Source organism: Excalfactoria chinensis, chromosome 6 (assembly GCF_039878825.1).
Source record: "Excalfactoria chinensis isolate bCotChi1 chromosome 6, bCotChi1.hap2, whole genome shotgun sequence".
Lineage (NCBI taxonomy): Eukaryota > Metazoa > Chordata > Aves > Galliformes > Phasianidae > Excalfactoria > Excalfactoria chinensis.
In genome coordinates this window covers 9,689,441-9,833,619 of record NC_092830.1, presented here as the reverse complement: position 1 = coordinate 9,833,619, position 144,179 = coordinate 9,689,441, and the positions used below count along the sequence as shown (strand labels likewise).

General features: G+C 41.3%; 2 protein-coding genes and 7 long non-coding RNA genes across 16 annotated transcripts; 4 read left to right on the top strand and 5 right to left on the bottom strand.

The window, feature by feature from the left end:
* Positions 1-5,758: 5,758 nt before the first annotated feature.
* LOC140253695 (uncharacterized) lies at positions 5,759-7,850 on the bottom strand. The gene is made up of 3 exons (XR_011903952.1): positions 7,720-7,850; positions 6,567-6,710; positions 5,759-5,958 (listed from the first exon to the last, which is right to left on the bottom strand). It is a non-coding gene; the product is annotated as an uncharacterized lncRNA (long non-coding RNA).
* A 14,859-nt stretch (positions 7,851-22,709) lies between these two features.
* Positions 22,710-30,086, bottom strand: LOC140254169 (uncharacterized). Its single transcript, XR_011904082.1, has 4 exons — positions 29,937-30,086; positions 28,025-28,480; positions 23,422-23,470; positions 22,710-23,208 (listed from the first exon to the last, which is right to left on the bottom strand). It is a non-coding gene; the product is annotated as an uncharacterized lncRNA (long non-coding RNA).
* A 15,707-nt stretch (positions 30,087-45,793) lies between these two features.
* On the bottom strand, positions 45,794-48,963 carry LOC140254397 (uncharacterized). Its single transcript, XR_011904192.1, has 3 exons — positions 48,609-48,963; positions 46,171-46,285; positions 45,794-45,901 (listed from the first exon to the last, which is right to left on the bottom strand). It is a non-coding gene; the product is annotated as an uncharacterized lncRNA (long non-coding RNA).
* Positions 48,964-61,649: 12,686 nt separating this feature from the next.
* Positions 61,650-78,356, top strand: LOC140253743 (protein FAM13C-like). 3 transcript variants are annotated; one of them, XM_072339531.1, is made up of 4 exons: positions 61,650-62,910; positions 67,062-67,118; positions 68,808-68,991; positions 78,113-78,356. In XM_072339531.1, exons 1-4 carry the CDS (start codon positions 62,849-62,851, stop codon positions 78,164-78,166), a joined length of 357 nt encoding a protein of 118 aa, XP_072195632.1. In that variant the 5' UTR covers positions 61,650-62,848; the 3' UTR covers positions 78,167-78,356. The 3 variants fall into 3 exon arrangements, 2 of the variants coding, with proteins under 2 accessions (XP_072195632.1, XP_072195633.1); XM_072339532.1 differs by lacking the exon at positions 78,113-78,356 and adding an exon at positions 70,943-71,063; XR_011903971.1 differs by lacking the exons at positions 67,062-67,118; positions 78,113-78,356 and having other exon boundaries at positions 68,808-71,006.
* A 3,304-nt stretch (positions 78,357-81,660) lies between these two features.
* On the bottom strand, positions 81,661-91,711 carry LOC140253748 (uncharacterized). 3 transcript variants are annotated; one of them, XR_011903976.1, is made up of 3 exons: positions 91,598-91,711; positions 88,356-88,479; positions 81,661-82,520 (listed from the first exon to the last, which is right to left on the bottom strand). It is a non-coding gene; the product is annotated as an uncharacterized lncRNA (long non-coding RNA). The 3 variants fall into 3 exon arrangements; XR_011903977.1 differs by lacking the exon at positions 81,661-82,520 and adding an exon at positions 82,532-83,450; XR_011903978.1 differs by lacking the exons at positions 81,661-82,520; positions 91,598-91,711 and adding exons at positions 82,532-83,450; positions 91,478-91,593.
* Positions 91,712-107,234: 15,523 nt separating this feature from the next.
* LOC140254405 (uncharacterized) lies at positions 107,235-109,560 on the top strand. Its single transcript, XR_011904195.1, has 3 exons — positions 107,235-107,359; positions 108,600-108,684; positions 109,486-109,560. It is a non-coding gene; the product is annotated as an uncharacterized lncRNA (long non-coding RNA).
* A 15,188-nt stretch (positions 109,561-124,748) lies between these two features.
* On the top strand, positions 124,749-129,039 carry LOC140253744 (uncharacterized). Its single transcript, XR_011903972.1, has 4 exons — positions 124,749-125,436; positions 126,377-126,663; positions 127,959-128,096; positions 128,882-129,039. It is a non-coding gene; the product is annotated as an uncharacterized lncRNA (long non-coding RNA).
* A 5,263-nt stretch (positions 129,040-134,302) lies between these two features.
* LOC140253746 (uncharacterized) lies at positions 134,303-139,813 on the top strand. Its single transcript, XR_011903974.1, has 3 exons — positions 134,303-134,399; positions 138,354-138,492; positions 139,440-139,813. It is a non-coding gene; the product is annotated as an uncharacterized lncRNA (long non-coding RNA).
* LOC140253742 (uncharacterized) lies at positions 138,487-143,823 on the bottom strand. Of its 4 annotated transcripts, XM_072339529.1 has the most exons (7): positions 143,288-143,823; positions 143,162-143,202; positions 142,696-142,777; positions 142,133-142,431; positions 141,985-142,038; positions 141,457-141,894; positions 138,487-139,170 (listed from the first exon to the last, which is right to left on the bottom strand). In XM_072339529.1, exons 4-7 carry the CDS (start codon positions 142,241-142,243, stop codon positions 139,060-139,062), a joined length of 714 nt encoding a protein of 237 aa, XP_072195630.1. In that variant the 5' UTR covers positions 142,244-142,431; positions 142,696-142,777; positions 143,162-143,202; positions 143,288-143,823; the 3' UTR covers positions 138,487-139,059. The 4 variants fall into 4 exon arrangements, 2 of the variants coding, with proteins under 2 accessions (XP_072195630.1, XP_072195629.1); XM_072339528.1 differs by having other exon boundaries at positions 143,162-143,823; XR_011903970.1 differs by having other exon boundaries at positions 142,129-142,431; positions 142,696-143,806.
* Positions 143,824-144,179: the final 356 nt, after the last annotated feature.

Here is a 144,179-nt window from a genome sequence, read left to right as displayed (position 1 = left end):
AAACACCCAGAAGTAACAGACTCAGGCCGGCACAGCTGGGTTTGGATTAGGCACAGAAAGAAAGTGCAGATAATATTTATACCTACATTTAATATTCAAATTAATTTGCATGGGAACACTTCATTAAGGTGAGCTGTACATAAGTGATTTCATTTCCATTTATATTCCATCCTGTATTTGAAGTATGTTTCAAGAGGTACTGCACTATGTTTCAATACTTTAATCACTGTCCTGTCCAATTCAACAATATACACAATTTCACTACTCTTGTTAGAGGCATGGTCCAGAGAAAACAGCAGAGGAGAGGAACAGCATTTCTATTTCAGCTGCTGAAGTACCCAATAACTTTGGGTGTCACCTAAATCTTCAAACAGAATCAATCCAGGCATACTTACAAGGATCAGTAAGTAGTCCTATTGCTAATATAGGGCAAGCACTCCAGAGATTATATACAGAGGAATGTATTCTAATACAGCATGCATGAAAAGTTGATTTTGATACTCTTCCAGTACAGTTCTTTACATTTAGAAGAAATACATATAACTGTCCTTAAAGCAGTCCTTGTTGGTACCAGCAGGTTATCCAACAAGTTCTGTTTTCACTCTGCATGAATACACAATATTCAGGGGTGTTCTTGTCTTTAAATTCCACATAGATTAGCTTAACTTCAGCCCACAGAAATTTTAAAACATGTTACTACCTTAACCTGTAACCTAGTTCTTAAAGGTTTGTTTGGCCATATTCTAGTAGTATTCGTTGCCTACTTACCGCAGAGATACTCTCTGTGAAGGACATGCCCCAGCCTTATTTCCTCTTCAAAACAGAGAAGCCAGTCTTGGAGCTGTGTTACCAATACTTTGTTCCAATGACTCTTACCTGAGCTTAGATAAAGGAGCTTCATTGGAAAAAAAAAAAAAAAAAAAAAAAAAAAAAAAAAAAACAACAGGAAAAGACGGTACTATACTAACCCCTTTTCACCTACAGTTTTACACTCAAGAACAGAGCTGATTTCTCCTTCTCGTGTCTCTCTAGCACTTTTCCTGTTTGTTTCTTGCTCTCCTCTAGATATCTGAACTCTGGAAAAAGTAGAAAAATAGAACCAACAGAACATGGCTGTTACTCTGGAGAATGATTATCTATGCTGATTACACCATAAGAAATAACGTAGGGAAGACAAATGTTCCAGTGCCTCCACCACCCTTATTTTAAAAAAACACCTTTCTCCTATAGCCAATCTATATCTCCCTTCTGAACTATTTCCCCTTCTCCTATCACAGAAGACACTGCTAAAGAGTCCATATCCCTTATTTGTCATCACCCCACTTTAGATACTGAAAGGCTACTATCAGATCACCTTGGAGCTTTCTCTTCCCCAGGCTTAACAGCCCCAACTCTGTCAGCCTGTCCTTGTTGTAGAAATGTTCCATTCCTTGGATTTTTTCTGTGGCCCTTCTCTGGATGTGCTTCAACAGGTTCGTACCTCTCCTGTACAGAGGATTCCACATCTGGATGCAGAACTCCAAATGAGATCTCACAAGTGAAGAGCAGAGGGGCAGGACCACCTCCCTCACCCTGCTGGTCGTGCTTCTTTTGATGCAATCCTGGATGCAGTTGGCTTTCTGGGCTATAAGAGCACATCGCTGGCTCACATTCAACTTGCTGTGCAACAGAACTCCAAATAATTTTCCATAGGGCTGTGCACAATTTTTTTTTTTTTTTTCTCCCCAGGCATGTAATGATAGCAAAAAGTAGGCATGACCATAGTGCAAAACTGCACTTGACTTGGTTGAACCTCAAGAAGTTCACCCAGTCCCACTGCTCAAGCCAATATATGACCTGAAATAGAGTTGTTGGGTTACTCTCCTTTTAAGAGGTTTTCAGTAAAAACAAAATATCTCAGCTTGTGCTCCTCCTAAGGCCTCTTAAATCACCGGCAAGAAGAACAGGCATTTCAAAACCACTATTATCTGCTGTGCAACACAAGTATATCTTCAGGTGAATCTTCAGGGAATTATTAAGTCTGCAGCTAGAGATAGTATATATACTCATAAGCATATCAAAGATCAACTTAGAAAAATGATATAATTCTTTTCTATCTCTTCCTTGTCCCTTTTCTGTAAACTATCTGGCTTGCAAGACTCAACAAGTAATGAAGGTAACGTAATCAGGCTTCTCATATTCTGCAGTGAGCTTTCACATTGGAATCAATGCAGAATAAAGAGTCTGTGTAGAGACAGTTCATAGCTTCTAGCAGTGAAGATTACACATACCTGGTGGGAAAAACTTGCTGATGTTTTCCTAACACTTGGAGTCTAAAGTCACATAAGAGTTGCATTTCCTTCGTTCTTACAACTAAATGAACAGCAGAAAATAGATGACAAACTGAATTGCTTAGCTATCACCCCTGATAGGATGATCACAGGTCGAGACAGAAGGTCAGTTTTACCCAATTGTTCCCAAGACCTTGCAGCCAGTTCTATCTTTGATATTTTTTAGAGACAACAACATTCTAATGATTATTGAACTAATGATTAGTTTCAGAGCTCCAGCAATGTCTTTTGGTCAATATCTATTCTCAACTGTACAAGTGTCTTTTTGTTGTTGCTGTTTAGTTTTTGTTTTTCAGTTCTGCTAAGCATTACTGTTGAAATCTTAAAATGCAACATCTATTATTATTATTTTTATTCCAATGTTAACTGATTCACCCCAAGAGGTGCTCTTCTAGTTTAATTTCTTCCTAAAGGAATCCAATTCCGGTCATACTAACCAAAGCACAATATCTAGCATAAATTAAGTAATATGCCTGTTATTTTCTATCCAGCAAGAAATGTATTTAAGGTTTACCCATACAAGGAAGCTTCACACAATTTCTACAGATGTTAATTCTGTCACATAACTCTTAGCATTCATGCAACTTAAAAAAATAGTTTACAGCAGCTACAAACAATACAATAAGAAATGTCACTGATTTCTATTATTTATCAGATAAGTCTATAGGACTTTATGAAATAATCACAGTGATTGAATAAAGTATCTATATGCATCAGCATGACAGTGACTCATCTGCTGCATTTCAAGAGCATTGCGGGGCACCGAGCTGCATTTCAAGAAGTAATACTGCCCAGGAATTCTTTGGCAGGCCACTAAGTTTAAACAACCTGTACAAAACCAATATTCTCTCTTAACACCACTGCTTTAAGGGCATTCCTCTCTGAGAAGATCTGAATGATTCTTAGGATGAAAGGTGCTGTAAGGATAAATTCAGCACACTATGTGGACTCAAAATACAGATACTGTGTCTTTAAAGTCATTTGTATGCTGACCTCAGGGCATATTGAGATAAATTACTTCTATTTCAAGACTAATTTGCAAAGAAAAAAGCTGCACAATACACAGAATGAGCAAATTATCTATAATGAATATCAGGTCCAAGTCTCCAAGTAAAAATCCCCCTTGTTTAACAATCGTGTAGGTCCATAACTACCACAGCACATGTGAAGGCAACATAGAGAAAATGCCAAAATTCCATCATGTCCCAAACAGCATACAGTCCTATCAAAACACAGAAAGACAAAACCTTCACTGTATAGAGATCATTTGTACTACTACGTGGTCCTCTGCTTAGCATTCAAAGTCACATTTGTCAAGACAAACGCTACATGGTCCAGCACATCTCAGTCTTACGCATTTGAATAGTGGCAGTTTCAGCACAACTTCAGCAAGCAGTGGTGTCAGTCACTGACAGGCATCCACTATGAACCAGTTCTCAACCAGTATAATAATTCATAATGACATGAACTGGTTGGTAAGGACTGCAATGCAGAGAAGTCTTCTAAGCTTCAGCACTAGTACTTCAACAGGAAGCAGATATTGTTAAGCAGCCCTATGTCAGGCTTAGTATAGACAGATTTCTTCAAGCTGATAATGATTGATTACAAGTATAGGAGTCTGCTTAAGATTATTCAAGTGCATGAAGACTTTATTAACAGAGGCATGTGGAAACATGATGTAAATTATTGGATACACAGGATACTTCTATTGCAAAAACCAAAATGATCTCAATTTGGTCTCAGAAACTTTAAACATACCCAGGGAGAAAGCCTTACACCTTCACACATGTCACTGTCTTACCTGATGCCTGCAGTCACAGAATCATAGGCATTGGAAGGGACCTCTTAGAGTTCATAGAGTCCAAACCCCTTGCCAAAGCAGGCTTCCTACAGCAGGCCACACAGGCACACCTCCAGAGGAGACACCACAATCTCTCTGGTTAGCCCGTTCCAGTGCTCCATCACCCTCCATCTTTCACTTACTGGCACAGAACTTCCTGTGCTCCAGTTAACAGCCATTTCCCCATGTCCTGTTCCCACAGACCACTCAAAAGAGACTGGCCACGTCCCTTTGTCTCCTACAATTAAGATATTTATAAACATTAATCAGATGCCCTCTCAGTCATCTTTTGTCAAGGCTGAACAGACACACTCACAAGGGAGGTGAACTTCTACCTTCACTTCTACCTTCATCCAGACTCTTTCCAGGAGACCCCTGTCTGTTTTGTACTGGGAAACCCAGATCTGGATGCAGTACTCCAGGTGAGGCCCCCAGGGCAGAGTAGAGGGGAAGGATCACCTCTCAACTGGCTGGCTGTGCTCCTTTTAATGTACCGCAGGATTCCATTGGCACTCTTGGCCACAAGGGCATACTGCTGGCTCATGGCCAGCCTTTCATCCACCAGGACCCCTAGGTCCTTCTGCACACAGCTCCTCTCCAGCAGGTCATGCAGCAACCAGTACCAATACTTGAAACTGTTTCTTCCCAGGTGAAAACTCCACGCTTGCTTCTGTTAAACCTCATCTGGTTTCTCGCTGCCCAGCCCTCCAGCCTGTCCAGGTCTTCCTGAACAGCATCACAGCCATCAGGTGTGTCAGCCACTCCTCCCAGCTTTGTATCATTGGTATTCTTGTGAGAGCAGACACTAACTCCTCATCAAGGTCATCAATGAAGGTATTGAACAAGAACAGATCCATCTCTGACCCCCAGGGGAACACTGCTAGTTACAGGCCTCCAACTGGACTCCGCGCCACTGATCACAGAATGGCCCAGGTTGGGAGGGACCTCAGGGGTCATGAAGCCCCAACCCTCCTGCCTTGCAGGGACACCAAACTTCCACATATACTAGATCAGGTTGCCCAGGGCCTCATCCAACCTGGCCTTCAACTCCTCCAGGGACAGGGCACCCACAAACTCCCTGGGCAGCCTGTTCCAGTACCTCACCACTCTCCTAGTAAATAACTTCACCCAAACATCCAACCTAAATCTTCCCTCTTTCAACTTAAAACCATTTTCCCTTGTCCTAATATTATCTGCCCTTTCAAAGAGCTTGCTCCCCCCTTCTGATTATTGGTACCCTTCAGGTACTGAAAGGCTGCAATGAGGTCACCCCACAGCCTTCTTTTCTTCAAGCTGAACAAGACCAGCTCCCTCAGCCTGTTTTCATAGGAGAGGTGCTCCAGCCCCCTGATCATCTTCGTGGCCCATCTTCGATCACCAGCCTCTGAGCTCAGCCAGTTATTAGCCCACCTCACTGTTCACTCATCTATCCCACACTTTCACAGCTTTGTTATCAAGATGACACGGGAGACTGTACCAAAAGCCTTGCTGTGTTCAACATAGACAATACCCACTGCTCTCCCCCATCTACCAAGCCAGAGACGGCATCATAGAAGTCTATGAGATTGGTTGAGCTCAGTTTCCCCGTGGTGAATCCATGCTGACTATTCCTGATAACCTTCTCTTCCAATCACTTGGAGACGCATCCTGAACAAGCTGTTCTGTCACATTCCCAGGAACAGAGGTACAACCGATTGGCCTCTGGTTCCCCAGATCCTCCTTCTTGCCCTTCCTGTTGTGACACTGGCCATTCTTCAGTCTTCAGGCTTTTCTTCTGTTCTCCAAGACCTGTCAAAGATGACAGAGAGCACCTTCAGCAAACATCTGTCAGCTCCCTCAGCACACATGGACATACCTGCACCCATGACAGCCCTCTCCTCCCTCAGCACCCAAGGGGAACTCCAGATATCAGAGCTCCCCAAAGTCAACATTACGGACTGCACCTTCCACTCCCCCCCCCTCCTCTAGGATGTCCACCCAGGTGCCCACATGAGCCCAGAGAGCCTGCATCTCCTTGGTCTGGTTTGCTGCCTCAGATTAGCTGCTGTGACTGATGCTCACCATGGTAATTATAAGAGGCAGCAGCACCCCAGAGTTCTCAGAGGAGAGGACCCTCCCTACTCCCTGACAAGTGCGAGGGCATCCATCTATCAAGCATTCCCTGTTCGTAAGTTCTGCTCACAGTGCTCCTGTGTTGCCACACTCCCAAAGGGGAGCTGCTTTTATACAGAAAGGAGGTTGGCTGCCATCACTCCCAGCTCCACTCACACCACAGCAGCACAAGCACAGCTCCTGCCTGATCAGAGGGGGAAAAACAGGCAGGGCAGGGGGGAAAATGTGTCTGGGGGCTGCCACACTGACCAAATGCCACAGTTCTGGGGGTAGGTTCTGTTTACCTCTCTGCCATGATCCCTTGTTGCAGTCTATCCATTGGGTATATGTGGTCCTCACTAAAACAGCCATTACCTCTCTGTTACTTTAGGGGCAACCTTCAAGTTTTCACAGTTCATGTGTAGATTGTCAGGAATACAATTGTGACACTGAAAAAAATTCAGAGGCATCTTCAATTTGCAGATTTAGGTAGCCATGATTAAGAATATCATTCATTTACTGTATTTCCATTAACATCATAGGACCTGAAATTCTGAATATCTCCTATCTGATCCTTCTACAGATATTTCATCTCACGTACTGTAAAGGAGGCATCAGTTTTATTGTGGCTTTATGAAAGAAAAAAATTAACTGGGAAAAAATAATTAAATCTGACTATACACAATAGCCACTCATTTTCCATACAGTGTCTTTGTGTGTATACAACAAATGAATATTAGGACATTTATATTCTATACACAGAGCTATGCAGAAATTCATATAACAGGGTCCATACAGCAGCAGCTTGATGCTTACAGCAGCGTAGCTTTTTTAGCACTGCGGATAAACTGAGCACCTCTCAGCAGAGACCTTCTCAGTTTTTAAATGTTACAGAGAACTAAAAACACCTCCCAAAAGCAGGACCAGGTACCAGATACCCATATCTCCTATATCACTTTCCTGTCCAGTAAGCAAGCAACACAATGAGCAAGTTTCATTTTATTTTGACTATCCTACCTTGAGGATGACTAATTCTGGTTGTTATATAAATTAATCACTGGTTTATATCTTTTTAATGAAAGAACAAATGTATGTCACAAAGATATTGGATAGAAAATTAAAAATGAACTAAAAATCACATCCTTGTATCTTCAAACAATTTGCAATTCATTTGCCATAGGATTTCATGCTCAGTATAATTTACAGAAGTTGAAAAAGACTTAGGACATATGCAAAGGCTGATAAACACAGGGAACTAATTATGGTTGAGCCAGGCACTGAACTGCAGCTTTCTGAAGGGTGGAAGGATACCTCATGAAATGTACACTGCAAGTCTGTCTTGTTTGATGTTTCCTAAGCATTTGCTACAGGCAGCTGTTAGACATAGGATAGCGGACTAGCTGAACTTTGGAACTTCATACAGACAAACTCATACTTCTACATATTAACCCTACATACCTCTAGTACTTGATTTCAGCATTTCAGGTGTTCCACAGAGGAGAAAAGATATCCACACCTGCAAGATAGGAGAAGTTCAAACATATTCCATACAGACAGGTAACATTGTAATCTTAATTAAAATTAAGAGTTCAGATTCATCGGCACACAGTCTGTCTCCAGTGCGCTAAGCTGAGGTAATAACACTGATATTAATTATAACCACAGCTGAAAGGATGAGAAGACAGCGTTTGGAGGTAAAAAGCCATTGCCTTCAGTCTGTACTCTAAGGAATAAGGACATGCCCTCACATTCTAATAATATTTTGACCAATTTACATCATCTTCATGTAGCAGTTTACTAGAATAACAATTTCTTCTCAGAATTCTGATTGCAACATAAACATGAGGCAAAACAGATACATACTCATTTAGGAAAACTTAACTGGCTATTGATGCACCTAGACAGCAGTTCAACACCACTAATAGTGAAAGGTTAAATTAAAACAGACAAAACTAACAGCACAGGAAGATAAATTTGCAAACATAACAAACAGAGGGAAGTTAGCAGATAATGAGTTCCTAATTTCTCTTTAAATGGCTCTCAGTTTGTACGCCAGGCAATTAAGACTTAGTTTACAGTTGAAAGTGTGAGACTCTAGGATGAAAAATAAATATTTTATTCATTACTTTTTAAAGAATATGGTAAAGATTAGTTTAGTGTGAACCCAGATTTTAAGGCACAAAGAAAAATGACCGGCACTTCTTTGAAGAAATTTGTAGATCATAGCTCCTCTGAAATACACTTTTGTAACACAATATCATCATCAGTCCCAGCTTCCAAATACTGAGTGTAGACGTCACAGGATCTGCCATAGCACTCACTGCCTTAATACAGAACTGCTGAATGGAGAATATCACTGAGATCCACAGTGTTTCTTTAGCAAGTTTCTAAGTCATATGAACAAAATGCACAATAACGGACTGACTGGTCCTCACCCCAGAGGCAGATCGCTTCCATACTAAATGAGTACTAACCAGCATTCCTCCTTGCTTCCAGTTACAAACTAGATTTCTACTTTCAACTTATAAAAACAAGCAACTTAGAATCCAAATATAGCAGAACACTCCAATTACTGAGAGGAATGGCATGCATTGCCAGGATGTGCCTACAGATTCTGAGAAAGAAAAGGTTCACAAAGCTTCTCATAGAGTCACAGAATCATTAAGGACAAGAGAAACCACTAAGACTATCTAGTTCAAACCATCAGCCCATCACCACCACGCCCACTAACACTTGTCACTCTGCATGTCACTACCCTTTTCTTCAAAAACCTCAGGAACAGAGAAAATATTTGAAGATATGGCAGAAAATAGTGGAAAATTGACTTGAATACAACAATTTATACTATAAATATTCAGTGATTTGAATCACACAAATGAAACCTAGTCTTCATGTTAATAAAATGGTTCAGAAAGGTTGATAAAAACTATTTACATCTCTCCATGTATCAACACAAATTTTGTTTAGTGCAAGGTGGGCTTTATTCAGGTCAACCAAAAAACAAGGGTCTCTTTCTCACAAAACAGAAATCCTTCCAGTTTGCATTTGAGAAACATTTGTAGCCAAGCAGCTCCCACAGTCTCAGGCACAAATCACCTTACAACACAGAGAGGGACCACCCTAACCTATTCATGTCATCGAAGCACAAGAGCAGGGCCAGACAGAAGCAACACATCTTAAAAAAAGCTATGAAAAAGAAAGGCACAAGGAGATGGAAACACTTACATAAACAATAGCTGCTGTTCGTCTCCTTCCAGTATTTACATACTGCAATAAACTCCAAACAATTACTATTCGCTTTTTAAATTATTATTATTATTTTGGAGCTTTTTTGTTGTTTTTGTTCCAGACACATGGTCAGTTGCTTTGTTTCCCCCCATTAAACCACAACCTACAGACTCTAGAAACACTGTATTCTAACAGTCGCAGGACTTCAGCTTGGGCCCTTAAACCAGACTAAAAAAAAAGCAAGTTCATATATGTTGTCCTGCAAATTATAGGTGGGTAGATGTCCAGGAGAAAGTTACCAGGGTTACAGGAATAAGGAGAAGAAATAAGTCAAGAAGTGCTTGTAGACTGAGAATGGGAGTTCTATAATACAGAACACTGCACTGTCTTTAAAAACCAATAAATTTGAAGATTTGTTCCTCTCTACAGTGCAACTGTATTAAGGATTACTCCTTTTTAACCAGATTTTATTATATGGAGTAAAGAAGCATTTGCTGCTCTATACAAACAAGTAGTTCAAAACAGCTATACTCATATCCAAACCACAACACCACGCACCAGCTCAAACATACCGCTCCCCACCGTCTCGCCGGATCGGGCTGACGACAGGCTCCGCTGCAGCCTTCGCTCAGCCTGAAACAGAACAAAACTTGCTTCAGCAGCCCTTTGCGTTGCTTCCTATTCCCAACAGCACCAATAACGGAGGAATACGGCCCCACTCCGTTCGCTCCTACCGGAGAGATCGGGAGGACCTGACGGCGCCGCTAAAAAGCCCTGAGGGGCTGAGAGCGCCCCGGGGCTGCGCTGGGACTCGGGGAACAGAGCGGCAGCACCCTCCGAAAACGCGACGGCAGCGGGACGGCGATGTTACCCCGCCTCCGAGAAGCCGGAGGAGCCCGGCGAGAGCCCCGCGTCGGCCCCGAACGGAGCGCGGCGGGAGCCCGGCGTCCTCCCGCTGCGGGCGGACGGCACCGAACGGCTCCCGGGAGCTCGCCGCCTCCACGGTCCCGGCACTACCTGATCGGCTCACCGGTCCGGGCTGATCTGCATCGGGAGACGTCTCACTGCAACCTGAAACAAAACAGCACAACACGCAGAGAACGTGACATAGAATCCCAAGGTCTCGTATTAAAAGCAGCCCCCCGCGGTACTTACCAGCCCCAGCGGCGCTACGACCGGACACAGCAGCGACGCCCTCCAGCGGTGAATCAGGGGAGGTTCAGTCTGGACCTTAGGAAGTGTTACTTCTCGGAAAGGGTAGTCAGGCATTGGCATGCACTGCCCAGGGAGGTGGTGGAGTCAGCGACCATGGGAGTGTTCACGAAACGTTTGGATGTTGCGTTGAGGAATATGATTTAGCTGGGAAGTATTGGTAATGGTTGGACTAGATGATCTTCTAGGTCTTTTCCAACCTTGATAATTCTGTGATTCTGTGAATCCCAGAAGCTCCTCTCGTGGCTCCCGACGGCTTCTGGAGGAGCTCAAGAGGCGTTGGGGGCGGACCCTCCCCGGGCTACCGACGAGCAGCAGCTGCGCAAGGGCGGCCGCGGCCCCGCAGCACCTGACAGTCGTGGCCTCGTTAGCGTCGGCTGGGGGCCCTGACAGCTGAACACGTGGGCTTCAGATCTGAATTAGGGATTTAAACTGCACTTTCAATTCTAGCTGGTAATGCGCTTCTCCTCACCTCATTGTGGCATTCACTAATAAGTTCAATAACTGTGCCTAATTCAAATGGATCTCTTTGTATCTCACACGATCAGAATGACAGAGAGTCATCCTTCCAAAGAGCGATGCCAGCCTTAATGGTTTCCAGCGGCCCCTGCTGTGTGCTGTCTCTGCTTCATTTTCACCCTCCCCAGATCAAAAAACAAACAAACAACAACAAAAAAACAGGTTTGTTAAACCTATAGAAACTTTGTGTCCGACCGAGAAAACATGACCCCAAGCAGCAGTGAAAACACGGGAGCAATGATGTGACTAATTCCCTAATGGGTTAATGATGCACTGGAGAAAACTGCCAACTGGTGAAAGCTGAAGTGTAGTTTTATAAATGGTTCTGTACATCCTGGCCTGCGTTAGGAATAGTGTGGCCAGCAGGAGCAGGGAGGTAATAATCCCCCTGTACTCAGCTCTGGTGAGGCTGCATCTCAAGCATTGTGTTCAGTTTTGGGTCCCTCACTACAAGAAAGACATGGAGGCCCTGGAACATGAAACTGGTGAGGGGTCTGGAGCACAAGTCTTGTGAGGAGCGGCTGAGGGAGCTGGGATTGTTTAGCCCGGAGAGGAGGAGGTGATGGAGTCACCGTCCCTGGCAGCGTTCAAGAGGCATCTGGATGAGGAGCTACGAGATCTGGTTTAGTGGCTTGTGGTAGCTACAGTAATGGGAGGACGGTTGGACTAGATAATCTTGTACATCCTTTCCAACCTCGTGATTCTATGAGTCTGTGATTCTGTTTTCACCTCAGTTCAAAAAGTCAGCTAAAAGTAAATATTAAAAATTTATAACTCTGTACTTTGGGTGCAAACTGTGTAGCAAGAGCCATTCAAAAGAGGCTTACAGCTAGACCTTCCCCCTGAAAATCGTGTATTCGGATGTATTCAGATAATCATGTATTCAGGTCTTAACATGAAATTAAGGTCAAAGGAGCAATACCCTTCTGCTGTAAATCAGCAAGAGTCCACTGATTTTCCAGTATATGCATTTGAGTAACCTGAGGCATGTATTGTCTTGTTTTACTTTAAAACACTGACAGAACTTCAGACTTTGAGGCTTTTCATGTGCATAGCATTGTTGCTCTTGATTCCAGCACTATTATTTTTGTTAAAATGGAACACGCTTTTAATTTGTAATTTAAATCCATTCTTTCCTCCTTCTACTGAAAGATATTTTGCATGCGACAGTAACATTTTGTACCTCAAATCACCACCATCTGCTTATTTATAGCAAGATCTAACAATAAGGGGCGTCATTACTAAGCCCTCAATTTTACTAAGCCCTCAGTGGGAGCTGGATAATAACAATGTTAGTCACGTGACAGTGCTGTGAACTCAGTTATCATTTTTCTGACAAAAATGAGAGTGTTCCTTTATCAGTCACTGTTGCTATTTGACAGTGTTCTGCAACAAGAACGCTAAAAGAACCTTCACTTACCAAGGCCCATCCCTTTTATCATCCACAGCCGCTGTTATGTAAGTAGTGTACATCTGGTCCTGGTATGCCGTTATGTGCCAGGATTAAACACCTCAGTGTCTGAGGGGAAAGGGGAGCTGCTAAGAGAATTGTTTTTGGAATGTGCTGAGTTATTCTCAGAAGAAACAAAGGAACAAAAACAAATGACAAAAACAACCAGGGATCCAAAAAACAAAACTACAAAACTGGGTTTTTTTGTGGAGCACCGAAATCAAACAGCTTAAAAGAAAAACAAGTCAGTCACTGCTGTCAGAAAGCAGAGATTAAATAATTGAAAGAACCTGCCTTGAGTAAGCATCAGCAGCAAGAAAAGACCGAAATAGGTTTTAAACTTGCATGAGGTTTCTCATAAAGTGTGATGCTGAGAGACTTTGATAGTAATAATAAAACACCGTTCTCTGTTCAAAGATGAGTATGTGGGAAAGAAGAATGTTAAGCTGACATCCTACTTCCAATGGATCTCTTTTCCTTCTAATGAGAACGTGTTCTAAGTGCAGTGCAGCACAAAAGGAGATTTTTGCTGCTCTCAGAGTTCACTTTTGACCCATACAGGACAGTGCACGGTGGTTAGAAAGTGTTTTTTTTTTCCTTCAGCATGCTTTTTAAAATCTCACTGCTCAAGTTGCAGCTCTCCCTCTGCACTTTTACAACTGGGGCTCTCTGTGCTATATCTTATTTTTCTAATTTAGATCCCAAAGATATTTTATTGGCTTTCACTGTGATGTACATGAGTGCTCCAAGTTCATGGCACTGAACTGACATGCATCATGTGAGAACTATTTTATACTTTAAAAACCTTGCAATTATGAAGTAGAACACACTGTAGACTTCAGTGATATTTCTTCTTGTTCTATGTTAAATTGAAACCAATAGCAGGAAGTATTCACAGCTCTGATCCGCTTCATACCTGCTACGTGGTTGAAACAAGAAGACCACAGTCTATTAACATATTGCACTGATGGAGGTGATGTAAATTGCTCTACCTTTGGAGAAATGACACTGTTTCTTCCACAGATTATTGTGTCTCAGTCTGGTTCTTGTTGCAGAGGTTTGTTCTTGGGAAGGGAAAGTACTGGAGGAAATTCTAGCATGTTTCAGACTCTTCACTGCTTGTCAGTTTCTTTGGATAGAGAATGAAAACCTTAATCCACGTGTTAGAAGCCTTCAGTGGATCATCGCCCAGATGTGCCAAGGAATATGTTATTCCCATGTCACCTCTATTTTGGTTTGTATAATTGATGTGTCAGAGCCACTTTTTCACTCTGGACTGATTTTGTGGAGAAGAGAGGACTATTTCTGAGCCACGATGCTTTCAAGGCATTTTGCAAGATGAGACATTTTACTTGTGGCTGAAAAGATGCCGCGTTTGTGATAAAAAAATACCACCTGATTGGTTTCTTATGTTCCACATCTATGACTGGCGATCTTCCACCACAGCAGAAGAGAACCCTACTGCTATGCCAGTCTCATTACTCTAGGTGGTGCTTGGATATAATCTTGAGAACTCAGGAGTATCTTATGTGAAGTGAAATAAGCATTCTGAACTGCATAATAACGACTTCTTGAAATTTTCACAAGGATCATTTTTATTTCCTCAATAAGGCAATAACTCATTGAATTCCAGACAAAAATTCTAGTATATATGTAAAACTACATATATGTTTTGAAGGCATAATTGCTGGGTACTCAGAGTGGATGTCTGGCTAGTAGAAACTGCTAGAACTAGAGATAAAATCTGTTTGTGGTGATGAAGCCTGTCAACTGAGCTGCATTTTTGCTAGTTTTCCTAGGAGGGCCTTAACATTTTGGAGAAATGTGTTCTGTGATTCCAAGTGAGTTCCAGGAAGAACTGTCTGATAGCACGCATTATAAACCCTCAGGCAAACACTAGCAGTGGGAGATATAATTCAGTAATGAAGATCCTTGTGGGGGAAGTGGTTTTTACCATCCTTTTTATAGAATGGGATAGAGAGAAAAAGGTTGGCACAACCTTATGTAAATCTGGATGTCTTTCCTGATCTACTGACCCCACTTAATTTTGCTCAGGCTTGCTTGTAATCCTTGGAACACACTGTAAATTAACTAAGTGCTTAATTATTTCACTGGTGAGGTGGTAGTATTTTTCTGTCATTAGCCTGAAGCTAGCAAGTACTATGAAGGAAAACCCAATGCAATGAAGAGGTGCCTGAGTTAGCTCTACATTACACAGTTCAAAAGAGAACATAGGCAGTACAAGAATATACTTCTGTTATCTGAACGGCTTTTGATTTATCATTTGCTTTTAAATGATGAAACAAAACAAGTTCAGAGCAACTGGTACAATGCAGAAGTAGTCAGGGAATCTCTTTCATAGATTTTGTAGGCTTGTCATATAAGGTGGATAGAAGTTCAGAAGAGTGGCTGCAGTCTCAGCTGAGCTTTGGAACAACAGCTCTTAAGCGCCAGGGAAAACAATGGATGAAGTTTATTCACTATTGTCTTTCTTACCAAACACAGAGTATTTATAAAAAGAAAAAGTCAATGATGCTTACAAAAATACTTTATTTTGCCTTTCTGGAAACTTAAAACTTGATCCAAACATAATCCAGGAAAACATGTTGTGATAATTTGTTCATAAGCGTACAGTGTGTCAGCATCAGCAATCTCTTACTATGACTGGCACGTTACATATTTTGGAGCCTAGTTCTAAGTCTTCTGGCAGCATTCAAGTTCGGTGCTATCCATTTTGACTGGATTAATTAGAGAAATTCAGATGATTCTCCCAACTGTGAAATTGTCAGACTTTTTCTAACAGAATGTTTGTAAAAATTATTTTTACCCTGGTTAATAACGTGTGGGACATCTGACTGTATTTCTGTATTGTTTATATGGAAAATATGTTGCCCTTTGGTAGCAAAGGAAATGGTAAATGAGAGCTATATTTATGTATTTATCTCGCCTTAAAGTTGATCTTCTGTTACTATTCTTGAGCTTTTTGGGTTGCTATAGAAACTGCCATAGCCTCCACCTGCACTTCTGCCAAGACTTTATTGCATTCAGAGTTTCATAGACTCTCTATTAACTGCAGCACTGACAGACAAAAGCACATTGCAGGAGGAGCTGAATTAATGGTTCAGTATGATGCATTCATCTTTTTCATATGAAGGCTGATCCAAAAGTAATGCCTCCTATTTTGTGATCTTGACCAGCAATATCAGATGTAGCTGTTGATGACATGACAATAGAGGTTGAACGTTCCCACCGATATTCCATTAAATTTTGTTGCAGTGAAATAAATATCAGCATTCTGCTATCTCATTGTATTCTGTTGTAATATCCATGGAAATAAATAGGAGGCATTAATAATGGAGCACCTAAGCATTACAGAATCACAGAATTGTAGGGGTTGGAAGGGACCTCTAGAGATCATCGAGTCCATTCCCCCTGCCGAAGCATTCTGTTTCCATATTCTTTTTCAAGTTTTCCTTTACAAGCCAGTAAAGGTCTCACGTGTAGTTATGCCACATAGATGGATTTTCTTTGCTGTGACTATATTTGATGTTTTCTAGCTTTCAGTGCCACTGGAGTAGCAGCAAGAGCCTCTTTCACCTCTGCTTTTGTGAAACAGACATGGGAGTGCACAGCTGCTGTTTCACTAGATCTCGTAAGCTTGTGATCACTCAGTGCTCTTCAGGGTTTCTGCTTGGTTTGTGTGAATCAAAGAATGGCAGGGTTTTTTTTTTTGCAGGCCTGGCATTAGATCAGAAATGTCAGTTTATCAAAGTTGAAACTGAATGTAGCTGCATGCAAAGTTCAGTAAGACTATTCTCTGAAATAATTTATTTTATCCTTGGTGGAATTTCTCATTAAAACTAGACTGAGAACACCTCTCATTCAGGTAGCACAGCCAAATCTCAGACCTGTTTCCCCACTTGACTCCCAGCATAATGCTGCTGCCAGTGAAAATACATTGTTCTTCTGATCCTGTTCTACATTCAGTGGTGGTGGACTAGATTATAACTAGTTAACATCACTCTCCATGGTATTCAAAGAAAATAAGTTCTGAACTTAATAAAAAGCAATTCTCTATTGTTCTCTTGCACAAAAAGAGGGAGGAAAAACACCACTAGAGGAGGAAGAGTGGAAGTATTGTATGTATTTCCATCTCTAATGTTAAACTCTCTTTCTAAGCTCTGGTTTGCTTGTACATAGCGGATAAGACATGGCAAATACTACAGACACCTTTTGTGCAGTATTTCTTTCATGAGATATTTGCATGCTACTAGTAATACTGGCTCAAAGATTGATTAATATCATCTTATTTTCATTAGAAGCATTAGGGGAAGCCCACAGACTGGTGAATAGACAGGATCAGACTGATGTTGGAAATGGGGCAAAAAAGAAATTTTAACAACCTACTGCTTGAAACTTGCATATTGAATAGTGCCTTTAGATACTGAGCATTTGAAGATAGCTTAAATATACCTGTTTCAGCTTCTAATCTTTTTGGATACCGGTTGGATTTTGGTATGAAATGAGTATTATTTGTTGGCTCCTGTCATACTTGAGAAGCCAGGTAGTCGCCATGTCTCCAAGTTGCCTGCATGAGCTATTTTCCAGGCAGCAGCTATGCTTTACTTAAAGAAAGCAATGCTTCCAGAGTCTCCATAGATGTTCAAAATAAAGACCCTATCTGTCAGCTGAACAGCCAAGCGTGTGTGTGTGTGGAGGGCTGAGAAATCCACCTGCCATTGTCATCCTGGATAATTCCCTCTCCCCATTTGCCCTAACTGAACCTTGTGACTTGTTTCAGGATTATTTTGCAAACAAACTTCACATTGCTGGGTCACCTGTCTGATGGTAGTATACAAATTTGGGGCGACTCTTTGTTGAACAAGAAATTTATAGAATGCTTCTGCATTCTATAAAGTTTTTCTATGAGTTTTCCTATGTTCAGTCATCACCACAGACCATAATATGGCTGCTGGAATAAATACTTTCCCTTGTGGTGTAATGGCCTATCCTTCCTCTTTTACCTGCCCTTCCAAATCACTTATCAAGTTCCAATCCTCTTTTGAATATTTTGGCTCACCGTCCACCTGAATTTTACCATCTGAAATCAAGGAAGCCTCCACCACCTCACCCTCTGCCGCTCGCTTCACTTCTCTGTCAGCCAGTGCATTTCCCATTCCTTCAGCACTGTCTCCCTTTTGGTGGGATTGACAATGTATTATAGCAGCCTTCTCTGGCTGTCGTACTGCCTCCAGGAGTCTGAGCATTTCTTCAGTGTGTTTAATGAATTTCCCTTGGGTTGACAGCGGTCCTCTTTCTTTCCATATTGCTCCATGTGCATGAACAACACTAAAGGCATATTTTGAATCAGTCCATATGTTTACCCTTTTCCCTTTTGCCAATTCTAGAGCCCTTGTGAGTGCTATTATTTCAGCTTTCTGTGCTGAGGTGTTCGGAGGCAAGGCCTTAGCCTCTATTACCTTATCAATGGTTGTTACCGCATATCCTGCTTTATGAATCCCATGTTGAACAAAGCTGCTCCCGTCTGTGTACCAGGTGTCTTCCGCATTCTCCAGTGGTTCTTCTTTCAGGTCTCTGCGACTGGAATATACTGCTTCAATAGTCTCTAAACAGTCGTGAGACACGGGTTGTCCTGTAATTCCAATAAGAAAAGCAGATGGATTTACAATATTTGTTACTGTTATTCCTACATCATCTTGCTCCACTAGAATAGCTTGATATCTCAGAAATCTCTGAGGGGAAAGCCAGTGTCCCCCTTTTACCTCCAGCACTGTAGAGACCGTGTGGGATACCAGTGCAGTTATCTTCTGCCCCATTGTAAACTGTCGTACCTCTTGGATATTGATTACCAAGGCAGCCACAGCCCTTAGGCCTCCAGGCCATCCTTTGCTTACTTCATCAAGCTGTTTAGAGAAGTAAGCGACTGCCCTCCGGTATAGTCCAAGATTTTGGGCTAAAACTCCCAAGGCTATCCCCTGTTTTTCATGGGAATATAGCAGAAAGGGCTTAGTGACATCTAGGAGTACTAATGCTGGGGCTTTCATCAACTCCTGTTTCAACTGCTGAAATGCTCTTCTGGCCTCCCCATCCCAAATCAGATCCTTTGGGAAACATTTTAACATCGCGTAGAGCGGTTTTACCGTTATTCCATAGTTAGCTATCCATAAACAGCACCATCCTGTCATTCCAAGGAATGTTCACAGCTCCCTGGAGGTGCGTGGCTCAGGGGTTTGACAAATAGCCTCCTTCTAGGCGGGTCCCAGCATCCACATCCCCGCAGTGATCTTGTATCCCAGGTACGTCACTTGCCGTTGAGCCACCTGTGCCTTCTGTGGGGAAACTCGATACCTGTTAAGTCCAAGGAAATTCAACAAACTAACTGTCCACTTCAGACATACCACTTTTGTTTCTGTAGCTATTAAAAGATCATCCACATATTGTAATAATACCCCTGCATCAGATGGGCGCTCCCACTGCTCCAAGTTCTTTGCCAACTGATTCCCAAATATCGTAGGACTATTCTTAAAATCCTTGTGGAAGCACAGTCCATGTAAGCTGTGATTTCCATCCTGTACTAGGATTTTCCCATTCAAAAGCGAATAACAGCTGGCTTTCTGCAGCTAGTGGCAAGCAGGAAAAGGTATCCTTCAAATCCAAGACAGTAAACCACGTTAGTTCAGTGGATAATTTGATAATCAGAGTGCACGGATTAGCTACCAGGGGGTATAAGTCCTTTGTTATTTTGTTAATTGCCCTTAGGCCTTAGACAACTCTGTAACTTCCATCAGGCTTTTTGACTGGTAATACTGGTGTATTGTATTTTGACTCACACTCTACCAGCAGGCCATGCTTTATGAATCGATCAGTTATTGATCATATTCCCTCTCTATCTTCCATCCTTAGGGAGTATTGTTTAATTCTTGGGGGCTGACTCCCTGGCTTGATTTTTATTACCACAGGGGGTGCATTTTTAGCTCAGACTGGGGTTTCAACTTCCCATACTCCTGGGTAAACCTGGTCCCTTACTTCTTCTGGTATCTCTGTACTTACTGGGGTAGTTATTAAGGCCAAACTAAGTAATTCTATTGCAGGTTCCTCCTTTACTATAAATGTTATTTTCCCCTCTGCAGATTTTACTTCTGCTTCCAGTTATTCCAAAAAATCTTGCCCTAGAAGATATTTCTGTAAATTTGGCATATATAGGAACCTATGTATTCCCACCTGTTTTCCCAACTCAGACTTTAATGGTTTAGAAAAATATGCCTTTTCTTGTTGACCTGGGGCCACTTTTACCATTACAAAATCTTCACTCAGCGTCATCAAGGATTTATTTAAAACAGAATAAGTGGCTCCTGTATCCACCAAAAATTCTACACTTTGTTTTTCATTCCCTAGCTTTATTTTAACCAGTGGATCCGCTGGGGTAGATTCCCCAGGTTTATGTCATCCCTTTCCACCAGGGCTTGGATCTTAATCCAGGCCCCCTCCCTTTTCCAGTTTTTCTGTGGGCAGTCTTTTTTCCAGTATCCTTTTTTCCTACAGATGGCACACTGTTCTTTCTCAAGCAGTCTCCTTACTGCCCTTGGCCCCACCTCCTGCAATGCTGTTAATCTAAAGTGTAATTCAGGGGCCACTTTCCCCCATCTTCTAACTTACATAATAACCACCACTGATGGCAGTACTCACGTATACAGGACAACACTCATTAGTTCTGTGAAAACGACTCCGTTCCTCTGGTCCGTCACTATAATTTATAACATATACTCTTTCGTTCTCATTCCACTCCAAATAATTCATTTACTCATATAACACACAAAATCACTTCAGTTCCTCCCTAAAACACGCCAACCATTTCTCTTACAGGTGAACCAACTTACAAGGCAAGAACTCCGACTCATTCACACTTGTACACAAACTATTACAAGTATTAGCAGCAATTTTACATATCATAAGTAAACAAACAATCAGACGACCATATATTTCATACTCTCAATCACACACACTGCCAGCTTCACACTTCACTGAGTCAGAGCTGCAGACCCTTTTTCAAGCGCTTTGATAGCGATTACTCAAATACACGGTACCTGGCCATAAACAATAGATGGTAATAGCAGCAATAACACAACCTTATGATTTTCACTGATTATAGCAGTAATAAGGCAGCCAGTAGCTCCCACTACTATGGTCCCAGAAATCCACAAATCATTCCACCTTTTCCCCGCGTATGACTTATGTTCCCTTTGTATGACTCATGGGTTCCCTTTGTAGGAAATCCCAAGGAGTTTTCCTACCCCAGCTGGCAACCAACCAGACCTGTGAGCTCACCTGTCCAGGGGAAGTGACAGCCACTTTGCTTATACCCTGCATAGGACATCTCCTTATTGTTTACGGGCTCCCCTTATCCCATACACATACCTTTCTGTTGATGGATGGTCCTTGTCTGCTCCCACGGTGATCAGGTGAGAAAGGAGAGTCCTTCTGAGAAATCTCGGGGCGTGCCAAAGGTGTTCCCTCTCTCAGATGTCCCACAGCCGAGCAGAGATGGTCCCATCTGGGTCACCAAAATTGACGTGCAGAATCAGACTCTATAACCAGAATTAGGTTATAAAACAGGTACGTGTTTATCCAGCGATGGGCACTTGGGAGATCACTCCTCCTATCATGCAATGGACAGAAGCATTAGAAAGTTATAGAGCAAGTGTATACATATTCATCAGATTTCCAAGAAATAACTATAGCAATGTCAACATGTCCCACTGGTCCTTTTCTTCTGACATTCCCCAAAGCCTAGGATACTTAATCTTCATGATTATTTATTTACCTGATTCCTACTTTCAATACAACACCCAGAGGTGGATCAGAAGTAGGGATGCTTCTCTTTTACAGCCCTCGTGCTGTTCCTCTTGTTTGTCACACTTGCAGATCCAGAGAGATTTTTAAGTCTTGGGTTTCTGGGTGCGAGGAAGATAAATGGCGCAAGCTGCTGGCAGAAGCCAGGAACTGCATATGAACCAGGCTGCTTAGCAGACAGTTTAAAAGACATGATTAAAAGTTATAATTTGCTTTAAGCTTTGATTTCTCTTTCCTCCCCTTTTCTTAGCATAATAAAAGAAAGAGTGGCTGTAAAGAAGACTGTAAACAAGCAAGAGAACTGGTCAAAGGGTTCATACATGTCTCAGCAAAAATCCCCATTGAAAAAAGGAGATGCATAGGGAACGGGGAGAACCAGGTAGTGACAAGCCATTCAGCAGGTCTGCTTTTGAGTTCTGAACCACCTTTTTGTTTGTTAACCTAACTACAACTGTCATCTGGCAGCCTGAGCAAGATGGAAGGTAACGCTGCTAAAATGTGTGTCAAATGTACTCTGTGCAAGCCTAAAATCTCAAAATTCTTGATATAGAGATGCAGTGAATACTTCTAACGTGATTTCCATCTCATTAGTCCCCGTATTGTGACCCCAAAATTAATCACCACTAAGACTACTATTTTCTGTCTTATCCCTGCTTACCTCAGTGGCCGCTTAGGAAAATGAAATGTGTCATCTATGTTGGTCAATTTGTGTGTCCTTGCATAGCATACAACAGAAGTGAGCATGGACTCTATTAATAACTGTTCCTACGTAAAAGAATCCATTTTCTTCAGTTCTCTAACTAATGATGCACTGTGGGAACAAGACAGTCAGAAGCTTGGGAATTACTCTACAAGGAAGAATCCCAGTGTTTCTTGGCAAGAACTGCTTTATGCTCTAGGCTTGCTTGGTAAGAGCCAACAGTAACAAGGTCTTATTTTGGACCAAAGTTTAAATAAACATACACTGAATGTTTCTGCCTGTCTTTGAAAGATAATACACAGAAATCTCAATGTTTATTTCAGAAGAGTCCTTTTCTTTTTCTTCCTCCCTCTTACCCCCCCCCCCCCCCCCAAGTTACACCAAGATTGTTGTTTAACTGATATTGTTCAGTATTAAGATAACATTAGGATAGATAAAAGTATGAGAAAGATGAATTATGCTGTTTATTCTTTGGTTCTTATTCTTCTTTGTCCTAGGCTGTAACATGCACGAAGAAACAATTCATTCCATCATCTTATATTCTAAAAACTGCTGTGGATCTGGCAGGATCTAACGTGAGAGAGGGCAGGACTCTTTGCCTTTAGTCTTTCTGCTTCATACATTGTTCCTCTCCTCCCTTCATTAAATCTTATCTTTAGATCTTCCTGTTATCCTGTTCTCAATTCATAGTTCAAATTTTATTAAAACTCTAAGGAAGAAAGTGATCCTACATATCTTTGAATCCCAAGTGAAGCAGGATCCTGCTTCTCTTTGCCTGTGTTCTCTGATTGCCACCTCACAATGTCATTCCATTACTGGCAAAAACATCAACAGGAAATCCAGGAATGGCTAATTAATGTGCTTAGAGACACTGTTAATCTTTGCATAAATTCAGGATAGGTGCTATGTCTTTTATATCCAATACACATCACAGCAGTTGATGCGCAACAAAATCATCTGCTGAGACCTGTGAACAAACACAATAGCAAATTAGATCTTTATCTTCATAAATGCAGAACAAAACCGAAGGAAAATAGAACCAGTACAGAGCAACAAAAGCAAAAGTGAGTAATTTATTCTCAACTTCAAAGAAAAATTTAGAACTCCACATAAACTGGTTTTCCTAGATACAAACACAATACAATGCAACCGGTATTCTGTTAAATGCCTTTTATCACACCTGGCCACCTGAAAGACTTTTCTGAGGTCCTAGAAAACCCAGTAGGAATCTGAAAAAGAAAAGCATTAAGAAAATCTCAATAGTAAAACCATTGAAGAGCCAGAAATTTTAAGATAATTGAGAAAGTATTGAAAGGGAAAAATAGGCTCAATTCCCATTTCTTAAAATGCAGGCTGAGCAAGGAAGTAGAACGTGATTACTTCAGGAACATCTGTGTTAAAATCTTTAATTATAGTCATTCAGATAAAAGTTAATTAAAAGCACATCCTTAATGTAGCAGTACGCTTTTCCCTGCATAGCACCATCTGGGACTGCCTTTCTTCTGCCCTCTCTGTTATTTAACAGAAATAGTAACAAGTAGCTGCACAGGTACTTCCAGTTTTTTTCTTATTTGCTGAGCAGAGCAATATTGTCTGTTCCAAGAGGGTGTTGTGCTGAAGGGTATAGTCTTTTTTACAGGAAAAGAAACGCTGCTGAAAGAAGTTACAGGAGTAACTTGGATATAGAGTTCAAAAATAAGCCAGCTCCTACGCTATTGCAATTGCCAGTGTTTCTGGTTCACAAAAATCAGACTAGTCCTGAAATGCATCCACATTCTGCCCCCAAAAAGTCAGTTACATTCTGCTAACCGGCACAGTAAGACAAACCAGTTCTGAAGCTTATAGGTGAGGTATTAGCAAGAACTTTTGAAGATGCCCAAAGGGAAATGTTTGAACTCCACCATCGCCAAAATATTTGTCTAGCTTGCTTGCAGCGTGTCAAAATAATTGTGCCCTGTGAGAAGATGTGTCAGTTGAAATTTGAGGCAGGTTAGTAAGCTGGCTGCTAGGCCACCCCCAACAATAACTGAACAGGACAAACATTTCCTCCCTGTGTGGCTTTTTGGGCACTGTGATGAAGTGTCATAATGGTGCTTCAAATTGCAGATCTGAAATTTTGCGCAGAGAAGGAACCAGAAGAGTAGAATGTTAACATGCATCTGAACAGTGCTTTTGATACACACCAACCAGAACAGGAAAATAACAGCAAGATTATTACAGCCCTATTTAGCCAGGAGTATAGCGTGTTTTCATCCATATAGGATGCAGAGGAGTGCTGAATTTGGAGTTACATCAATGTCAAATAATTGCTAATGTAGTGGGTGATGCCAGGTTTTTATCACTGGATTAGGGTATTTGGAATTAAAAATAACTGTCTCCATAAGATGAATTAACATTTAAATATTTTAGGGTGTGTGTTGTTAGACACCTCCCACCTAATTAAAAAAACGAGGACATGCCATTAAATTACAAACTTAGATATATCCAGGCTGTAGCAAATTGAGGTTATATCCTAATTCCAGAAAAGCCAGACTTACCACTTTGGACTTAGAATAAGAGAGAAAATAGATTCACATTTAAAATCTCAGTTCTTACTATTTCTTAATATTCTGTACAGAAGCTTCACTAATAAACTTGGAGATTACAGTTGGAGTTAACTGATTATGGCAGTGAATTCCTAAGCATCTTGTCATTTCAATACATATTTCTATTAATCTGTTTCTTTACTTGTTTTATTTTTGTTACATTTTTCAAGTCAAGAAAAAAGCTTCCAGGTAGCAGCAAGTGATGAGCTGTGTGCCCCAGGGGTCTGTTTTGGGACTAGTAGTCTTTAATGTCCTTAGTAATGACACAGATGGTGGCATCAAGCACACCCACAGCACATTTGCAGATGACACCAAGCTGAATGGTGCAGTTAACACTGCAGAAGAAAGGGTCGCCACCCAGAGGGACCATGATAAACTGGAAAGGTGGGCAAATGTGAACCTAATGAGGTTCAGCAAAGCAAAAGGTTTTACACTTGGTTTAGGGCAATCCCAGATACACATACAGACCGGACAGAGTAGTCCTGCTGAGGAGGGCTTAGAGGATCCTGGTTGATTAAAATCTTAACATGAGCCAGCAGTGTTCTCTTGCTGCTCCAAAGGCCAGCGGTATCCTGAGCTGAATCAGAAGAGTGGTGGCAGCAAGGAGATAGAGGCAATCATCCCTCTCTACTCTGCCCTTGTGTGGTCCCATCTGGAGTATTATGTCCAGGTCTGGGGCCTCTGACAGAGAAGACCACAAAGAGGGCTGGAGCACCTCTCCTATGAAGACAGGCTAAGAGAGCTGGGCTTGTACAGTCTGGAGAAGAGAAGGCTGTGGGCAGTCCTCATTATAGTCTTCCAGTATTTGAAGGAAGATTATAAACAGGAGATACATCAACTTTTTTTTACATGGGTAGGTAGTGATAGGACAAGGGGGAACTGTTTTCAACTAAAAGGGGAGATTAAATTTAAACACTGGGGAGGTATTCCCACAGAGTGGTGAGGTGTTGGAAACAAGGTGTCCAGAGGCTGTGGATACCCCATCCCTGGAGGTGTTTAAGACCAGGCTAGGTGGGACCCCAGACAACCTGCTCTAGTACTTATTGGTTGGTGACCCTGCCTGCAGCAGGGGGGTAAAAGCAGATGGTACTTTGAGGTCTCTAACTTAAGCCATTCTGTGATTCTAGAAGGCTTGGGGCTCCAGGCTGACTTTCTCACATACTATTTACCAAAGTGTGGCTGAGCTCATCTCCTTCCCTTTGACCTGAGAATTATTGATATTAATAAAGTAAATAAATGGAGATTGTGTAGTTGAGCGCTATGCCTAAAATCCCTCTTGACAGGCACTGGCTGCTCTGTACACGCGTTTAAGATTTCGATCTTACCTTATTAACAAAGCAGTTCAGTGCTTGCCAACATACTTACAAGCACTTAACTGTAAGAACTTAAAAATGCTAAGTACATGCATGAGTGTTTTCCTGTCTTGAAGCCTAAATCACAGATTTTCCATTTTTATTATAATGACTGTAAAGTTGCTTAAGACCTTGCATAACACTTTACTTGATCACTTTCTGAGCATGGCAAGTTCTTCTTAGGTAGCTCTAATTAACTGGATAATAGGTTCTTTGTTACTACACGATAACTGTGTGACAGAAGTATATACTATAACATTTCAGTCTATATTGCAAAACTATGAACATTTGCGATGTCCTAATTCTCTAGATTAGGCTATCGCACAGCAAAAAACATGAAGGATAAAAGGACAGAAATGGTTTATAGCAAAGTAAAGTGAAAAAGAATCTTTTTACAATTACATCACTGACTAATGGGTCCAGATAATGCAACATCTCACTGAAAACTCTATCTCTAATAAAATAAATGAACACAAACCCGATGAGACTTTTTTAAAGCTAAGCCCTAGTCATGTCTTAAATGGAAAAAAAGACCAGATATTTTGAGGATAGTCTTCTAAAATCCCTAGTGTTTGGCTATATTAGTGCTCCCCATGCTCCCCTAGATGTTTCTCATTTTCAGCTAAGACTTCTTACTGTTTAAATTGATATAATAGAATCATAGAAACACAAAGTTGGAAGGGACCTACAAGATTGTCTAGTCCTACCATCCTCCCATTACCTTCCCTTCATCACAGCTTTTCCCCCATGTAAGGTTATCATAGCTTTTGAAGAGTGAGATCCCTGAATAGAAAAGATTCCATGTATGTGACATGAGAGGGATACAAAAAGCTACAGAACCAAGAATTTTCAAAGATGCTAACTGCATGTAGGCTACAGTGATGCCAGAAAATCTGGGCTTGGACAAAGTATTCTTTTGAACAGAAGGTATCCATATTGGTTTGGATTTATTACCACTGCAAACTGAGAACGGGTGAAGTGGAAAAACACAATACCTTTTAACCTTTTATTGTTCAGTTCTACAGATCTATATTTGCTCCTCCTCTCCCATACGAGATGCTATAATCAAGAAAGCTTTGTAGTCTGGAGTTTTCCTTTATTTCTGTTCAACTGAGCCAATGTACTGATTTACTCTATGCAGAAAAATGCCACTAAATTTCATGGTTATTAAAATATTTTAAACGTAACAGTTTTTCACCTGTTTCTATTAGGACTACGTTAATTCCCTATTCCCTCACACGGGCTGTGAGCTAAAAAAAACATGGTAGGGAGCAATCTTGAGTATGACGAGAATTACAAACACTTAAATGAACCAGAAGTGCTTGTGAAATAATTTATTAACCTGAAAACTGGCAAGAACAACACAACCAAACATTAGAGCAGACTGCCCTTTAACTGAAACCCAGTCTTGTACACTTTGTTTCTTCTCTCCATGCAGAAGAAGACACAAGACAAAGACAGACCTGTGTTATTAAGGTAGGATAAAAGCATCTGCTATTTAATGGCTCTGGGAAAACTTTTGTTGCCTTGTTACCAATGTGTATACTATACATTTACAATACAATGACAGGTTTTTGTTGGAGAAACAGCGCAAAAAGCAAAAATTCTCAAAATCTTAATGCATAACTCATATGAGCAATAGACTGATAGTATAGCAGCAGTCACCTGCTGACCCCAAACAGATCTACATAGGTCACTCTGAAAGTAATGCTTACTATTTACTTCCATGGAAACAACAACAGATACATACAGTCCAATAATACTACTCGATATACCAAATTCTCAGCTACAGAATACTCTTTTTCAGCATAGTCACCACCATGAGCTATGTATCTTTGCCACCTACCAACAACAGCCTGCACGCCACCCTTGTAAAAATCCACATGACTGTCCAGAACATGGCTTGTTCTTTCACGCTGCTGTCACCACTGCTGAAATGCACCACCCACAGCCTCTTTGTGCTCAGACCCACTATCTGGTCTCTATAAGCTTTCAGCAAGCAGTCGGTTGCATGGCAACAGAATTTAATAGAATACTCAGAGGAAGGTTCAGCCTCTACTACCATTCCACCAGCATTCACTTCTGTTATTATGGGCCAACATAATAAAATAAGCAACATTACTTTTGGAGCAGCCCTTGTATTCTTTATTTACTTACTCATTTAGTCTTCCTCTAGTTTTTTTGTTCTGCTTGTACTTATCTTCATCACAGGTCATGTACTGGATTTATGAATCTCCAAGGGTGAAGGTTTCAGGGAGTACGAGGGCTGCTCCAGAAGTGAAGTCAGCATCTTCATGGCTTCCTTTTCGAGCAGATAAGAGTGGACAAAAACTCTGCCTTACACAGATAGTTAAATTTAGTGGAGAGAGGGAAACTGGCACATAAACAAAGCTGAAATCCTTTGCTGTGTTTGTCACAAAGATTAGGCCTTCATGAGGATTATGCTTATATAGGCAAGCAGCATTCTGTAACGCCCAAGACCGCCATCATTTCTTTAGCACATGACTTGGGGGCTGACTGACCACAAGACTGTGGATTAGCCAAGATAATGTTTTTATGAATAAAGCTTAAAAATGCAGTACTGCTATCCCACTCTTGTTCGCATTTTGTGGTAGAAATACTTGGAGTAAGATAACATTGACTGGAAAAATCATGGCAAATATTTCTGTCTCAATATCAATATATCAATATTTCATGGAATTTGTGCTGAGAGTTCACTGAAACACCATAATGGAAGCTAAGCATATTGTGCTCTGCAGTGGAAAAAGCAGAGATGAAGTAGTCATGGCTGAGAACTTAAGTATTTCCCAAATGTTTAACAACACCAGGCTCTGCTACTTAATCCCACTTGATATTCTACTTGCTTTGCCAGAAATGCAGCACATTAATAAACAACATTTGTTAGGAAATAGCTTTCTAACAGAACTAAGGAAGAATCAAGGTTTCTGTAACAAAGCTATCAAAGCAGAGACAAGCAGGCACTTCCCAGAAGCTGATGAAATACTCATACAGCAGTACGAATCTATAATGCACTGTTTTGGAGACAAAAGTCATGAAAGATGATGTAAAAAAGGTACTAGCTCTATTTGCCAGCAGGTACTAAGTACCTCTTGGCGTTGAGCCTTTAATGCCATAGAAACTTCCAGGCACCACTGCAGTTATCATCTGTTCCCTGAGAGGGCATCTTCTAAATCATGGTGATTGATTAGGTCTGGTGGAGGACTTGCATGTAGTCCTAACTCTAACTTGAAACTGAGATAGAGTGGAGAGTTCCACAGAGAGCAGCAATTCTTGGTGTTTTTTCTGATCACTCTGAATTTGACTCCTTCCTGCCTTACATAGGAATTGCAAGTAACAGTTTGAATGATTATCTGGTTTACAAAACAGGAATTTCAGTACCCACAGTGAGTATATATAGACACACTTCACTACTTATATAATTAATATAACACTGTGTGTTCCACTGAATATAAAAGCCACCTACACATGTATTTTATAAACAGTGGAACACATAGATAAGGAGACCAGAAATGCTGAGCTTCTACTGCTAAAGCTGGGGCTTCGTGTTCATATCTCCTTTGGTAGTGAGCAGAATTCAAATTCTCTGTCTTGAGCTTGTGTCATAAATTTTGGTTTAAGAAATAAATAGACCTACCACAAATAGAAAGATTAATACATTGGAAGAGCAATACAGGAGTGCAACAGCAAATGGACTAGCATGAACAGAATGGTGACACAAAGGAAAAGTGCTCACCCACCTGTGAAGATCAAGGCCTGCAGGAAAGACTCCACAAAGGAAATAAACCCAACCAGAAAACCTTCCCCAGAGGCAGTCAGCCCTTAAATGGGGTCTAGGAGAGGTGCAGCCAGCTTCCATCCCTTCCAGTCCCACAGCTGAATTGCCTTCATCTGTGCTCCTAGGGCTGACCCAGTTCTTTCCCCAGGTGCTCAATCAGCAGTTCAGGCTGTAACTCAGCAGTTACTGTATAACTTCATTCATTCATATATATATATATGTGTATATATATATATATTCAATCTATTATCCAGTTTTTTTCTTGCTAAATGAAACTTCTGCAGAAAATCTATGATTTGTTGATGTCTCTTTGAGGCAGAGCTGGATCCACGTGTCTCAAAAAACCTAGTATTCAACAGTATTCATTCTTCTGCAACTGCAAAATGAACTTTTAGTATGCTTCTCATTGAAGCATTACTTTATTATTTGTTTAATACACGTGAGCAAGTATCTTATTTATTTAAAATGTATCAGCGAGTATGCCCATTGCTTACATGAACTTCCTCATATTGTTTTGTTTCTGTTCAAACAAAATTGAGCAAGTGCTTAACATGCACCAGGCAGACCCTCAGTCCTGTAAGAGGTACCAATTACAAAACTGTCACCCTGTTTGGTAGTGCCACTCTGTCGTAGTGAAAATGCTTAGCAGTTTGTTTCTAGCAAAATAGGACTACCCATAACATGTACGTCGAGGGGTTGCTTGAGTTAGTGCAACAGATTCTTATTTAGAAGGCTCTGAACTGAGAGCAAGACTAAATTACCTTCATGTCACTGATGCAAATTTATGGTAGTTGCTGTTCAGTACACCTATATGGTGGCTGTAGTTTCGTTTACAATATAAACTTATCAGATTAAAAAAAAAAAAAAAAAAAAAAAAAAAAAAAAAAGTGCTCTCATTCTGGAATGAAAACATTTTCTTATTATTTAACTTGTATCACATTCCTCTCATCATGGAAAAGTGGTGGCAGACTACTAGCATTTATAGGATTCTAGAAATGCTCCATGGTGTTTGTCTTTTGAGAATTGTTGATGTGGCAGATTAATCCTGTCGGACTTCATTTGCTGTTGCTTATTTTCATGTAGAAGTATTTGTTGTAAAAGTAATTGTTAAATATAATTAGAATTACCAACTGTGCTGCCTGAATTCATGAATAGCTGCAGGGTAGCACACTGTAAGCAAGGTACTGTCCCTAGTACGTGATGCTAAATACAGTTGAATCATTAGGCATAAGTACTATGATGAGACTGTTACAGCTATGAGAGACTGGTCTTTTGTCCTGCCTAACTCCAGTGTACATCTCTCAGGGCCAATGTAATCCCAATTTTCCTTTTGAAAAATGATGTGCTAGGCAGCCAGAGAACATGAACTATAAAATTCTAGCAATGTAAAACCAGTGTGCTTTGTTCCACCTATGAAGGAAATTCTTCGGAAACTATATCTAAATAGCAAGTCCAGGAAAAAAGTTTGGGATGGATGGAAAGAAAGGTATTACTTCCAGAACAACCTAAGCTGTGGGCTCCACATACCAGCACCTCTTACAGTATGCTGCAGATATTGTGTGTGCATTTTCCTCATGTAAAAAATAGATAAAATGGAAATATTGTTATTTTCCTTGTAGCGTGGTCAAGGATAAAAATATATTAATCAGCAAACACTGGCTTTGCTTTGTTGTCCCATATAACTTTTCTGCATCTTCAAGATGGAAGGTCCTGAGAAATCCGCTGTATTGTATGTCCATACATCTGCATACTCATGCACAGAGGATTAGTTCGGTATTAGAGTAGTTTTACACTCTGACTGGTGTTTTTTCCTTTGGTTTTGGGAGCACGTCTAGTTTCTCTTAAGAATCATTTCTAGTTGATATGAATGAAATAAAAATAAACCTGGCTAAGGGGCTATGCATCCACACAGCCTTTTCACTAGACAAAGTAAGTCAGCTTATTATTACTTCCCTATCATGTGCTTGTGCACACTTACACCATGGTAATGTGGTATGCTACCACTGCTGCAATTTTCCCCACACCCAATTAGAATGACCTGTTTTCATTGTTGCTGTAACTCTGTTGCTTACCTCTTTAAAAAACAAACAAACAAAGTGATTTTGTTTCCACTAATCATTTCTGTTTGACCAGCTGGGCTGGACAAAGGCAGACAAGTCCCATCATTTTAAACATTCTGTAGGTACTTAGGGAAAGCTCCAGACTCTGCAGATGCAAGCGTGTCTTCACTAAAAGATATGCAGAACGATCAACACGAATGACTGTAGCTCAATGTGATCCAAGTTCAGTTCTGAACTATCTGTCCTTGAGTGTGCACCCTTGGGTTCTGCATAGCTATACAGAGTATGCAGCAGGAAGTATTTCAAGGGCTTTTGATGAGGACGCAGGCATAAATTACCGTGTTTAATGTTTTTAATTTTCACTGATAGTGGAAGGGAGAAGGAAAATTGGAGTATTTTCCAAGTGAGAGTGATGAGTTTTCATCCGGTCTCTAGTAAAACATAATCCACTAACAAGTGATGTGCAAAATCCCTGGGAGGTATAGTTGGCAGTCGCTGTGAATTGTAGTTCACTGTGTGCTGTTCCAGCTTTGGGGTTTGACACTAGAGCTCTACAGAAATTTTAGATTACCATATTTTAATCTGCAAGTATAATTCTTCAGATTTCTCTCATTTTCCCTTAAGAGAAGTCATTAAAATTTGCTGACATTTCACCCTTTCTTCAGGGAGCATAGCAAACTGTAGAAACCAGATTCTTTTTTCTTGCAGAAGTTATGTGAGGTTTTACCTTACTTGCTGTCGAGCAGCTTATTTTTCGTGCAGCTGTAAAGCAGGTGTTTGCATCTCAATATAACTAATACTACAGTAAATGGAATGGGCAAAGTACTAATAACTCTGAAAGCTGAAATTACTTCGAGGATCATGAGTCATCTCAGTTGTGGGGGTGGTGCTGAGGAACTAGAATTACATAAACTGTCTCCCTATTGATTTCTTATGAAAATGTGGTTGATTTAATTTAAGAACTTTGAGTAGAGTGTGTAAAAAGATAAACCAGACCAATTTGCACAACGGGTGGCACTGAGCTATAACATTCAGAATTCGTCCTAAATCTGAGATTGGGCTTGCCTTACTTCCCACTTTTACAATCTGTCTGTCACATTAAATAGCAGTGTCTCAAAGCTGACATCCTTCTTTGCTTCTGTGGAATAACAAGGCTGCATTTCTGAATCCAGCTAGCTGATGAATCTTGACTGGAAACTGAATGGGATGGTATCTGTATTCAGAAATGTTTTATGATGGCGTATGACTAGCTAAGCCAAAGTTGCATTTGCTATTAGCTCTTGATAATTCTTCTTGTGGGATAAAATTTATCTCCAAAAAAACTATGAGCCAGTTATTTCATTGAGAGGAAAGGCACTGCAGAACAGAGCCAAGAAACACGTTCCCAAGTCAGAGCCCTTGTTGAGAAGAACAGAATTCACACATATGTTCCATATACTTTTAATTACAGGCTTAGTTTGTCTGTAATTTAAAATACTTTAAAGACTTCTTTCTTCCAGTTTATTTCTCTGTTCAGCTATCACTGCATCAAATCAAATCTGCCCGCATTTTCAGATTTCTCCCCTAACTGGGCCTCCTAATTACTGTAAAATTTGTCAGTGCTTTATAAAGCACATTGTTGTGTGTTAGAGCGATATAGGCAAAATATATAAATAGCCAGCTCTTTTTGTATGTACAATAGATGCACACTATCTGTGGGCCATCTTGTGGGTTAGCTATCTTGTGAATAGCTGTGTTCTGGTTTTAATGGGCAGTGCAAAAGCATGGAGAATGCCTAATTCCCTGACAGTGTAAGCAGCTGTGCTAACACAGCATGGTACTGGGTTCTGCTTTTAAAGCAGTTCCTTAGCTTGAGAGGCAGTTAATGAGTAAATCTTTCTTCATGCAGGAAGGGTATAAAAGAAAGTGTCCCAGGGATGATTTTATTTGCTGCTGAAACAAGGTTAAAGAATGGAACTGTGCAACTAATGGAATTTATCTTAGCTTCTTCTATCCAATCTTCAACTTATTCTATTCTTCGTGACTCAATCCTCATAGGAAAGGTGGCATGCGAAGTTGTTTTCATGCAGTGACAGTGTCAGTATGGAATTTTTTTAGGACTTTGTTTTTATTTTTGTGGCAAAATATGTTTTCTATTTTGTGATGTTTATTTTGAGGACTACTGACGGTCTGTATTGCCCATTGATTTTGTTACCGTCCTGCAGGTCTACCTTTTACAAGAGCTGAGCATGGAAAACAGCAGATTAACTTTTCTCAGAAATGGCACTTAGGATTTGCGTTTTTCTTCTAGTGTGACATTAATGCCGTTTGTGGCTCAGCGTGGCTGTCAAGAGAGTTTGAAAATCAGAGGATATGAGTCATCATACAAACAGTGGTAATGTTATTTTCCACGAATACTGGTCCATGATGCAGCTCTGGATCTGATCTTGCTTTATTATTGAGACCAGAAATTCAGCAGACAGGGAAAGAATGTCCTCAATATTCCTTGAAGCTTTCTTTGATACCATAAGCCATTTAGCTGTTCAGTTCTATCTGAGTATTTTGGATTAATGTAGTAATGAGAATAGTGGTGCAAAAAAACTGAAAAAAGCCTGTCTTAGCACAGGAGAGCAGGAATGCTGGTTAGTTATTGTAACATACTGCAAAACATTTCTAGAGAGGACAAATGTGGCCAGAAAAAATTGTTCCTGTTCATTTCACATTGCCAAAGCGGGAATCATTAGGCCCACTAATCAAGTTTCAAGTTTAATGAAGCTTTCTGAACATTGGATTGGAAGATACTTATAAACCACGGGCACTATGTAAAGCTTCTGATTTTCCCTCTATTTCATAAATAATTATTGATCTGTACTAATATTTCAACATTCTGGCTTCCCCAGTGTGTGTGGTTGCAATGCTGCCTGTCTAGCTTTGGTTTTTCTCTAAGCTGAAAGCTCAATTATGATTAACTTCATTGGATGAGTTAAATTAAGTTATTGGCCCTTTATGAAGTACTGAAATAATTTTGATTGCTAACAGAAAGTATGATTTGTTATTGATTTTCATTATATTATCCTCTGAACATTGGTGATGAAATATTTTTGAAGATAATAAAGAGAATGAAGTTTGTGTTCTGAAATGACTGATGGGAATGCTGTGGAGACTCTATTAATGAGGCGTCCCTTTTCTTTTACAACTCAGATGACTTGAAGGCAAGCTTTTCAGTCTGCAGAGAAGGCTGAAAGAACTTTTGTTACTAATTAAATGTTGCATTATCCTCTTGCTACATGCCGTGTGCTTGTACCTGAAAAAAATTAGTTCAAACTCCCACTGCAAGGAATCACAGAATCCTCAGAGTTGGAAGGGTCCTTTAAAGATCATCTACTCCAGCTCTAAGGAAGCTCTTGTCTCCAAGGACAAGACATCCTATGCATCTCTGGGCAACCTGTTCCAGCGCCTCACACTTTCTCTGTGGAAAGGATGTGTGGAAAAAGACTTTTTCCTTACAGCCAACCTAAATCTACCCTCTTTAATTTTGAAGTTAAAGGGCCTGTTTCAACACGTGTGGTGTGCAGTGTGTGAACTGTGCTGTAAAACTTCTGAGCAAATGCCACAACTGAGAGTGACAGAAAAGAGCTTGGGCTGTGGTGCACCCCATCAGTGCCTTAAATGCCCTCAGCCCCACTGTGCATAGCACCCACATTGTCTCTCTGCCTCATGCCAGATCCTTGGGTGAGGCAGAGCTTCCAGTTCTGGTTTCTTTAGGATGTCTGTAACTCACATGGGCTTCCAGCACTCCTTGTTTCCTTGGGACTGGGCTTCTCTGGGTTTCCAGGTGCCCTCTAATCTGCGTTCATTGCTCAGGATTGTGTGATGTCTGAAGGAAGCAGGTGAAAAGGGTCTCTAAGATTTCTTAACGCAGTATTTCTTTTTCTTTTAGGCATTAGTAATAATAGTAAACTTCCTCAATGCTCAATCCCTGTTCTCTGATGTACAAACTAAGATTGTTCCTCTTGCATGGTTTCTCAATAAAACAGTTCTTATCCTGACCAGACATCTTGATGCTTGCAGTCAGCATCCTTCAGCACAACCAGCAGGTCTAGCAGGAAGCTGTCCTCAGTGAACCGTGCCTTCTTCTCATCTCCTTCTGCCCTCTTTCACTTGCGCTCTGCTTCTGTTTATCTGCTTTCGGTTTTAACAAGGTATTTTTCCTTCCTCTAATATATTTTACTCTTCCTCCTCAAGACAGAAACTTAGTTTCATTTCCTCAAACTTCTTAGTTCTTCAGGAGCTTGACTTATTCATGAGACTGTTCAGCACCCTGTGCTTCTGCACAGACCTTTTTACTTCCAGATAATTGTGGCTCATAGCTGAGTTTTGCAAGAGTTCTTAATCCAAAGAGGTTTCTTGAAAAAAAGCTTTCCACAAGGCCCATATCTCTCTGCAAAGTGTTCCTTTGCTGATAATGTAGGATGTTTTGGTGACACTTGACTGAGCATGGAATGAAAAACTTCCTAGCCAGCTCTTTGATAGAGGATAAGCATTTTGCAAGTGTTACAGCTGACAACTGATGTCCTGGGGTGGCTGTGAATTTTTCCTTGAGTACAGCCAAGTTCAGAAATTCTTTAGTAGCTGTATAGCTGGATACTGTTTAATATATGAGTTATGACATGTTAGTCTAGTTAGTTTCTTACCAGAGAAGTTATGTCAGCACGGAACCGGAGTGATGGAGTAATGCACTCACAGATCCCTTTTACTGACAACAGGTAAAAAAGATATTTCAATTTGAAAGGGCAATTTTGTCCACTGCTTGGATTCTGTCACAGAGGAAAATGTTTCTGCTATCATTCTTTTCTTCGGTCACATCGCTACTGAGAGCAAAAAGCCTGATCCTGACTTGTAGGAGGCTTTTAAAGGAAACCTTTGCTAGTGGGGAAAGGAAGCAGAGTAAAATGTTTACCCTACTTTTTGATGCAGTGCTTGCTACTGCTTGAGGGAAGGGATGGAAAAACAGGATGTTTCATTTTTCTAATTTCATGGGCTACAGGCTTTCTAAGTGACATGAGTTGTTTTCCTGTAGCCCAAAGACAGACAAATCTCACGCAATCTGTCTGTGGCTGAGAAGGACACTGCAGAGCGGATGGTACATTCAGGCTCCTGCTGGGGTTATCGCTGCAGCAGTTGGCTTCTGAGCCAGCAGAGCTTAGGAAGACAGCCTTGGTGCTTCAGAAACATTACCTTACATCTCAACATGAGTGCAGCTAGGGTTTGGTTTCACTCCAGCAGTGTTTTAGAGCCTGAGGGTTCTACTTGTCTCAGTACCCACAAGCAGTGATACAAGCACTGCATTGTGTATCTGTGTTGAACTGCACCAAACACCTCAAAACTGCTTTCATCCTTCTATTTGTTGTTGCTCTGGTCAAGTACCAACTTAGTGGAAGGCTGCTAACTTTGTGTTACGGCTGGTATCTTGTGCGGTGTAACTCAGGCAGCTGTTACATGGGGCTCACCCAGAGATGTGTTTGAATGTGCAGGCAATGCATTTCAGTCAACCCACAATTTAGCAGTCTAAGTTGTTATTTATTTTTCAGTGAATGCTTATTATTTTCTCTGGTGCTGATTTTTCCCCCCTCTTTTTAAAAAATGAAAGTGGTTTTCCTATGCTGCCTGCCCTTCCCAACAATTTTCATCCAGGAATTCCTGTTATGGTTTCACTGTAATATGTTGAAATGGATATGTCAGCAGCAGCATTTCTCTTTCTGGATTTGAGGTTCAGTAGTTTTCCAGACAAACAGCACATTCCTGAGTTAATGGAAAATTCATGCCGAGCTACTTGGTGTTGGCTAGCTTTGGGTGTCACCTCCAATGTTTCTATTGGATGGCAAGAAGAGCTGGTATTTTCTGTTTATCGGTTCCTTTGACTCTCTCTGCAAAGCACTAAATCTAATAGCCTGCAGGTGGGAGACTTCACATTTTAAAGACAGCTGATTACATGGTGGCAAGCTTCCAATCACGCTGCTGAAATGTTGTTTTAAAATCAATTTTGATATATAATTTGCTTGAGTTGTGTGATGATTTTGAAATATATAACATCGAGAAGGCTGATATCGAACTTTAATGTTTTAAAAATGCTTTTAATGTGAGCACAAATGAACAAATGTGTTAGAATTGTCAAGGCAAAAAGTAGCTGTGTAGCAAAAAACAAGTGTGGTGTGGTCTCACTGGACTTCTAGTTTCAGAAGCAAAACAGCCGGCTGCCTTTCAGAGAAAGCTCTGAGAAGTCTCTGCTGCTTATGTTTCTGGCTGGCTTGCCCTGGAGAATAAACAAGACTGTTAACGGGAAAGACTTTATCCTGACTGAAATTCAGGCTGTGGTTTTTGCTGTTTTGTGACTATGCATCGCACTGAAACAGAAAATCCAGGGAAAAGGTTTAGCTGAGCCCTTGCAGTTGTCAGATTTCATCCTTTACCACTGGCAGATTAGAAATATAATGCAGAGACACAGATACAGTATCTCATTAAACCTGCATGCTGCAGCTGTTCTCTCACAGAAAATGTATTTCCAGTGAAATTATTGCATTTTTTCCTCTGCTTCCCCCTTCAGAAAATCGAATCAACAGCTCCTCACCATCTGCTCTTAAGGGAAGCAAAGTGACAGAGGCTTACAGGGAATTAGCTGGAGCTGCCTTACTCTCTCCAGGTCTGATTTAGATTTTGTATATTTTGTTCTGATTTTCTTAATTCTGTGAAGCAGAAAATTGAGGGCTTTTTTCCCCCTTTTTCTTTCCTTCCCCCCCCCCCCCCTCCCCACTTGCTCAAAAAACAGTATCCCTTTGTAGTCCATACCACCTTCTGGAAATGCTTTGCATCATGGTTTATTGTTTTTCTTCTTTTTGTTTTAGAAGATTTATTCAGAAGATGAGGGACTGCATTGAATGACGGGGGCAGAGCATTGAATAAGCTATACAGAATTTAAATGGTACACTGGAGCATGTTGTTTTCTGAGAATATTTTAAGCTCTCAGCTTGGTCCTGTCTGAGCACCAAGGAAAACCATACAAGAGTTGATGACGCTTGTGAAAGTGTAACATGGCTGTGCTGAGAAAACAGATGGTGAGAGTACAGTGTGGGAAGACTCTTGGATAATATCCATAAAAAGCCCGCAGTCTCAGGTATCACAAAACACCTGGGAAAATACAGTGCCATTTTACAGTGTTGCTGACACATGTCTTTGGGTTGCCAGGTAAGGGGTAAATTTACTCCTGGCTGCTGCCAAGGCTGCGGTGCAGTCAGAGTAGGGTGCATGTGCCAGACGTGCAGCAAGTGTACAGACAGACTGTGTCTGATTTCCACGATGGGAGGAGGAATCCTTGTCCTGCAGTTTGTTCTGTGACAGCTCGTTTAGTCTCCCTTCAATGAAGCTGAAAGGTGTGAGGCAGGTTAATGGAAATATTATAAAGTGGTCACTGAAAAAATGTGAGAATCTTAGAAATGTTACATCAACATTGCAGTTCATTCTCTATCTGTGAAACAACTTCATCTGTCCCTCTCATATATTTTGTGTGCTTTCTCTGTTTCATGCAAAACAAAACAAAACAAAAATTGCAGCACAGCATTTAATATATTGCTTGGTTGTGAAGTATATCAGTACATCATTTATGTGGTTGTGGAATACATTAATAGTTTGATTTGCTTTGGGATTTTTCCTCTAAAGGATTCTATGTCTACTTGTCTCCTGCAGTGTGGTAACTGAAATTTCTTTATAGTGCTTGTAAAATAATAGGTTTGGATACATTAACTTAGATTAGCTGAACTAACTTTGCTTTACTTTAGGTCTCCATGTGGATTATAAAAATCAAACTAGGAACTGGTTAAACACTGAAACAATGGAACCTATGCTCAGCTCTGCACACACTCTGCTGGAGTGTGAGGTGCCTGTAGTTGAATTAACTAATTGAAAATGAACTTGGCTGTATCTACAATGCCATATTACAGTTGTAGCAGCAACCGCAGAAGATGTGGTTGCATGTTATCAGGAAAAATGTGCTGGAAATAACCAGCAGAAATAACGAGAAATAATATTCAATAATACAAACATTTAGTTCTTTTACTGTCTTGCACAGATAGACTTTTGGTGTCAAACTGCAAGTATCTTCATATCAGTTGAGTGGAAAGCCAAACATCATGTACTAGCAACATGGCTTACTCTAGTTCATAACCTGACATTTGGAAGCAGCACCCAACCACAATTGAAATGATGGGAGAGTTTCTTTTGGAGATAGTTAATTACTTTAAGATGATTTATTGTATCAGCAAAAATCTCTCCCAGTTCAATTTTAAAATGGCAGAATGGCTATTTGCTCCTTTATTGCTTGCCCATCTGAGGTATTCCTACTGGAAGTCAGTATTTCTAGCTATGCAGTTCTTATAACAGCACCCATACAAATCAGTTTCTTTTAGATGACTGCCTTTTTTCCTTATTTACTCTTTTTAGAATAAAAAATCACATTTGAAATCACATTTGGTGTCTTATGGTTTGTCCATCATCTAGAATGCTGCTAGACTACCCCTCACACCCAGCTGCCCGGTTAGCACAGGCATCTGAGCTGGTTGTTCTTTCTCACTCTCTGATTCAAAGAAGGATCTTCACATAGAATTTTAATTCCTTTTGAAGAGATGGCTTCTCTGTTTCTCAATAACCAGATGATTCAAAATTCAACTGAAGCTTTCATTTTGGCTGTTGCAGGGCTTTGGATTCTTCATACAGCTTCCCTTTCATGCTGTGACATGGAGTATAAAGATAGGTTTTACTATCTTTGTCTTGGGCTTCCTGGATTTGGTGTTCTTTACAATGTAAAATGTCAAAAAGCAAAGATGTATTCATACATGTGTTACTTGGATAATATATCAGCTCTAGTTTTGGTAAAGCTTTTTCTCTAGAACAACATCACGAGATGTGTGGATAACACCGAGAAACACAAGTGCTGAAACCGAGTAGTACACAATTTGCCTTGGGATACAGTTTCCACTGTTGTGATCCTTTGATACTGCTTTTTTGAACACTTCAATGTCTTACCCGAGTGTATTTGTCACATAAATAGAGCAGTTTGTGCAGGTAGCTAATGGAAAAAGCAAAAAGCCTGGTAGTGATGAGATGGGCAGTTCTCTTCCATGGAGGCAGTTCTACATGCCTGAGGAAGATCTATCTGCAGGTAGTGCTTTTACACAAGGAGCACATGGAAAACAAATAGTTTCTATGACTGGTATAAATATACTGCATGTATCCACCAGCATGTCTGTGTTTACATAAAAATGAAATGTATTGCAGCCCAGAATGCAAACGCATCAGGGTCAAGGTTAGAAAATGTCAATTTCCAGAAATAACAAGGAAGACGACATTTCTGAAGCAGTTTAGCAAAGCTAGGTCTGCATAGTGAAGGGAATTATTTTAAAGCGTGTTTGCTGCTCTGCATCCTAATAGAATTTCAATGAGTCTCTGATTGTATGACAGTCACCATTCTGGCTTCCACCTTAATAATGAAAACTTGATTTCTTCAAGATGCTGGTAGTGGAGAATTATACTGGCCTTTTTTGGTATATTTTTACTTTTAAGTACAGTGCTTATTTTTCTTCTTTATGAATGAAAGTACATTTATGGTCTCTGTTATAAATAATTCTATTAACAGCTTCTCAGTTTAGGAGAACTTAGAAGACTGTAATGAGTGTGAATGAAATACAAGTTTATGGTGATTGTACTAGGTCAAGCATGGAGATTAATGACTCCAGAACAAAAGTGAAGGTCTCAAGATGCCAGTACTTGGTGGCTACTTGTTGAGAAAGAAGAAATAGGATGGGGAAAAAAGAGGCAAAGCCAATGAAAGACTATATTGCCGCAGTTCAGATGCTTTGGGTTGTCTGTTTGTAAGGAAAAGCATTGTGTTATGACTTGAAAATTTGTGTTACAACCATCTGTGTAATTTTGAACATAGTCTTAGACATTTTTGGTACTCTGGGAGTTGCAATATTAGTTTTGCCTTGTTATTAAGGTTGGCTTAAACCTTGCTATCTGAGCAGTGGGACAAAAGAATAGCATTCATAACTCCTCATAAGTCCATGTTCAGAAAATCTGGAGTATTTTTACCACTCATCAAGAGGGTTGATGTACCATAGAGATGACCCTGCTTTTCCCCCTATATGGTTTATCTCCATATACCAGCAGCCCAGTGTTTCTACAGATGTTATTAAATAAATTTAGATAGAAAAACACTGCCTTGATCCTGAAAAGCTTTCCAAGCTTGAATGTTTCAAAATGGCATTGGTGATCTCTTGACATCTTTGTTTCTTAGGCCCTTATATTTTGTTCTTCCTTGATCATTCTGCTTTTAGACATTTTATTTAATTTCATGAAAAGACCTGCTTCACACTAGCACCTGTTTGAATGTCATTTTGTTTTCAAAACTATATTTTTCATTGTACGTATTTCTTCAGATAAAAGTTATCTTCGCTGTTAAGACTGTTCATAACATTTCAGCCATGGGCTCACTTTAAAGCCAAGAGAATAAAATGCAATTATAATCTAGTTTTCTTATGTCTGAATTGCTCCATTTACTTCTTTTAATACAGCAGACTACTTTTCTGTTGTATCATCTGTAATTGGCTTTGTATCATCTTTTGAAAGAGAGAAAACTAAACTCTGATTATGCTTTTTTCTGTGGTTTTCCTGTTATGTTTCAAGCTGTACTCTAGGTATATATTGGACAAAGTTTCAGCTTAAGATGTAATTATTTTAGTTAAAATCTTTTCCATTATATTCTAAAACATTCATAAGTTTACCATATCGGTTTCTGTCTGTCTGTTCCATAGATGCTGTCGCTATATCTGGATTTCTAGTATAGAACTGTGTGTTCCTGAAGCAGGTTTGCTGTGGATGCCAAAGTAATTGAAAAGCTGTTTCTGACCTGGAGATACTGGGTAGAGAGTAGATGATAAAAAATGGATGCAGGGCTTTCATACTGCTATCACCTTCTCTTAACTCCTACTAAGGAAGGCAGCAGCTAAGGAATCTTTAAAATGGAAAGCATTATTTTAGCTTGTAATAGCTTTATAGAAAGGTGAAAGGCATTTTAGAGGAACAAATTCTTGTATGAGCGCACCAAAGCCAAGCAGAGCAGCAAACATTTTTAATACATTGAATGGATAAAGCTCTCCTTCCCACAGATTTTTGCACAGATGGTCTTGGGGCAGTGCCAGGAATGTACAGGTGCAGCAAGCCTTCCCTAAGTCCCCAGTCCCTAAAAGCGGCTCTCAGACTCACAAATCCACAGTGCAATGAGGAAATGCATTGCTTTTTGCTTCTCGTAGATAATTTATAAAGGCCGGCCAGCCAGCTAGAGAACGTGTTACTTGAAATCCGATAAAACACTCTCTCTTACCTGGTAAGATACAGCCAACTTCAGGAAAAAAAGCAGATTACAACAAGTCTCATAATTATTACTGACTATCATTGTTTTGCCCTATAGAAGAAGGTGAGGTAGCTCTGTGATGTTGCTATAGTAGCTGCAGTTCTGGAACATCATCCTGGGTTTTAAAAGGGTCATGAGGGCTACTCCAAAGACAGACAGTGATTAATGCTACATTTATAGACTCAGAGATCTGGAATAAACCTCAGGAGGTTATGCAATCCATACATCTGCCTGAAAGGCAAGGTAAACTCCACTGAAAACATTTCATACCAGCATTTGTCTAACCTCATTTTAAAGCACCAGAAATGGAGGTTGAATAGCATCCCTGGACAATTTCCTCCAGCACTTAATTTATCTTCTTCCTTAGCTTTGGTTACTTTTTGCTTTTTGTCACCTGCTTTAGTTCTATAGCTTTTGCAGTGTGTTTATTTGTGAGGCTTGAGCTGAAGGTAAAATAAGGTGAATCAGCTCTCTGAGGTTAGTTTAAAATACAAAACTGAAGACCAAAAGAAAACTTTATTTTGCCTTGTGTTAACCAAATGCATTCTCTTTGACTTGGGAATGGTTTCTAACTGCATCTCACCTAAAGAAATTTGAGCAAATTCTGCTTCTGATACACATCGTATCATATAATTTAGGAACTCTTAGGCTGTTCACTGTGCATAAAGATACTACTGGGAGTAATATATCACTTATATGTATTTTGGCATAGAATATATAGTGTATCCTAGCAGATAAATCCTACCAGATAATAACATATTAGTGATGCCCAAATCTGCCCAAACATTACTTGTTCTGTCAAAGTAACAGATCCAAAATCTAATGAGAAAATTGTGTTTCAATAAAATTAATGGAGCCCATCACTAGGATTTATGAAAGTAGTTTGTGATGCTCAGACAGTGTTCTGGCTATAAATTAGCAGAATCTACTTTCTTAATGCCTAGGCGAGCAAAACAAGTCTGTGCTGCAGCTTCTGGTAGTCTGGATTATGCTGGGCATATTGGAGCAAAGGGGCATGGCAGTAATTCTGCTCTACTTACATGGGATGCAACTGTTGTATGCAAAGACCCACGCGCCTGTTGGTACCTGAACGCAATGTCAGTTGGCCCCTCGGCCACGGTGACAGATTGTGTCGCTCATGTCCCACTGAGGTTGTGTGTTGAGCACAGCTTGCTGAACATAAGGTGGCCTCAGAGCATGTTGCTTCCATTTTACCTTTCAAAATAAGTATTCTTTTATAAATATTTATATACATTAAACACCAAGTCATTCTTATATATTTATCTGTACTTATTGCACAATTATAAAGTTTATAATTATTATAACTCTATAATTATTATAAAGTTATCTGTACTTATTGCACCAATTATAAAGTTTAGAATTGGTGCTGGGAAAATGAGTCAAGGTATTCCATAAGCAAAGAGACACATATTTATCTATCTGATGTGAAATGTTAAGTGAAAATGCCTGCAGTACACTAAGCAGAAAGAACATCTTTATTTAATTCACTGGAAACAACTGATTAAACACTTCTAATTTGCATCAGTCAAAACTAGATTTCTGTCTTGTGTTGGTTCTAACTTTATGACCTATTTCATTCCTGAACGCATGCTAGATTTGACCTTAAAACAGTTTTGTGTGCTCTATGCTGTTTGATGCAACTGAACACCAGATGTATGATTTTAGTGTTCTAACAAATACCATTGCTTCTAAAATGATATCAGTCCTGAGAGCTGCTGCAGGTGGTTAGAAAATTAAACTCAGTGCTACCAAAACATCTGAGCTCCGGTCCTGGTTTTAAATCTTTGATGCCTATAAAGGTGGATATTAGAAAATGTAAAACTGGATGCATCTACGTATGTGCTTTTTTTGGCTGGGGGAATGGGGTGGGTGGGTATTCTTGTCATTGAAAACAATATAATTGCACTAGTAATCTAGATACTACTTCTGTCTGTGACACAGTAGTCTTAATGAAAGTCTCTCATTTCAATCAGCTGAGAAAAACACTAGAATTTCTCTATAAAATGCCTATTTGACAGTCCACTAGTTGGAAGGTATTTGCTCCCTTATAGCTTCTGTGTTGAATGGTGGAGGGTTTTCATTTTGTCTGACAAAGCACTTAATGGAAAAAGGTTGGCACATTTTTGCCTCATTCTCCAGAAGAGGATCTATGTCCTTCTCTGTACAGCAAGATTGGGAGAGAAATATGGCCTTTCTCTGTTCAGGAGAGGAGCACATGCAATGAACCTGGTCATATGTAAGGGTGGATTCAGAGTCAGGAATGCACCTGAGCTCCTGAACTATTTTTTTCTTATTGGCTGACATTATATTTTAAATGAGACATAGTGATAGATTATTTAAACAAATTTCAGGTCATCTCCATCCAAATGTTGCCTTGGCAGTGTTTCAGTCTAGGTTTTCTGTGCCCTGAAAATAGAATTATGTACTTACTAAAATGTGCCTTTTAATACAGAGTGCTTTTATTGAAAATTCATATTTCCTAAACTCCTAACTAATTATGTTTCCCATTTTTCTTGTAATATTTTTACAAGGTTTCATTTTGGGAATGAGATTCACACAGCAAACTTGAATGTCACCAAATTTAAGAGATGCATTCAGAGTCCTAGTCCTCCCTTGTGTTGAACTATATACAAACAGAAGAATTTAATAGGAGAGAATCATTCTCTGTAGCTTACAATTTTGGAAGATGAACAGCTGAAGTTTCATATTCACTCTCCTGGAGGTCAGGTTGAGTTGTGATGCCTGGTCATTCACACATGGATGCAGGAGTGATAGGAGGAGACTGAGATGCTGAAAAAGGAAGAGAAGGGGAGGGTAAGCATCTCTTTTCTCGCCATTTTTTCCCCTCCTTTGTGGTAACTTTTAATAAGGCTACTTTTTTATTCCTTTTAAAAAAAAACTGCAAGCAGGTACTCTGAGCTGACATTCTTTGCTTCTTGTCCATTTGTCACTACTGACTAACTGATGGAGTTCTAAACGGGCATGTTTAGCTTTAGCAAGCACTAGAAGGGTTACTCACTGTGTTAAATTAGTTTGGCTCGTTCTGCTTTCATTCCTTAGCATTTGACAAAATAAATAAATATAAATAAAAATCAAACTGTTCTTAATGAAAGGATATCAATCCATTCAAAGTATTGTTGAAATGTTGTGTTTTTTTTTTTTTAATCTTAGCTGCACAGCAGTACTCCATCTATGGAAAACAGTTACTTCATGCTGCTCTCATGCAAACATACGAGCTTCCAAACAAATTAGAACTCAGGCAATTTTATTCATTTCAAACCCTGTAGTGTCATCTGCTTATCTGTCCTATCTGCTCAGCCCCTGTTCGTCCAAAATTCATATCTGCAACAACACTGAACAGGCTAGAATTTCTGCTCCTATTTTAGAGTGAAAGTCTACATCCCCAACAATGCCAAATCAGAGCTGGCAGCAGAAGAGAATGAATACAAATGTTAATCTGGCAGTAGCTGATATTAATTGAAGTATAAATCTTACATCTGAGTGAGCTGTATGTGAAAAATCTTCCATACAATTCTGTTAATAAATGCTTTGTTTATAAAAAAAAGTCTGGCTTTTTATCAGATCTGGAAGGGAGAATGAGCACAAACAATATGTGTATTTATGATCTTATGGTAGCTCTAATTTTAATCCAAGCTCTTATCAGTCAGCTCTGTAATTATTTCTAACTGTTCAGAACTCACAGAGGTTATGTTATAAATTGCACTCTAAAGACTGCTATAAAAACCAGAGTAATAGTAAGCTGCCAGAAGATGAAAATAGGCAAAATATTCATTTCCCATAAAACTTGCATTAGTTACAAATAGGCATCATGCACATATTTATTCAATCAACTGATCATTTGTGCATGCAGAAACACAGTTTAATGAATACATGGTGGAGAAATGCAGATTGTGCTTTCAAGTTTGCATGAGTTACTGGTTGTGTATGTTTTACGTAAGCATTGCATCCTAACTCTCTGCATTATTAGGATTAAAGAGCAGATATTAAACTTGATTCCATGCCTGGTACTACATGATGGTTTCTTATGGTTATGCATATGCTCCTAGCTCTAATTCAGCAGAAAAAAGATGAACAATGAAACAGTTACGTGTGTGTGCATCTTTGTCTTAAATGAAATGTGAGATAAAGGAAGTATAGTTAGAAACCCCAAACTTGGCCTTGGATCAATTAGATTTGCAGATTTTCAGAGATTCTATAGTCTGTTTCTGGGTACAGCTAGAAATCACATCAACCACAACAGTTTCTTTGCAACGCATTGTTAAGAACAGGTAACTCACAAGAAGGCTCATCTAAACCTCTTGGTTTGCAGGTTTTGCAGAACAAATAGGAAACAAACAGCCCAGAAAAAGTCAGCCCAACTTGCGTGTCTCCATAAACACAGGGAAGATAAATTACTTTGGCTCCTATCCATCCTTTTTCTTCTAGCCTATTATTTCTCTGTTATCAGAGTTAATTCCTCCTGTGCTTACACAAAATTTATCATCAGGATTCAGTCTTTTCATTTCCTCTCTTTTCTTAGCTCAATCAGAGGCCAATTCCCCCCGCTCAGATTTCAGTGCATCTTCCACTCCATATGAATAAATGAGATTTTTTTCAGCTTTCCTTATTACTCTGCTCTGAGATGCTTCTGCCCTGGTTTTAACTTCACAATCAAAAGGCTTTTCTCAAGTGCACAGGGGCTGGAAAAAGCTACTAGTTGGAAAGAGCTAACATGAAGCCTAAGAGAAGTCCTTCAGAAAGTAGTTCTCCAGGAGGTTAAATACAGTTATGTTGTTGTGTTCTTGCAGGGTATACTTGTCTCTAAGATGCTAGTTTGGCAGTTGGAAACTTGGGACATCTGTTAGACAGACTTTGAAGGAAGCAACAACGTTTTCCTCGTCTCTATTTATGTTTGCGACTCCAAGTCTTTTTCAGTTTTCATCTTAAGTGGCTGCTAGAAAGCAAGATCTAAGCATATTTGACCTAGGGATTTAGCAGCCACATGTAGCAATTGGACAGATCAATACCATGGGAAAGGCATTATTCCAAAGGTGTGATAACAGAAGAACCATTATAACAAAAAGGTGCTAGAAAGGAAGGGAAGATTGCTCACCCACAACAGAAGATTCCAGGTTCACAGGGGAAAGCTTCAGCAAGGAGAGATCTCCAGAAATAGATCCTTCCTCAGTGGCAGACAGCCCTTAAATGGGGCCTATGAGAGGTGCAGCCAGGCTCCACTCCTTCCACTCACACAGCTGAACTGCCTTCACCTGTGCTTCCAAGGCTGACCAGGTCCTTTCCCCAGGTGCTCTATCAGTGCTTCAGGCCACGACTCAGCAGTTCCCATACACCATGTTAAAGCCATGTTTCAAAGTAAATGTGTAATATAAAGCTTCATTTGGATAGTGGTGATATATTTCTAATTTATGTTTGTATGGATGCTAGTAAGAAGGTACATTATATAGATGTTGCCTTTGTCTCTGTCAGAAACAAGAATGTTTTCCTAGATTAATGACAGGCTTTCGAATTCTCAAATTGTGTGGTTGTTAATCCTACAACTGGATGATTTCTTTCTGCAGAAGAATGTATCACGTTGATCTCAGCAATAGCAAAAATTACATTCTGAAAACTGCATACTGTGAAAACATATATAGAAACACAGATGGCTGGCTGATGGTTTGAATTATGGAAACCACGTGATTCTTAAGATTCCTAGCATGTTTCATGGCTTAGATAGCAGCTCTGCACCCAGACTTAGATTGTGCTGTCTGCATCAGTGCTATGATGGCAGTGATCCCAAGCTGTAAGCAAACTTGTTTCTTGCATCTTCATTGCTCCTGGGAAAAACAAGGAGATCTGCTTATATATGAAAAGTTTTGAGTTTTTTTCCTTAATCTTTTTAATTGCCTGAGACAACCTAGGTAAAAACTTCTGAGAGTCTCAGGATGACAAACCTCAGAGACCTTACAAGAGAGGCACAAAGCAGGTGGAGAGAGCACAGAAATGTGGGAGATAGCAGAGTAATTTTAGAGTGTATAGCAAAATACAACTTTGTTCTTCATCCAGCTAATTTGAAAGTTAATCTCCTGAAAGCACCAGAGCAAAGAATCTCACACTTAACAAGCTGCTGCTTTCCAGGAAACATAGGCAAGAGGTTTATATCACTGTGTATTTTGGCTCTTCTGGGCACATCTCACACCTGTGTCTCCAAAGGAGTGGAACTGCACCACCTTATTGTGGAACTTGTATGTAACTCACCGCTGAGAGAAGGAGAATTAATCTTAAGGGTAGCTGCTGTGGATTTTCTTTTGCAGGTTTTGCAGAGAATTAGAACACAGCCAGGTTAAAGCAAACACCTGCTGAGATACTTGACTGAAATCTGCAGAAATGTCCGAGCCTTAGAAATTAAGATTTTTGAACTGCAAGGTCTTTGTAATTCTTTTGTATGCATGTAATAATTAGTATATTATATTCCATGAATATGGGAGGGAGTATGTCCCAACTTTATCCAGTTGTGTACTTTCTCTTGCTGTATAAACAGCTTGCAACTGATAACAAACAGTTTGTTTTGGATCACATGAAAGCAGAGATGTTGAAGTTATAGCAGAGGAAGTTTTTTTGTACTCAGTATTATTTAGAAGCCACGTGCTGATGGAAAGAGCTCTCTTTCCATTATAATGAGATAGTTGTACCCAAGATCAGAGTATTTAGGGTATTCACTCAGCAGGTAAAAAACATTTAAGAAACTGTGCTAAGAGGGAGAGAAACTGCATAACTGAGAATCTCAAATTAAAGACAAGATTTTAGTTTAAATACTATGATACTATGATGATGATATGATGATTTAAATAGGTTGCCCAGTGGGTCTGAATTGTTGCATCACGTACAAATGTCAATGAGGCCAGGAAGCAGCAGGTCTTACAACATTTAAGATAAACCTGGCTTTCATAGGGCTAGAAAAAGGCAACAGTGCTGCTTAATATTGACCTTTAAGTAAAGCAGATACCTATGTTCGTATACTTACAACTGGTGTGTCATGGCACATTGCATACAGGCCAGGAAAAAAAAGACACACAAAAACAGTGACAAAGTAGAGGCCACATTTAATCAATATGGGGAAATGTCACTGTTTTTCTTGACTAAGTCTGAGACATATTCTTATGGCATTACTCTTTCTCAAATGTAATGTATTAAAGAAGAAAGTTGCTTTTAAGCAGATCAGAGGGCATTGTGATAAAAGTGGATGATTATTCCTGTTGAGTGGCAGCAGTGTTGTGACTCATCATTTTCATGGGCGTAATTCCCTACATTTGTAATGGATTTTGAAAATTGGAACAGGGTTCTGCCAACAAACAAAATATTAATGAAATGTAGGGTTGCATAATATATTTTCTGCATAATGTAGCTTCTTTTTTTCCCCCAGAAAATTAAATAACCACCTCCCTAAATAAACTGAGAACTTGATGATTTTTGTGGGTCCTTTCCAACTCAGAACCTTCTATGATAGAATGGTTCTGTGAAATTCTTGATAGCCTTAATTTGCTATGAATTAAAAGGTATTTGGGCAAACGTATTGGCTTATTTGAAGAGCATATTCAGCTTTGATGCATAAGATAAAACTCCTTAACCTTTTGTTACACAATTTCTCACTGTGACTGTTTCATTAACTGCAATCAGTTTCTCATATTTTTGAGTATGAAACATTTCAATGTTTTCAAAAAACATTCAGTGCACAAGCTGAGAAAACTCAGGAGTTCATCAGTACACACAATTAAATATTTTGCTGACCAATGACCTGGAAATTTTTCTCACTGAGAGCAGAGAGATGCCTGCCTACCCTACTCCAGCATTCAGCGAATCAACCAAATGCTCCTATACTGTGGATTCAGTTCAGTATTTTGTTACTGACTCATCCCCCATTTGATAGCACAAACTTTTTGTCCTCATCCTTGCATTTCCCACATCTAAGGCTGCAAGCAGGTATTTGCATCAAGGCTTTCAGCAACAACTTGGGGAAAGGAACTGGATTTTATACAGTCAAGGTGAGAACAGTAAATAACAACAAAGCTTGTTCATCCTATTTTCCATTAGTGGCAATGTCAGATAAACCTGATTAAAGACTCTTGGAAAAATGTTACACGGGTGATTTATTATAAGTGTAGGTTAGGTGTAAAGTGCAATCTTGAAACATGGTACCTCTATAAATTCACTTAGTGATAGATGTAGAACAGAATAGCAGATGAATTGCAGCAGCATGTAATCACAGTTACATATATCTCCTCAGCTGATTTCAGGCAACTAGCCGAAAATTTAGCATTGGCTGCATAGGTACACACAAGCATCATTTGCTGCAAAGGATGATAGGAAAGTCTGTTGTAAGAATTGAAATTGGAAAGCTTTGTCTGGTGATGCAGTACCAGGAGAACAGGTTTAATTTGATTTCTCCTGCCTGCCGATTGACTTCAGCACGTGACTGTGACAATGAACTAGTAATAAATTCTTTGCCCACTCAGTGTCCCAGATGCAAAGACTAGCTATGGATTTCTGAACTTCTCAAAGTAGTGGGGAATCATTTTAAAGGTGTATGAGGAGGAATGTTTACCCTGTGCTGAAAAGGCTAATAATGAAGGAACACTAAACTTTATATTTTTTTGCAGATTTGATATGCTTTAAAAACACAAAATGCTTTCTGCCAGAAGATGGCTGTCCCTCAAGCTCTCTCTAAAAGCATAGCTGTTCCTGAGCTCAGCTGCATTTGGTTCTGATTGAGGACTCAGCTACTTCTATTCTGCTTGAAGTTCACTGCACAGAACTATAACATGATAATGAGCAGCGACTTGTAGAGGACCAGCAGGTGGAGTGCAGGCACCTGATACCAGAACAACACAACCTTTCATCCCTCCAGACTCACATTAAACTGTATTTGCCTGGCTTATGATTAAAAGTACTTTTTATTTCCATTAGAATCTAACTTTCCCTACACTTTATTCAAAATTTCAAGCAACATTTATATAAAAATTGTTTGCTTAGACTTACACTGTGATTCTGCTTTAGTTAATCTTGCCAGTATTATGGAATGCAGGGCAACTGAGAACATACATGCAAAAATGTCTTAAAGGCTGACTTTTAAAAAGAGAGCTATTAAACAGGTTAGTCACAACCGTGAGTCACTTCAGTTGTGAGTCATGCTTACTTTTTGTAGCCATACAATATCTGGCTTTCCTGTTTCTCCACACAGCTATGAGTAATGCTGTGTTAAGATGCATTTCTGCTTTGGAGAATGCTTTTTCCCTACTGTGTAGGATGCCCTATCTGAATACATTTTTACATTTATGATGTAATTATTTGGCCTATTCTTTCAACCACTGAGTTGCCAGCCACATAAAATGATGTGTGACAAACACTGGGTCAATAAGGGAGAGCAAGTAAGGGACCTCCCCATCGGCCTGTGATTTGCACCATTCCCCTGGGGGTTAATGTGATATATCAACATCCATTGTGTCTTACCTGAGCCTGTTAGCCATCCACAGCAGCTGAGATGGGAGCTTCGGGATGGTTGTACAACATCGTTTGTGGAGAAGAGTTTGAACAAATGCAGCAGGGTGCCCAAAAAACTGTCCTGAAACTGTGACTGTGTCAATAGCCTCATAACTGTTGAAGCTGGGTTTGGATGTGGGATTTTTTTTTCCCTCCCCCTCTATATTTATAGTGAGCGTGCATCAACACAGCTGTAGTGTTAAGCATAATCCCAGAGCCTTTACAGCTATCATTCCAGAAATAAAATTAGTATAACATGTATTGGCCAAATGTTTATCAGCTGGGTGGCTACCTAAAATTAGTCTGAAACTGTGTAGGTGCTTCCATGTATGCTTGAGAGTCTGGGTTAGAAAATGTAGGCTGTAATTCTTGAAGCATCAGGAAAGAGAGAGGAGTTACTGAAGCTCTGAATACTTTTGAATATGCCTACATTTAGACTGCAATATGCATTGCTGTGTTTTAACAAGTACTGTTGGCACTTTTGTTAATACAAAGACAAGGCTCTTTTTCCATGCACAACAACAAAAATGGTCTCAACAATAACTTATTACTCTTCTCACTGGCTCTACTTCTGTAAATTTTTCTAGTGACTCTGATTCTCTCAAAAATTGATAGCTTACCTAGAAATTATGTTTCCTTCATGGCTGATGTCTTGTTAATTGGTCCTGCATGACTGCTCCACAAAAAATATTACTAAAACTGAAACACTTTGTTTTCACTTCTCTACTGAATAATATAAAACCAAGAAAAATGTTCTCAACATTATCAAAGAGGTCAAGGGACAAACAATTTGAACCGGAAAATGCAATGATGTCATGAAGAGCACTCAGTGGGCTTTGCAAAAAAGAATGCCAATGCCTCAAAAGGGAAAAGCAATTTTCACTGTCCTTTTGTAACAGAACTCTTGCAATCGATAGCAAAATAGTAAAGCTTCTGCTCAAACAAATGACTTTCTCATATGTTTCTGCTTCCTTTCAGGAGATCTTATGCAGGAAATATTTGAGTCACGAATAGATTTCAGAGGGCACATTTATGTAGGAAGGGGTAATTTTTCCAGCAACATCAGTTGTTGTAAAGCTGCATAAGATCATTGTAGAGAAAAATAATTGCTTTCAAGTTCTTTTTGAGCCTTAGAACACATTTTTAGCCCAGGATGTGAGCTTTTAAAGCAATAACTAAAAAAAAGGAAATCATTTTAAAACCAAAGGGCCAACTGCTGTCCAGAGTGTGTGCTACAATGGTTCACAGACTTAATTCTGGAGATGTCAGTGAGGTAGTTAGCATGAAAAGATGGCTCTTGCAAAACCTGGTTATGGTTTGTTTTGGTCCTTGGAAGAGCACGTGCACTCAGGAATTGGAAAGAGCTGCAGAGTATGACACCAGGTAAATCAAGGATTAACATAAAGACCTCCGGGTGGTGCCATGGATGGCAGATCACCTGCAGACTTGCTATGTCAAAATTCAGATTGTGTGGTAACAGGGCAAGGTTCTGCTACCTAAGAAATGGAGATGTCCCATACATGAGGCATGTCTGCAAACATGCTTGAACTCACTGCTAGCTCAGGAGATTTTTTGCATGGCAAGGGAGCCAAGATTACAGTATGAAATAACTCACTCCTAAGCAACATGCAGTGTTTAAAGAGAACACAAAACTATGAGTACTGACAGCATGCTGTTACGTGCCTACCTCCTTAGCTTTGTAACAAAATTAGGTTCCATGTTTTCTGTGTTTCAGTGCATGCCACAAGTTTATCTCTTTTCCTGAACAGCCATTACACAAAAGAAACTGCATTTGAATAATGAAAAGGTAACTTTGAACATTTTGTGTAATGCATCTCTATGCTCCTTACTTACATTTTCCATACAGTCCTGGTTTTACTCCACAAAGCTTAATATTACTGAATAGGATTATCTTATTTAATTTCTGTGATTTTCTTACTTGGCCTGACAGAAAGATACATTCTGCCTAGAGTGTATGTTCAGATAAAAGAGATTCCATGTTTTTCCTTTTATCTATGTGTGTGCTTAATGGGGGAAAAAAATCATTGAACATCTCCACAAACTTCATAGCAGTAAACTCTTATCTGTGCTGGGGAGTGATGCATCACTCTTTCAAGAAGTGAAAAGAGTAGGTGGTTGGATTGGAAGCCCAGATAGAAGTCAAATGAAAGAGGACTCCCTGCTGTGAGAAGAAATTAAAACAGCAAGGTAGAAGCTGTGCAGGAGTTGCTCACTGACCATGGCTGATGCTGACTGGCACATTCACAGCTTTTTGGTGAAATACAACTGTAGGGGAATATGCCATAACTGATGTGGCTTTTCTGATGTCAATGATCACGATATTGGGAAATTTAATGGTCTGAATCAGAGGTTTTAAGTGTCATGACTGTATATTAGAATGAATAGATACTCAAACTAAACAGCTTGGAAAGAAAAAGTCACACTTTTTTTTTTTTTTTTTCTGTAGAAATGAGAATGACTAACTGGAACTTCATAAGCCACTTCAAGACCAGATGAGCCGATGCCCATAAGTAAAGTGGTTTGGAAGAGTTCCAAAGGTGCCTGTGAGAAGTTAAATCTATCTTTTTTTTAGACTTGTGACATGAATGAGCCTAGAAAAGGCCATGTAATTAACTTTTGGCTTAATAACTGCAACAATCAGAAAGATTACTGCAGTGGAATGGTGGTACAGGAGGTGTAATAATGAAGGAACTAACACAAAAGGAAAGGACTTACAAAGGAAAAGTGCTTACCTGTCTCTGAAGATGTAGGCACCCAGGAAAAACTCCACAAAAGAGAAATCTCCCACCACAGATCCTTCCCCAGCCACCCTTAAATGGGGTCTAAGAGAGGTGCAGCCAGGCTCACCCCTTCCAGTCCCACAGCTGAATTGTCTTCACCTGTGCTTCCAAGGCTGACTGGGTCCTTTCCCCAGGTGCTCAATCAGTGCTTCAAGCCATGACCTAACAGTTACCATACAATTACATAATATACTCAAAGTAAATGAACGTTCATTAAGGAAATAAGAAGATTTCTACTTTTAAAGAAGAGATACTTACTCAAGTGAATGGGGTTAAAATACTGTCCATGAGATCTTTTGTAGTCAATTGCCTCCTATGTATCTTCCATGCAAATGGAGAATCTTTGTCACATGGAATGTAGGAAGCAATGTTATTGATAGTTTTTTGGACTTAAAATATGCAGCAATGTGAGGTAAAGCTGAATTCATATCTAACATCCAAGTGTTTTTGTGTACCAGTTTTGTTTCCGGGTGAGAAGTAGTTCTGATATTTATTATACTACAAGATCCTTACGTTGCAGTTTATTAGCTGTTAGCTGTGTTTGTTGCTGTTCTCATTCTGAGTTTTAGTCATTATTCCTGCTGTCATGTGAACAGCAGCAGTTAATCAGAATGCTCTGAATATAATCAAAATTCATAAATAGAAAGTCAATTATGTTGAAGTTAAGTAGCACAGAATGGTGCAGTTCTACATTTCACGTCTGTGATTAGTGTGTATTTTAATACTCATAATCTCTCTGAGCCAATTAGATTTTCCTGTAGTGCAAAAAACAAACAAAAACACCCAAAAAACAAAAAGCTTAGGAGAAAGTAGAAAGTAAGCTAAGAAAAAGAATTATTCTTAGACTAGAGGAGTCTGTCTGGCTTTATTCCCAGAAAGTGTTCTGGCACATCGGATCCAAAGGATTGGACCTGCTAGGCTATAAATACTCGTGCAGCCTCCTCAGGTGTCATAAACCAGCATAGCTCTGTGTGGACCACTGGTGCACCTACCTGGCCCTCTGAGAGCAGCCTCTTAATGTTGTAATCTGAGCATTAGGAAAACACACGAGTGTTTTGTAAACTAGGAAAGGGGCTTATAGGGGGTTTGTTGTGCGAATCTGCTTTTAATGTTACCTGAACTGTCCCTCGGACATCACTAGGATGAATCAGCAATCATCATGTACTGCTCAGTGCATGCTAGGGGAGAAGGCCAGCTGCCTGTTGAAAACACATAATTACCAATAATGGAGCTCTTTGATAATGCTAATTGGAGTGGTTTTTCCTATATGTCACAGAGAATAAACTCTGACATCAAGCAGTGTTGTAAGTTGGTTTTGTTATGTGATTTCTAAATTGGTTTAGATCTCATTTTGTATAATTCTGGCTCATTTAAAGGATAAAGCTGCAGGAGAACCAGTGTTGTATGTACTGCTGTGTTAGTTACGTGTGGGTTTGCAAAGTATCTCATAAGTAAGGAGGTTATTGCAGGAAAAAGAAAGACTTCAGTACTTGCCCTTTTCAAGTTTGTATGTAGAGAGATGTATGAAAGAATAACTGAAACATGTTTGTACACACATGCACAGTTATTTGCATGCACACAGGTTACACAATTGGATTCCCAGATGGTGAGGCGGAGTTCTGCTAAGGCAATTCTGAGTAAAAGTGTGTGCATGCTTTCTTGCTTATTTTTTCCTTTCAGAAAGTAAGCAGATTGCCCAGTAGAGTCAGCCTGGTTCTAGATGGTAACAGTCAACCCTTGAAGAAAAAGCCAAGAGTTATGAGGGCATCTTCATACAAACATTGTGTATCATTTTCATGTCTGGGCTTACCTTGAGCCAAACTGTGTGGCTGCATACAATGCAAACTATGGAACATCCCTAGTCCTGCCTTTCCTTGTTATTGATGTCTGTGACGTTCTCCTCTTACTAACTTTACTGTATGTAATACTAATTAATACTCTTAATGTTTTCCATCCTGTTTATAGTTCTCTAACAAAATCAGTCTGGAGTGTAGAAGTGTTGACCCTGCAGTGCTACTGCACTGTTAGATATCTAGAACAACAAAGATGGAACAGTCTATTAAAAAACTACAGCCACCAAAAACAAAACAGCAGGAACACATTTGCTACTGTTATCTAAACACATTCTTCCCACATGCACCACTCCAGGGAAGTATTATTTTGCACAGCGTCTTTGCCTATACCAACCCCACTTTTCTTCCTACTGTCACAAAGCAGAAGGAACATGGCAAGCTTGGGACACATCAGGAGAAGTTCCTTCAAAAAGGTCATTCGTGCAACTCTGATGTTTTCTTATGTCAGTGGTGCTAAAGATCAAAGCTTCTTAAATAAAGATGTTTATTTTTAGGTTAAGTGATCTGTTGAGGCATTCTGGATGCCTCATCAGAACTAGATGTGTGTGTATATTTCCTCCATCTTGCAATACTCAGAAGAAAAACTCATTCTGAATTAGTTCTTTTTTGATACTAGCCTGATTTTTTGTGCATCCTTGTTGGAAGTTGTTCTGTCTTCTGTGGCAGCACAAAATTACCTGCAGTGGATGACTGCAGTCAGACAAGTTTTAGTGTTTTTAATGACTCAGCCAGTAGCATCAATTTGAATGGTAGAGCTGAATCTATCAAGCATCCCAGTGTGCTGGATCATGATTCTTGGGATTCTTCTCTACAGATTTTGTGCAAAACCTACGCTCAGCTGGAATCTCTTCCTGTGTGAGCGTGTCTGTGCATTTTAAGATATACAGCAGGATCAGCTGAATGCCTCTTTTTCCCCCAGGTCCATTAACTCAGATGACGTGCTAATTAGGTCACTGAGAAAATCATAGATACAGAAAACTGGATTGAGTGTTCACAAACTGGCTTCTGTGTGTAATTGCAGTATTTTAGTTTAATTTGTCTTAAGCAGTTTTTTGATATCTCTGAGAGCATTACCCACAAAAAGGCAGACTGTGTGTCAAGTAAACAAGCCATCAAACACTTGAATATTTTAAGCTGCTTGGGTGTAGCATTTGGTATTTCTCACTACAAGAAAGGAGCATGTGACTTCTCTCAGTTAACAGTTCCTCTGTTTATGCCTTCGTGATCAGAGAGTAGCAGAAGTATCCTGCAGGAACACTTCTGAAGAGAGGACAACACACTGAAATGACCCACAGCGCTAACATTGTGCTGCAGAATGATCCTCACTCTTAGCCCGTAAAAATCTGGTGCTTTAGTAGAGACTTGTTGAAGGTGAAGTGGAGTGACTGCAGAGTCCATCCATTTGTTTTCTGCTTAAATAAGTGTTCGGTTGTAACTGTGACCTCAGAAGCAGCAGTGCAACCTGACAAGCAAATGTGTTTAATCTGCTCTTGGTGGGTTTTAATGTATTCTGTCTATAAGAGAATATGTTATATATCTGCACAGGTAGGACTGAGTGCATCTGTGTTCTGCTACAATTTGAGAGAGAGATAATGGACTGCTGGAGCACTTCAGGGCATTGCTACTTGGCAGGAACACACGTACTCGAAGGCAAACAAATTTGCTCAATATTTTTATGAGTCTCCAAGCTCAGCTGGTTCTGGCAGAGATGACTTAATTCAGAGAGGCAGTAGGGGAGAGCTCATTCCAACTTTCCCTTTATTTGGGAAATGGAACATGAGTAATGTCTTTCCAGACAGGAGGGAGCCACTGCGGCCTCCTTGCCATGCGCAGTATGTAACACCACAGCTCTTGTGTCCCTCCATTGCATCATCTAGTGCAGCTCCCTCATATAGCCTAACCATAGTGTGAAACACAATTGTCTCTGGTGCAGCTATTTCAGCACAACCACCTTGTACACTGTGGAATAAAATTTAAAGCAATAATCAAGGAAATAGTATCACAGTAAATGCTATAATTACACTTTAGGATTGCACTGAATTTGTCATAAGCAGATAGTGTATGCTAAATACAGAAATAGTAGCTTCCCAGAACCTTAGAGAGGCTACAATTCTTTGTAAACCAGTAATTTCCCCTCTAAACATTCTGGTTAGTTCCCTGCACAAATTCTTCATGATTTAGTTCTTAAGATTGAAAGGCCTCATCGTTTACTTGTGTCACAAATCTTATGAGAACGGTCATTTACTCAGTTGAGCAAAGTATAGAAAATGTGGTTATGATTCTGCTGCACAGGTGAAACCAAGCTGCCTCAAGGTCTGCAGGTAGGTGAGCATTTAGGCAACTACAGATCAACAAGTTTCACCATATCTCCTTCTTATCTGGCCTTTCGGTCTTGATTGCGCTTCATTCTGTTCTCCTGAAGCCAGAACTGCTTTTTGCATGTGAATTATATAATGGCCTTTGCCTGTATGATCACATTCAAATTGTCTCATGACCTCTCTCTTATAGTCTTCTGCACTTAGGCTATACCATACTACATATAGAATTCATTGGCTGATCTGTGCTTATAATGCCAACTAATCTGTTCTGAACTTAGGAATATATAATTTGTCCTGAGCACGTCTTTATAACATGCAATACTGAGCTGGAGACCAAGTGATTCCCACCTCACTCTTCTTCCTGAGCTAGCAGAAAACCCTGGTGGGAAAAAACAACAACAACAACAACAACAACAGGAAAAGTGGAATTTCTATACCAATCTACTTATCCATAACAAGATTATCTTTCACTCAAAGTTTAAGAAATGAACAGCAACATATTTTAGAGGCTCCAAAATCTATGGAGATTTTTTACTTTGGAATTTTCCAGCATTTCTATTATCAGCTGAGAGGTGACAAAATATACCTGGCACAGTAGCTTCTGGTATGTTGAAGAATGGTTTTACAGCATTTCAGGCCTGAGTGACTTTAACTTGATTGTTGAAAAGGAGGAGGTAACAGCCATATTATTTTTTCATACTACATGTCTGCAATTGGAGCATAGAGGGAAAAGACACAAGTTCAAGTGTGTTTGGTCCTGGCCCCTTATACAGAACACATGGGAAACATGTGAAAGGACAGGGGGAAGCCATAGGCCCCTGTCAACATCATCTGTGAAAGATGCTTTTCCCTTTAAAGAGAAATTCCTTCCTTCTGGGAGTAAAAGAAAGGATGTAAAGTTATTGTGAGTCTACTGTAGCTCCCTCCCTTGAGTTCCCGCAGGGGAAGGTTGGCTTAATCCATCTGATGGGAAGATTAGCTCCGAAACAGGATACTAGTTTTAGCAGGCCTCTATTTTCACGTATTTATTGATGTTATTCTGTTTTATGTGAAACTATTGTGTTGGTTTGGCTTTGTTTTGTTGTTGTTTTTTTTTTCTGGATAATTTCACATTCTTGGAGAAAGAGACTATCCCACAACACTGGTACAGCATCATCACTAAAACAAATGGAAGTTTGTGAGTGACCTGAAATAAATGTAAAGAGCATGCCTAAAAGAGATTTAGTAACAGCTGTATAGCACCAAAGTTCATACAAACAATGTAAGAGATGACATTTTAAACTTGGTTTCAGTCCAAGGCATCTCTGTTTTACAAGCTGGTGTTCAGTCGTGTTAATGGTAGTAACAAGACATTGCAGTATGTTTGTACAGGGGTGAATTAGCAGAGAATTTCACCTTAACATGTAGAAATGGAGAAATTATGTTCACACGATCATCCTGTTTTTCCTCTCCTTCTTGTGTGTGTGTGCATGTATGTAGGAAGGGGAATGGGAATAAATATGTAGTGTCTCTTTAAGATCTATCCTAATCACTCTGTGGTGCTTGTGAATGTGATGTTGTGATTAAAAGCTGTGATTTCTCCTTCTTTTTTTCTATTCACCTCCACTCACAAAACCTGTTTTGTTTCTTTTGTTTGTTTGTTTTTGTTTTTGTTTTTTGTAGGGCAGAAGTCCCTACGGACAGATTCCCTGATAATATATAAATAAATATATAATATTATAAATAATAATATATATTATAATAAATATACAAATATTTGAATATTTGAAATAGAAATATAATAAATATACAAATATAGAAAAGAGCAAACACTGTGTGCAAGCAGGTAGAGAGGCTGGGAAGAGATGAAGATAAAGCACACTGCCAGCACTGTTTGGGAGAGAAGGGAAATTGTCACTTCTGTGGCCCTGGCTGCTGCTGCAGACACCACGCCGTGATGTGAGCTGCTGTGGGGAAGGGATGCTGCGCCTGTCTGTGTCCCTGCTCCATGTGCTGCTGGGGTTTGTGTGGTACCGTTGTCACAAATAGGAGTGCTTGGAAGATGCAGCTCTCTGTATTGCCTTCTCTTCCTCCTCCCTGCCCTAATATGTCTCAGTGAGAATAGATTTTGTTTGTTTTCTGCTGCTAAAATTTCAGAATGTTCCAACTGGATTTGAGAGGTGTTGCTTAAGGGGGAATTCCACCGCTGCCTCAAATCCAGCCATTTGCTGTATCCTGAGCTGACCCTGAACGTATTACATCAAGTCTGAAAAATTTTGCTGCCGAAGGGCAGCAGCCTATTCCTTTCTTAGGAATGGTTTCATCTATTCCTTGCTGTTTGCTCAATAACCTTTTGCTACTTGAACTGCTCTTTCTCCCGGATTATTTTTTCGTTGCTTCCCTTGGGATCTGACTATGAGCTGAGTGTATAAAAGACTTCTAAATGAGAAGAATAATGAGAAGAATCGGGATATTTTAACAATCCTATTTAAGTAAATAAAAATAACATTGTGTTTGATTAGCCAATTGCAATTGTTTAAAGAGCAGAATGACAAATACTTGTTTGGAAACCTACAGCTTTTATTAGCGGCAGCGTTACTGTTGCAACAGAATATGATCCTTCTCTGAGCCTCACAGGCTACCTGCATCCTCATATTTATTCAAAGCACTGCTGGATGGGCTTTGTAAGTGTTGTAGGGCTAATCCCTGTGGTTCCTTGATTATGAGCATGTGCAGAGCAGCTGAAGGTACAGTCGCGCATGTAGAGCTAACACACACAGACTTGCCGTGCAATGCCATGTTTGTGCATGTGTTTCTACAACTGAGAAGGAAACAGGGAGCCTGCCTGCCTTGCTGACTTGTCTGATGTTTTCTTGTTTCTGTTTCAGCATTCAGGATAATTCCTTCAACACCACAGCTTTAGCAGAGTAAGTCAACACTTTAAAGATGTGCCTTATTTTTAAATAAGAGTGGTAGTAAATAATTGCAAGTACTGTGTGAGAGGTCCCCAGCTTTCTGTCATGTATTTTGATTCAGGTTAATCTTAATCTAAGTATATTATTGAGACTCTGAAAAGAATTGCATAAAACAGCCGCCTTTACATTTTGTGAGACCATTTGGCAATAAAGTACTTTTCTGGGAGGATATAAATTTGACATACATCACAAATGTTTAAGTGCATGATTTCAGTGTAGGATAAATCTCCAGTGAATGTATTGCTCGTTTCTGGTACTGATGATCTCAACAAACACAAGCATGTCAGAATGCATGCCCTGCATTTCCTGCATGTGTTAGTAGGAAAAACAATTCTTTAAAAATATTTTTTAGGGAAAAAAAAAAAAAAAAAAAAAAAAAAAAAAAGACAACAAACACAGAAGCATTATTTAGACAGAGCAGGCACCAAACACATTGTTCCCTTGCAATTATTTCCATAATCTCACTAAGAAGGTTTTCATCTTTATCGTGATCATAAGGACATATGCATTGATTTTGTTGTTGCCATAAAGAGACAACAGAAGAGGGTGAGGACATTGGAAAGTTACAAAGGCAGTGCCCTTAGGGAGGATTACAAATGAAATGATCATTTTTTTTTATTCCAGCTTAAAACGCTTCGATTTAGATATTCTGTGTGTTATTTTGCATGCTTTTGATTGTTTCAAAACCTTTTAGGGAAGACTCTTTGGCACTAATGCACCAAGCAGTATCTTAGGAAGGAAGTGATTTATAGATTTGTTTGTACATTAGATGAGTTTTACAATGTTAAAATGCTCATAATTTAAAAAACCCTGGCTGGACTGTGATCTGTTTGCTTAAGTGTTATGGGGATGCATTCTGAAAGCAGGCCAAGCTGTAAATTAGTCTGTGCTATCACTCAGTGTTGTCAAAATCACTAAAGGAAAAGGTAAGCAACATTTCTTGAGGGGGTTTAAATAAATTTTCCCTCCTACATTCTTTGCCTTGCTTTCTTTGATATTTTAAGTTACTTGTTCTTTCTGTGTGATTGTGGTAAATATGGAAAGATAATAGGAGATAATAAATCATCAAATCATTCTGAATTGTTTCTATGTGTCCCTATTATTTAAGTGTTAAGTATTATTTAAGATTTGTGGTATGTAAAATTCATAAAAGAATACCCAGATTTCAGGTAGTGTATATATATATATATTTCCTTCTTTGTCTCCCTTCCTTTGCTCTGTCCCCTGGCATCCATCTGTGTTTCACACAGAGATTCCTCTGTCATGGCCTGGTGCTGCCTGCCTCACCCTTGAGGTTTTCTGGGACATGGATCTGATGGTTTTGCTCATTGCAGCTTTGTGTGATCATTAAGACAAGGGAAGAAAGGCTGAGTTGCATCCCTGGGGAAAGGGAGGGGAGATGGGTGCAGACAGTGCTGTGTGGAACAGAGAGGCGGCAGCGTGGCAGAGATGGGCTGTTGTCTGAAGGCTGAATCTCTTCATTTAAGCTGTTGCTGGTGTTGTTCCAGGGCCTTTAATTCATAATCTTATCTTACCAAACATGGAAGTAGAAACTTGCTTTTAGAAAACAAAGCAGACAGACAACATCATTCAAAAAGCATTGTCCAACTTGGTTTCCAGTGTTGATTTCCCTAGATCCTGTTTAAAGCCTGCCCCCAAAGCCTGTTTGTGAGGACACACAATTACTGCAGATTTCAGCACTCATTGTTTGTGCTGTGACCATATCTGAAAATAGGTTTCTTCTATTTAGCAGAACAGAGAGTTTGCCATGCAACGGTAGTCATCCCCATTTGACTTCTCTGAATGATGTAAAACCAGTGAAACAATACTTTCAGGAACATATCTCCAGATAAGGCAAGTGCCTGGGGCTGCTGTGTTCCCAGGAAGCCGTGCATGCAGCCTGGTGGAGAAGTTGTTCACGTGAACATCTTAAAGGTCAAGTCTGCAAAAGGAAGCGGTTTTTCAGCTGTAGTGAAATGGTTGCTATTGAAAGGTGAACATGGAAAAAAATTAAAAAGGTGTTCCCACTAAACCACCTTAGGAATACAGAGGCATTGCTAGAGAGTCAGAGCAAAGTCTGCGTGGATTGGGATCCCATCCTTGATGTCAGCAGCCAAACTCCTGCCCGTTGTAAGCTTCAACCCCTGTGGATTTATGTCTTGAAGCTGTTCTGGTGTATACTTTGATGTTTCAGGGTTGAGTAAGATGCTGCTGCAGTTATGTTGGGGACAACTCCATCTAGTCCACATGGCCACAAGCTTTTAAAAAAATGCATCAAACTCTTGCATATCGCCCTAGCTGTTAAATACAGCTGAAGTTGCACAGTGGGGGTTAGAAATGGGAGGAGAGGAGCATGAACATTTGTGTGCTCACATGCACAAATTGGTGTCAAGAGCACATAAGCTGCATTTCTTAGAGAAACCAAGGTGAAAACACTCTGTGATTTCATGGTGGCTATTTCTTTATATCATGAATTCATCTTTTAATAAGTCCTACTATGGTCTAGGCCTTAAGCAGTGTCTTATGTGAGTGAGTTTTCTCAATTAGTATTTACCCTTGCTGAGGGAAAACTATTCACCCTTTCAGACTTGGTGCTGCTGAACTTCCTCACAGTCTTTTTCAACGCATGATGGCCACTGTCTTCTCTGATTCATTTGTGTTAATCCTTTCTATCTACTGGTATCTAGTTAGTCAAATACATCTTGCCATGTTCAGTTGGAGTATTTGTACCTTGTCTTCATTTACGATTGTAATCAGGTACTAGATGCTTACTTAGGCTTTCTGATTCTCCAGCTCACCTTTACTACAGCCAGCTGAGAGCAGGTGATCCCTTGGCTTACTTGTCCAAGTTTAGGAGTACTCACACAAATACGCACACACAGACTTGGCTGTATTCAGTTGCCCACCATCCTTTCAGAGGGAAGAGCACAACTGCACCCACTGCAGTAATGTTATGTGATAAGGTGGAACAAGCAACTGTAGATATATTTTCCAGTTGTGTGCAGCAAATGCTTTCATCCAAATGCTGATTTATTCAGGAAGTGTGAACACTTGAGTGTCCCTTTAAATAATTTCTGCAGCAGTCAGGCTTTTGAGAAAGACTGGCAGAAGACTGGCAGGGAAGAGGAATATGTTAAAAACCTTGCCATCAAATTGCAATGCGGTGCTATGAAATTATCACTTAATGTGCTCTGTCCTAAGCTGGGCAGCTCTTCTAAAAATTTAATAAGTCCAGGTTGCTTCTCTCATAATGAAGAGATTCTTCTGCCAGCTGACCTCCAGTGATCCAGGCCTACTTAGTGTCTGTGCCTTGTGAGTATGAACAGAGGGTGAGGAGAGGGCCCCAACTTTTCCCCAGAAATTATACCTGGGAGGGTATGTATTTATTTGTTGGGAGTTTGTGCAAATGAATACATGCACATTTATTTGAAGAAAAAAATGGGTTTTGGCTTTGCAGTTGTTTAATTCCCTCAAGTTAGTGCCCAGTGTACTGTTCATCACTGGTACCTTGCATATTTATCCAGAAATTCTCCGTTTGATTATGCAGTCTGAGGGCAATTGTGCTTTTTTTACCTAATGGGATGGAATTGATTATGATTCTTCATGCATTTTGAACAGTTCTGATGGTTCACTTTTCAAGATTAATGATCATTTCGTAGTTTATCTGGGTATTCCTTTCCCTGCTGCTCAGAGCACGAGGAATGACCGCTCTACTGTTGTTAATGTTTTATTGTGAGTCTGGCAGAAATTGTTTCTAGTTATTATTTTGTTACATGAAGTATATTTTAAGAAAATAGAACTCAGACTGTCTTGTAATTTTCCCAGTAACTTCTGAATTCTTTGTTATCATTACTTTCAGGTGGCTGAAAAATGTATGCCAAACTGTGTACGCTTAACATTTCAAATCCTTTTCTCCCTCTGAGATTTAGACTTAGAGATTTAGATCACTGGAGAAGCTGCAGCATTAAAAGAAACCAGCCAAGGTGTGATAAAATGAAATGTGTTTATGCTTTGTTTGAGCTGCATGGTCATGATTATTGAAAGCTAAATTTCTGCAGTAGCAGAAATTATTTATCAGCAATTATTTTGTATCCATTTCCAAGGTGTGATGAGGATTCAGATTCTGTCTGTGGAGCTCAAGAAACCAGTTCCAGCCCCAGGTATTCTGCTGCAAATTTTGTCTGAATTACACTGGCAACAAGTAAAACTGCCAGAATGCATCTTTTAAATCATTAGAAAGAAACCTTTCTTTATCAAGAGAATGCATAATCTCTAAGGTATTATCTGCTATAGCTATTACTACTTGTGGGAAGTGCATTTTTGTTCTAAATATTTATGTATAAACAGTATAAGAATTAGATGTTTTTATATAAATATATTATGTTTTATGTTTTTTAACTTAAAATCACAATAGTTACATTCAGGTGCAGCTCTGATACTATTGCATCCAATTCTTCTGTATAGCACCTGATACAAAGCACTAATAAGTGGAGCTGTGTAACTGTGCAAGGATACACATATTGAAGAGTTCTTGTGGGGAAAAAAAAAATCTTTCACACTAATTTAACTGAAGTATTCTTGACATATGAGTCTCTCATGGCTATGCCTGTTAGTTAATTGCTAGAGGATGCAATGTAACCTTTCAGGAAGATTCTTTAAATCAGATGAAACCTTAAAATTAGCAACACTTCACATTGTTGAAATGCCCATACCATGTAAAGCAACTTACCCTGTAACAACTGCCTTAGAGGACACTTGCAGAAGGCGTGGGCAGCAATGGTTTTAAGTCTGTAAACACCCTGCAAGCATCCATCTGGAGGCTTTTGGGTCACAGATGGAAAGTGAGTTTGGCAGCTCCGAATCCTTAGGTTAAAACGTTGTGTTAGCAAGATAGTATTTCTAAAAAAAAAAATAATCTCTGGGCATTTTAATTCAGTACCCCCTAGAGTCTCTTGGTCATGGTAGTTTCACTCCAGGGATGAGTTCATCTCTTGGTTAAACCTTATTTGACCAGCTGAAGCTAACATCTAGATTCCACCAACAAACTAAGCAGCAGACAGGGACTTCAAAGCAGTAGTGACCATCTGCTCATCCTGCCAGCTGCACAAGCAGTCTTGCATCCCCGTTCAGGGTTGCTCCTCATGGAATACCTTTGATCCGCCAAAGATTTGATTGGCTGGGTACAGATAAGGCCAGCAAGGTCTTCTTTAGGGCAGGTTTCCACCCTGTAGAGTAAGCAAAACTCAGTATCCATGAACAATGTCTATTTAAACCAGCAGATGTGCTGTTACAAAGGGGGACCTCACTGCAAACTGGTAGCATGTTTGGTTTATTCCTTCTACCCAAACATCTCTCCTGTTGTTGAAACCCTATTTTGTGTGCCAGCCTCCCTTGGTCTCTACAAAAGTCCTCAACATACAAGAAAGAAAGTGTCAGAAGGGAAGTGTGACTGTAGGGAGACAGTACTCTGTGTAACATCATTTTTGTGGGATTATGAATTAGTGTGAAGCATTGGACGGGGAGGGGTCTGCTGCATGAACAATTTTCAGGTTTTATTTGGGGAGTGAGAAATGTAGCACTGAGGACAGTGAGTGCCTCCAAAACTAGTCTTATTCAAATGAAACCCCTAACTGAATAGGTAATAATATGAACAATAGTCTAGCTTGTGAATTTTCAATAAACAGTAGCTTCTTATAATCATTTCACTAACATATGCAGCGCTTGGTTTGTAGATAACAGCCTCATAAAATTGAAACACCAAGTAGCTAAGTTCTTGTTGCTGTTCTTCATAATGTTTTGACAGGTGTCTGAAGTCTTGTCTGATGGATTTCATTTTAATTCTCTTTCAGAGATGATGATAACAAAGAAAATTATCCAGACAACACAGCTATCTTAGAAGAAAGGTGGCTGCCATTGCAAGACGCTCAGCAACACAAGGAGCAGGCTTTGAAGCCTGACATGGGTAACTTAAAGCTACGAAAGCCTAAGCCTGTCTCAAAGTTTGAAAATGGAAAAAGCCATGAGGAAAGTCAGGTAAAGACTGAATTTACTAATGGCAAGTTTATGACACAGTGTCTGAGCCACTTTTTGAAATGCAAACTAAAAACTGAAATCCATGACGTGATTATGATTCTACACTAATCTACTCCAGTTGTAAGTGACCTGGAGTTCTGGGGCACTCCTGTAATAACAGGCAATTTCTTGGAGGCAGGGAACTGCAGAGAGGTTGCAGGTGTTGTCAGATGTGAGTAGAGAGCATATCTCCAGAAGTACAAATCTTTTCAGATTACCTGTGACTACTTGATTAGAGAGGATCTTTTACATGAGTATTTTGTCCACCTATGGGAAGGTTTGATATGTCTTACCTTCTGTTTTTCTCATCCTTAAATGATACATTAATTCCAGAAGACTGTGGAGTCCAGTACCACTGCTCTGCTCATGGGTTTCTTTGGCATGAGCGGAGGGGAGGAGAAATGTAACTTTTCTAAAAGCCATTAAAAATAAAAATAAAAATAAATAAATAAATAAATAAATAGGCTATAAATGAAGAATCCTCTGCAGCTGATGGTTCAGGTACGTTGCTGCATAGACTTAGATTTACCACCCCCCAGCATTTCTTGGTAGCGCCTCTGTTCCCTCCTGGTGCTTACCAGATTGTGTCTTATGTGCAGTGTAAAGAATAGAGCTCTTCTCCAGGTTTAACTCTTCAGCTAAAGATACTCTCATGACAAGACCACTGATGTTAACTTTGGTATACTGGCAGCCTTTAGCAGAGACAAGGCCTGTGAGATGTCTGTAGTTCATATCTTCTTTTATATTTGGTGTATTTGGCTGTTTCTTGTCTTGTCTTGCTTGCAGGTGGCAATTTGTAGAGAGTTTTATGAAGTGCTCTGAACCAACTTCTGCATTTTTTTTTGTGTGTGTGCTTAGTGACAGATAAATGACTGAAAATCTTGCCCTATGAAGGGCAAAGTGAGACAAAGAGTTACAAGGAAGTCATAAGAAAGGGCAAGATCTGATTCATAGATCATTTCTTCCTCTTTCAGCTACCTCTGAGCCTCCTGTCTTTCCCCTTCCTAAGTATGTCATGCCTGCATCTCTCACTCAGTGAGAGCTCTCACAGCACAGATTTGCTGCTCCATGGTATTTTATGTGTCCCAAAGATGTCAAAAGTTTTCTTTTATAGGAAACTTCTTGTTCATATATTTAGGCAGTCATAAAATACCACTGCAACTCAGACTTGCAGTTTCGAGAATAAAACACAGTGTCAGGCAAATAATTTTCTAGGGCTTGAATTTAGAAACACAAAATGTCTAACATTTTAGCCTGTGAAAAACAGGCCTCTACTTGCAGAAGTGTTCTGGAATGTGTTTGTTTCTGTGTAGAGTTTCTCACTGAGATCCTTGTTGTGTTGTGACCTTTAAAACCCTATTGCAGATGTGTTAGCAGCCCTTAATTTTAGTTAGTCACATCTGCCTCTCTCCATTTTGAAGCTCAAAGTGATTTCAGCTCTTGTTTATGTGCATATTGTTGTTACCTGGAAAAGTGGACCAGATTGATGCTTTGAAACACTGTGCAACTGTATACACTTTCCTTCTGTGAAATGCCTTGCCACCAAGCCTTTCAGTGAGATAAATAATGTACATAAAAGCTGCTGATATCAAGATAACAAACAATAATGTTACAAAATGTGTTGTAAAAGAAAAGTTTCAATATTTTCTTTTTCAATAGACCAGAAAAATGAGGATGAACAGTTTAGTCACCATTTGCAGTACATCATACTTTTCTTTTACAACACATTTTGTAACATTATTGTTTGTCATCTTGATATCAGCAGCACATAAAAATAAACTGACATTAAAGAAAGAATTCTCTCTGAAATAGCACCGAGAATAGACAAGTGTACACATTTTTCAACACTAATAAAACTCAACTACTTTGCTGCTATTTCTCCTAACCATAATCAAATGTATTTGTGATGCAGGATTACTTACAATGTACTGATAGATTTTAGCCAAACAATCTCTCCCCTTTGAACTCCAACAATGTTTCCGCTGGCATCAACTCACCAAGTGGGAAAAAATATATCCTATAGGAAAAAGGAGAAGAAAAAAACTACTGAAATGATGAGAAAAGAAGAGTTACTGACTGAATGCATTAAGATTAAATAGGAATGCACTATTAAAACACTAAAGCATAGGGGTGAGTACTACCACAATCTTTGGCAAGTGTCTTCCTCCTTGAAAATCACAGTCTAGAGTGGATTATTTGGACATCTGAGTGACATCGTGAGTTTGACGTGGAGGGGAAAGAAAAGGTAAACGTGCTCGAGACAGCTGATTTAGCAGACACTTCCACTGCATCATGATAAGAGAGCTGAAAAAACAAAACAAAACAAACAAAAAAAAAAAAACAAAAAAAACCAACAACAACAACAACAACAACAGAAGGACATTAAGGAGCCAGAAATAATCTTGTATTAAGTGGATTTCTGATGATTGGTAAACAATATAAAATGCTAGTTAGCAATGCTGAAAAAACAGGTTATTCTGAAACAAGCTAAAATCACAACCCTCGCTTCCCAGTATGTGCTTTTTCCTTGGAAGAGATGGCAAATCAGGCTGCAAAATCGTCTGCTGTATTACATTCAAATATAATTATCTGACTACTAAATTCAAGACTTCAGTACTTCATAAGGTAAACAAATCTATTTCCTTAAAATATAGCTGTACCACACAGTCATCACTGAGTCATTTCACTGTTACTGTCTGTAGTGGAGACATAATTTGACATGTAAATAAATAACTCCAAAAGCCAGTAAGGAAAAGTATGATCTGATAATAAGATAATAACACTGAATCGTAGGATAGTTTGGGTTGGATGGGACCTTGAGGACCGTCAAGCTCCAACCCCCCTGCTAAAGCCTGTTAACTGAAGGCTCTCCATGAGCGCTGAATAACGCCTGCTGTCAATGTCTCCAGAAAAATAGTACCCTGCTTATAAAAGCAGAAAAAGCACAAGAGGAAAGAAAATTGCTAAGGAAAGAAAAACAGTGGACTTCACATACTAGAATATAATGCTTTACAGACTATACATACATACATAGAATATAATGGCAGTTCCTTACCAGACTAATACTCTGTTTTAGATCCTGTGTTAATAAAAATTAACTTATGTGCTGAAATAGACATACCTCAGGACTGACATGGATTCATTGCTATGGAGGAATGAACGGTGACTTTTACTACTCAGAAAACTGTGTTTCGGAACACTGGGTGGAGCAGGCAAAACCTTTCAAAAGGTGCTGTTTGAAGAACTACCGCGGACTTTCCTGTGTGAAAACACATAGGATGGATAAGATAAGTGGACTTGGTCGTAGCAAAACTAGAAATAGATTCCTAAATGATAAGAAACAGTAAGAATGAATATGAATATGAATAACCAGGCAGAATAACTGCCCTTTAACAGATGGGATCTAAAAGGTCTTAGAGAAGTTCACAGCTTTTCAAACTGCTCTACAACTTATGCTTAGTTTTAGCATTTCAGTTCAAAAGTTCAGAACTGCAGAAGAGTACATCTGATGGAACTAACTGAGAACAATAGTAAAACAAGGTGGTTATCAGCATAAACCTGACGGATTTTTGGAATATATATATATATATATACATTTATTTATTTTTTGCACGGAATAACCTAGGCCAAGTGTTTAAAAGGATTAAAAATACTAAAGCAGATGGAGATAGATAATGACTGAATCTAAATCACAACACCAAATCAGTTCACGTGGTTACTTCGTAACTGCAGGGAATTTGTCATCTGCGTGAGGTTTTGGTCACTTCCAGGTCATAATTTCCACATGAACAGAAAAATGACAACATTAATCTTGTCTATGTGCTGAACAAATAAAAAACCCAATACTTTAAAACTAAAAAACAAACAAAACAAAACAAAACAAAAAAGGAAAAACAGAAAGCCCATACTGCTACATGCTGAAGAGAAGCCTCAGTGCTGTGGCAATTATTAAGATTCCCCAAAAAATACCAGAGATTCCTGATCTCTGATATGCATAACATCCGATTAAATGAACAAAACCATTCCCACCTGGAATTAAAAACCTATCACTAGCTCTAATTTAATGATCCATTATAGCTTTGTAAACATATACAGGAGGACATCAGCAAGGACTTTGCCTTCCCAACTCCCGGTGCAACATACCTCAGACACACAAGGAACTGCACATTTTTTTCCCCCCTTCCCTCATCTTCTATCAGAGGGACAGGAGGATGTAAGAGAAAGTTCTTTCTGACTTTTGACAAGCACTGTCTATAAACCGTTTGAGAGGATACGTGTCAAGTACAACAACACTGAAAGACTGCTTAATAAGCTTCATTTAGAAGATGTATCTGTTCCATAAATACATGAGATAAATGGAAACTAACTAGGGCCCATCTGACGTCCCTAGTTTGGAACTTGATTTCTTTTTTTATGTATTTGGCAACCTTCTTTTTTTTTTTTTTTTTTTTTTTTTTTTTTTTTTTTTTTTTTCTCCTTCTTTCTAAAAATATTGAGTACATTAGGCAACAGACACAAGCACTGAGTACTGCTATCTAGATTTCTGCAGCTGTGAATTTAATCGCAGTTCCAAAAACTGAAACCAAAGCAGGATTACCCAACATTGAAGAACAGCCAGGTTGCAGCATTTACAGCCCTGGGGTTGCTCCGGCTCCTGTGACGGGCCCTGTTGCTGCTCCAAGCCTTGCGACAAGTCCTGCAGCTGCTCCACTCCCTATGACAGGCCTCGCGGTTGCTTCAAGCCATGTGATGGACCTGTGGGTACTGCAACCCTCCTAAAGGGCGCAGATGTTGTCGCAAAGCTCACAACTAGCCTTGCGGTCACTCCAGTCACTGTAAGTCTCACAATTCAACCAAACAACCAGTGCCTGTAACTGTTGTCACCTATAAGCAAAACAAAAAAATGCCTTAAAAAGCCAGAACATTTAAATAGGAGAGCTTGTAAGATAAGACAAAGGAGGAGCAATGTCACAACAAAAATGGGAGGAGAAAGAAATAGTCTGATTCCTAGCATTAAACGAGGTATGAGATGTGTGAAAAGATTGTAGTCGTAGGCCACCCAAACACCACATGCTTACAACCACTGGATTGCTGGAAACAGACCCCGTGCACGTGGCTACTGCCCAAAATACTATCCCGGGCCCTACAAAGCAAGCCTTCCGGTGACTCGACACCCCAGGAAGAACTGAATCAGACAACGGGACTCATTTCTGAAACAGTCACGCAACCACACAGGCCCACTGATCAGGGCCACGTTAATGCATAAAGTCCAATAAAATCACATTCAAAGAAAGGAAGAATAAAGCATCAGAAGAGAAAACGACACAAACAGTAGATGGGGAACCAGGCAAATATAATTACCCCTGAGTACCCAATTCATCCCATAAACCCAAATAAATATCTAGCTTTGGCAGACAGTGCTGACAAACTGCAACGGAAGAAAAGCTCAGCAAAAGCGTTCCTGGAAGTGAGGCAGCGTACTTCACTGAAAATCTAAAGCAGACCCTGCCTGACAGAGGACGTGGGTGAGATTAAGGGAAGAGCTGTGCCATATCAGTCACGACTACGAACCAAAAAACAGGCCAGTATAACCCACAGCTCCAATAAAAGGATTTTCCTTACGGGTGCAGAAAGGAAACTAATGGGTAGCTGACAATTCAAACAATAGGAAAGACGTTTCAAAGAACCAGAAACATCATTTAAAACTAAAACTCAGTGCACGCCAGAGATTAAAAGCAAACGTCGCTGCAAGAAAACATGAGAATAAATTCTATTCTCAAAGGTATATGGTGGCAATAAGTTAGCTAAAAAGAGCAAAACACTTACTTGAACCGAGGCTTCCAAGGACAAAAGGTAAGTCAAGGAGATCGATAATCGACAGCAACCTCATCGTGCTCGCTCCTGCCGGCCAGGTCCTCCGCGCCGCTTCTTCTTTCTTCCGCAGCAGCTCCCGAACCATCAGCGGCGACACCGTCAGACCCGCGGAGCGGCAAGCCCCAACAACAGAAAAAAAAGGGAAACCCGACGTCGACAAACGAACGGGTCACGCAACCACCCAGCCAAGGAAGGCCTTGCATTCCTCCCCGCATTGCCCCCCCAACCCAATTCACCCCGGCAAAACCCGCTTTGAGCAGCTTTTCTCACCTCGCTGACTCACTGCGGACTTCCAGCCGGTGCTGCGGGGGATCGCAGAGGCGGGCAGACCGGGCAAATGGTGCCGGGCACACAAAAAGCAGCGGCCAAAAGACAGCTTCCCTGCTTACAGGGGACCCCCAGCCTCCGCCTCCGTTGCAAAGGGCCTGGGACCCCGGGGCAGCTTCTCCCGGGCTTACAGGGCAGCCCCCGTCCCTACGGCCGAGGGAGGCTCCTTCTCCCACCAGTTCGGGGCACCCAGAAACGCACCCCGCTAACGGGGCGGTCACCCCACGCAGGCTGCCAGCAGAGCACAAACGCTCACGCACCCAGGACCTGATTACAGGCGGGTGGACGACACACCTGGAGCCACAGAGCTCGGCTTCACCCCCGCCCCCCAGTGGCAGGAACGACTCTCAGCAGCCAGGTAACGGAAAGCCGAACGCCTTTCATTCTGCTGTTCGCTACATTCGCTTTCATTGTAGCAACGAGATAAACTCTATTGATTGTTACAGTAAAAAGCTTTGGAAACAATCTTGTGTTGATACATCAGTATCCTTTATGCCCAGTTACCGTCACCATCCTGACTTCTTGTCTGCAAACTGCAAAATGTAAGTTTTTCAATCAACCTATGTAAGTTCTCCCAAGAGGATATAAAAACCAACTAGCAATATGTGAAACATAAATACAAGGAACATATAAAGAGATGTTTTTTATTAAAACACATAGCAAAATACAGGGACTGTGCCAACTGGACTGTGCCAACTGGACTGTGCCAACTGGACTGTGCCAACTGGACTGTGCCAACTGGACTGTGCCAACTGGACTGTGCCAACTGGACTGTGCCAACTGGACTGTGCCAACTGGACTGTGCCAACTGGACTGTGCCAACTGGACTGTGCCAACTGGACTGTGCCAACTGGACTGTGCCAACTGGACTGTGCCAACTGGACTGTGCCAACTGGACTGTGCAAACTGGACTGTGCAAACTGGACTGTGCCAACTGGACTGTGCAAACTGGACTGTGCAAACTGGACTGTGCAAACTGGACTGTGCAAACTGGACTGTGCAAACTGGACTGTGCAAACTGGACTGTGCAAACTGGACTGTGCAAACTGGACTGTGCAAACTGGACTGTGCAAACTGGACTGTGCAAACTGGACTGTGCAAACTGGACTGTGCAAACTGGACTGTGCAAACTGGACTGTGCAAACTGGACTGTGCAAACTGGACTGTGCAAACTGGACTGTGCAAACTGGACTGTGCAAACTGGACTGTGCAAACTGGACTGTGCAAACTGGACTGTGCAAACTGGACTGTGCAAACTGGACTGTGCAAACTGGACTGTGCAAACTGGACTGTGCAAACTGGACTGTGCAAACTGGACTGTGCAAACTGGACTGTGCAAACTGGACTGTGCAAACTGGACTGTGCAAACTGGACTGTGCAAACTGGACTGTGCAAACTGGACTGTGCAAACTGGACTGTGCAAACTGGACTGTGCAAACTGGACTGTGCAAACTGGACTGTGCAAACTGGACTGTGCAAACTGGACTGTGCAAACTGGACTGTGCAAACTGGACTGTGCAAACTGGACTGTGCAAACTGACACTATGATTGTCCATAGAACTTGTTGCTAAACACATGCTGTTGATTAAATACATGCAGGGTCACTATTCTTGTTCAAAGCATGGTACAGAAAATCTGCAAGGGAGAAGAAAATCATGTCTACTTAAGCTACAGCAGCGCACAGTAAATTTAGGCATTACCTAGATCTGCAGGCAGAATACTTCCGGGCATACTTACAGGGACCAGTGAATTCATATACAGATAAATGTGTTCAAAAACAGCATGAATTAAAAGTTTATTTTATTGGCTAAGTACTCTTAATTTAGTTAAAAGACATTCAGATTATTCTGTTCTCAAAATGCATCTTGTTGGCAGCAACGGGTTATGCAACACCATCTATTTCCTGTCTTTATGAATATACAGTATTCAAGACTGCTCAGATCTTAGGCTGTCACATTGATTAGCCTAACTCCTGCCCATGAAACTGTTAAAATATGTTGCTTTCTTAATCTGTATCCTCTCTCAAAGGTCTGTTTGGACATATTCTAGCAGGATTCATTGCCTACTTACCACAGAGATGCTCTCTGCAAAGGGCATGCCATGATCTTCTTTGGGCATTCAGATGTTGCAAATCACTGTCATCTAGTATTCTGTAGATAGCAGGTCCCAGTTCACATTCCCGTGAAACAGCTGTAGATCCATCTTATCAGTGTCAGTATACCTGCCCAGTACCACAGGTCACAACCTTTTGAACACTGCTATACATGTCCTTGATTTTTGTAAAGCCTTTTGGTATTGCATTACACTGCACTGATTCTACAGTGAAATACTAACACGGGTGCAATCACACCATCAAGCCAATTCTCACTTTGATAATAAACTGTTCTACAAGCACCTTTCTCTTAAAAAGTAACTGAACAGATCTTACCTCTCACTCCAGCAACATCTGAGATGCCACTTCTTGCAGGAGCTGCAATCGCGGTAGGCTCTAATTCAGCCAGTCCTACTGGCTTGTGGAAGTAGCTCTGTTGCACTAAACTATGTCATTTGCAACTTTCTGCAGCTTTTATTGTGTAGATGTTTGACTGGAAGCTGATGAATGAAAACTAATTCTCTACAGCTAAATCCGCTACCTCAAATGGGAAAAACTTTCAAGCATGGTTCAAGCAACTTCTGTGGCTTCAAATAAATGGTAAACTCATTATGGTATGAAACAATATAACCATTTTGTACATAGAACACTTACTCTGTATCTATTTTCTCGGGTGATGTTGTTGTGTAAATGCAGAATTGTGGAATTAAATGACAACTTATTACACCTAATAAGTACTATAAATATCACTTCAACCTTCTTGTATTCTACCTGCTCTTTCCTCTCCAGCAAGAAAACTACTTAAGGATTTCACTATGCAAGGGAACTTCAAGCAGCTCCTAAGGATGTTCGTTGTGCCTCATGTAACCGTCAGCGATCGCATAACTTGTAATACAGTTACCAGCATCTGCAAACACAACATGAAAAAAGGTCACATTGATTTTTTATTATTAATTAAATAAGTGTAAAGAAACTTAATAAAGTGATCTATCTTTGGCATTTAATCTTTGCAATTGAATGAAATATTATTGCACCTCCATGCATCACCACAGCCACAAATCATCAGTTGCATTTCAAGAGCAAAGCAGGGCAGAGATATAAATCCCTACATCACAAAATAACAACACAAACTTACTGAGAATTCTTTGGCAGACTACCCAATTGTAAACCAGCTGTACAAAACAAATAGTCTCTTAACATTACTGCTTTGAGGACATTCCTCTCTAGGAAGATAGAAATGATTCTTAAGATAAAAGTTGCTGTGAGGATATATTCAGCATACTGAATATACTCAAAATATAGAAGGCATGCATTGAACATCACATGCGCGTTGACCTGAGAGCATACAGAGATAAAGTACTTGTAATCCAAGATGAATTTCAAAAGCAATGAGCAGCACAACACATAGAATGAGCAAATTATCTATAATGAAAATAAACTCCACCAAGTTTTCAAACTAAAACCCTGCTCATTTCATAATCCAGTAGGCCCATAACTATCACTGCTGCATCCAAAATTACTTTGGTAAAGGCAAGTGCTACAGGGTCCAGCATGTCTCAGTCTTACACATTTGACTAGCGGCGATGTCTGCTCTACCTGGGCAAGTGGTGGTGCGTGCTGCTGATGGGTATCCACAACATAACAGTTCCCAACCAGTTTACTAATATGTAATGACACAAATTGGTTGATAAGGACTACAATGCAGAGAAACCTTCTAAGCTTTAGCAGTAATACCTGAACAGTAGGAATCATAGCATTATTCAGGTTGTTAAAAGTAGATTATTGTGAATCAGTCCCGTATTGGAGTTTGCATAGACAGATTTTCTTCAAGCTGAAATTGACTGAATATGAGCATAGAGTATTCCAACTCATGAAGACTTTATTACAAGAGACATACAGAAATACAGTGCAAAATACTGGATACATAGCTGCTACTGAAAAATCAAAAAGGATCTGTTTGACCTCAGAAACATTAAATGCAACCTGGGAGGAAGCCATTACTTTCAGGGCAGTCCTGTTTTCACAGTTCACATGTAGATTAACGTGAATGTAAACTTTGCAACAGAACATATTTGAGATAGATACCTTCAATTTGCAGATTTAAGTAGCTATGAACAAGAACAATTTTATTTTTTAAGACCAAGCCATCAATTAACTTAATGTACTTCCAATAAAGTCATAGGAGGTATCTGGAATTTCAAGTCCTGTCCTATTCTTTTACAGTTATTTCATCACTCTAATACACTTTCAAGAAAGCTTCAATTTTATAGATATTTGCATGCAGAAAAAAGTTGTTAAAAAAAATAAAGAAAATGCTGAGCACACAAGACAGCCATTCACTTTCTATACGGTGTCTTCGCATGCATGCAAGAAATGAATGACTGGGGACACAGGCCCATGCTGACATCCTCATAACATGGACAGTACATTAGTAGCTTGATGCACTACCTGCTTAGCACTGCGCACCTATTAAACTGAGTGCCTCTTGGCAGATGTTTTGCCATTGGTTCCAGAACAGACAAGTGGTAACAACACAGAGCTCTCAATAATTCTTAATGTTGAATGAATTATGGACATTGTTCTTATGTCCATATATAAAACTTATGTTTCTTATATAAAACTTAACAAAGTTTTAACCTCCACCAGTGAACTACACAGGAAGTATCAGAACAATACTAAATAGAAAAAAAAAATCCCTCTGACAACTATGTAAATGTAACACAGGAGATGCCAAGGACTGGAGTGTAAAGCAAAACAATTATAAACCACACAGTAAAAATCTATTAGATTCAGATCTAAGGTAAGTTTTACATGCTGTTTCTAGCTTCAATATATGAAAAGTCATATACAACTGCTTAATCTGAATCATAGTATTCTGCTCTGGAAGAGAAAGGTGATTAGAATACTAATTTAGGTCTCAAATACAAGATAAAGCTCAATTTTAATTTTTTGAAGTATTTATTTTCATTGAATTTTTCTCCCTGAAATAGACCACCACAGTAAAAATATCTGTTCCATTTGTAAACGTTACCTAGAAACAGAAATGCCTCCCATAGGCAGGACTAAGTCCCAGATATGTGTAATCACACTCTTATCCAATACACAAGCAACACTCAGTGAGCAAGCTTTATTTTCTCTTGGCTCTTCTACCATGAGAATGACTAATTCTGGTTGCTATACAGACAAGGGAATAATTCATAGCTTTTTTCCTATTTAAGAACTAAGCGATGTTCTCCACAGAGACATTAGATAGAAAACACAAAGTGAACTTAAGAAACGCATCTTCATATCTTCAAACAGTTTGCAATTGCTTTGCCACAGGATTTTGTGTCCAGTTCATCTTAGAGATGTTGAAACAATCCTATCATCTACACACAAAGGCTGCTAAACACAGAGCTACCTGTGGTTGAGGCAGGCACTCAACTGCAGCTTTCTGAAGGACAGAAGGATACCCAGTGAAATGTACACCATAAGTGCATCTTGTTCGATGCTTCCTAAGCATTTTCTGCAGGCTGCTGTTACACACTGGATACTGGGTTGGCTAAACTTTGGGAATTCATATAGACAGCCTTGTACTCTTACGTATTAACCTTACATACTTGTAGTTCTTGATTTCAGTATTTTGAGTATTCCAGAGAGGCTAAAAGACATCCACACCTACAAGAAATGACAAGTTAAAACTTAGGCCAAATACATGGCAAACATCGCTGTAATGCTCAATTCAAGTTACAAGCTCACTGTACATCAGCACTCAAATCCATCTCCAGTCAATATTGCACAGTGTGTGATAAGTTGAGGCAATAACACTAGAAGTTATTTTAACCATGGCTAAAAAGATAAGAGAAACACAATGGAGGTAAAAAACACATCATCTTCAGACCCTAACTTAAGAAATAAGAAAGCCCCATCACCTTCTAATAGCATTTGGACAAATCTTTTTCATCCTCTCCTAACTGTTTTCTAAGATAACATGTAAGCATCGGGGCATTCTCATTGCAGAATAAGCATCAGGCAAACAAAGCAATTCATGCTCATTTAGGAAAACTCTATATTGATGCAGCTAGATAGCAGTTCAACACTACTAATAACAACAAACTAAAATTAAAGCAGCAGACAGAAAATTAAAGGTGTGGGAAGATGGAGCTGCAACAATGTAACATAAGCAGAGGAAAGTTAGCAGAGAGAGTTTCTGATTTCTCTCACATTGCACACCAGGCAACTAAGAGCTCATCAGGCTCCAGTTTACAGCTGGGGACAGCTGGAAGTGTGAGACTGCAGGAAGAATAAAGGCCATTCTGGTGTATTTTTTCTTTAATAAATGGTGAAAATTACTGGACACTGGGTTCACATTACAAAGTAAAAAGAAAACAATGAACACTTCTTTGAGAAAAGGTTATTTGTAGATCACAGCTCTTTTGAAGTACAATCCTCTACAACAATATGGCAACAGATTAAGAAATCACCACCAAACCAGCATCATATATCTACCAGGAAATATCAATGAAGAACTAGAAAACGCACCATGAATTCCATGATGGGCATGTACAGAGACCTACAATCCAATCAGTAGTTGTGTTTTTATTTTTTTTATTATATATTAATTATATGTAAAATATTTTATTATATTTAGGAATTACACAAAACCTGGTTGCCCCCTGTTAGTTACAGTTAGTACAAAAAGCACGCACCAACGCTTAGTGCTCAAGAATTAACAGAATGAGCATTCAACAGAGGAACACTCCTAATTGGCCTTTTCTGCCCTCAAGACCCACTGAACGAGGGGACCACAGCTCGGCTCCTCACCCTCTTCCCTGTAACATTCTTTCCTTTAAAGACAAATGAAAGTCCTGTAATTTGAACGGCGGCTGATGGTAGATGCCTGCAGAAGAGCATACCCTTTTATCAGGCAAATAATGGCACTCCCCAGAGGGCTCCTACATCTTCAGCTATGTGCGATTCCAGTTCTGGTAAAGGTGGTTTCTCTATAGTTAATGGTCTTCAATAGGTTTATCTTCCACGAATTTGTCACTCTTTCCAGCAGTGAATGCAATACCTAAAAAGCTGTATCATCCTGGCACAGTACATCTCATAGATCAAGAGGTTAAGCAAGATTTACTTCTGATCTGACCCAGTCACAGCTTGCAAACACTCAGAAACAGAACAGGAGCTGCCATAGCGTGGGAATCAAAAGTTGTTTCTGCATTTAGAACAAAGTAAGAACATATAAGTAAAGAAATTTGTAGTTATTAGGTAGAAGTCATAGGTACAAAGGATGCAGCTCCTGTCTGTCCAGCTGTCTGAAATCAAACTACCAATTTTTGGTGCTGGACAAATAAGGTCTGAGTAATAAAGGATCTAAAGAGGAGAAGTTAATAAATTAACAGTATATAGATATCAACTAGCAACAACATGTGTTTTAATATATTCTAGTACACACTGTACAAATATACAAGTAGTGACATATCTAAGGATGTGCCTGAAGAGATATCGGTAAGGACTGGAATCACCCCCCAGGCTCTTTGTTCAGCAAAGGTCTCTGGGACAGAATGGAAGAAGATTTGAAGGGAATCAACATATCAATACCATAAGAAAACCGAGACATCTTGGAAACAGAAGCAGTAGGATGGTGACTGACTGGTACAAGATAGCACGTGAATTAACAAGTTCCAGAATGAAATTAACAAATGCAAACCTCGGGTAAAACTGTAAAATTATTCTACCAGCAGCATTTTAAAAACAGCAAGTGAAATAGCTCGGATCTAGGTTCAGGTGCCAAGTTGGTATTCATTTATGCTGACCACACTTCACATGTATTTAATATCAACATACTCACTTGTGACCCATAGACCTGACCCTGGAAGACCGATCCCTTCTAGAAAGGCATCTAGTTGCCTGTTGGTAATCTGTGAAGAGAATGCACTACAGTAGTCCTTCACTGCCTGCTCCTATTCTTCAGTGGGGAAAACTGTTTCAGTGCTGTCGGTATTCTGCTTGGTAATGCGCTGTCACTCCTCTTCCACACAGAGCAAATAAACAGTTCATCCAAAATTAATTCATTGCAAGCTCCATGTCTTAAAGAAAGCCCAAGGCCGGTGATGTCTTCACTTCAGGTTGCAGTATCTCCTGGCTGTCCCAGGGAAAAAGAGAGAAGCAGCACAACTCTACAGTGGTGGTGCAGGCAACTATACACTGGTGTAATAACACTTGCTCCATAAGATTGCATTCATCAAAAGTGCCGAACCAGAAATAACCCATCCAAATCCCTTTGGTTTGAAAGCACATTTCATCTAACAGACAGATGTTAACATGTGACCGTAAATAACACATGGATAAACACCTAACAGTTCTAAAGCTCTCATAGGGCTGAACTTGCTTCATAAGGTGAGGAATCCTGTACAGCTTAATTGGCAAGAGAAATAAGAGTAGCTACAATGTATTTAAAAAGTACCACACTGAAGTATTGCTAGCCTTAGTGTTCTTCCAGACCTAGCCTGGAGCAATCCGTTCTCACAGCGCACAAAGGGCTAGTATACGCCTAGCCTGACTTAACCTGCTTTGCTGCCTTGAAGCACAAAGAGAAGGAGAAAAGGGACATACGTTGAGATTCCTGCACTGAGGAACTTGAAATTCTCTGGGGGAAAGGCCTCCTGTTTGTCCAGCTGCATATACTAGAATGTAGTAGAAAAGATTGAATGCAGGAGTGGAGTACATTAGAGAGCAGAAGGGTTTGGGGGAGTTTTTAAAGGGCTAGGAGGCAAGCACAAGAAGCATTTTGTCTGTCATGGGGTGAAGAGGTGCAGGAGGAGAGGTTCTGGGAGTTACTTACCAGGAAAGGAGGAGCTGTAGCACAAAGTTGGATAGGTTGTCAACTATGTTGCTGAGGCAGAAGGGGGATGAACAGTAGAAAGTGAGGAGCTAGATGCTCTGTACTGGAATGAGCTGCAAATTGGGACATACACTGAGGGGCATTCAGCTAAGAGACAATGAAAAGTAGAGTGAAAACCCTGCAGGGTGTGCAGGACTTTGAAGGAGGTTTAAATTCAAAATAATTCTAGCCAAGGATTAGGGATTTAGGTACTTAAGCACATATTCGAGAATTTTCCCCTGATCACCCTACCCACACATCAAGTCTTCCTACTCCTATTGCCAGAGATGCACTAATTATGGCTCACGTATTCCAGTCCGTCAATTGGAGCATAAAAGACATTACATTCTCTATAGCTATTGGGAACCAAGGAACTATCCTGGTGTATTCCTGGATCCCAAAAATCCATGTGAGAGTCGAGCCTCAATCACAGAAAAACTAAGAGGGTACCAGGAAAACAGAGAAAATGAATAAAATTCCTTAAGACAGTGAAACCCAAAAACACTGTCTCAAAACCATTGTGAACTGAGAAGTCAGATGCTGCAGTGTTCGAGTTAACACTAATCACAACAGTTTGCTGTCTACTTGCTTTTACATGTTCACAACCTAATTGTAAAGGAGGCCAAAGGCCCTGCTTGGCTATGGAGCATACCAACTAAGCAGAAATCTAGTGACACACAGGAAAAATCATAACAAATCTCACAGTCCATTTTCAGCCCTTAAGTAACCAGCTCTGCTGCTTTGATTAGGGAAACACAGAATTAAGTAGGAGTTTTGCCTGCAGGCTCACATGCCACAGTAAGGCTATAACAAACAGCACCTGAATTCGAGTAGACTGGGACTATGATAGGTATGGGTTCAGTTTGTTAGTCAAATCGAAACTCAATGGTGCTTTCTCAGGTGTCCTGGAATGTAAACAGTGTTGTAAAATATAAATTGTGTTGTAAACGAGGGAAACTAAGAAGCTGCATGCACTGCAACATACACATTGCCAGGGCACATAAGCTGCTAGAAAATAACCAGAGAATAACAGAAAAGATTGCTGAATTTCATCCCCAGAATCATCAGGAGACAAGAAAGTGCACCCCTCCACACAACAACATAGGACCCCAGCAATAACCTGTGCAGCCACAAGAATGACTGGAACGTACGCAAGAGATAAGAACTGTGTAACTGCAGAACTGATCCTTTGTTCAAGTTGCGACCTTGGCACCTTGGTGGAGTGTAGACTGCCCTCAGCACCCAGCACTGTTTTGCTCATTGCACCACCTTGCTTAATTGAATCAATCTATCCCTTTATGTATCACACTAGACTTTGTCTGGCTTTGTCATGGGAATCTGTAACAGGGACATTATACTAGACCTGAAGGAGCAGTAGGTAAAGCATCTACTGAAGACACTGGGCAAAGAAGAGGAGGCCAGGAAGAAAACTAGCCTCAAGAGCAGCCTATAAGGGAAATTGCAGTGCCAGCCTTGAAGCTTAACAGGTTCCGTGCTAGTCAGTTACATGCGCTGGGAGCCATCAGAGGTAAGCGGAAATAACTGACAGCCACCACAATACTCTTCCTACACTATCAAAACAGCACAGCAACATTGACAGCTAAATCCCATAAACAAGCTATTGCAATTAGAAGAAAGCATAGGGCTTGCCGCTGGAAGCCAAGAGATCATCTTGCCAGCATGGGAAAACAACAGAGCCAATACAACTGTGTATATTGCTGATGCCCGTTCCGTTCAAAATTTCCAGCAAGCTGAAAGGCAAGGTATCTAAAACAGGAGAGAGAAATATAAAGCCACAGTGGATCCTATTAAACACAATTAAAGCAACACAGGCCCTAAGACTGCTCAGCCACCGTAAATCCCTCTGCCACAGTTAAGGAAGAAGGGCCGCAGTCCCTTGGCTTTCTGCCTTCACCTGTGTTGCCACTACACTGTAGGCTGCCCACCCTACACAATTGACCTCTTAACCCCCCGGTTGAAAAACATCCACTCTTCCTTAGGGGTGAATTTTGAACCTACAGCGTGCTCCACAGTTGCTTTCCCAAATGCAATACAGTGAGTAAGGCTAACAGCAACGCATTTACAACAGGAGACTTCTGCTTCTGGTGTTCAAGGGAGATTTGACTACAGTAATTGTTCAGTTCCCTGTATTTAAAGAGGCTGCATTGCATACCATGGTTTTCATTTTATTTAACCAAGTGGATAACAACAACATGACTAACCTAGAGATGGATTTAATAACTAACAAAATAGACTTGAAAAAAGGGCAATTAAAGGTCTTAAAAGTTCCCACAGGTGTGGATGAACATTAAGAATACTCGTGGAATCACTAAATCATTTGGGTTGAAAGGAACATTTAGAAGATCACCTAGTTGCAATTGCCCTGCTGTCAGCAGGGACACCTCCCTCTAGACAAAGTTGCTTCATGCCTCATCCAGCCTGGCTTTGAATGCTTGGGAAGGGGGGGAGGGATTCATAACCTCAATGAGCAACACGTTCCAGCATCTCACCGCCCTCACAGTAAAACATTTCTTTCCGATTTCTAGTTCAAATATACCCTTTTCCAGTTTAAAGCTATTTTCTTCCATCCTGCTACTGCACACCCTTAAAGAAGTCCCTCCCCCATAGCCTTCAGCACATCAGCGTGCACAGGTAAGTCCTAATCAAAAACAGTTAACGCTGCAGGTGAGATGAGGGAAGAAAAGCAGTATGTGATGCAAAGTGGAAAAGTATAAGTCCTAATAATGCTTGCCTGGATGCTCCAGAGCAAACCATCAACAAAACAGCTCTGACAGTGTTCATCCATACCTCAGCACCTCTGGAATTAATTGAGGACATATAAGCATCCTCTGTTTTTATTTTATATATACAGGCAGCAGCTTCCAAAGTTCAATCAAGGCAAAAAGTTGATTAACTGCCTTCAGCTGAAGCCTGCCAGCAAACAGCCCTCTACCTATGCACTGTGCATTTGTTGTGTGATGTTTTAGCCTATGAACATTTCTGTGGCACCCCATCCCAAAAGCTCACCACTCACCTCAGCAGCTGGCTGGAAGATTAGCTCTACAGCTCACATCAGAAAGGAACACTTTTACAGATAAATTTGAAGGAAACTGAGGAATTCTGACTGTGCATGAGGAAAAAGGGCCAGAACAGAAAGAAGTACAGAAATAGCTTTTGCTTTGCAACGAAGACAAGCATTTCAAGGTACACATATGCAAAATGAAGCTGAAGTACTAAGAAATACCTTCAGACCAAACACAACACAACCTGAGTAAAAGAAGCATTCAATATAAGTAGTAGTACTACAAACATGTTGCATCCATTCCTTTCAGCAAGCAAATCTCTCTAGTCACTTAATGGCAGTCACCAGTTAACCGTGTTTGGGGAGAAACTTAGTAGGAATAGGCAGGACTTGGGAGGAGTCTGATAGAATGGGGGCAAGGCTTTGGCTTATCCATAGCACATTTCAAAGGAATAAGCTCCTGGAATTGCAGATCTGAAACCTTCAGATAAGAAACTGGATCAATCACCGTAAAAGAAAACTCGTTCAAACTGACTTGACTATACATTGTGCATGTCCAAGAAGGAGTGAAAAGCAAGAAAACATTCAAGGTATTAGTTAGCATAGGACAACCCACTGTGTAAAATGGTTTAGCAATACCTACTTTGGGTAATCATGAGTGTGCATTTTGCATGGTATAAATATCACTGCTTGAGGGACACTAGTTGCAAAGCTGGGGTAGTGTAGGGGAAACTCCACATCATTCAGGTGCATATACCTTAAATGAACTACCTTCCATTCTGACTCTTGTTAGTCAGAGTGTTGTTCTGCAGGTCAACTGCACTGTTCCAGCAACAGGTTAAGACACTAAGGAGAAAGCTTTTTAGTCAGTCTTTTAAGCCTCCTAGAAGCAAAAGCTACTCATTCCCTATATGCTGGGATCTACTTGCTTCCTACACGTGCACAACACAGCTGCCAGATTTAATAACCTCAACAGCCTGCATATCCCATAGAGCAGCAGAGATGACAGGACAAACATGATGAAGTCAGCATGTCAAGGTGTAGCTATGGCCACATTCATTGAAATGTCGAGTTGCTCTTGAAAATAAAATTAACACCATTAGTTAAATAACACTCAAAAGGATTTCAGAAATGCAAACCCATACCTGCCTTCAGTGACACTGCAGAACTGGCTTCCTCTTCCATCAGCTAACAAACCTGAAGACTCGAGCTGATTCCTTGTCAAAACATCCTGATCAACAATTACAATTTTGGCCAAGCAACACGTGCCTGTACCCAAAAAGAACATAATATTAACTGACAAATTAGTAAAGAACACCCCTCCCCAGAAGGAATTATGTCCTTACCTTACTTTTCTGAAAGAAATCAAAGACTAGTTAATAAAAGAAGGAAATTCTCACTTAGTACTTAAACCCACCCAGGCACAGCTGTTGCTGCAGAGTTTCAGCGACAGCTGTGTATGCCTCTTACTACTAATCCCTTCACTTCCCCTGGAGGCACCCATATCACCTGGGAGCAGTTACTGTGGAAACCACAGACAGTTGGTTTTCCCTCAGAGAAAGTGTTACTAAGAGGGAAGTGAGGAGGAAGGAGGGTATTCAGGTGATGTTATTGAACAGAGCAGCAATCAAAACTACATACTAAAGCTGAGAGGATTTGAATCAATTTATTTTTCCAGCAACAAGAATTTCAGTACATCTCCTCTGCTCAAAACAGAGCTAACAGCTGCAGTGCCGCTCACTCCACATTAGATAACAGTGCCACATAAAACCTCAAGTGTCTGAAAGAAGCTATGGGAGTCAGTGAGGCAAGGTGTGCAACAGAGCAAAAACAGACAAGGCAAAATGCTGTCTACACAGCTTCAACCTCAGCTCAAAGGAAACAAACCTATCCGCAACCATGGCAGGGCAAGCAAACATATCAGAGCCAGACTAGGAGACAGGAAGATGAGGGCCCCAATATTGTGGCTGTGTGGGCTGGCATGGTCTCCCCTTTTTAGTCAGCAATTGAACAAACTGAACAAGGTGATCCTTTACTCAGCCCCAGTAAGGATTCAGCTGCACTACTGTGTCCAGTTCTGGGCTCCCTAGTCCAAAAAAAAAATACAGGGACCTCTTGGAAAAAATCCAGCAGAGGGCCACAAAGATGGTGAAGGGACTGGGGCATCTGCCCTATGAAGAAAGGCTAAGAAAACAGTCTGTTTAGCCTTGAGAAAAGACAACAGAGGGGATCTAATTCAGGTATTTAAGTATCTGAGGTACAGGGGCCATAGCAGCAAGGCCAGTCTCTCTTCAGTGGTGTGTGGAGACATGACAAGGGGAAATGAACATACTATGGAACATAGGAAGATCCACACAAACGTGCGCAAGAACTTCCTTACAGTGAGTGTGACGGTGCACTGGAACAGGCTGCCCAATGTGGTTGTGGAGTCTCTTTCTCTGGAGATATTCAGTCCCACTTGGACTCCTACCTGTGCAACCTGGTCCCTTCCAACCCCTACAATTCTGTGATTCTGTGAAGTACACGGCTGGCAAAGACACAAAGCAGTGGTCACAGTTATAGATGGTTAGTGAGCCCTGAGAAACAGGTTGGCACTGTGCCTCCCTGCCAGCCACACCTGTGAGTAGGCTCTTAACAGGCAAGAAAAGTCACAAGTAGTTAAACATCAGAACAAGCCATTTACACAAAAATGAGCAACTTCAGATGGAAGAAAATTGCTGGGCAAGTGCTGAGGTTTAACCTCACAGGTGGGAATGCACCACACAGTCACTAACTACAGTAGCATGGGAAGAGAATTGGGGGTAAATTATATAACAACACATAGGTTGATATAAGCCTATTTACTAAAATAGAGAAAAGGATATGAATTATAAGCTTATATACATAAATGGATATAAACAACTGGTGATGCACAAGTAATTGCTCACCACCTCCTGACCAATGCTCCAGCTAAACCTGGAACAGAAGACAGATGAACACCCACCCCCCATAGGTCAGATTCAGGCCACTCTCCTAACTCTGCTACCTCCCAGCTCCTTGCACACTTAGCTGAGAACAGTCTCAACTCTGTACAACACTGCTTTACAACACCTTCAATAATAAAATATCATTTTATTAATTAATAATAGAGTTATCAACATGATTTTTCTTCTTGAGAAAAAATTAAACCCATATGCCACACACTCAGAATAAAGCAATTACAGCCCAGTTGAAACAAAGACAGTAAACTGAGGACAGCTCTACCTTGGAGGTGATAGCTGTGACTCAGAAGATAGCTCTCTTCAGACCTGTCGATCTCAACATCTATTAACATAACATGCATTAATACAAGGGCACCGATTTCTCTCTCTTGACATACTCAAAAGACAAACAAGACAAAGCAGCCTGTCTACAGACTATTTCCCAACAGCTTACCTAAGATCCTCATGCACTGAACAAAGGGGCATTCACCATTGATGGGCCACAGAGGCAGGAAGCATTTCTCTAAACCACACAGCCTTCACAATCCTGTCTCGTGGACAAGAACAACTCACGCTACCTGAAGGCAGAAGTCGATTGGCATATCTCTTCCCCAAGCAGATAATGGAGAACCAAGTCCAGGGGGACACAGAAAAAGCAGCAGCTGTCTCAAATGGCTGGAACATACCCTAAGCCCAGGCCCCCGCAAAAGATTTATCTACCTGGGAGGTTTCACGTGCTATCCAGAGAACCAAGATTACAAAGGCAACAAGCACAGCACATTACAAACTACCTCTTTCTTTTTAAAATAAAAACTAAATGAGAGTTTTTCTTCCTCTTCTGAATAAATCCCATATCCAAACAGCAAAATAATTATACACTGTCTTACTGAAGCAACTGTGTAGTGTCATAGGTAAGACAGCACACTCAGAAGAAAAACAACTAAATAGAAAGACACCATGATCAGGTTCTAAAGAGTTAAGCTGATGCCTACATTCATGCAGTAGAGGCATTTTCCTACATAATACCTTGAACTTCAAATAGCATATAGTACAGAGACAGCACGATGGATAACTTGAGACGTCAATACCACAACAGAAGATGATAATGAAATGAAGCTAGAAATTAACAAAAACATAAAAAAAGAAACATAACAAGTTCTCATGCCGTATCAGTTGTCACAGCATGAATCATCAGCTTAAGCACAGCATAAGGTGACATGCTTACATGACTTTTAGAACATGACATTTAGAATAAGTTAATAAACATTTGGTCAGCTCAGCATGAAGTCAGATCCATCTCCACTCACCTATGCAATCTTCCATGGGCGGTCACTTGCTGCTTCCTCAAGCACATAATAGGGTTTAGGGGTGTTAGACATCTCACTACCACCAGTAAGCTGCCTAAGAGGGAACATAACAGCACTTACCTGGAGAAACAGTTTGAGGTAAGAAATCTAACTGGGGATTCCAAGCTACCGAGGTTTCTGATGTCACTAAGCTGATCCGCTGAGAGGATGTACAGCAATTGCTGTGTGGCTGGGCTGCTCGGAATACAAATCGTACTACCATCTCTCGGCAGTACGGAGAACTGCACCTTCAGAGTGCCTCCCTCCTCTAAGAAGTCACTGTACTCCTTTAATCTAGTCAATGAAACAACTGCTCCCATATGGAGATGCCCAGTACAGTCAATGAGCCGAGTCCTTCACGGAAAGCAACTTCTTGTGGACGTACCCAGAAGAAGGTTGGTAATTTTGGACAACTGCATTACACTCGAAGGGAAAAACACCAGTCTTAAACTGATCAGTTATGATGCAACTACACCTAGTTCACATCTCACACCAAAACCCTTGGAATCAGCTCCACATTTCCTCTAGCACTTCCTGTCTGTGGGACCATAGCAGCATTCCGTACCCAAATAAGTCAGTACCCATCAGAGCTGGTATTGATTTTAGACTCTGATTCACAATGTGTAGCTTTTATCTAGGCCAAGTTAGTAGTGATGGACAGTACTACTTTAAATAGATAACCATACATTACAGAAACTTATTTTCTAGGGAGAAGGTGTCATGCACAATTAACTCTCCTCGTTAGAAGAGTCAGCACCCTGCAAAGAAAGCACTGGCATTCAGGGCATGCATTTTGGCGCACGGTGTTTTGTAACGCTTCACCAATTTATGATGAAACCAAGGCAAATATCACACTCAATGATTATTCATTTTCACTAATTATCCCCGTGTACTCAATTAAAAAAAAAAAAAGTAAATCCTTAGATATCACTGAAAATAATGATCCATAATCCAACCTAAATACCCAACACATCTCTCTTGATACTCCTTAATCTCTTAGCTTTTGTTTCCTCAAAAACATGCATTCCATTTGAAAAGCATTAAAGCCACCTGCTTAACAAACATTTTCAAGCTTTTATTATACACCAAAAATACCCGGAAAACAGCATGACGACCCAAGTAAACATCTTAAAGGGACCTAAAAGAAAAAAAGTCTCACAGTATATTCTGGAAAAAAACGAAGGGTTTGTGGAATAAATGCCAATTAGGAAGTTTAAAGATGACAGAAACCAGCTCATTTTCAACAACATATGCACCAGTGAAAGGAACCTAAAACTGCAGAAACACCTTGAATCAGCCAAATAAACCCTCCCACACAAAACAAGACTATTAGCGAAACAAGAACCACAAAACATCCCTACTCAGACATCAGAGCTGGTTGAAGTAGGCCTGCTACAAGCATACACCTCAAAAAGCAAAGGAGAGAGGGATTACACATTGCTTCAGGCTATTGCAAAGCCAGGCAGATGAAAGGGCTCACCATGCCGAGAGACCTACCTAGAATAAGGAACAAGTGAGCCACATAACGGCTAAAACCCTCCTCCGAAGCTTCATACCCGCTCAATTAGAGTGTGCCAGCAAAAATAAAAATGTACCGGGTGTACAGCTCGGTTCTACATCCACCCACATCAGCTGGGACTTCCTGTAACTTCTTTCTAAAGGTCTCTGGATGAGCCGCCAAAAGACTAAAATCCATCAGATTCTGTATCCTTTCTTTCACTGTGACAACAGAACAAGATAAAATGCAACTCAATCAGATCATTCACAACACATAGTATATGAAAGCATACGTACATAAAGCAGTTCCAGCAAACACTGACATTTTAAAGTACCTAAGACAGAAATGAGCTCCCTCACAGTAACAGCAGAACATGCTCACGGAGGAGCCTGCATAAACATCCCTACCCTTGTTTTACCTCTGAAGAGATCCTGTAGTTTCAGACTGCCATTCCTTTTCACCTCCAAAAGGTGACGCTGTATCGTAGGTTCCTAGTTCTGCTCTTCACAGAGGCTGCCCTACAGCAGAAATTAACAGCCTGCATAATTCAATAACTTGCAGGACTGCACTGCAGACAGCACTGAAAAATGGGTTGCTCTTACTGAAGTGAGAATACATTCTGTGTTTTAAGCAGACCACATCCTAGATATAGCTTCAAAGCCAGTAATGTCAGCTAAAATGAGAGTAAGTGAACTCTCACTTAAAGACAAACTGCTGGAAGCTACTGAGATAACATAACTCTGGAATAACCATCTGGATCAACAAAAGTCCAGCAAATAATCTTCACAGATCATTCTCTCTGCAGGAAAAGAACCCTCAAAGCTAACTACTTCATTAACTATGACACAACGTTAAGAATCCACCAACTGGAACTTCTTAATACCTCTCCTTTCTGTCAGACACCTGATATCAGAAGCTTCAAATCTCAACAGTATGTGAGCTGCCAGCCGGTCTTTAAAAAGGTAAAAATAAATCCCAAACAATAGCAAGTTAGTAACTACAGAAGTAAAAATAAACTCCAGTAATGCCATTAATAAACTCAGTCCTTCAAAGAATGTAGAAAAAACTTGTGCTCAAACAGCTGGAGACCTAAGGTACAAACTGTCCCCACATTTGCCAATTAAAACAGCCCTGCTCCAACTGATCCAAAGAAGTAAAGTCAGTCTCTGTCCACATTGAGTGTTTTCCATCAATATGAATGGAGGCAGCTAAGGGACACCATGCAGCACAATTAACTTCAGGAAGGAAACATTCAGTGAAGACTCCTAACAAAACCCTCTCTGTGATATGCCCAGCTTTACAGCCTACTCGCACAGTACTGAATAGAGAGTATAATGAATGCACTCTAGCTCCTGGGATGTTATTTTTTCCACCCTATGTAAATGTTACATGACTGTAGTCTCTGTGGGGATTTACTCTGAAGACTCTGTAGGAATTACAAAAACAGTATTACCACTGAACACCATCTTCTATTCAGAAATCAACACTGGCATTCAGGCTCCCGGCTACGAAGGGATGTCTACACGTCCCTAAAGACCCTGTTCCTTATCAGAGCAAGATTCGTAACCCTACAGGAAGTGCATGTAACTTCCAATTCTCAAAATCTTCCCTTGTTTTGCATAATATAATCACTTGCTTGATCTTTACAGTTGCTCTTAGTAACCTCAAGCATTACCTGATAATTTATGAAACCTATGAGCTGAGCAGGCTGCCAAAACATTTACATAATATGTCAAGTAATAACCTCCAAAACTCACAGTTCTGTACATTCGAGTAAAAAAAAATCATTTCCACTAGTACTAAAGAGCAATTGAACTAGACAATGACATTCACGAGTCACCTCTCAGACCCATCAAGCCAGGCTTTTTTTCTCTAGAACAGGTACCTTCACACTACCCTAACCTGAAATAATGAATATAAAACAGAAATAAAAGTGTATCTGTAAGCTTGAGAAAATAAGGTAAACAGCAAAAAAGAAACTCTAGAGACAACTCTTATGTCCTAACTTACAAAACTTCACAGCTTTGGTCAATAATTCATACCTGTTTACTCCTGCTTCTCCTGCACCTTTGAGAAGATGCTACTCCTTCCCTTAAAAGTGGAAGAATAAATGTAGACAAGCCTGCCTGTTTAAAGTGGCTCACCCAGGCACGGTAGCTTTCCACAACAACGGTACTACACAACAGCAGGACTTCCTTTCCTAAGCAGCAGTTGTTGGAACACTAACAATGTTTCTTAACTCTGAAGCAACTGAAGGTATATGTGACTGATTAGAAAAAAATAAGCAAATCACCACAGTACTATTCTCTTACCAAAACAAAACCTCTGCTTTTGTTTCAAGGAAACTGATACATGCACACTATCTCTTAAAATCCGAGAGGATAGCTCACATCTTCTGACTACAATGCTTTTTGTTTCAAGCCTCCAACAACATACAAGAATAACACAACATACAGGAAAATAAATAAATAAATAAATCCCAAACCATAGAAAACTAAAAATTACTTAAAGAAAAATACAGCCACAGGAACAAAATTAAGTAAACCCACCACTAACCTACAGAAAACCTCCCTTATTCAGGTACCTGTAACAAAAGGTAACTCCACCATCCCCTACCAGCCCTTAAATGAGGACTGCAAAGGGGAGGATCCTGGCTCCACCCCTTCTTGTCAGCTGCATTGTGTGCACCTGAGCTCCCCCGAGTCAGTTCTAGCTTCCTACCTGGTGCTGTCACCTGTTTAATCTCAGACCTGAAATTCTGCTGCCACATGAAATGAAAACCTGCTTTCAAAACATAACAAAAGGAAACATGCAGTGAGATCTCTAATGGGAAAGCATTATTTCATAGAATGACAGTTTATGGATTATGAGAAATCATGAAATACACGTGAAATGTAAAGGTTAAGCATAAAAGACTGGAATTGCTGCTACAAATCAAACACTTGTAGTCAAAACACAGTCCTCAGTAACATGTTCTTACAGAGAGAAAAATAGCTAAAGCTTAATGTACACATGCACATACAGTGATGTTTAGCAACAATAATGCAAAGATAGTACAAGAGAGGCATCAGAGCCTAAACTGGAGCCATTTAGCCTGCTCAGGTTCGAGTAGGCCTTCTGGACAAACATCTGAGCCCTGAGCAGAGACACTGCCTGATTCACCCACAGACACAGTAACATTGCTAAGAAGGATGTGGTGGAAGGGACCGCCTTTGTCCCAGCTAAGGAAGATGGGACAAAGGCTCCAGTGTGCAGAACCAATGACTTTATTCATGCCTCTAGAGAAGAACCTCACTGCAGGATGGCACAGGGACTGACTGGGCTGTAACGTGTGCCATGAGGCTCCTCCCACTCTCCCCTGCTCCAAGCGAGGACCTGCTCTCCAGTGGGAAGAATTTTAAGCCCATTCATTATTTCTGTATAAAGCTCTAGCTTTGCTTGGTGAACTTTGCTCCCGTTTCAGTGCACATTGTGTGATCTGTAGGGAAGGAAGGGAATGAAGCCATTGCATTACTGATCATAACGACCTTGGCTGATAAGTAACCCGCAGATGCCAGTGCTGAGCTTATATCAGGAAAAGATCAGTAACGGCCCAAACAACGTTCTGTGGAACATACAGCTACGCTGACAAAATCTTGCTATGTATTAAGAATAAGGACTATCATTAAGGAGCTTTGGGCCAATTATGGATAAATGTGTGACTGTGACTGGGCTGTAGCCAACCTGTGTACGCTATACAACTTCCATATTGGTGATCATTAAGGGCTCCCAGAACCAGGGTGAAGCACGAGATGAACAGAAACTGTGCATTGCAGAGAATTTTCCTTTTGCAATTCTGTACTTAGCAGTGTCTGTGTCTCTGTTGTGCTTTTGCCTTGGCGTGCAGCTGTGTACCTCTTAGGTGCTAGATACACTTCCCGAGTGGAACAGGAGAGAGAACTGGGAAAGTGAATGTACAAGGATCCGCGAGTTGAGAAGAAGACTGTTTACTGAGTAAATCAAAAGCTGCATGACTAAGAAAAAGAAAAGAACAAATCCATTCACTACTCCACACTGAGTAGTGAATATATGCTACATACTCCAATATATACTAAAAAGTCCATACCCACTGGAGGAGTGGTGTTGGAACAGGCAACATCCAGGTGTCCCAAACACAACTATTCTGTGATTATGTGAGTCTGCCTTTATGATCAAAAAGTGGCAACAGTTCATACTTGTCTTCACACAGGAGAGCTTAGCCCTGCTAGTATCAGAGGAGCAGAGAAGCATGCAGTGAAGCCCAGTGCCCCGTGCCACATCTGGGCTGGTGCAGGAAAACGAGTGGGGAGAGCTGCAGCGTGCCCGCTGCGCCTCATCCTTTGCCATCTCCAACATCCCATCTCACGGACAAAGGCTGATACTGGTTGCATGGCCACGAAACTGTCATTAGTGGGCTCCCTGTGATTCACAAAGCAAGACAAGAACATCTGTTCTCAGGTGAGAAAATAAATGGACAGTGCTCTGCCTTTTGTTGTTATAGCCACCGGCTTGGGATCCTTTACGGACTGGCAGGGGACAAAAATGCACCAGAACTTTTCTATAGCCAAAAGGCGTTCGTGTCCTTGTAGCAGCAGGTAACACAGACCACAAAGCTGAAATTCTTTTGCACAGTCACCAGACCACATCAACGTCTTTTTAAATGAGGAAGTGGTGAATCACAAGGACATGGCAGAACATGGCACAGTCTTGGATGGTGTGTGATGCTGACATCTCCTTCCTCTTGGTTTAGAAGTTCATTTGGGCAGAGGAAAGAAGCCATTTTAAGAAGATGGCAATCTTTGCTCTTAGCTATACAGGTGCAGTCTCTCAGCACAGTGCCAAGTCTCAGTGTGCTGTTACAAAGTGTGTAACTTTGCCTTCTCCACAGTGCACAGTCCTTCCACACAACCTGAAAACTGTCCCTTGTGAATCCCTGTTTTTGGAGATGTCTGGAGCTGGTGCACTAGTGCTTGCTTGTGTGTTGCCTTCTTCCCTAATGGTGAATCTCATCTTCCAGACAGGATCTTGTGGCCTGGGTTCTTCAACCACATCTCATCCAGGTATGCATTATAATGACATTCTTCTACTCCACAGCTGGCAGCAAGAAATACCACAGATGTCCCAGGTGGGGATGTGCAGCCAGTGACCAAACCTGACTAGAAGGAAAGTGCCAGCAGTTCCTGGGGTCTTCTTGTACTCATTCTCTCATCCCCTGCTGTGAAAACTGGGTGAAACCCCTGCTTGGCCCTGCAGTGCTGCAGCTTTGAGCCTCGGCAGCAGTCTTAGGGCTGTAGCATGAAGTGCTGCTTATGCATCTGTTTTGCAGCAATGCTGCCGGGCCACCTGCATGTTGCTTGCAGCATAGCCATCCACATCCCAGATCCCATTGACTCGGCACCTCCACATCACCAGCTGACCAGCCAGCCAGCCCTGAGCTGTCTCTGACCATGGCCCTTATAATTTGTTTGGGACACCAGGGCCTCGGAGTTCCTTCCAAAGTAGCGGAGCCCGTAAGTTCTTAATTTCTATCCCATCCTCCAACCCCCCAAGTGCCGCCTCTTGTGTGCTTCCTCCCCGCACTGTGGTGACTCCTCCTTGTTTAGGAGTTTCCTGTCACACTGTACTAAATAAAAGACACAGCTGATACCCTGAACCATTGCCAGACGGAGGAAACGGTCGAGGTGGAACGACCCTGAGGAGAGACAGGCACAGATCCTCGCAAATACCCAAAGAGTGGCAACGTGAGTCCTAGGTGGGCAGGATACGAGGGACCCGGGGAAAAGAGGTGTCTCTGTGGGGTTGGCTGAGACATCGAGGACAGTGGAGTATTTTGCTGGGGTACATGTATGTGTTTGAGAGGACAAGGGGTGTGAAAATGTATTGAAAAGGGGATGGGAATTTGCTTATATGTGTAGCATCCCCGTTCTACAGGAAGCCCTCCAGAGGATCAGGAGGAAGTGTTCTGCCTCCTTAATAGCTTGAATTAGCACTGGATAATTAGAGGAGACTTTATGGTTATGGGCCAGGAGGGAGTTGGGCTTTCTTGTGTATGTAGAGTGGGCTGGAGTCATTTACCATTTGGGAGGGACAGGTGTCAAGGTGATCTTTGTTTGTCTCAATCTCCTGTTGGACATTAGTGCATCTGGGGGTCAGGAGAATTTCCTAGGGAGTGGTGGGTTGTGTTGGGTGCAGCAGGGGCACCTGAGTTACCTGGGACTCTCACAGAGCAGTGAGTTTCTCTTACAGTTTCCTTCCTAGGCAGCCGTGGCCATGAGCTCCCTGTGGTGGACTGCTGTCCTGCTCCTAGCCCTGACAGTGTCTATGTGCCATGCTGTTCCAACCTACCAAGATTTTTTGAACAGTCACGTGGACTTCCCCAGGACACCATCCTCGAGTACTAACCAATATTGCAATGTCATGATGGTGCAGCATGGCATGGGTAACCCTGGAGCATGCAAAAGCCTCAACACCTTTGTGCATGCTCCACCCACAAGTCTGAACCCTCTCTGCGTAAACCAGCCCAATCGGGCTCTACGTACTACTCAGCAGCAATTTCCTGTCACAGTCTGTAGTCTGATCAGGCGATATCCAACCTGCACATACTCTGGCGCACAGTTCAACCATCGGGTCCAAGTGGGATGTTGGGGAGGTCTTCCTGTGCATCTGCAAAACACCTTCCCATGACACTTGCCGCTTAGAATATGCCTTATTCTTTTGAGTGTCCCTGATCAACCCTGAGTCTGTCCTCACTCTGTCCACTGCTCTTCAGCTCAGAGAAGGTGTCAAAGTCTCTGGCACCCTGAATGCTGCTCCTTAACCTTGGTATCCCCTAAAGCCTTGGGAGGTGCTTAAGTCCCACTGGGTGCCCCTAATTTCCTGAGTCTCTTCTAGCAACGTTGAGCCATTTCCAACCCTCCAGAAATGGTTGCATTTAGGCTCACAGACACTCCCTTTCCAGCTTTTACTTGCATAGAAGAATACAAAATAAAACAAGATAAAGCAAAAACAAAACAAAACAAAAGCAAAACAAAACAAAATAAAAATAAGAGTTCTTCATCAATTGTGTTTACAGAGAAATTCTTATTGGAATAGCTATTAAAAAGTACCATAAGGTATCCATGCAACAAGTTTAACATGTTTAATTTTGAATCATAGAATCACAGAACGGCCTGGGTTGAAAAGGACCGGAATGATCACCTACTTTCTACCCCCCTGCTTTGTACAGGATCACCGACCACTAGACCAGGCTGCCCAGAGCAAGATACAGACTGGCCTTGATTGCATCCAGGGATTAGGCATCCGCTAATTCCTTGAACAACCTGTTCCAGTGCTTCACCACCCTCTGTGTGAAAACCATCCTCCAAATATCCAAACAAAATATCCCTTATCTCAGTTTAAAACCATCCCCCCCTTGTCCTATCACTATACACCCTCGTAAACAGCCATTCCCCCACCTATTTATATGTTCCTTTCAAGTACTGGAAGGCTACAATGAAGCCTCCCCGGAGCCTTCACTTTCTCAGTATCTCTTTTGACAACCTTTGCCCCATAACAGTTATTTCTGCTAGCTGGTCTCAGGTATAGGGTGAAAATCCTTTGTGTTTTGCTGGGTAATGGAGTCCTCCTACTTACCCAGGGCAAGGGAACACCAAATTCCCTGGACAACAGTTGTAAACAATGTCCACAGCAAAACGGGGACCTTTATAAAAAAAAACCTGTTTGCTGGGTAATGGAGTCCACCTTTATATAGAAAAGATGCTTTCATGATTCACAAGCCTGGCTGTGGCAGGGAGTTTGGAACTCAAAGGTCCTTGAGGTCTCTTCCAATCCACACCATTTGATGATTTCTGCCATGACTCATACAATGATTTCTGTGATTTCTGGTCTCGGCCATGAAGCAGAATGTCATCTATTCACCTGCAGACATAAGCATTTTACTGGCAGCCTTAGCTACCATGTTGTTTCTCCTAGATGTGCTCACCGCTGGAAACTCCTCCTTCCAGGTGCTTCCTTCTCTCACTGCCTTCCCTTATTCAAGGCAGTAGCCTAGAAGGACAACTCTTCACGTATCAAGCCTCCCCAGCACTTCCCTGTTCTGGCGGGAGCCTGGGTGACAGTCCAATTAGAAAAGCAAGCTGATGCTGGGACCAAGGAGTCCCTCAATGGTGTGCAGCTGTCCAACACCTTCCCTTGCACAAAGTGCTGGCCTCAGCCCTATGCACTATAACCAATGGAAATGGTCAAAACAGTTGCTTTTGCAAAGGGTGTCTTTATTACTCAGAAATGGGGTCTTTCAGGGAACACTGGACCTGCTGACACAGGTAACCGGGGCACTAGATGACTATGGGGAACCCTGAGAATTGCGGGTATCTGGGGAAGAGACGCTGTCTGTGGGAGAGCTGCTGGGACACGTGGGCCAAAGGGAAGGGTCTGTGCTGATTTTGCTGCACAGGGAGTCAAACTCTGCTTCAAAGGAGCGGGAGAATGGGCCGGATCCGCTGCAGAGATTCTTTCTTTCTCGGGCAAGTACATCCTCTTTTGCTGCCTCCTGCAACTCTGCTTCACCTCCAGTTTGGCCTCTCTCCTGGTCACAGTCAGGATGACCTTGTCCTGGAGCTGTCTCTTCTCTCTTGCACACTCTGTGAGAATGAGTTTCAGAAAGCACTGCTCGCTGATGGGAACTAAGAGCACGCTTAAAAGACATTGCAACATTCATCCTAGCAGCATACTGCCAGCAGCTGAGTTGGTCATCCAGGATCCTATCACCACAAATGCTTCATTGCCAAATGCAGCAGTAAAGTATTTTGGGGAAAAGCCAACTCACTGACATTCGTGCCACATCCATGAGAAAACAATACAGGTCATCACCAGCTGAGACAGCAGCACAGCTATAAGCACTGCCATCAGTGGGTCGTAGCGCTTTCGTAGGAACTCGAGAACCACAGGCCTTGTGTGTTTCCCATGTGTTACCATGCTGCATGTTACCATCCCCTGCTACAGACAGTGTCACAGTATGCTTCATGGACCCAAGGGATCTTATTTATCATCACTGGATACCTCTGTCTCTGGTGTCGAAGCACCAGAGGACAAGGAGGATTGCTTCCACTTCTTGTTGGGTAGGGAGAGGCTGCACCAGCACTGCCCACATATTCCTCTGGGCCGAGGGCTGAGGCTGCGCCCTGGGGTTTGGGCTTTGTCTGTGGGCAGCGCTGCAGAGCAGAAGCCCTCATGCTTTCACCAGCTTGTGCGTCCTGAGCTCCCCACCAGGACATCCCCCAGGCTGAATGTTGGGCTCGAGCCAGACCAGGGGAGAAAAACTCCCGCAGGCTCCTGCCACACAAAGTCCCTCGACTCCATTACCCTTGCCTTCCCACCTGATGCTCCATCACTGCTTCAAGCCGTGACTTGGCATTTCAGCTACACGCAGAAAGTAAAAATGCACACGAATAAAACCTGTTCACAACCCATCTGCCTGTATGACCAAGTGTATTTTTCACTCCGGTAGCCAGTTGTTCTTCGTGTGCACTACTGAGCGATTTGCAGAGATTTTCAAGGTCTGCAGAGAGGCTATAAGAAAAGAGAGGACACATTCTATTCTCTAGCAGAGTGTGTCATTATGGGGAAAGCAGAAATGATTTCAAACCATGGATTCAGTGACACGTTTGCTTTGTATGCACTTGCACGTCAGGTGGTATTCCGTCAGACTGACCCTCTACTGCCATCTGTCACACAGCAGCAACGTGTAACGGGATGTCAGTGGGAAGGTTCAGACTCTTCTGTCGTATCGATGACATCTGTCTCTGATGTTGCAGGACAACTTCTGAAGCAGCTCTTGTATATTGCCATCCTCTAGTTACATTAACGTACCTTTGAAAACCTGACAGCTGAACTCAGTCTCGTGTTGCATGTTAAATAAATACATATGCATTAATATATGCATTTGTGCATGTATGTATATGTATATGTATATGTATATGTAATCACAGCCTGAACCACTGATTAATCAGCTGAGGCAAGCTTCAGGTCAGCCGTGAGAGCACAGGTGAGGGTAATTCAGCTGTGCTCCCGCAAGGGGTAGAGCCTGACTCCACCTCCTCTAGACCTCATTTAAGGGCTGACCACGGCTGGAGCAGCATCCCTTTGAGATTGCTCCTTGGTGGAGTTTGCTTCAGTGTTTCCAGCGGACTGATGGTTTCTATTGGGTGAGTCTTTCCTTTAAATTACATTTGGGATACTTATTACTGTTTGTTACAGTGTTTCCAGCAGACTGAAGGCCTTTATTGGGTGAGTCTTTCCCTTAAATTACCTTTGGGCTATTTATCACTGCTAACTTTTTGGATACTTACTACTGCCTCTCTTGTACTATCTTTGCATTATTGTTGCTAAACATCACTGTATGTGCATGTATCCGTTATACTTTAGCTATTCTTTTCACTGTAAGAACATATTACTGAGCACTGTGTTTTCACTACAAGTGTTTGGTTTGTAGCAGCAATTGCAGTCTTTTACGCTTAACCTTTACATTTCACGTGTATTTCATGATTTCTCATAATCCATAAACTGTCATTCTATGAAATAATGCTTTCCCATTAGAGATCTCACTGCATGTTTCATTTTGTTATGTTTTGAAAGCAGGTTTTCATTTCATGTGGCAGCAGAATTGCAGGTCAGAGATTAAACAGGTGACAGCATCAGGTAGGAAGCTAGAGCTGACTCGGGGGAGCTCAGGTGCACACAATGCAGCTGACAAGAAGGGGTGGAGCCAGGATCCTCCCCTTTGCAGTTCTCATTTAAGGGATGTTGGGGGTACCTTTTGTTACAGGTACCTGAATAAGGGAGGTTTTCTGTAGGTAAGTGGTGGATTTACTTAATTTTGTTCCTGTAGCTGTATTTTTCTTTAAGTAAATTTTAGTTTTCTGTGGTTTGGGATGTTTTTTTCTAATCAGTCACTTATACCTTCAGTTACTTCAGAGTTGAGAAACGTTGTTAGTGTTCCAACAACTGCTGCTTAGGAAAGGAAGTCCTGCTGCTGTGTAGTACTGTTGTTGTGGAAATCTACCGTGCCTGGGTGAGCCACTTTAAACAGGCAGGCTTGTCTACATTTATTTTTCCACGTTTAAGGGAAGGAGTAGCAACTACTCAAAGGTGCAGGAGAAGCAGGAGTAAACAGGTATGAATTATGGACCAAAGCTGTGAAGTTTTGTAAGTTAGGACATAAGAGTTGTCTCTAGAGTTTCTTTTTTGCTGTTTACCTTATTTTCTCAGGCTTACAGATACACTTTTATTTCTGGTTTATATTCATTATTTCAGGTTAGGGTAGTGTGAAGCTACCTGTTCTAGAGAAAAAAGCCTGGCTTGATAGGTCTGAGAGGTGACACGTGAATGTCATTGTCTAGTTCAATTGCACTTTAGTACTAGTGGAAATGATTTTTTTTTTTTACTCGAATGTACAGAACTGTGAGTTTTGGAGGTAATTACTTGACATATTATGTAAATGTTTTGGCAGCCTGCTCAGCTCATAGGATTCATAAATTAGCAGGTAGCGGTTGAGGTTACCAAGAGCAACTGTAAAGATCAAGCAAGTGATTGTTACGCAAAACAAGGGAAGATTTTTGAGAAGCAGATGGGTTTTGTATTTGCTAAGAAATCCACGAGGTTAGTGAGAGTGCTTACAAATTGAACAAGGAGGAGGTGTTTGGGTAATGCTGCATCCGGTTTGTCTTTTGACACAAATCTACCCTAAGGTTGAGGGAAGGAACAAGAGGAGTGTCTCAAAAACATGAAGGCTGAACAAGCTCTAGGGGCCTATCTTAATTTTTACCTTTTGTGGTTGCTCTTCAGTGATGTTTCTATTCAGATCTCTTAATGACTCACTTATGTTGCACAGCTGGTTGGGTGTGGCTATCTTTTTCTTTTAGGCCAGATTTGACTGCTCAGGTTGCTTAGGAATGGTCCACTGTGAAGTGGTTGCTTGTTGTACTACTGGTAAGTTGAGTTTCGATGTTGTGAACTTAGCTAGTTAAATTTGAAGGTGGGAGTTAACAGGTGAAAATGTAGTGGGAGGTGTAGCAGTGAAGGAAGGATCTGTGTGCCTATTTAACCTTTTTCTTTCTATAGGTATTGTTACTCTCCTTCTCCTTTTTGTTGTCTCTTATATTTGTTACATAGTTTGCTAACTATTCTCAGTTGTTTTGAGTAGTCTGCATGCTTTAATGGGATTGATGTTTTGTTTCTTGATGTGTCAAATACTCAACTTGTACTGTTGAGGAAATATGACATGCAGGATTTAATAGCTCTTATTTGAATAGCAGGGCTGTCCTTAATGGTGGTTAAATTGTGTTTGGAGGTAATATTGATATGTTATCTGGGTTCAGGAGGAGCTCTGGAAGTAAGAATTAGGCTTTTCTGCATGAAAGGTTGGATGTTATGTGTGAGAAAGGAGTCAGTTATGTGGAAGTTAATTGCAAGTTTGACCTATTAGGGTAGAGACTGGAGTCACGGAATGGCTGAGATTGTAAGGGACCTCTAGGACGGTGTCTTCTCCAGCATTTGTGCCTAGGTAGGGCTACAAAGGGCAGGTGGCTCAGGACTGTATCTAAACAGCTCTGAATATCTACGAGTAGGCAGACTCTGCAGTGTCTCTGTGTAAATTTTGCTGGCCATTCTCAGTGAGGGAACACTAAGGAATTTTTCTTAATGCTCATAGCGGAATTCCTGCACTTTAGTTTGTCTAAACATGGTACACTTCATGCTGCTGGATGTCCTTTGAGGTGGTGGTAACACATCTCCTGGTACAGGCTGGGATAACATTGTCCTCCGTTGCTTCGAGGGTGTATTGCTGCTTGGTTCTCTTCCTATAATGGGAGGAGAATGGAGCCAGCCTAAATGAGTTGTGTTTTGGGTTGGGAATCCCAAATTAACTATGGGAGAGTATCACAACCTTCCTTTAATGCTCTTTTGGCTGTTTATCATTCTTCTTGCGGATCAATTTGGGAGGCAGCTGAGCTGCAGGAGTCTCCAAGAATGGATGGGTGCAATATTTTCAGTTATGAGTTCCACTGACTATGCTAAGGGGATTGAAATCAAGTAGCTAGCTCTGCCTCAAGTTGCTGGGCCTGGGGTGTGATGGCAGGAATGCTACTGATGAGGCTTTGCAGCTTGGGACTTATTTATCTACTAGGCTTTGTCTGAAACAGAAACATTTTTTTTTTCTTGAGACTACTCATGAGGACAAAGACTGACTTCTTTGGATCAGTTGGAGCAGGGCTGTTTTAATTGGCAAATGTGGAGAAAGTTTTGACTTATTTGTCTTGCCTGTCTAATTTGTACCTTGGGTTTTCAGCTGTTTCAGCACAAATATTTTTTTACCTTCTTTGTAGGACTGTGTTTATTAATGGCAGTACAGGGGTTTATTTTTCCTACTACAGTTACTAACTAGCTTTTGTTTGGGATTTATTTTTACCTTTTTAAAGACCAGCTGGCAGCTCACATACTGTTGAGTTTTGAAGCTTCTGATATCAGGTGTATGAGGGTAAGGAGAGGTGTTAAGAAGTTCCAGTTGGTGGACTCTTAATGTTGTATCATAGTTAATGAAGTAGTTAGCTTTGAGGGTTCTTTTCCTGCAGAGATAGTGATCTGTGAAGATTATTTGCTGGACTTTTGTTGATCCAGATGGTTATTCCAGAGTAATGTTATCTCAGTAGCTTCCAGCAGTTTGTCTTCAAGTGGGAGTTCACTTACTCTCATTTTAGCTGACATTACTGGCTTTGAAGCTATATCTAGGAAGTGGTCCGCTTAAAACACGGAATGTATTCTCTCTTCAGTTAGAGCAACCCATTTTGCAGCTCTGTCTGCAGTGCAGCCCTGCAAGTTATTGAATTATGCAGGCTGTTAATTTCTGCTGTAGGGCAGCCTCTGTGAAGAGCAGAACTAGGAACCTACGATACAGCGTCACCTTTTGGAGGTGAAAAGGAATGGCAGTCTGAAAATACAGGATCTCTTCAGAGGTAAAACAAGGGTAGGGATGTTTATGCAGGCTCCTCCGTGATCGTGTTCTGCTGTTACTGTGAGGGAGCTCATTTCGGTCTTAGGTACTTTAAAATGTCAGTGTTTGCTGGAACTGCTTTATGTACGTATGCTTTCATATACTATGTGTTGTGAATGATCTGATTGAGTTACATTTTATCTTGTTCTGTTGTCACAGTGGAAGAAAGGATACAGAGTCTGATGGATCTTAGTCTTTTGGCGGCTCATCCAGAGACCTTTAGAAAGGAATTACAGGAAGTCCCAACTGATGTGGGTGGATGTAGAACCGAGCTGTACACCAGGTACACATTTTTTGTCTTTTTTATTTTTGCTGGCACAGTCACTTACTCTAATTGAGCAGGTATGAAGCTTCTAAGGAGGTTTTAGCTGTTATGTGGCTCAGTCTGGTTCCTTATTCTATGTAGTTTGCGATAGCCTGAAGCAATGTGTAATCCCTCACTCCTTTGTGCTTCTTGAGGTGTATGTTTTTAGCAGGCTTACATAACTTAGCTCTGATGTCTGAGTAGGGATGGTTTGTGTTTCTTGTCTCACTGAAGGTCTTGTTTTGTGTGGGAGGGTATGTTTGGCTGTTTGAAGATGTTTCTGCAGTTTTAGGTTCCTTTCACTGGTGCATTTGATGTTAGAAATGAGCTGGTTTCTTTTATCTTTAAAGTTCATAATTAGGATTTATTCCACAAACCCTTTGTTTTTTTTCCAGAATATACTGTGAGACTTAATTTTCTTTTAGGTCCCTTTAAGATGTATATTTGGGTTGTCATGCTGTTTTCCAGGTATTTTTGGTGTAGAATAAAAGCTTGAAAATGTTTGTTAAGCAGGTGGCTTTAATGCTTTTCAAATGGCTGGACATCTGCCACTGCTTTGTATGAGCAGAGAAATGGTGAAATGTTACTAGTAATACTAGAAAGCATGAGCTTTTGCTCTGTTTAGACATAGCCAGGATAAAAACATATTCTATATAACTGAGGAAGTCGGAGCACTGCTGAGGGACAGGGGCAGTGGGCAGTTCAGTGTTTCTTGTAGTCCTGAGTGAATCTGAGTTATTCAGCTGTACAACATTACCTCCATCTAGCTGGTATGGAAGTCAAACTCTCGCACTGGTTGTCCAGTGTGAGGGTGTTAACCAGTGCTGTACTATGCTGTGTGAAGGTCTCTTACTGGAAGGCTGTGGATTAGAGGTCAGAATGGAATGTGAATTGAGACCCTTGGTTTCTGGTTGCAGTGACATTGTTGCCTTCATGGAATATTGCAGCTGAGAACATCCAATGTATGTATTAGAGTTAGTAGGTATGCTCCTTATTGTATATACTTTTAATTACACCAGAGGAACTTGGAGTTAGTGGGACTGGGCGAGTGAAAGTAGTCAATAGTAAGTAACACCTGTCTTGACTTCGTTTGTATTTCTTGACTTTGGTCATAGGTGTGTACTGTGTTCTGATTTATTTGCACCTGCATAGAATAATTGAGAGCTCCTTAAAACTGCTTTCTGTTAAATTAAAATACCTATCCTTTGTCTTCCTCCAGGCCACGGATCCATTTATTAGATACCACAGGTAAAATTCCAGCTCCACTGAGGCCCGTAGTACATATGTTTTTCTTTTCAGTGAAGGTATGATTTTTTTGCCTTGGTTTCATCATAAATTGGTGAAGCGTTACAAAACACCATGTGCCAAAATGCGTGCCCTGAATGCCAGTTCTTTCTTTGCCGGGTGCTGACTCTTCAAACAAGGACAGTTAATTGTGCATGACACCTCCATAGAAAAGAAAACTTTCTGTAATGCGTGATTATCTATTTAAAGTAGTACTGTCCATCACTACTAACTTGGCCTAGATAAAAACTACACATTGTGAATCAGAGTCTAAAATCAATACCAGCTCTGATGGGTACTGACTTATTTGGGTATTGAATGCTGCTATGGTCCCGCAGACAGGAAGTGCCAGAGGAAACATGGAGCTGATTCCAAGGGTTTTGGTATGATATGTGAACTAGGTGTAGTTGCTTCTTAGCTGATCAGTTTAAGACTGGTGTTTTTCCTTTCAAGTGTAATGCAGTTGTCCAAAATTACTAACTTTCTTCTGGGTACGTCCACAAGAAGTTGCTTTCTGTGAAGGACTCGGCTCATTGACTGTACTGGACATCTCTATATGGGAGCAGTTGTTTCATTGACTAGATTAAAGGAGTACAGTGACTTCTTAGAGGAGGGAGGCACTCTGAAGGTGCAGTTCTCCGTGCAGGCAAAAGATGGCAGTACAATTTGTATTCCGAGCAGCCCAGCCACACAGTAATTGCTGTGCATCCTCTCAGACGATCAGCTTAGAGAGATCAGAAACCTGGGTAGCCTGGAATCCCCAGTTAGCTGGCAAAAGAGTTTAGGATACTTAATATAAGTGTTGTTATGTTCCTTCTTAGGCAACTTACTTGTGGTAGTGAGATGTCTAACACCCCCACACCCTATTATCTGCTTGAGGGGGCAGCAAATGACCGCCCATTGAAGGTTTGCTTAGGTGAGTGAATGTGGATCAGACTTCATGCTGAGTTGACCAAATGTTTCTTAACTTGCTCTAAAAGACATGTAAGCATGTCACCTAATGCTGTGCTTAAATTGATACGGCATAAGAATTGGTTATGTTTCTTTTTTTGTTTTTGTTAATTTTTGCTTCATTTCTTTACCATCTTCTATTGTGGTATTAAGGTCTCAAGTTATCCATCATACTGTCTCTGTACTATATGCTATTTGAAGTTCAAGGTATTATGTAGGAAAATGCCTCTACTGCATGAATGTAGGCATCAGCTTAACTCTTTAGAACCTGATCACAGTGTCTTTCTATTGTTTTTCTTCTGAGTGTGCTGTCTTACCTATGACACTACACAGGTGCTTCAGTAAGACAGTGTATAATTATTTTGCTGTTTGGATATGGGATTTATTCAGAAGAGGAAGAAAAATTATCATTTAGTTTTTATTTTAAAAAGAAAGAGGTAGTTTGTAATGTGCTGTGCTTGTTGTCTTTGTAATATTGGTTCTCTGGATAGCACATGAGAGCTCCCAGGTAGATAAATCTTTTGGGGGGGGCTGGGCTTAGAGTATGTTCCAGCCACTTGAGTCAGCTACCGCTTTTTCTGTGACCCCGTGGACTTGTTTCTCCATTAGCTGCTTGGAGAAGTGATATGTCAGTCGACTCCTGCCTTCAGGTAGCGTGAGTAGTTCTTGTCCATGAGACAGGATTGTGAAGGCTGTGTGGTTTAGAGAAATGCTTCCTGCCTCTGTGGCCCATCAATGGTGAGTTCCCCTTTGTGCAGTGCATGAGGATCTTAGGTAAGCTGTTGGGAAATAGTCTGTAGACAGGCTGCTTTGTCTTGTTTGTATTTTGAGTATGCCAAGAGAGAGAAATCTGTGCCCTTGTTTTAATGCATGTTATGTTAATAGAAGTTGTGATTGACAGGTCTGAAGAGAGCTATCTTCTGAGTCACAGCTATCACCTCCAAGGTAGAGCTGTCCTCAGTTTACTGTCTTTGTTTCAACTGGGCTGTAATTGCTTTATTCAGAGTGCGTGGCATATTGGTTTAATTTTTTCTCTAGTTGATAACTATGATATCATTTAATTAATATTTTTATTATTGAAGGTGTTGTAAAGCAGTGTTGTACAGAGTTGAGACTGTTCTCAGCTAAGTGTGCAAGGAGTCGGGAGGTAGCAGAGTTAGGTGAGTGGCCTAAATCTGACCTACGGGGGGTGGGTGTTCATCTGTCTTCTGCTTGGGGTTTAGCTGGAGCATTGGTCAGGAGGTGGTGAGCAATTACTTGTGCATCACCAGTTGTTTATATCCATTTATGTATATAAGCTTGTAATGGATATCCTTTTCTCTATTTTAGTAAATAGGCTTATATCAACCTATGTGTTGTTATATAATTTTCCCCCAATTCTTTCCCCGTCCCACTGTAGTTAGTGACTGTGTGGTGCGTTCCCACCTGTGAGGTTAAACCTCAGCACTTGCCCAGCAATTTTCTTCCATCTGAAGTTGCTCATTTTTGTGTAAATGGCTTGTTCTGATGTTTAACTACTTGTGATTTCTCTTGCCTGTTAAGAGCCTACTCACAGGTGTGGCTGGCAGGGAGGCACAGTGCCAACCTGTTTCTCAGGGCTCACTAACCATCTATAACTGTGACCTCTGCTTTGTGTCTTTGCCAGCCGTGTACTTCACAGAATCACAGAATTGTAGGGGTTGGAAGGGACCTCCAGAGATCATTGAGTCCAACCCCCCCTGCCAATGCAGGTTCCCTACACCAGGTTGCGCAGGTAGGAGTCCAAGTGGGACTTGAATATCTCCAGAGAAGGAGACACCACAACCCCCCTGGGCAGCCTGTTCCAGTGCACTGTCACACTCACTGTAAAGAAGTTCTGGCGCACATTTGTGTGGATCTTCCTATGTTCCATAGTATGTCCACTTCCCCTTGTCATGTCTCCACATACCACTGAAGAGAGACTGGCCTTGCTGCTATTGCCCCCACACCTCAGATATTTATATACCTGAATTAGATCCCCTCTCAGTTGTCTTTTCTCAAGGCTAAACAGACCCAGTTTGCTTAGCCTTTCTTCATAGGGGAGATGCTCCAGTCCCTTCACTATCTTTGTGGCCCTCTGCTGGATTTTTTCCAAGAGGTCCCTGTCTTTTTTGGTACTAGGGAGCCCAGAACTGGACACAGTACTGCAGATGAGTCCTTACTGGGGCTGAGTAAAGGATCACCTTGTTCAGCTTGTTCAGTTGCTGACTGAAAAGGGGAGACCGTGCCAGCCCACAGAGCCACAGTATTGGGGCCCTCATCTTCCTGTCTCCTAGATAGGCTCCGATATGTTCGCTTGCCCTGCCATGGTTGCGGATAGGTTTGTTTCCTTTGAGCTGAGGGCAAAGCTGTGTAGACAGCATTTTGCCTTTTCTGGTTTTTGCTCTGTTGCACACCTTGCCTCACTGACTCCCATAGCTTCTTTCCAACACTTGAGGTTTTATGTGGCACCGTTATCTAATGTGGAGTGAGCGGCACCGAGGCTGTTATCTCTGTTTTGAGCAGAGGAGATGTACTGAAATTCCTGTTGCTGGAAAAATAAATTGATTCAAATCCTCTCATCTTTAGTATGTGGTTTTGATCGCTGCACTGTTCAATAACATCACCTGAATACCCTCCTTCTTCCTCACTTCCCTCTTAGTAACACTTTCTCTGAGGGAAAACCAACTGTCTGTGGTTTCCACAGTAACTGCTCCCAGGTGATATGGGTGCCTCCAGGGGAAGTGAAGGGATTAGTAGTAAGAGGCAAACACAGCTGTTGCAGAAACTCTGCAGCAACAGCTGTGCCTGGGTGGGTTTAAGTGCTAAGTGAGAATTTCCTTCTTTTATTAACTAGTCTTTAATTTCTTTTAGAAAAGGACATAATTCCTTCTGGGGAGGGGTGTTCTTAACTAATTTGTCAGTTAATATTATGTTCTTTTGGGTTACAGGCACGTGTTGCTTGGCCAAACGTGTAATTGTTGATCAGGATGTTTTGACAAGGAATCAACTCGAGTCCTCAGGTTTGTTAGCTGATGGAAGAGGAAGCCAGTTCTGCAGTGTCACTGAAGGCAGGTACGGGTTTACATTTCTGAAATCCTTTTGAGTGTTATTTAACTAATGGTGTTAATTTAATTTTTAAGAGCAACACGACATTTCAATGAATGTGGCCGTAGCTACACCTTGACATGCTGACTTCATCATGTTTATCCTGTCTTCTCTCTGCTCTATGGGATATGCAGGCTGTTGAGGTTATTAAATCTGGCAGCTGTGTTGTGCACACATAGGAAGCAAGTAGATCACAGCATATAGGGAATGAGTAGCTTTTGCTGCTAGGAGGCTTAAAAGACAGACTAAAAAGCTTTCTCCATATTGTATTAACCAGTTGCTGGAACAGTGCATTCATGATTACCCAAAGTAGGTATTGCTAAACCATTCTACACAGTGGGTTGTCCTATGCTAACTAATACCTTGAATGTTTTCTTGCTTTTCACTCCTTCTTGGACATGCACAATGTATAGTCAAGTCAGTTTGAACGAGCTTTCTTTTATGGTGATTGTTCCAGTTTCTTATCTGAAGGTTTCAGATCTGCAGTTCCAGGAGCTTATTCCTTTGAAATGTGCAATGGATAAGCCTAAGCCTTGCCCCCATTCTATCAGACTCCTCCCAAGTCCTGCCTATTCCTACTAAGTTTCTCCCCAAACTCGGTTAACTGGTGACTGCCATTAAGTGACTAGAGAGATTTGCTTGCTGAAAGGAATGGATGAGACATGTTTGTAGTACTACTACTTATATTGAACGCTTTTTTTACACAGGTTGTGTTGTGTTTGGTCTGAAGGTATTTCTTAGTACTTCAGCTTCGTTTTGCATACGTATACCTAGAAATGCTTGTCTTCGTTGCAAAGCAAAAGCTATTTCTGTATTTTTTTCTGTTCTGGCCCTTTTTCCTCATGCACAGTCAGAATTCCTCAGTTTCTTCCACATTTATCTGTAAAAGTGGTCCTTTCTGATGTGAGCTGTAGAGCTAATCTTCCAGCCAGCTGCTGAGGTGAGTGGTGAGCTTTTGGGATGGGGTGCCACAGAAATGTTCAAAGGCAAAACAGCACAGTGCATAGGTAGAGGGCTGTTTGCTGGCAGGCTTCAGCTGAAGGCAGTTAATCAACTTTTTGCCTTGATTAAACTTGGGAAGCTGCTGCCTGTATATATAAAATAAAAACAAAGTATGCATATATGTCCTCAATTAATTCCAGAGGTGCTGAGGTATGGATGAACACTGTCAGAGCTGTTTTGTTGAAGGTTTGCTCTGGAATGTCCAGGCAGGCATCATTAGGACTTATACTTTTCCACTTTGCATCACATACTGCTTTTCTTCCCTCATCTCGCCTGCAGCGTTAACTGTTTTTGATTAGGACTTACCTGTGCTTGCTGATGTGCTGAAGGCTATGGGGGAGGGACTTCTTTAAGGGTGTGCAGTAGCAGGATGGAAGAAAATAGCTTTAAACTGGAAAAGGGTAGATTTGAACTAGAAATCATAAAGAAATGTTTTACTGTGAGGGCGGTGAGATGCTGGAACGTGTTGCCCATTGAGGTTATGAATCCCTCCGCCCCTTCCCAAGCATTCAAAGCCAGGCTGGATGAGGCATGAAGCAACTTTGTCTAGAGGGAGGTGTCCCTGCTGACAGCAGGGCAATTGCAACTAGGTGATCTTCTAAATGTTCCTTTCAACCCAAATGATTTAGTGATTCCACGAGTATTCTTAATGTTCATCCACACCTGTGGGAACTTTTAAGACCTTTAATTGCCCTTTTTTCAAGTCTATTTTGTTAGTTATTAAATCCATCTCTAGGTTAGTCATGTTGTTGTTCTCCACTTGGTTAAATAAAATGAAAACCATGGTATGCAATGCAGCCTCTTTAAATACAGGGAACTGAACAATTACTGTAGTCAAATCTCCCTTGAACACCAGAAGCAGAAAGTCTCCTGTTGTAAATGCGTTGCTGTTAGCCTTATTCACCGTATTGCATTTGGGAAAGCAACTGTGGGGCACGCTGTAGGTTCAAAATTCACCCCTAAGGAAGAGTGGATGTTTTTCAACCAGGAGGTTAAGAGGTCAATTGTGTAGGGTGGGCAGCCTACAGTGTAGTGGCAACACAGGTGAAGGCAGAAAGCCAAGGGACTGCTGCCTGCCTTCCTTACCTGTGGCAGAGGGATTTACGATGGCTGAGCAGTCTATGGGCCTGTGTTGCTTTAATTGTGTTTAATAGGATCCACTGTGGCTTTATATTTCTCTCTCCTGTTTTAGATACCTTGCCTTTCAGCTTGCTGGAAATTTTGAACGGAACGGGCATCAGCAATATACACAGTTGTATTGGCTCCGTTTTCCCATGCTGGCAAGATGATCTCTTGACCTCCACAGGCAAGCCCTATGCTTTCTTCTAATTGCAATCGCTTGTTTATGGGATTTAGCTGTCAAAGTTGCTGTGCTGTTTTGATAGTGTAGGAAGAGTATTGTGGTGGCTGTCAGTTATTTCTGCTTACCTCTGATGGCTCCCAGCGCATGTAACTGAGTAGCACGGAACCTGTTAAGTTTCAAGGCTGGCACTGCAATTTCCCCTCATAGGCTGCTCTTGAGGCTAGTTTTCTTCCTGGCCTCCTCTTCTTTGCCCAGTGTCTTCAGTAGATGCTTTACCTACTGTTCCTTAAGGTCTAGTATAATGTCCCTGTTACAGATTCCCATGACAAAGCCAGACAAAGTCTAGTGTGATACATAAAGAGCTGGTTACTTAAGGGCTGAAAATGGACTGTGAGATTTCTTATGTTTTTTTGTGTGTGTGTCACTAGATTACTGCTTAGCTGGTATCCTCAATAGCCAAGCAGGGCCTTTGGCCTCCTTTACAATTGGGTTGTGAACATGTAAAAGCAAGTAGACAGCAAACTGTTGTGATTAGTGTTAACTCGAACAGCGCAGCATCTGACTTCTCAGCTCATAATGGTTTTGAGACAGTGTTTTTGAGTTTCACTGTCTTAAGGAATTTTATTCATTTTGTCTGTTTTCCTGGTACCATCTTAGTTTTTCTGTGATTGAGGCTCAACTCTCACATGGATTTTTGGGGTCCAGGAATACACCAGGGTATTTCCTTTGTTCCCAATAGCTATAGAGAATGTAATGTCTTTTATGCTCCAATTGATGGACTGGATTACGTGAGCCATAATTAGTGCATCTCTGGCAATAGGAGTAGGAAGACTTGATGTGTGGGTAGGGTGATCGGGGAAAATTCTCGAATATGTGTTTAAGTACCTATATCCTTAATCAGGGTATACTTGGCTAGAATTATTTTGAATTTAAACCTCCTTCAAAGTCCTGCACACCCTGCAGGGTTTTCCCTCTACTTTTCATTGTCTCTTAGCTGAATGCCCCTCAGTGTATGTCCCAATTTGCAGCTCATTCCAGTACAGAGCATCTAGCTCCTCACTTTCTACTGTCCATCCCCCTTCTGCCTCAGCAACATAGTTGACAACCTATCCAACTTTGTGCTACAGCTCCTCCTTTCCTGGTGAGTAACTCCCAGAACCTCTCCTCCTGCACCTCTTTACCCCATGACAGACAAAATGCTTATTGTGCCTGTCTTCTAGTCCTTTAAAAACTCCCCCAAAGCCTTCTGCTCTCTAATGTACTCCACTCCTGCATTCAATCTTTTCCACTACATCCTAGTATATGCAGCTGGACAAACAGGAGGCCTTTCCCCCAGAGAATTTCAAGTTCCTCAGTGCAGGAATCTCAACGTATGTCCCTTTCTCCTCCTTGTGCTTCAAGGTAGCAAAGCAGGTGAAGTCAGGCTAGGCGTATACTAGCCCTTTGTGCGCTGTGAGAACGGATGACTCCAGGCAAGGTCTGGAAGAACACTAAGGCTAGCAATACTTCAGTGTGGTACTTTTTAAATACATTATTGCTACTCTTATTTCTCTTGCCAAGTAAGCTGTACAGGATTCAACTCAGCTTAAGAAGCAAATTCAGCCCTTATAGGGGCTTTTGAGCTGTTTGGCGTGTTTAGCCATGTGATTATTTGTGTGTTATTTGTGGTCACATGTTAACACCTCAGTTTGTGAGATGAAAAGTGTTTTCAAACCAAAGGGATTTGGATGCATTATTTCTGGTTTGGCACTTTTGATGAATGCAGTCTTATAGAGTAATTGTTATTACCCCAGTGTTTCCTACATGTGTGTTTGAAAAGTTTGCTTACATAGATGTAAGTCTGTGGAAAACAGTAATGTTGACACATAGTGGCTTAGCAGGAGCTCAGACCACCACTGTAGAGTTGTGCAGCTTTTCTCTTTTCCTTCGGGACAGTCAGGAGCTACTGCAACCTGCAGTGAAAACTTCACCGGCCTTGGGCTTTCTCTAAGACATGGAGGTTGTAATGAAATAATTTTGGCTGAACTGTTTATTTGCTCTGTGTGGAAGAGGAGTGACAGCGCATTACCAAGCAGAATACTGACAGCACTGAAACTGTTTTTCCCACTGAAGAATATGAGCAGGCGGTGAAGGACTACTGTAGTGCATTCTCTTCACAGATTACCAACAGGCAACTAGATGCCTTTCTAGAAGGGATCAGTCTTGCCAGGGTCAGGTCTATGGGTCACAAGTGAGTATGTTGATATTAAATACATGTTAAGTGAGGTCAGCATAAATGAATACCAACTTGGCACCTGAACCTAGGTCCGAGCTATTTCACTTGCTGTTTTTAAAATGCTGCTGGTAGTATAATTTTACAGTTTTACCCGAGGTTTGCATTTGTTAATTTCATCCTGAAAGCTGTTAATTCACGTGCTATCTTGTGCCAGTCAGTCGCCATCCTACTGCTTCTGTTTCCAAGATGTCTCGGTACTCTTATGGTATTGATATGTTGATTCCCTTCAAAGCTTCTTCCATTCTGTCCCGGAGACCTTTGCTGAACAAAGAGCCTGGGGGGTGATTCCAGTCCTTATCGATATCTCTTCAGGCACATCCTTAGATACATCACTACTTGTATATTTGTTCAGTGTGTACTAGAAAACATTAAAACACATGTTGTTGCTAGTTTATATCTATATACTGTTAATTATTTTAACTTCTCCTCTTTAGATCCTTTATTACTCAGGCCTTATTTGTCCAGCTCCAAAAATTGGTAGTTTGATTTCAGACAGCTGGACAGACAGGAGCTGCAGCCTTTGTACCTATGACTTCTACCTAGGAACTACAAATTTCTTTACTTATATATTCTTACTTTGTTCTAAATGCAGAAACAACATTTGATTCCCACACTATGGCAGCTCCTGTTACGTCTATTCTGAGTGTTTGCCAGCTGTGACTGGGTCAAATCAGAAGTCTTGCTTAACCTCTTGATCTCTGTATTGTACTGTGCCAGGATGATACAGCTTTTTAGGTACTGCATTCTCTGCTGGAAAGAGTGACAAATTCGTGGAAGATAAACCTATTGAAGACCGTTAACTATAGAGAAACCACCTTTACCAGAACTGGAATCGCACATAGCTGAAGATGTAGGAGCCCTCTGGGGAGTGCCATTGTTTGCCTGATAAAAGGGTATGCTGTTCTGCAGGCATCTACCATCAGCTGCCGTTCAAATTGCTAGGATTTCATTTGCCTTTAAAGGAAAGCACATAACAGGGAAGAGGGTGAGCAGCCTAGTCCTCGTCCCCTCGTTCAGTGGGTCTTGAGGGCAGAAAAGGCTAATTAGGAGTGTTCCCCTGTTGAATGCTTGTTCCATTAATTCTTGAGCACTATGTGGTTGGTGCGTGATTTTCATATTAACTTTAACTAATGGAGGGCAACCAGGTTTTGTGTAATGCCAAATTGTAATAAAATATTTTATATGTAAAATATATATATAATAAAAAATAAAAACACAACTACTGATAGCACTGTAGGTCTCTGTACATGCCCATCATAGAATTCATGGTGCGTTTTCTGGTTCTTCATTGATATTTCCTGGTAGATGTATGATGCTGGTTTGGTGGCGATTTCTTAATGTGTTGCCATATTGTTGTAGAGAATTGTACTTCAAAGGAGCTGTGATCTACAAATAACCACTTCTCAAAGAAGTGTTCATTGTTTTCTTTGTACTTTGTAATGTGAACCCAGAGTCCAGTAATTTTCACCATTTATTAAAGAAAAAATACACCAGAATGGCCTTTATTCTTCCTGCAGTCTCACACTTCCAGCTGTCCCCAGCTGTAAACTGGAGCCTGATGAGCTCTTAGTTGCCTGGTGTGCAATGTGAGAGAAATCAGAAACTTTCTCTGTTAACTTTCCTCTGCTTATGTTATATTGTTGCAGCTCCATCTTCCCACACCTTTAATTTTCTGTCTGCTGCTTGAATTTTAGTTTGTTATTAGTAGTGTTGAACTGCTATCTAGCTGCATCAACATAGAGTTTTCCTAAATGAGCATGAATTGCTTTGTTTGCCTGATGCTTATGCTGCAATGAGAATGCCCCGATGCTTACATGTTATCTTAGAAAACAGTTAGGAGAGGATGAAAAATTTGTCCAAATGCTATTAGAAGGTGATGGGGCTTTCTTATTTCTTAAGTTAGGGTCTGAAGATGATGTGTTTTTATCTCCATTGTGTTTCTCTTATCTTTTTAGCCATGGTTAAAATAACTTCTAGTGTTATTGCCTCGACTTATCACACACTGCGCAATATTGACTGGAGATGGATTTGAGTGCTGATATACAGTGAGCTTGTAACTTGAATTGAGCATTACAGCGATGTTTGCCATGTATTTGGCCTAAGTTTTAACTTGTCATTTCTTGTAGGTGTGGATGTCTTTTAGCCTCTCTGGAATACTCAAAATACTGAAATCAAGAACTACAAGTATGTAAGGTTAATACATCAGAGTACAAGGCTGTCTATATGAATTCCCAAAGTTTAGCCAACCCAGTATCCAGTGTGTAACAGCAGCCTGCAGGAAATGCTTAGGAAGCATCGAACAAGATGCACTTACGGTGTACATTTCACTGGGTATCCTTCTGTCCTTCAGAAAGCTGCAGCTGAGTGCCTGCCTCAACCACAGGTAGCTCTGTGTTTAGCAGCCTTTGTGTATAGATGATAGGTTTTTTCAACATCTGTAAGACAAACTGGACACAAAATCCTGTGGCAACGTATTCACTAAGTGTTTGAAGATATGAAGATGCATTTCTTAAGTTCACTTTGTGTTTTCTATCTAATGTCTCTGTGGAGAACATCGCTTAGTTCTTTAATAGGAAAAAAAGCTATGAATTATTCCCTTGTCTGTATAGCAACCAGAATTACTCATTGTCATGGTAGAAGAGCCAAGAGAAAATAAAGCTTGCTCACTGAGTGTTGCTTGTGTGTTGGATAGTGTGATTACACATATCTGGGACTTAGTCCTGCCTATGAGAGGCATTTCTGTTTCTAGGTAATGTTTACAAATGGAACAGATGTTTTTACTGTGGTGGTCTATTTCAGGGGGAGAAATTCAATGAAAATAAATACTTCAAAAAACTAAAATTGAGCTTTATTTGGGAGACCTAAATTAGTATTCTAATCACCTTCCTCTTCCAGAGCAAAATAATATGATTCAGATTAAGCAGTAGAGTATGATTTTTATATATTGAAGCTAGTATCAGCATGTGAAACCTACCTTAAATCTGAATTTATTAGATTTTTACTGTGTGATTTATAATTGTTTTGCTTAACGCTCCAGTCCTTGCAATCTCCTGTGTTACATTTATGTAGTTGTCAGAAGGTTTTCTGATAGTTACTGCGTAGCTCACTGGTGGAAATTAAAACTTTATTAAGAACAATGTCCATGCTTCATTCGACTTTAAGAAGTATTGAGAGCTCTGTGTGTTGTTAAGATTTGTCTGCTCTGGAACCAATGGCAAAACGTCTACCAAGAGGCGCTCAGTTTAATAGCAGCGCAGAGCTAAGTAGGTCCTGCATCAAGCTACTAATGTTCAGTCAGTGTTATGAGGATGTCAGCATGGGCATGTGTATGGAATATTAATTCCCCAGTCATTCATTTGTTGTATGCATGCGAAGACACCGTATAGGAAGTGAATGGTTGTTTTGTATGCTCAGATTTTTTTTTTAAACAACTTCCTTTTTTCTGCATTGCAAATATCTATAAAATTGAAGCTTTCTTAAAGGTGTATTAGAGTGATGAAATAACTATAAAAGAAGATGACAGGATTTGAAATTCCAGATTCCTCCCATGACTTTATTGGAAGTACGTTAAGTGAATTGATGGCTTGTTCTTAAAAAATAAAATTGTTCTTGTTCATAGCTACTTAAATCTGCAAATTGATGGTATCTTTTTCAAATATTTTCTGTTGCAACATTTACATTCACGCTACTCTACATGTGAACTGTGAAAACAGGACTGCCCTGAAAGTAATGGCTTCCTCCCAGGGTGTATTTAATGTTTCTGAGGTCAAACAGATCCTTTTTGGTTTTTCAGTAGCAGCTATGTATCCAGTATTTTGCACTGTATTTCTGTATGTCTCTTGTAATAAAGCCTTCATGAGGTGGAATACTCTATGCTCATATTCAGTCAATTTCAGCTTAAAGAAAATCTGTCTATGCAAACTCCAATACGGGGCTGATTCACAACAGTCTGCTTTTAACAACCTGAATAATGCTATGATTCTTACTGTTCAGGTATTACTGCTAAAGCTTAGAAGGTTTTTCTGCACTGTAGTCCTTATCAACCAATTTGTGTCATTACATATTAGTAAACTGGTTGAGAACTGTTATGTTGTGGGGACCCGTCAGCAGCACGCACCACCACTTGCCCAGGTAGAGCAGACATCCCCGCTAGTCAAATGTATTAGACTGAGTCATGCTGGGCCCTGTAGCACTTGCCTTTACCAAAGTAATTTTGGATGCAGCAGTGATAGTTATGGGCCTACTGGATTATGAAATGAGCGGGGTTTTAGTTTGAAAACTTGATGGAGTTTATTTTCATTATAGATAATTTGCTCATTCTATGTTTTGTGCTGCTCATTGCTTTTGAAATTCATCTTGGATTACAAGTACTTTATCTCTGTATGCTCTCGGGTCAACGCGCATGTGATGTTCAATGCATGCCTTCTGTATTTTGAGTATATTCAGTATGCTGAATATATCTTCACAACAGCTTTTATCTTAAGAATCATTTCTATCTTCCTAGAGAGGAATGTCCTCAAAGCAGTAATGTTAAGAGACTATTTGTTTTGTACAGCTGGTTTACAATTGGGTAGTCTGCCAAAGAATTCTCAGTAAGTTTGTGTTGTTATTTTGTGATGTAGGAATTTATAGCTCTGCCCTGCTTTGCTCTTGAAATGCAACTGATGATTTATGGCTGTGGTGATGCATGGAGGTGCAGTAATATTTCATTCAATTGCAAAGATTAAATGCCAAAGATAAATCACTTTATTAAGTTTCTTTACACTTATTTAATTAATAATAAAAAATCAATGTGACCTTTTTTCATGTTGTGTTTGCAGATGCTGATAACTGTATTACAAGTTACGCGATCGCTGATGGTTACAAGTGGCACAATGAACATCCTTAGGAGCTGCTTGAAGTTCCCTTGCATAGTGAAATCCTTAAGTAGTTTTCTTGCTGGAGAGGAAAGAGCAGGTAGAATACAAGAAGGTTGAAGTGATATTTATAGTACTTATTAGGTGTAATAAGCTGTCATTTAATTCCACAATTCTGCATTTACACAACAACGTCACCTGAGAAAATTGATACAGAGTGTTCTATGTGCAAAGTGGTTATATTATTTTATACCGTGATGAGTTTACCATAGATTTGAAGCAACAGAAGTTGCTTGAACCATGCTTGAAAGTTCTTCCCATTTGAGGTAGCGGATTTAGCTGTGGAGAATTAGTTTTCATTCATCAGCTTCCAGTCAAACGTCTACACAATAAAAGCTGCAGAAAGTTGCAAATGACATAGTTTAGTGCAACAGAGCTACTTCCACAAGCCAGTAGGACTGGCTGAATTAGAGCCTACCGTGATTGCAGCTCCTGCAAGAAGTGGCATCTCAGATGTTGCTGGAGTGAGAGGTAAGATCTGTTCAGTTACTTTTTAAGAGAAAGGTGCTTGTAGAACAGTTTATTATCAAAGTGAGAATTGGCTTGATGGTGTGACTGCACCCGTGTTAGTATTTCCCTGTAGAATCAGTGCAGTGTAATGCAATACCAAAAGGCTTTACAAAAATCAAGGACATGTATAGCAGTGTTCAAAGGGTTGTGACCTGTGCTACTGGGCAGGTATACTGACACTGATAAGATGGATCTACACCTGTTTCATGGGAATGTGAACTGGGATCTGGTATCTACAGAATACTAGATGACAGTGATGTGCAACATCTGGATGCCCAATGAAAATCGTGGCATGCCCTTTGCAGAGAGCATCTCTGTGGTAAGTAGGCAATGAATCCTGCTAGAATATGTCCATACAGATCTTTGAGAAAGGATACAGCTTAAGAAAGCAACTTATTTTAACAGTTTCATGGGCAGGAGTTAGGCTAATCAATGTGACAGCCTAAGATCTGATCAGTCTTGAATACTGTATATTCATAAAGACAGGAAATAGATGTTGTTGCGTAACCCGTTACTGCCAACAAGATGCATTTTGAGAACAGAATAATCTGCATGTCTTCTAACTAAATTAAGAGTACTTAGATAATAAAATAAACTTTTAATTCATGCTGTTTTTGAACACATTTCTCTGTATATGAATTCACCGGTCCCTGTAAGTATGCCTGGAAGTATTCTGTCTGCAGATCTAGGTAATGCCTAAATTTACTGTGCGCTGCTGTAGCTTAAATAGATGTGTTTTTCTTCTCCGTTGCAGATTTTCTGTACCGTGCTTTGAACAAGAATAGTGCCCCTGCATGTATTTAATCAACAGCATGTGTTTAGCAACAAGTTCTATGGACAATCATAGTGTCAGTTTGCACAGTCCAGTTTGCACAGTCCAGTTTGCACAGTCCAGTTTGCACAGTCCAGTTTGCACAGTCCAGTTTGCACAGTCCAGTTTGCACAGTCCAGTTTGCACAGTCCAGTTTGCACAGTCCAGTTTGCACAGTCCAGTTTGCACAGTCCAGTTTGCACAGTCCAGTTTGCACAGTCCAGTTTGCACAGTCCAGTTTGCACAGTCCAGTTTGCACAGTCCAGTTTGCACAGTCCAGTTTGCACAGTCCAGTTTGCACAGTCCAGTTTGCACAGTCCAGTTTGCACAGTCCAGTTTGCACAGTCCAGTTTGCACAGTCCAGTTTGCACAGTCCAGTTTGCACAGTCCAGTTTGCACAGTCCAGTTTGCACAGTCCAGTTTGCACAGTCCAGTTTGCACAGTCCAGTTTGCACAGTCCAGTTTGCACAGTCCAGTTTGCACAGTCCAGTTTGCACAGTCCAGTTTGCACAGTCCAGTTTGCACAGTCCAGTTTGCACAGTCCAGTTTGCACAGTCCAGTTTGCACAGTCCAGTTTGCACAGTCCAGTTTGCACAGTCCAGTTTGCACAGTCCAGTTTGCACAGTCCAGTTTGCACAGTCCAGTTTGCACAGTCCAGTTTGCACAGTCCAGTTTGCACAGTCCAGTTTGCACAGTCCAGTTTGCACAGTCCAGTTTGCACAGTCCAGTTGGCACAGTCCAGTTGGCACAGTCCAGTTGGCACAGTCCAGTTGGCACAGTCCAGTTGGCACAGTCCAGTTGGCACAGTCCAGTTGGCACAGTCCAGTTGGCACAGTCCAGTTGGCACAGTCCCTGTATTTTGCTATGTGTTTTAATAAAAAACATCTCTATATATATGTTCATTGTATGTGGGTTTCACATATTGCTAGTTGGTTTTTATATCCTCTTGGGAGAACTTACATAGGTTGATTGAAAAACTCACATTTTGCAGTTTGCAGACAAGAAGTCAGGATGGCGACGGTAACTGGGCATAAAGGATACTGATGTATCAACACAAGATTGTTTCCAAAGCTTTTTACTGTAACAATCAATAGAGTTTATCTCGTTGCTACAATTAAAGCGAATGTATCCAATGGCAGAATGGAAGGCGTTCGGCTTTCCGTTACCTGGCTGCTGAGAGTCGTTCCTGCCACTGGGGGGCGGGAGAGAGGCCGAGCTCTGTGGCTCCAGGGGTGTCGTCCACCCGCCTGTAATCAGATCGTGGGTGCGTGAGCGTTTGTGCTCTGCTGGCAGCCTGCGTGGGGTGACCGCTCCGTTAGCGGGGTGCGTTTCTGGGTGCCCCGGACTGGTGAGAGAAGGAGCCTCCCTCGGCCGTAGGGACGGGGGCTGCCCTGTACGCCAGGGAGGAGTTGCCCCGGGGTCCCAAGCCCTTTGCAACTGAGGCGGTGGCTGGGGGTCCCCTGTAAGCAGGGAAGCTGTCTTTTGGCCGCTGCTTTTTGTGTGTCCGGCACCATTTGCCCGGTCTGCCCGCCTCTGCGATCCCCCGCAGCACCGGCTGGAAGTCCGCAGTGAGTCAGTGAGGTGAGAAAAGTTGCTCAAAGCGGGTTTTGCCGGGGTGAATTGGGTTGGGGGCGCAATGCGGGGAGGAATGCAAGGCCTTCCTTGGCTGGGTGGTTGCGTGACCCGTTCGTTTGTCGACGTCGGTTTTCCCTTTTTTTTCTGTTGTTGGGGCTTGCCGCTCCGCGGGTCTGACGGTGTCGCCGCTGATGGTTCGGGAGCTGCTGCGGAAGAAAGAAGAAGCGGCGCGGAAGACCTGGCCGGCAGGAGCGAGTACGAAGCAGCTGCTGTCGATTATCGATCTCCTTGACTTACCTTTTGTCCTTGGAAGCCTCGGTTCAAGTAAGCGTTCTGCTCTTTTTAGCTCCTTATTGCCACCATATAACTTTGAGAATAGAATTTATTTTCATGTTTTCTTTCGGCGATGTTTGCTTTTAATCTCTGGCGTGCACTGAGTTTTAGTTTTAAATGATGTTTCTGGTTCTTTGAAACGTCTTTCCTACTGTTTGAATTGTCAGCTACCCATTAGTTTCCTTTCTGCACCCATAAGGAAAATCCTTTTATTGGAGCTGTGGGTTATACTGGCCTGTTTTTCGGTTCATAGTCGTGACTGATATGGCACAGCTCTTCCCTTAATCTCGCCCACGTCCTCTGTCAGGCAGGGTCTGCTTTAGATTGTCAGTGAAGTACGTTGCCTCATTTCCAGGAACACTTTTGCTGAGCTTTTCTTCCGTTGCAGTTTGTCAGCGCTGTCTGCCGAAGTTAGATATTTATTTGGATTTATGGGATGAATTGGGTAATCAGGGGTAATTGTATTTGCCTGGTTCCCCATCTACTGTTTGTGTCCTTTTCTCTTCTGGTGCTTTATTCTTCCTTTCTTCGAATGTGATTTTATTGGACTTTATGCATTAACATGGCCCTGATCAGTGGGCCTGTGTGGTTGCGTGACTGTTTCAGAAATGAGTCCCGTTGTCTGATTCAGTTCTCCCTGGGGTGTCGAGTCACCGGAAGGCTTGCTTTGTAGGGCCCGGGACAGTATTTTGGGCAGTAGCCACGTGCACGGGGTCTGTTTCCAGCGATCCAGTGGTTGTAAGTGTGTGGTGTTTAGGTGGCCAATGGCTATAATCTTTTCACACATCTCATAGCTTATTTAATGCTAGGAGTTGGACTATTTCTTTCTCCTCCCATTTTTGTGTGACATTGCTCCTCCTTTGTCTTATCTTACAAGCTCTCCTTGTTAAACGTTCAGGCTTTTTAAGGCGTTTTTTTGTTTTGCTTATAGGTGACAACAGTTACAGGCACTGGTTGTTTGGTTGAACTGTGAGACTTACAGTGACTGTAGTGACTGCAAGGCTAGTTGTGAGCTTCGTGGCAACATTTGCGCCCTTTAGGAGGGTTGCAGTACCCACAGGTCCATCACATGGCTTGAAGCAACCGCGAGGCCTGTCATAGGGAGCGGAGCAGCTGCAGGACTTGTCGCAAGGCTTGGAGCAGCAACAGGGCTTGTCACAGGAGCCGGAGCAACCACAGGGCTGTAAATGCTGCAACCTGGCTGTTCTTCAACGTTGGGTAATCCTGCTTTGTTTTCAGTTTTTGGAACTGCAATTAAATTCACAGCTGCAGAAATCTAGATAGCAGTACTCAGTGCTTGTGTCTGTTGCCTAATGTACTCAATATTTTTAGAAAGAAGGAAAAAAAAAAAAAAAAAAAAAAAAAAAAAAAAAAAAGGTTGCCAAATACATAAAAAAAGAAATCAAGTTCCAAACTAGGGATGTCAGATGGGCCCTAGTTAGTTTCCATTTATCTCATGTATTTATGGAACAGATACATCTTCTAAATGAAGCTTATTAAGCAGTCTTTCAGTGTTGTTGTACTTGACACGTATCCTCTCAAACGCTTTATAGACAGGGCTTGTCAAAAGTCAGAAAGAACTTTCTCTTACATCCTCCTGTCCCTCTGATAAAAGATCAGGGAAGGGGGAAAAAAATCTGCAGTTCCTTGTGTGTCTGAGGTATGTTGCACCGGGAGTTGGGAAGGCAAAGTCCTTGCTGATGTCCTCCTGTATATGTTTACAAAGCTATAATGGATCATTAAATTAGAGCTAGTGATAGGTTTTTAATTCCAGGTGGGAATGGTTTTGTTCATTTAATCGGATGTTATGCATATCAGAGATCAGGGATCTCTGGTATTTTTGGGGGAATCTTAATAATTGCCTCAGCACTGAGGCTTCTCTTCAGCATGTAGCAGTATGGGCTTTCTGTTTTTCCTTTTTTTGTTTTGTTTTGTTTTGTTTGTTTTTTAGTTTTAAAGTATTGGGTTTTCTATTTGTTCAGCACATAGACAAGATTAATGTTGTCATTTTTCTGTTCATGTGGAAATTATGACCTGGAAGTGACCAAAACCTCACGCAGATGACAAATTCCCTGCAGTTATAAAGTAACCACATGAATTGATTTGGTGTTGTGATTGGATTCAGTCATTATCTATCTCCATCTGCTTTATTATTTTTAATCCTTTTAAGCTCCTGGCCTAGGTTATTCCATGCAAAAAAATATATATGTATATTCCAAAAACCTGACAGGTTTATGCTGATAACCACTTTGTTTTACTGTTGTTCTCAGTTAGTTCCATCAGATGTACTCTTCTGCAGTTCTGAACTTTTGAACTGAAATGCTAAAACTAAGCATAAGGTGTAGAGCAGTTTGAAAAGCTGTGAACTTCTCTAAGACCTCTTAGATGCCATCTGTTAAAGGGCAGTTATTCTGCCTGGTTATTCTTACTGTTTCTTATCATTTAGGAATCTATTTCTAGTTTTGCTATGACCAAGTCTGCTTATCTTATCCATCCTATGTGTTTTCACGCAGGAAAGTCCGCGGTAGTTCTTGAAACAGCAGCTTTTGAAAGGTTTTGCCTGCTCCACCCAGTGTTCCAAAACACAGTTTTCTGAGTAGTAAAAGTCACCGTTCATTCCTCCATAGCAATGAATCCATCTCAGTCCTGAGGTATGTATTAACGTAAGTTAATTTTTATTAACACGGGATCTAAAACAGAGTATTAGTCTGGTAAGGAACTGCCATTATATTCTATGTACGTATGCATAGTCTGTAAAGCATTATATTCTAGTATGTGAAGTCCACTGTTTTTCTATCCTTAGCAATTTTCTTTCCTCCTGGGCTTTTTAAGCTTTTATAAGCAGGGTACTATTTTTCTGGAGACATTGACAGCGGGCGTTATTCAGCGCTCATGGAGAGCCTTCAGTTAACAGGCTTTAGCAGGGGGGTTGGAGCTTGACATTCCTCGAGGTCCCATCCAACCCAAACTATCCTATGATTCAGTGTTATTATCTTATTATCAGATCATACTTTTCCTCACTGTCTTTTGGAGTTATTTATTTACATGTCAAACGATGTTTCCAATACAGACAGTCACAGTGAAATGACTCAGTGATGAATGTGTGGTAGAGCTATATTTTAAGGAAATAGATTTGTTTACCTTATGAAGTACTAAAGTCTTGAATTTAGTAGTCAAATAATTATATTTGAACATGATACAGCAGACGATTTTGCAGCCTGATTTGCGATCTCTTCCAAGGAAAAAGCACATACTGGGAAGCGAGGGTTGTGAATTCAGCTTGTTTCAGAATAACCTGTTTTTTCAGCATTGCTAACTAGCATTTTATATTGTTTACCAATCATCAGTAATCCACTTAACACAAGATTATTTCTGGCTCCTTAATGTCCTTCTGGTTTTTTTGTTTTGTTTTTGTTTTGTTTTTTTGTTTTTTCAGCTCTCTTATCATGATGCAGTGGAAGTGTTTGCTAAATCAGCTGTTTCGAGCGCATTTACCCTTTCCTTTCCCTTCACGTCAAACTCACGATGTCACTCAGATGTCCAAATACTTCACTCTAGACCGTGATTTTCAAGGAGGAAGACACTTGCCAAAGACTGTGGTAGTACTCACCCCTATGCTTTAGTGTTTTAATAGTGCATTCCTATTTAATCTTAATACATTCAATCAGTAACTCTTCTTTTCTCATCATTTCAGTAGTTTTTTTCTTCTCCTTTTTCCTATAGGATATATTTTTTCCCACTTGGTGATTTGATGCCAGCGGAAACATTGTTGGAATTCAAACAGGAGAGATTGTTTGGCTAAAATCTATCAGTACATTGTAAGTAATCCTGCATCACAAATACATTTGATTATGGTTAGAAGAAATAGCAGCAAAGTAGTTGAGTTTTATTAGTGTTGAAAAATGTGTACACTTGTCTATTCTCGGTGCTATTTCAGAGAGAATTCTTTCTTTAATGTCAGTTTATTTTTATGTGCTTTCACCCATAAGCCAGCTTCTCTGATATTTGAGGTGCGATCATGCATGATTGTGATGGATGTAAAAACACGGTATGGTCGATGTCAGAAGATATTTCCAGAGGAGACCTGCTCGAGCACGGCCCCCTATATGAAGCCCCCAGGGTCACGTCCGGGCTGCTTTTGAAGATCTCCTTGGTAGGGTACTGCACAGCCTGTGACAGTGTTCTGACACCCACGCATTAAAGAAGAGTTTCCTGATGTTCGGAGGAAACCGCCTACATTGCAGCTCGTGCCCTTTGCCTCTTGTCCTGTCGTCAGACACCACTGGAAAGAGTCTAACTCTGTCTTCTTTATTTCCTCTCTTTTTATTTGATCCCAGTAATAAGTTGTGTGTTTGGTATGTGCTATTAGTGTTACTTCTCTGCGTGACTAGTTAGAGGGACATGCTTATGAGAATTCTTAATTTCACTCTCCATTCCTTTTTTCTTTTTATCTTTGACTGAATTGGAATATGGAGGCAATCACTTGGAAGCAGAGCCGCAGTGAAACCACATGGATAAATTTGACTGATTCTGCTTTCTGAAGTTGTTTTCACGTACTGTAACTTAAGAGCTCTGAAGAGGTAACTGTGCTTAATCTTAGGGGCTGCTTTATGCTCGCTAGGGTTTACGTGACTGATACGCAGCGCTGGCAGACGAGCAGGGTGGTACAAGGAATCCGAAAAGGAGGAGAAGCCGATGGTTTGCACCCTTCTCAGGACAGGATGAGGTGGTGCGTTTGCAAATTCAGGCTGCTAGTTAAACTCCAGGAAAAACCAAGCTACAGATGAGGAACAACATGAAGGTGACGACAGGCTTGCTGGGTTAGGTTTGTCTCAGGGCTGTGCACCTACCCGGGCTCCTTCCCTCTTTATTTTTATGGACAGAATTGAAAGTCTGCACACGGATGAATTCTTTTCTTTGGAAATGATCTGCTTTCCCTCCGCTTTTAATCTGTTTCAGCAAGTTTCTTCTTTTAAGAGGTAGAGAAGGCATTCCGTGAGTCTGCATCAAAAAGGCAAAGTTAAAAGGCAGACTCCTCCTGAGGAGAAGCCTGACAGCGCTTCACTCACGTAGGTGGGAATCCTATTATTGAAGACTGAAAAATGCGAATGGGCCTCGGAGAACTGAACTGAGCAAACACAGCGTTTTATAAAGAGAGAGAAGGGAAAAGCTGAGAAGCCCTAAGCCCATATTAAATTTGCCAAACGAACTGCAGGACAGACTGCAATGCAGTATAAATACCAAGTACAGTTTTCCTAGTGTCACGCATTCTGGTTGTTTTTTGTGTATTTCTGATGTTACAGTTTATGGATAAATAAAATAATTTGTACAGCAATAAAATGAAAGAGTATTTGTGACTAAAACTGGATTATAACTCTGTCAGATTTTCCCCGCTTAGCACATCACTGCCAGACACAGTGCTCTATGCGTATCACCATTTGCTTTTGAGTGCTAATGTACATATGTGACTTTAAATCTCATTTTTACTTGTGTTCACTTGAGGGATTTGAACAAAGGACCTGAATTAAAAGCAGATCTGTAACACAAGAGATTATTTGCAGAATAATGCAGAATTCTGAACGGCTCTCTGTGTAACACAAGACATCCCTTACTGTTTTTTTATTCATCTTTCAAACCCTCAGTTTCATGGGGTTTCATTGCATTATTTGTCTGCTTTCTCAGCATCAAGTAATAAACACTAAGCTGTTTAAAGCTGCTTTTACTGAAAGTTTTGCTTTCTTAAGTCAAGAAGATTTTGTCAGGCAGCTTTTATTCACAAATAAATGGCTCTTTTTTTTTTTTTTTTTTTTTTTTTTTTAATCCTTAAACTTTTTGTTTTGGTCATGTGATATCCCTGTCTGCTATTTGTGGTGACTCAGCACATGTCATTTTCATCACGCTCAAAGTGCAATCTGTCACTGGAAAATGGGCCCTCAGTTTGTGCGGCTGGCAAAAAAGGTGGCCTAAAAAGGCCTCGCAACCCTTTGAGAATGTTACAATAGTTGTTCCACAAAGAGATTTGCTTTTTGTTCTGTGCTCCAGCGTGTCCAATTATTATAATGGAAAGAGACTTCCCTAAGCATGCTGAGGAAAGCATACTCATCTCTAGTAACAGCTTCACAAGCCACAGCTTGAAATGTTTGTTTGTTTGTTTGTTTCCATTTGAGACTGCATAATAATATGTATAACTGCATAATATAATACACTTTTTTTTTTCTTTTCTTTTCTTTTCTTTTCTTTTCTTTTCTTTTCTTTTCTTTTCTTTTCTTTTCTTTTCTTTTCTTTTCTTTTTTTCTTTTTTTTTTTTTTTTTTTTTTTTTTTCTCTTTTTCCCAGTGTGTTACAAGGTTCATTTTCTCTATCTGATGATCACAAATGACAACTGACATCCTTTGGTATTTATGGAAAAAGAAGGAATATAAATGAAAGTGTGAAGAAGGGCTGTACGGTCCCATCGTTCCTATGTGCGCTATGGGTAAATGAGCTGAGTATCCAAACAACCTGACAGAAGGGATTTGGCAACTGGAAGTCAAACGTTTCATTCTCAGTGCTTGAACTGATTTTACATCTGCAACGTCAACCAAAAATCAGAGCTCACCGGTGGTTCTCGAGAGTCTTTTTTATGTGGTTTTGAGTGAAACTCTTAAGGAAGTTCCTGGCCTTCGCTTGCGGACCAGATAATTCATATATTGAAGTCTTGTTTCCTGAGTTCTTCCTGTACATCTGCTACAAAATGACTATACATAGAGATGTAAGGACATATTAAAATTGGAACTCTGATTCCACAATGATTTTTCACTTAGAATATTTTGAAATAAAGGTATCTTAGTCCTCATTTCCTTGGTAATGAAAGTGTAATGTGTTGCCAGTCTTCTCGGAGGTACTTCCAGCAGAAAAAGGCATCTGGCAATTAGAAAAGCATATCAGATAACAGCGGTTGTTGTAAATACCCAGAACCTAAGCAAGTTTTTCATCTGGCAGGTTTCCATGCAGGTCAGCCGTCACCCTTTCATTCATTTGAATATTAGGGCTTCTGCCTGTTAAGCGTCCACTTAGGTACCGATAGCTGCAAAAGGCTGGACGCTTCCTGTCGGAGAGCCGCTGGGGGACACACACATATCTTACAGCATCGGAGCCTTTGGATAGTTTCTACATTTCCTGGGCACTATCATTGATAGGCATTTGAGGGCAATAGGAATTCCCAGCTCTGCCTATTAAGAGTCAGAGTGAAACTGAAAATTAGAACAATGAAAGATGACTTTATGTCCTGCAACAGGGCATTACAATGGACCTGAAGCTTTATTTAGAGTCTGGTTTCGAGCAGAAACCCTTGAGGAGATAATGAATTCTATTATTAAATGCAAACATGTTTCACATGGGCTCAAATGCACCCTGCTACGGGCGAGCATCCAGATTTTGCAGTTGAACGTGGCAGGGTCTGAAACAGCGACCTTCATTTGAGATCTCTATCATCCTCAAGGAAAAAAAAAAAACAAAAAAAAAAAAAACAAAAAAAAAACCAACCAACCAAACAAACAAAAAAAACCCCACACAATAAATGTTAATTAAATAGTTAAATTAAAAAAATAAAGAGTTAATAAATAAATAGTTAATTAAATAAATAGTTAAATAAATGTTAACTGAATTAATAACTTTTCTATACCAGGTGAAGTCTGTAATATTTTTTTTCCAACTTCTTTTAGCACACGTTCAGTGAAAGCAACATGTTTCACACAAGACAGTTCAACTGGAAAGCGAATATATTATATTGGCACATGAGAGTCATTATGGAAACTATTTACAGTAGACTGAAAGTGATAATGTTGCTGTTAGTGTTGTCTTTAGAAGTTTACAGGTCAAGACATTGAAGATAATTTCACACAAATTCCATTTTAAGAATAGTTTTTAATGCTAAAAATACTGAGTCATTATGTATGATCATCCTGCGAGAGTAAACCAAAATCAAAATCTAACATGACTTTCAGGCGTATGTAAGGAGCTCTTTAAAGAAGGGGTAACTCTGGAGTCAGTCTGGGATCTTCTGTACTGCTGAACAGCTCCAATTGTCATTAAATTCTTCTTTGAGGCCTTTCGAGTTAATATTAATGGCCTGCTTTACACAGTATATTGCTAAAAAAAAAAAAAAAAAAAAAAAAAAAAAAAAAAAAAAGAAAAAAAGAAAAAAAGAAAAAACAAACAAAATAACTCATCTCATTTTAAATGGAAGAGACAGGAATCACACCAATATTTCACAAAGAACTTTCGCAACATTAATTGAAAATGAAAGAACCAGAGTTGAAGCACGTGCAAATGGAGTCTCAGTTCCCCAAGAGCGCTTCGTTTCTCTGCAATAAATCTCTTCTGGCTCTGCTTTGTGCAGTAAAATCCTCTGTGGAAATTCTGATGTCGGTTGTGGGTTTTCTTACGAATGTTAAAAAACATTTTGAAATATTGGCTCAGCGTCCATTTCTTTGACAGAGCGGCTCGGGTGGCAACAGAGCTTAAGAATCACGCCGTCGGAACACCTCCGCTACAGGCAGGGCCGCCACCCGCTCGGCGGAGCCGCCCGGAGCCCCGTCCGACCGGGTGCGGAACGCCTCCGGACGCGGGGCCGTCACGGCTCCTCCGCGCGTCCCGCGCCAGCGCCTCGCCGCCCCGAGTAAGACATTCCTGCCTCCTCAGATGTCACCTAAATGTCCCCTGTGTTAGTTTAAAGCCGTTCTGCCTTATCCTGTCTCTTTCAGGCTGTAACAGAGATGACAAGTCACAGCTGGAAGCGATGACGGAGCACGTGGCGAGAAGGGGCCGGGCCGACCCGGGAGAGCTCAGGTGCGGGCGCCGCAGCGTAAGGGGCGGAGCCGGGATCCACCCCTTCGCAGCCCTCATTTAAGACTCGGCGGCGGAGGTGAGAGCATCTTGCCCGAGTTCTGTGAGTAGTAGAGAGATCTTTAGAAGGTGAGGCGTTTTTCTTTTCTTTGGTGCTGCTTCTGCGGCAGTTGCTGCGTTCGGGCTCGTCTTTGGTTGCCGCAGCCTAGCGCTTTGCCACCCTCCTGTTATTGCTGTACTTCACGTCAGTACAACAGTATCACACAGACCGCATAACAGGTCAGCGTCTGTCCTGTTTATGAGCTGGCTTCGAGTGCTAGGAGGCTGTAATGAGGCCTTTGTCCCTTGTGATAAACAGACCCAAATCCCTCAATGTTTCTCGTTGGAAGAAGTATTGTAGCCCTTTGCTCCCTTTGTGGCCTTCCCCCGGAGCCACTCCGGCAGTATTTCTCCCCCCAAGGCCCGGGCGCGGGACTCCAGCCGGGGCCCTTCGGGGCAGAGCGGAGGGGGACCGTCACCTCCCTCTTCCCGACGCCCTTTCTCTTCTGACGCGGCCCAAAATGCCGCCGGCATTCCTGGCCGCAAGGGGGTGCCGTTGCGCTCACGTTCAGATTTTAGTCCGCTAGAACCCTGACCCAAGCGGGACACCGGGCTTCTTTGAACCTCGTAGTGTTCACGTGGGCTTGCTTCTCATATTTGTCTAGATCCCTCTGGATGATATCCCTCCCTTCTTTTGTATCAGCAGCACCACCGAGCTCGGTGCCATCAGTGATCATGTCTAGGGTGCGCGCGATTTCTATATTTGCGTCATCGGGTACGAGGTTGAAGAGCACTGCTCCATAGAGCGGGCCTTAGGGGATGCTATTCGTCCCGGTGGGGTAAAGAAAACTGAGACTTGTGTGAGCAGAGTACGTACTGCAGGGTTAATGATTTGAGATGCCAAGAAAGGATGATTTCATCTTTTGTTGTTGTTGTTGCTGTTGTTGTTGTTGTTGTTGTTGTTGATAGTGGTGTTGTGTGTTTGGTTTTTATCCCCTGGTAAAATAATTGGAATACTTGGAGTATTGGCATTGCAAACAAGATGGGTTGGAAACCTGTGAGCTTTTGAACATATGACTGTGAGGTTTCTTTTTATTAAACAATTGCCCCTTCTGGGAATTGAGCAAATTCTGCTAGTGGCTCTGAGAAATGTCAGATTTGATCTTCTACCTCAGCACAAGTAGTGGAGATGAGGGTTCAGCAAGTCAGACAGCGACTTGAGGCGTGAGCTTTCTTGTTTGATCATCTCACTTGATCAGAGTTCCATTTAAAACAGAACAGTAGAAAAGCCTGTCAGTCAGACAGTCTCCGCAGTTTTGTTTCCTCATGTGCTGAGCTCAGTCAGAGTCCTTGGAGTTCTGGGGAGCTTTCGCTAAGCTCTTGCCAAGCTTTTGCTAAGGTGGCGAAGTCTGGGGGATCCCATCTTTCGGGAAAGGCTTTGAGAAGGATAAGCGGTTCTGCCTGACTTATCCGAGGCTAGTGTGTCTAGGTACTGGATTATACCAGTATATATATATATAGTGTATATATATATACACTATATATATATATATATATATATATATATATATATATATATATATATATATATATATATAATATACGTATATACACACACAGATAGTATTCATATATATAGATTGTATCATAAGCAGTAAGATTTGCAAGACTGTCAGGGAACTGCAGAATCCACGTCCGAATCACCGATCCGGCACCTGGGCGAGGAGACCGGGTCTGTCTCGGGAGCACAGGCGGAGGCGATTTACCATAACAACGGGAAGGGCTGGAACCAGGTTCTGCCCCTCTCAGACCTCACTCGAGGGTCGTTTGCCAGCGAGGAAGGATCTCTCGGCCGAGATCCCTGCTTTGTGGAATTTTTCAGTGAGCCTAGATCTTCAGAGACAGGTAAGCCTTGTTCTTTTTGTTACGTGATCTCACGGCAGTGGTTTCAGTGCTGTTACAAAGATTATAGCTGTAGCCTTTCCTTTGTAGCCTTAATATTTCTATTTATATGGCTGGATTTTGACGTGTGAAGTAATTAAGAACTTAGAAACTGCTGAGAAGGGTTATATCAGAGAAAGGAATTTAAATGATCTCCTACTGTCATTGTAGGTTTGATTTCTCCTTAATTGGGAAAAAAATCCCCTTACTTTGACATTTATTGCACGGTTTTGAGGGCAGGGATTTATCTTGTCAGCTTGAAAAGTCAAATTGATGCAGAAGGGCTATTACTGTAGATGAGTTTTCCCCACGTGAGCGTAGATCCTAGAGAATGTGGGAGCTCCCACACGGCGTGACAAGGGAGGGCGTTTTTCAGTCTAGGGGATCAAGAGAGGGGCGTGTTTGGCTGTTTGAGTCTTCATAGCTACAGAACTTACTTTCTGTTCAGCCCTTCTGGGTATTGGTGGTAGAACACACTAATACTGATTCTATGCAGACAATATGTTTAGTGAAATGTCTTGGATTTTAGCAGTTGAAAGTCTTTGATGCTGCGTGGGAGGCAATCTGTACTTGTTAGCTATATCTGTATTACTGATTCTGACCTGTTTGCCATTTTGCATGAAGGGGATAGGGTCATTAACTGCAACGATTTAAGCAATTCTGATTCAGTAATTAATTGCTATAAGTTTGCCTTTTTTTTTTTTTTTTTTTTTTCGTTTCTAACATCAGCTCGCTCCACTGAGCGCACGCATAACAAAAGAGAGGTGTCTGTGCAGTGTTCTAGTTCTGTATTATCTGAGCATGTAAGGAAGATGCTTGTCGGGCAGGGGGATGCAGAAAGTCAGTCTTATCTCAGCAGACAGCCCTTCCTCCTTGTACCTCTTATATATAATAAAAATAAAAGCTAAGCACTGACTCAGACCCCCTACAAAGGAGACTGCAAGCGTTTGTTAGGATAAATGACGAGAGGAGAGGCTGGCAAAGCATGTGCAGTTTGGCAAGAGCAATTCTGCTCTTTATTTGTATATATATATAAATACTTTTTTTTTTTTTTTTTTTTTTTTTTTTCCTGATTTGGAATCAGTATCCCAAGAGGTGTTCAAGGAAAGGGTAGGTAACGCACCAAGTTTCATACTTTATTAGTGTGGCTGTGACTGGTTATCTGTTAGCTGGTTTAGATCTTACATAGACAGCGAGGGTGCAGGAGACTGACCTGTTATAACCCCCTTGCTGAAGCATTTGGACCGGACTCTCAGCAATAGCCGGGGCAGTCAACAGACTGACAGTGAGCAGCAAGGAGCAATAGGGTGTTTTCTTTTTGTATTTACTAGAAAAATCAGACTTGTAATTGTGATGAGCTTGTTGTTTCTTATAAGCATTTATTAGCGCAGTTAAAGAGACTTCAAGCATTCCTCAGGAAAACGATCCATCATTATGCTTGTTGTGATGATCATTTGCCTTTTAACGTGTTCTTGAACTATTAATTAGAAATATCTACTAATGTAGTGCTGTGCTGTTCATATCAATAGGAAAGCAGAATAATTTTTAAGTGAGCTCTGCAAACAGTCATGAATTATCTAACAACTGTTGCACTTCAATGGTAGCAGAAACAGATCATTTATTAAACATGTAGCATTTATTAAACATAATTGCAGACTACAGCAGAAAAGATTCAATCTGTTTACTTTTATTATACAGAGGCAGAAGGGAATGCAGTTTCTTTTATTTCAGTCAGAACAATGTGATACAATACCACCCCACCCTTTTGTATTAGAGTTAAGTCTCAGTTCGGGACCAAGGCTCACAGAAAATCACCCAGTTTCAAGGCAAAGGCTTTCAAAGAGAAGCAGCAGCTAGAGAGTTTCCTAGGGAAAAACCAAGTAAATTGTCAGCAAACTTAACTGTAACACAGAAAGAAGTGTTTTCTCAAGAGCTCAAGGCTTTACTGAATTAAAGGAATACTTCTATCCATATGCTCAACTGCAGCAATAAGACCACTGGTATCATACTCTGCAGTTTTACTTGTCGCATAAAGCATATCTGATATGTTATAGTTCTGCATTAGCTTCATTTGAATTTAAGTGTCAATTTCTGTTTCTACAGGCTACAAAACACAGCAAGTGGGCTTGCTTACAAGGGATCATCTTTGTCACCTTTTACCTTAATCATGATAAACAGCCTAACACCCCCACCAAAGGAACAAGGCTCAAGTCCAGAAGTAGCCAGCACATCTTTTATTGAGGTAAGTGACATTTTACAGTGGGGTTTATCTTTCTTTTATTCAGAGACAGACAGGCATCCTCTGTACAAAGTGTTGAGCATGGCTTCTCTTTCCCTCCATTGCATAAGACATCCCACTCACTTCTGACAACACACAGCACTCACTCTGAGAGACACAACAGCTTTATTGAAAGCCATTTTGAGCCTTTATTTTATTTGTCTTCAAACAAGACAGACATCATAACCTGCTTCTCACGTCACAGAAGCGAGCTTAGAGATATGCCAGTGGTACACGCTGAAATGAGAACAGAGTTATATCCTGATGCTGCCCTCTACAGCTGGGCTTAAGTAATAAATAATAAAGTAGTAATAAATAAAGTATTAATTATTACTTTAATTATTATTAATTTACTTTAATTATTATTAAAGTAGTAATACAAAGTAGAAGATTTCTCTTACAAAGCAAGTCCTAGTTCATATTTTATTTTTGAAATTTAAGTTGTCTGCCTACAGATTGCAATCAGCACACACTTAGGGAGGCACACTTACTTAGAAATACTAAGTTAAACCTCAGTAATGCAAAAAGAGTTTATTTAATGTTATACAAATGTAGAAAAGCAGTGGAGTCAGCCTTTGACTTGGCACAAGAGGAACCATCAGGACCATCTTCTTTATTCTTCTGCTTAATTGACTTGCTTTCCTAGAAGAGAACACAAAACACTTAGAGAGCAAAGTGGCAACTTAACTCCTTCTCAGGTATCTCAAACTATTTCAATCAATACTATAAAACACCCACAGCATACCAGACACATACACTGCAGGCACACTTACCCTCCAGCCACTTATCCAAACCCTTTTAGAGGGCAACTCCCTCTGCTTCTCAATTGCCATTTAGTGACTAAACGGAGAAAAGCTATTTAATCATTCTGGTTTGCCCAAACACTTCAATTCATTTTTCTTCTTTTGCAGGACATAGAGCCCAGCTCCTCCAAGCCTCTTCCTTTACAGCCCAGGAGCCCTACCACAAAACCACCATCACCACGTGGGAAACAGTCAAGCACACAGGGAAGACAACATCAGCAGAAGCCGCCCCCCACTCAGGGAAAGCCCCTATAGGAAGAAGGGGCCTTCCCTCACACCCCCACTCAGGGGAAGCCCCTTCTATAGGGGCTTCCCCCCCACACCCCCACTCAGGGGGCCCCTATGCCAGGTGGGGCCCCCTCCTCACCCCCACTCAGGGGGCCCCTATACCAGGTGGGGCCCCCCTCACACCCCCACTCAGGGGGGGCCTCCGCAGGCCCCCCCACCGGCAAAAAGACCGACATGAACCCACCGTCCCGCCCAAAAATAAAAAAAATATATCTCTTTAGAGATAGTGCAAAACCCGGTGTCTAGCCCCATTACAAAGGGGGAACTCTGGCTACTCACTCCAAGAGTGAGTAGCCAGAGTTTCCCCCTTACATTCCAAATCATGCAAGACAAAAGCAAAGTTCAAAACAACACTTAACAGCCAAGAAAAAAAAGACTCAAATACCTACCAAAAAGCTAAAGTCCTTACAAACAAACACAAAAAAACCAACAGCCAAGTACTAACAAAGCATCTAACTTCTCAAAAAAGAAGTTTAAACTACCAAAGAACAAAACTCTGAAAAAAAAACACCAGCCAAAAACTAAGACAACTAAACAAGCCAAGACCTAACAAACACACCTCAAACATCCAACTCCAACCAAATTTAAACAACAAAAGAAGAAAACACTGCATGTTCAAACACTAACTCCGCAAAAAAACAGCCTAAACTAAAAGACAACTCAACACCACAAAATACTAAACAAGCCAACTCCTAACAGACCAATCACAGAAAAAGAAACTCAAGCAACTACACTTGCCCCACAAAAAAAGCCAAGTCCTAACAAACACACTAACATCTAACTCCTCAACAACATTTAACCAACAACCAAAGCAAACTCTGCATGCTCAAACAACACACTGAATCTGCAAAAAAACACCAAACTCAACACTACAGAAACAAACCGAGTCCTGACACACCACAACCGCGACTACTCTACAAGGAAAATTCAACGACCGCTGACAAAAGCCGAAAACTCTGCACGCTCACCGACACGAAGATTTTCCCTCAAAAAACAGCAGCCAAAACTCAGAAGACTCGGTGCCGCAAAAAACAGAAACCAGCCAAGTCCTAACAAGACACAAACAACCAACTACTCACCGAGAAACATTAACTGACCTTCAACAAAACCAACTGCTGACCGAGGCAAATGCAACAAAGAAGCCACCGCATGCGCTAACCTGACGGTGCCAACAATAACACGATCGAGCTAACCCCCGACGGCTCCATCCCCTAATGAAGCACAAACAACACTGCATACTCTAGCCTCCGAACCACACAAAAAACATACATACACCAAAAACTGCACAAGTTGCCGATGCTACACGCCTCAACCGAGCTTCCCTGCCTTCCAGACATCAGGCTCCGCGCTAACAGAAACAGCACAAAAGAACACAACGCCAACCTATGCGAGCCCCTAAACCTGATCCAAACGAGCCGTTTGACTCGCCCCCTGCCACCGTGCCGATTCCAACTCCCTGCGGCAACATGAACAAACATTCCACCATAACCACTAACTATGGCCAAACGGCAACAGAAAAACAACCCCCTCACCGCAGTGCTAACCTCCAACAGACCGTCTGCTGAACCCCAAAAAACAGCCCGCTAGACACTCTAGCACGACCTTTCTCCTGCCTTTGCCCGCCAGCCACGGCATCGACAGACGCACCAGCTGCACTAGAACCTGACAAAACTAAACAGCTCTAAGACATAGCACCTCACACTACAAAACCCTTACAGGACAACCACACCAATATTTCTCGACCCTCTCTCCATTAACCCTAATCCTCTAACAACTCGCACGACTGAAACCGCTCCACCTTCCTCCAAAAAAAGAGTAGAAAAAACACAGCCCCTACCTGGTGACGCCGTATCCTCATCCCGACGGGCTTCCGGGTGGCCGACCTTCTCGTCTGACGGCTCGCTCCCCTCCGTCCTCCCTGTCGAAGCCGATGCTCCGCTACAGAACGCGATGTGAAAAAAATCCTGCTGTTCGGCTCCCTTGCCGATGTGAACAGAAAATATTGCTGTTCATCTCCCTTGCCGATGTGAAAGAAAAAAATCCTGCTGTTCATCTCCTTGCCGATGTGAAAGAAAATCCTGCTGTTCATCTCCCTTGCTTCCGTGGCTTTGTGATGGTTATTCCATTGCGAATGCTGCGGGCCCAACTTGAGTATCCCGGGACCACACGACTCCACAACCTGTCTGGAGAGTGAAAACCTGTAGTTCTGCCGGCCGTCCTTCTCACGTTTCCCAAAAGCTGCGCCGATCGTCTTTACCCTGCAGTCCTCCAGTCCCTTGCAAAAATAAAATGATTCATTGAGTAAAAAACTACCTGCAAATCACTCACCCCAGCTCCCTTTGTTCAGGTTACTCCCGTCACTTACTCGCAATTGAAGACGAGCTCCGGAGGCCTCGCGCTCCTCCCGGTCTCCTGTCACCTGCACAAAAATTTTAGTGTTAGACTCGCTGACCGAACCTCCTGCAAAGATACATTTCACTTTCCTGACAACTAGCAGGGACGTACAAACCTACAGCTAGAACAAACGACTGAAGTTGAGAAGCTCCTTTTGGATGCGTGCACGCCCATTTCCACGCTTCTCGGTCCCGGCCTGCGACGGACGCCCCCGGCAATGAAACCCACATGGACCGGCCGCTCGAGCCCCGCTCCTCGGCGCTCCCCTCGTTTCCGCGTCCCTCGAGGAACTCTCGCCACAACACCGACTCCGCCGCCTCGTCCCCGGAACGTATTCCTGTAAAATCTGTGAGCCCTCCACGGCAGCGTTCCTGTCCAGCCGTGTCTCCGTGTGGAGAATGAGACGACGCTCCTGAAACTACACAGAAAAGGAGAGAACACACGATCCCGTCCCCCTCGCCGAAAGCGGGACGGACCGAAGCGCCCGAAAACGCCGGCCGAATGGGCGAAGACGCCCCGGGGTCCCTCTCCGCCCGGGCCCGTCCGGCGGCAGTACCGCGCCGGCCAATCCGAAACGCCGGGTCGGAACCCGACCGCCGCGCCTAACTGAAGGCGAGGAAATAGAAGCGGTCGAACGGCGGACCTGCGAGATTACTACAAAAACAAAACAAAAAAGACATACCTGTTAGCCTCTAAAGGCTCAAGGCTTCCACCGCCTCAGCAATTCCGGCATAAAGGAGTCTCCGCCGCGACCCTCGGTCGATCTGCGAAAAAGATTCCGTTTAAGCGGCTCTCGCCGTCGCTTCTTACTCCCGGCGGCACCGAGGCCGCAGGAACGCGGCCCCGTCCCGCTCGCTCCGGCTCGACAAAAAGGAAGGATGCGAGAAAGCCGCTGAAAAACTCGGGGTGGACCGAGAACGCGGCGGGGCTGCGCTGCGACTCGGAAAACCGAGCGGCGGCTCCCTCCGAAAACGTGACGGCGGCCGGACGGCGACGCCGCGCCGGCTCCCAGAAGCACAGCAGGGACCCCGCGTCTGCCCCGAACGGAGCGCGGCGAAAGCCCGGCGGTCTCCCACCGGGGAAGCCGGGCCCCGGACGGCTCCGAAGCGCGCCGTCTCCGCGGCTCCGGTTCTAATAGAACGACTCACCGGTCAGGGCCGATCCTCGACGCGAAAGGTCCGGCAGCAGCCTGAAACGAAACAACGAAAAACATCACAATCAAGCCCAAAAACACGCGTAAAAAAACAGCCCCACCTACCGCCTTTCGGCCTCACCGACGCGACGACCGGACGAAGAAACGCCACCCGCTCCGGCTCCTCGTAATGCTGATTCCGGTCTGATCCCTCGTGGCTACCGGCGGCCTCAGGCGGAGCTTAAGAGGCGTCAGCGCGGTTCCGCCCCCGGGCTGCCGACGAACCGCAGCCGCTCCCGGGCCGCCGCAGCTGCGCCGGAGCGGTCGCGGCCCCGCCTGACGCTCGCCGCCTCGTTAGCGCAGCTGGGGCTCGTTACGGTCGGCCCGGGGACGTGACAGTTTGACACGTGAACCCGAGATCTGAATTAGGGGCTGAGATGACGTTTCTGTAAATGACAGCTTAGTACGCGCTTCCCCTTCTCGCCTCTTTGATGGATTCATAAATCAATTAAATAATTGTGTCAAACTGGAACGGATCGCTTTGCGTCTCACGAGACACCCTTCCTAAGAACGTCCCCGGCATTAACGGTCTCCAGAGTCCCCTGCTGTCCGCTTTCTGTCTCTGCCACGCTTTCTCTTGGCCCTCATCCAAAGAAAAAAAAAAGGAGGAAAAAAAAAAAAAAAAACAACTACAAAAACCAAACCAACAACAACAACAACAAAAAACAACCAAAGAACAAAACCAAAAAAGATTGTTAAATATGTAACAACTTTGTACCTGACTGAAGAAGAAAAACTAAAGGTGGAGGTGGAAATATGGGAGCAGGGATGTGGCAAACACCCGCAGGGGTTAATGATGTGCCTGACAGAATAGCTGGTGAAGGACATTTGCAGCACAGCTTTATGAACGGCTCTGTACGGTGCTGCTTGGGGTTACGTTGATGTGACGCATACATGGGTAGGAACGCTTTCGAAAAGAGTTCGGTCATCTCCAAGGTACTGTGTAAAGACTTCAGTGATCAAACTCGCTTTGC

What these genes read in the sequence shown, in the direction of transcription:
- LOC140253743 (XM_072339531.1), top strand. Translation starts at nt 62,849, where the DNA reads ATGTTTTCTTGTTTCTGTTTCAGCATTCAGGATAATTCCTTCAACACC. An exon ending in AACACCACAGCTTTAGCAGA is followed by an intron (nt 62,911 to 67,061) that starts GTAAGTCAACAC and finishes TCCATTTCCAAG; the next exon opens with GTGTGATGAGGATTCAGATT. An exon ending in AAAGCCATGAGGAAAGTCAG is followed by an intron (nt 68,992 to 78,112) that starts GTAAAGACTGAA and finishes TTTCCTCTCCAG; the next exon opens with CAAGAAAACTACTTAAGGAT.
- LOC140253742 (XM_072339528.1), bottom strand. Translation starts at nt 142,243, where the DNA reads ATGTGGGTTTCATTGCCGGGGGCGTCCGTCGCAGGCCGGGACCGAGAA. An exon ending in GAGCTCGTCTTCAATTGCGA is followed by an intron (nt 141,895 to 141,984) that starts GTAAGTGACGGG and finishes TATTTTTGCAAG; the next exon opens with GGACTGGAGGACTGCAGGGT. An exon ending in TGAGGATACGGCGTCACCAG is followed by an intron (nt 139,171 to 141,456) that starts GTAGGGGCTGTG and finishes GTTCTCTTCTAG; the next exon opens with GAAAGCAAGTCAATTAAGCA.